This window comes from Muntiacus reevesi, chromosome 4 (genome assembly GCF_963930625.1).
Source record: "Muntiacus reevesi chromosome 4, mMunRee1.1, whole genome shotgun sequence".
Taxonomy (NCBI): domain Eukaryota; kingdom Metazoa; phylum Chordata; class Mammalia; order Artiodactyla; family Cervidae; genus Muntiacus; species Muntiacus reevesi.
The window spans coordinates 87,970,912-88,115,090 of NC_089252.1; the positions used below are offsets into that span (position 1 = coordinate 87,970,912).

Here is a 144,179-nt window from a genome sequence, read left to right on the forward strand (position 1 = left end):
AATCCACATTTTCTGAAGATCTCCAAGTGATTTGTATGTACATGTACATCTGAGAAGCACTGTTTTACTATTATTTATTTCCCAGTAAAAAACTTAAATCTCTCATCTCCTAGGTCAGTTTATGTCTCCCTTCCCTCCATTTAGTAGAGTACTTTTGCCTTCTAACCCTCTTATATATTTCCATATGCACAGCCTCTTGTCACACTTGGATCCTTAAAGACAGACTCCAATATCTGATGGACAATGTCCTCTTGTTAAAAAAGGGGATAATGTTATTCACTGCCTAGGGATTTCATGAGGACTGAGTAGAAGGAATGAAACACATGGGTGTACATCATAGTTATATTGTAAATATTATTATGAGAGTCTAGCTGAACAAGAATGAGAGCTGGTACTTTTCCCCCAAATGGTCATTTAGAGAGAGAAGTCGCTCAGTCATGTCTGACTCTTTGCGACCCCATGGACTGTAGCCTACCAGGCTCCTCTGTCCATGGGATTTTTCAGGCAAGAGTACTGGAGTGGGTTGCCAGTTCCTTCTCCAGGGGATGTTCCTGACCCAGGGATCAAACCCAGGTATCCCACATTGCAGACAGACGCTTTACCATCTGAGCTAGGTCCTTTATTATGTTTTCTCATTGAACTTTACGATAAAACTCACAATTACATTGTAAGAGAAGCAGGTATTATGGCAATTTAAGTATTTAGACAAATTTGTAAATTTCCTCATTTAAAAGTCAGGCAATGGAACAAGGTCACATAACTAGTGGGTGAGACAGAATTTGAATCCAGAACTGTTGACGCCGTAGCTCCTGTCAAGAGCTCTGCTACACCGTGTCACATGATGAAATTCCTCCACCAATATTTGTCAAAGAGTAGAAGCCCTGGGTTGAGTAAAACAAGTATCATAAGATCAAAGTCAGCTCAGGCCAAGCAGATAACAGAACAGAGCAAAGCCCAGCCTGAGGAAACACACTCTTCCTTCTTTACTGTGAGTGGATCAGGCAAGTGTGATGATAAATGGCAAGTAGCGTTCACCTCGTGTCAAGGAGACAAAAGGACAGACAGAGGCCCTGGGAGCTGGGGAGCTCACAGCTCATCTGAGGGACAGATGAGAGACCCCCCTCTCCTACCAGTGTGTGTGGACGTGGCACCTTGCAGGACCTTACAGAGCCACATGCGATATTAAACATTTTGAATCAGACCTCTAAGAAGGTCTTTGATATGAAGACCTTCTGTCATATCAGTGTTGTCAGATCTGATTTTTCAGACAAAGCCAGAGATATGAACTTTTATGTGAAATCTTTGACTTAGAAATATTGGTGAATAACTTTTTGTTAGGTATATGGGCTAGACATAGGGTAGGGGAGACAGCAGGTGGTGGTCACCAGATTACAAACCCTGTCCTAAACTGAAGGGGGAAACCCGTACTGTTTCTTGGCTTCCGTTTGCTTTAACTGGTGCAACAAAAAATAAGAGAAAAGGGAAGGAGGAAAGGAAGTAAGAAAGAATGGAGGGAAGAAGGAAACAGAGGAAGGAAAGGAGGGAGGAGAAAATTGGTTCCTCGACAACTTGAGTCTCAAATAGTAAGTAAGGTGGAAGACAGCTTTCAACAGGGGAGGGCTGGAAGGGGTGGGAGAGGAGGCCCTCTCGGTGGCTGATTGTCCCAAGGGCCGGGGCCTCCAATGGGAAGTCCCTTCCACCTCCCAGTGCTGCCAAGGGCCATCCCAGCTAATCAACTTCTTTTTTCCTATCACCTTGGAGGCCAGCTCTGGCTTTGTTCAGCTGTAATCTTTCTTAATTAGATAATTGAAATAATCATCCAATTAAGTTGGTTCACACGGCCCCCCTTACTTGAAGACTTGCTGAATCCAGCTGGCTTCTCATTTCCGCTGACTCTGTTCCTTGCCTCATGCAGGGCCTGAAACAGGTTTCAAGCTGTTTTCTTCTCTCTTTTTTAGTTTGCCGTTTTAAGTTCAGAGGAGCTACCAGTAAATTCTTGCTAATGTCAAAACAGACTCCATAGGAACTAAAAGCCAAAAGTTAAGACTGGTGCTGGCACAGTGGAGGCTGAGAGGGTCAGATTCACAAGGATTTGAGTCCCTGTTCAGCCACTGACTAGTTGGATGACCCTGAACATGTGTCCTTGCCTCTCAGAGCTACAGTTTTCTCACTAGTGAAATGAGGATAAAAAGAGGATATATCTCACAGGTAAGGCTGCTGTGTGATTTAGTTGAGATTAATATAAGTGAGGGCATAAAGCTTGTGCCTGACACATAGAGCTTACTACCTACAGGGGCTTTTTTTTTAACTTGAAAAGTGATAATTTTTTTATTTTTGGTAAATTGAACTGTAGTTGGTTTACAATGTTGTATTAGTTTCTGGTGTAGAGCAAAGTGTATATATATTCTTTTTTAGATTCTTTTCCATGATAGGTCTTTGCCAGCTCTTGTAGAGTACCCTCTGTGTGTGTGTGTGTTAGTCACTCAGCTGTGTCTTACTCTTTGAGACCCTGTGGACTAGAGACCGCCAGGCTCCTCTGTCCATGGGATTCTCCAGGCAATAATACTTGAGTGGGTTGCCATTCCCTTCTCCAGGGGATCTTCCTGACCCAGGGATCCAACCCAGGTCTCCTGCATTACAGACAGATTCTTTACTGTCTGAACTATCTATACAGCAAACCCTTGTTGATTATCTATTTTATATGTAGTAGTTTGTATCTGCTAATCTCAAACTCCTAATTTGTCTTTCTTGGCTCCTTTCCCCTTTGGTAACCACCAACTTGTGTTCTGTGTCTGTGAGTCTGTTTCTGTTTTGTAAATAAGTTCATTTGTATCATTTTTTAGATATCACATATAAGGGATACCATATGGTGTTTGTCTTTCTCTCACTTACTTCATTCACTTAGTATGATCGTCTCTAGGTCCATCTGTATTGCTGCAATTGATGTTATTTCATTATTTTTTATGACCAAGTTATATTCCATTGATACATGATATGTCACAGAAAGTTATGTATTCCTAATAGATGAAATAGTTGGCATCATATATTTGTTATAGAAATGGAAAAAAGAAAAAGATAGGGCAATCACAGAGAGATATAAGACATAAATGATTCTGAGGATTCATTGGCTACTTGGTACATTTACATGGTATTTATACGTTGATATAATATCTCCATCCAGTCTTCTTTCAAGTTAACCCTAAAGTCATCTAAGAGACAAAGAGAATACTAGGTTTTCCCTTGAGGTGGATCCTCTGTAAATGAAATTTAAAGTAGCATTCCCTTCCCTTGCCCATCAGAATGGAAGGTCCACATGGGCAATGCTGTGTCTGTTGTGTACATCATGATGTCCCTAGGGACCGAAAAATAATCGTTAAATAAATAGATGCAGAGTGAGGGAGCACTGCTCTCTAAAGGACACTCAGATCAGTTTCAAGCAGTAACACTTTAAAACAAGAGTATAAAAGTATAACATAAGAGTATAAGGCGCATAACATATTAGCTAAGGATAGAGAAAAATCTAGAAATGGGCCAGTATTATAGGACCACAGAGTAAAATAAAGATCAGTTGTGACTCCACAACTCAAATGCTCAAACTTTACTCTATCCTTCTTAAAATGCTGACCTAGTTAGAAGCCAGGCATCTGGTAACCACAGTGATCCCCTCCTTGGCCTGACCTTAGCTATGTTTCATTCTTTAGCACAGACTCCTGAAACTCGTTCTCTTTTGCCCCACAGGACTCTGCTATTGGAAAAGCATGATAGCTCTGTGCAGAGTATATTTTGTAATGCTTTCTAATCTTTTAAAAATTACACAAGCAGTATATCATTTTTAAATGAGAAAAATGCTCATAAATAAAAAGAAAAGTAAATTTTCAAAGATTGTTTTTTAATGTATTTTTTTTCCTAGAGTGTACTTTTAAAATGGAGTAATCTTCAACTCCTATAAGGCAGCAGTGTGCTTTCTGTATAGTGCATTTCTCAGGCTAGCAAAAGTAAAATGTTTCTTAGCACTTTGCTCTAGAGCTCAGCAATGCTTAAGGGCTTGTAGTTCCTCGTGTCTTCAAACATGCTCAGGCAATCAATATTCTCCAATATTGGATGGCTGGACTTTGGCTGGAGAGGACTGTTCAGTGCTGAACATTGTGGGAAGTCAGTAAATGTTCCAGACAACTGCCCAGTCACCAGTTTTCCAAGCACGCACTTATTTCTACCTCTGCCTCAGTGCACACTCAGGGTAGCAGCCAGCCTCCAAGATGACCCCCGCTAAACCCCACCTCTTTGTATTCACATATATGTATAGGACTGATTGATGTAGGCATTAGGATATTGTAGAAATGATGGAGCCTGGCTTCCAAAGCTAAGTCATGAAAGCCCTGGCAGTTTCTCCTCTGCTCCCTCTTCGGCTTCCCTCGTGGCTCAGCTGGTAAAGAATCCACCTGCATATGCGGGAGACCTGGATTCAATCCCTGAGTTGGGAAGATCCCCTGGAGAAGGGAACGACTTACCCACTCCAGGATTCTGGCCTTAAGAAGGGAGCGACTTAACCACTCCAGTATTCTGGCCTGGAGAATTCCATAGACTGGATAGTCCGTGAGGTCACAAAGAGTCAGACATGACTGAGTGACTTTCACTTTCACTTTTTCCTCTCTTGGATCACTTGCTCTGAGGGAGAATAGCTGCCACTCTGGGAGGATACTCAAGCAGCCTTGTGAAGAGGTCCACACGGTGAGGAACTCCTGTTAATGGGCCTGTGAGTGAGCCATTGTGGAAACGTCTTCTAGCCCCAGTCAAGTCTTCAGGTGACAACATCCACCGCAGATATCTTGATTATACCCACCCTGAGCCAGGGCCACCAGCTAAGCCACTCTCAAATTCCTAACCCACAGAAACTGTGTGAGATAATATTTATTTCTGTTTTAAGCTGCTAGTAATGTGTTCTGCTATGAAAGTAATTAATACATTCACTCCTCTCTAGAAGGCTTACTCCTTTCCTTTCCTAATTCTCTCTCCCTCAAGGCTCGCATCAAATTCCTCTTCCTGCCTGTATTCTCCAGCCCAGAGGGATCTCTCCTTCCTCTCCCCTTCCTCTCTCCTTCTTCTCGCCTTCCTCCCTCCTCTGATCACCATGCCTGTCATTCTTATTTGACACTAACCAAAGCTAGAAGGAAAGACGGCGAGAGCCAAGCCTGATATCTGTTGTGGCTTTGTTAATAGATGACCACATAATTTATCATCTATTCTGACATACTTCTGGGAGTGAAAAGGGTAGCCAACAATAATGATCTTGGGGATCAGGAAAATCTAGGACAGTTCTAGGGCAAACAGCAACCTTTGTATACCTCATTTGTAAGAGGTGCCAGCACCTCCCCAGTAGACTTGTGGTTTTACTTACTCAACACTTGAATGTACCAAAAAAAAAAAAAAAAAAAAAAAGAGTAGCTTCTTTATTTTTCCACAGTACATCTTCTTCCCTGCATGTAGTGAAGGGGGGGATATATGATTTTATGCCAGCCTAGTGTTTTGAATAATCTCTGGGACCTTAAGTCTTGACACGGCTGAGCAAAGAGAGAAATACAGCCAGAATTTCCAGCCCCATCTCCCTCCCCCCACCCCCCTCACGGCAAACACCTCAACTCCCTCACCACATGGGAGACAAGTAGAAAGTGAAAGAGGATCAGGGTCTCCTTTAAGGAATGCTCGGTCTTAGCTGCAACCTGTACCAGGGACCACAGAGGGGCAATACGTCTGCCTAACTTTCTCTGGTGGAGCAATGCTCTGGAACTGGAGCCATCTCTCGCAGGAGTGGGGGGTATGCCTTGCTCAAGGGTGCCCGCAGAGGGGCTGAAATCTAGCCAGAACTTAACTAGGTGAGCTGTGAGCCCGGCGGCTGTGTATGTCAGAAGGAGGCTTTTTCTAGTTTGCACAAAGGCATTCCATAGGCCAGGACAGACCCTGGCCAGCACCCAGAGTCCAGGTTATTTGCCGTTGGCTTTACACTCTTTGCTTGTGGCAGCTTGTTGCTCCTAATCACAGGTTAGAGCTGGTTCCAAGCTCTTTTGGCACCTCCCTGGCACTTCATCAGGCCCATGGGAGATTCTGAGTCCCCTTCCATGCCCCATATAGGCCACAGAGTCAGGGCATCTTCTTTAGACTGCTCTACACACTCCTTCACATCCCACCTGCACACCATTGCTGCTGGCCTGAGGGACACAGGGCTTTAAGCCAAAGGCAGGGCCCCACCTCCAGGGCCCGGCAGAGTTCCTTGCACTGTGCCCTGGATATGATCCATTTACCCCGATGTTCTCATACTTACCCCATCATTTTCTTGATGTTTCTGAATCTCGTCTCCCCAGAGTCATCCGATTTTATCAATGGTTAGCAGGTTCTTCCTCCTCACCACCCTCCCAGGGTAGCACGAACAGGTTACTGGGAATGACAAAATGCACTGATTAAGAGCCATACCTCTCCAGTTTCTTCATGTGGTAGCAAACATCACATAGGAAATAATGACTGTGGCCCACTGGGTCCTGGAGAGGATCTGAACCCCAGAGGGCTGCTCTGGAGGACTAATAGGGTCCCAGCCACGCAGATCCTGCCAGGTTCTTCTGAGAGCAGAGGGGACCAAGTCTCCTGGGGAGTTCAGAGGCACTCTGGTTAGAGCCCTCTGCCTGAGTTGGTCAGAAAGGAACTGAGTTATTGGGAAATAACTCCCCCCCCACCACGTCCCCTTAAAAGCCTGCCTTTCAAGGCCATTGTCCCCCTGCAGAGGTCAAGAACCTCAGCTTAGATGTTAATGCTGATCAATGGCCTCTTTATTCAGAAAGATCTTTCTCCTTCCCTGAGGCAGTAAGGGTTCTGGCTCAGCCCTAGAGCAGAGCAGCACCAAGAAAACAGTTTCCAGGATAAATGGCAAGCTCTTATGGTACAGCACAGAGAACTATATTCAACATCCTATAAGTGTTAGTCGCTCAGCCGTGCCCGACTCTTTGCGACTCCATGGCCTGCAGCCTATCAGACTCCTCTATCCACGAGATTTTCCAGGCAAGGATACTGGAGTGGGTTGCCATTTCCTCCTGCAGAGGATCTTCCCGACCCAGGGATCAAACTGGGGTCTCCTGCACTGCAGGCCGTTCTTTACTGACTGAGCTACAAGGGAAACAACTCAATATCCTATGATAGACCATAATAGAAAAGAATATGAAAAAAAGAATGTGTATATATATTTATAACTGAATCACTTTGCTGCACAGCAGAAATTGACACATTGTAAATCAACAAGACTTCAATTAAAATTTTAAATTTAAAAAAAAAATAGTTTTCAGTGGGAAACTAAAATACACAGGCATAATGTTGGTGAAATAGGATCCCTGATATAATGATAATGATGGGACCTCCTCTACCGGTGGATGGGGGAGCAAGGGGAACAAGGGTTTGGGGCTGGCGGGTAGCAGCACCCTAACAGTCCTATTACCTTGTGGCTAGTTCAGTTCAGTCACTCAGTCATGTCTGACTCTTTTCGACCCCACGGACTGCAGCATGCCAGGCTTCCCTGTCCATCACCAACTCCTGGAGCTTGCTCAAACTCATATCCATCGAGTCGGGGATACCATCCAGCCATCTCATCCTCTGTTGTCCCCCTTCTCCTCTGCCTTCAATCTTTCCCAGCATCAGGGTCTTTTCCAACAAGACCTGGAAAAGACCTTGCGGCTAGGCTGCCTTCAAGGAGCAGATTTCTATTACCTCCAGGGCTTTTGCTTTTGCTGAGTGGTTTATGCAAATGAGGGGCCAGTCGGTGACTCTGGAAGAGGCAGGAGAGGGAGCCACCCCACCCAGCACCTCTCCCAGGCTCTCTGCCCCTTTTCCAGTCAATACTCAGGCTTGAGCTTCATCTAAATACAATACCTAAATAAAATGGGTGTGTTTCTGTGTTGTGTCCAGCTTCCTTAACATTACGCCTCTGACACTCATCTGTGTGGCCGTGGGAGGTAGTAATCTGCTCTTTTACCCTTGCTGTGTAGTATTCTGTTGCAGCAAAATACCCTCAATTTATTTAGCCTTTCCCCACTTCATTTGTTTGGCTTTAGTTCTCACACACAAAAAGCCTGCTCTGAGCGTTTTTTCATTCCCCTTTATGGACCTCACTCATTTCACTCCTTACGTGGGATTTTTTTAAAAAAACATTCTTATTAAAATAATTAACTTGTTTCTGATAAAAGTCATACATATTCATTTAGAAAATGGAATATGCAAAAGTGCAAAGTTTTTAAAAAGTCTTCATTGATGTACATTCAATTTTGTACTTGGCTGTTTCATTCCAAGTACCCTGAGCATTTTTTAAAAATGACAGTCCACGTAAATCTTAGCCTCTTTTTGATTCCTTCTGCCCTCATTCCTTGTATAGCCATCAGCTGACATTCCCAATGATTCTGAGAAGGTTTTGCCCAGGAGAGAAAGGAGAGACTACAGACAGCTGGCCACCTACCCTGTCCACCCCAGGCAGAGGCGGGCTCTCAGTCTAAAGTGAGATAGTGCTGTTATTTGCAGGGCAGGTGCCTCCCTTCATCACCACTGCTCTGAGCTCTCACAAACAGATCTAATAAGGTAGAAGCACCGGCTACAAGTTGAGAAGAGAATGAGAAGTGTGGCGGTGAGATTGGAAAACAGAGTGTTCGCAAATAGGGATAGCGAGTGATGAGTTTGGAAAGAAGTGTCACTGCCCTCAATCCTGCACATGAACCTTCCAGTTCAATAGGAGCCACGGATTCACGTTATCCTAACTTAGAAAATCACAGGGCAGACACAAAGCTAACGGTTTCCAAGTTCCTGTTTCTCTTAGCTCATGTCAAAATATTGGCAAACTTTTCTCCATCTCTTGTTTTGCTCATTTTTGCTAATTATGTTCGATTATAAACCTAAGATTCTTGAAGCACGTCTCTGAACTTCTGTTTCCTCATCTGTAAAAGAAGATTAATGCTCATTTTTGTCTCTTAGATCAGGGTTTTTCTTTCTCCCTTTTAAACATTTATTTGGTTGCCCTGGGTCCTAATCGCAGTACACGCAATCTTTAGTTGCAGCATGCAAACTCTTTAATTGCGCCATGTGGAATCTGCACTAGTTCCCTGACCAGGGATCAAACCCAGAACCCTGCAGTGTGAGCATGGAGTCTTGGCCATTGAACCACCAGGAAGTCCCAGACCAGCACTATGATTGACATTTTGGGCCAGAAAGTCTTTGCTGTAAGGGCTGTCTTGGGCATCATAGGAGGTTTAAGCCACATCCCTGGCCTCTACGTACCAGATAACAGTTGCCATCCTCCCTTCCCCACAGTCGTGACAAGCAAAAATGTCTCCAGATATTGCCAAATATCCCCTGGGGAGGGGAGGGAAAAATAATCCCTGTTTGAAAAGCACTTGTTTAGAGCTGCTGTAAACTACTTGGAAGTAAGTGCTGCCAGGTAAGTGCTGGGTGAACCTTCGCCATCAGTGTTGATGAGAAGGTCCTGGCAAGGGGTGGACTCGCAGCAGGGGCTGTTTCGCAAACCGATCTGCTTGTTTATTTATTTCATCATTATTTCTTTTTGCATCTTCCATTCTCCTGTCTTGAAGAGTATGGTTTAAAAGTCTTTTTAAATTTTTTATGAAAGGTGCCTTACTTTGTAGGTACAAGTATCAGAAGTAAAACTCAGAAGTACTGGCATTGGTAAGTGGCTTTTGAAACTGGAGAATGTCAAAGAAATGTAAATCACACTCCTTCAGGAGTGTCTATCTTTTTCTAAGAGCTTTCACAACCATTAACTCGTTGGACCCCAGCACAGTGTGTTCTAGTTGAGCTCTAACTGAAATTCAATCGTTTCTGTTTGTGGAAAGACTGAGTTGGTGGGAAGCCATAGCTTGGTATGAGGGATGGGGGTTGGTGTGGGGGTGTGTCTTTACTTATTTCTGCTGATGGAAGAGAGGATGTTATTTGGCAGACTGTGAGGCCTTGGGAACAAGAGATGAGGCAGAGGTGGGATGCCACTGATGCTTTCCTGTGGCCTTGAGGGATCTGAATGATGAGAGCAGGGTGAGGTGAGCTGAATCCTGCAGGAGAATCCTGCTGCATCCCCAGGGAAGCTGGGGAGGGGTGTCCTCACTGTGCACACCTCTGCCTCAGACACTGCCAGCTGGGGCTCCTGGGGCTCCCTGAACCCAGGTGCCGTCCAGACACCTTGAAGGCGGCAGGGGCGGTGGGGGGTGAGGTGGGGGTCAAGGCATTTCAGGTCACCCTCATGCCGGACTCCCAGCAGCGACAGAAAAAACCAAGGTGTGTGACTGGGACCTCTTCTCTGATATTTCAGACCCTCCTAGGGCCTGTTCTCACCTTTGGCTGTAGTTCTACCTGTTTGGGGCCCAAGAGCCCCATCAGGAATCCTGCCACGGGGTTACTAAGCTGAGGCTAGTCAGTCCGTCAGTAACTGGGGGCTGCTGAGGCTGACAGCCACGCCCACAGCCCCGCCTCCTCTGCTACAGCCACGCCCCCGACTATGACCGTAGCCATTCTCTGTCCTGCTCCAGTCACACCCACCGCCGCGCCCGTGGCTGAAACCACATGCCTGGACATTCCTCCTCACCGCTGCTTTCAGCCAAGTGGCTGCCACACCAAGTTCCAGAGAAATGAGTCACGGGAGACTAATTCTGGGGGAAATCTTGTGCCAGCTTTATTTGGATGTTGCAAAGACCAATATGTTGAGAGGCCAACAGCAGTGTACCTGAACACTAAAGCTTTCAAAATTGCATTCGCAACTTTGCACTTTATTCTAGGCTCTGCACTCCCCTCTGCGCCCTCCTCTGGGACCAGCTCCCTGTTTGTTCTCTTTGAGTGGAAGACAGATCAGCCATGAGTACCTGGCACTGTTTTATAGCTCAGTGTGGCATTTGGTAAGGCACCTAAAGGACCTCTGGCCTTCCAGATGCATCTGAGCAGCCCAATAAAACTTAATTGCCCATTTTGTCCCTTTGTACCTTGGATCCTCACCAGACCCAGCATACCAGAGCCAGCTCAGCCCTGAGAACCGTGCCATGCCCCTTGGAAGCCCTCAATAGGATTTGAACTGGCTGGCCAGCTCCTCCCTCTAGAACATGAGCTCTTCAAGGTCACAGACTGTGTCAGCTTAAGTCCTTGTTTACAAGACAGAAATTGTTAGCATGCGAATGTTCTTATGTCTTCTACCTTAGCCCACCGGAACAACCTTGTAGTTGACAACACATCTCCTCCCTCTCGCTGAAGAGGAGGGATCCTTTCAGGTTGGTGAGAGACTAGGTTATCTGTATAATAAAGAAACTGAGAAAGGAGTGGAAAGGAAAGTCTATAATTGAGTGATTCTCCAACCATCTTCACTGGAACTACCTGGGGATCTTGTGAAAATGCAGATCGTGATTCAGTGGGTCTGAGCCAGAACCTGAGACTCTGCATTTCTTACGAGTTCCCAGGTGATGCAGGTTCATTCACAACAAGGGTGTAAAGGATTGGATAGCAAGGAGGTTTGCACAGAACTGGAGACAGAAATTCTGTGGAGCAGCGTCAGCATGTGAGAGAAATGGATAGAAGAGAAAGGGTTTTTGTTTTTTCTAAACACTGTCACAGCCTCTGTACTGGGCTCTCATCATTCTCAAGAAATGTAAGTCCATTCCTGGTTTGTCAGCTGCCCATATTCCTCAGCTAGTAGCTCTCCCATGTCCTCTGATGGAATAATGAGCCAGGCACTGCCCATCCCCAGCACATGACTGCCAGAGAGGCCAATGGGAGCGCCTGCTCTGAAATCTGAATCATGGATTCAGGCCCAAAACACACACAGTTGGAGTGTTCTCATTCCAGCTGAGGCAGCTGAGGGAGATTTTTGAGCATTTTCTGCTGCCAAGAGCCTTCTGGAGATGCCGGGTGCCTGATAGCTGCACGCCTGAGTCTTTATCCCTCCGTTGTTCTAGCGTACTTTCTAGTGTCCTTCCAAGAAATTCTTTTTTTGTCTAGATCCGCCAGAGTCCATTTCTGTTGCTTGCAATCAAAGCACCCTAAGAGATATGCTATTTAATCAGTAGATCGTTTTGAGCTATTGTTTTGAAATTAGATTTCATTTCCTAATTCTGTGTGTGTTTTAATTAGAAGACCACTTCACCACTTAGGCTGAACCCATGGGTGCTGCCCTTGTACTGCTTACATTTGGAGACCATGCTTAGCACTGTGCCTGAGAGAAATGAGTAGATGCTCAATGAATGCCCGTGGAAAGAATGAGCCGTCACTTTACAGCATCTGCACTGAACCCTGGCATCTGTCAGCTGCTCCTCTGCCAGGGGACTGTTAGATGGCCATCAGGCAATAAAATAGCAACAGCTTATAGGAAAGTGTGTTCAATCTTGCACCAGCACCAGCTATTAAACTTCTGACCTTTCACTTAAATTTTCTTTCTCCCTGTATTTTTTTTTTTGCTCCCTGTATTTTTTACAAGCAAAGAGCTACAGGAGGTCCAAATGGAGTGAGGTCTTTGTTCCATGAATATATTATGGTTCGATTAAGATATTCCCATTTAAATGAGAAGCATACCTGTATTTCCACTGTGGTGTTTCCAGTTGTGACAATTATTGCTAAAAAGAGGTAAACTGTATATGTACCATAAAGACCATTCTAGCCTGTGGAGGCATAAAGATTTTCCCTCAAGTTCATCCCAACTGTGCTATGAACTAGTTGTCCTTGGGCAAATTATGGTCTCAGAGCCTCAGTTTCCTCATCTGTAAAATGGGCACAGGGGGATATTAGCATCTTCAATGGGTTGTTATAAGCACTGAACAGGGCAATGCATCTAAAGGATTTATGTTCATTAAGGCAATGCATATAAAGCACTTGGAACAGTGTCAGTACTCAGTAAGTGTAACTATTATTAAAATTTCTTTTTCACTAAAGCTAGAATGTATAATCCTTCCCTCCCACTCTTAAATAGAAATCTTTTTTTAAAAAAGGCTTTTTATCCAGTTATGGTAAAAAAAAAAAAAGTATCATATACATGGAGAAAAGACAGAAAGAAAACATACTACCATTTTAATGTTTGTCTATGGGTGTGACATTATATATAACTTTTCTTTTCTTCCTTCAGTTTTCTATGCTTTCCAGATTCTTTGGAAATGTGCATGTACATTACTTTTATGACCAGAGGAGAAGCCCTGACAAATGCTATCTTTAAAAGAGAAGAAAAAATATTGAGACAAAGTGCAAGATGATTTTGTAGGAACTGGATTAAAAAAAATCCCAAGTTAGATGGAGAAACAGATGTTTTCTGGTCAACAGCTTATTAGGAGGGAAGTGACATCAATTTGGGTTCACATCAGCTCAAGTGGCAAATCATAATGCAAAATGAAAGTACATTCAGAGGGGTTGAACCCACGCTGGGATTTTGTCGCGTGAATCATCAAGCTAGAAATGACCTCAGGACGTATGACCCCGCCCCCTCCCCTCACCTCGGGAAAGCTGGCTCTGTAACTTTTCAGGACAGATGAGCAGTGGTCCTATTTATAAGCCCTCTAGGAACTATACGTATATTTCCTTCCTCCTAAGCTTCAGGCAGGCTCAGTTTAGCCCTTGCGGCTGCCCCCAACCAGCGATCTCCAACCCAGTTCTCCTCCTGTCTGGGAGAGCCTTGGAGTTGGCCCAGAGCCTGCTCACCCTGGGTGAGCACAAACCTTGTCCCCCTAGAAGTCAGTGATATCAGCTGTATAACAGGGATGGGAAGGATTCAAGGAGGTAAGGCAGAGCTGGGAGTTCAAGGTGGGGGGTGGAGGGAGGGGGTTGGGGAGGTGGACAGTTCTCTTCTGGCCTCAGAGCCCATGTTTTATTATGTCTATGCTACCCTGGTGGGGAAAGTGACTCACAGTAAAGGTAGCCTGTCTGCAAAAACAGGTGATGGAAATTTGGAGTTGGGGACAGCGAGCCAATGAAAAGGCAGTTGGGGGCGGGTACTAGGGATGGACGGAAGGGAGAGATTGAAAGGAGAGGGTTGAAGGAAAAATAAAAGCAGCTCAGGGGAGCAGTGATCAGCAAGGGCATCTACAGAGCAAGAGAAACCCTGAGAGCTGAAGAACTCAAGGACCAGGATGGTGGAGATTCCCTTTAACCCGTCAGCTGCACAGGACTGTTACTCCCCTCCCACTACCCGCAAGCTTTTGGGAACTAGCCATGTGTTCGTGGTGCTTTGGAACGTGGAGAAGGTGAGGTGGTCCAGGAGTAACAGAGAGGGGGACACAGGATGGCAGCCTCAAGGGCAATGAATGCTGGTGAAGGAGTAGGAAACAGCAGTGACCAAGGCTACAGCCCTCATGACCAGAGAAGGTAGATCTTTCAGGAAGTCTGTGGAGGTTTTGCAGGAGGCTTGTCAAAGCACTACCATGGAGGTTGAAACCGTTTCCCTAGTTTATTAAAGGAAAGCGTGATTACTGAATTCCAGAGAACTTGGGGCTCTCCAAAGGGGAGGTGTCCATGTGATGAGTGTTAGCAGAGATAATATGAGTAGTAATGAAGAGTATTACTCTTAGTATTGGTACTGGCATCAGTATCATTATTCCTTTGGTTCCCTCAAATCCTCACTTAGCTCCTGCATCCATTCTCTTGGGGCCAAATCAATGAACCATGCTAAGATCCTGCCTCCAGGCATGTTGATGAGCATGGCATGTGGTATCAAATTAAAAGCCCTCCTGAGGTCTGAAAGATACACTTAATGCTCTCCCCCATCCCTTCCCTATTCATATACCAAGTGACCTTATCACAAAAGGAAAAGAAATTCGCTTGGAATGAATTTCCCTTCCCAAAGCCACGTGGGTCCCTAACCTTCCTCGATGGTTGCCAGCTTAAGGGTCATCTCTTGCTGCATAACTGATCACCCCACAACTGAGTAGCTTAGAGTAACGATACACCCTTTTTCTCTCGCAGTTTCTGTGGGTCAGGAAATAGGGAGTGGCTGAGCTGGGTGGTTGTGGCTTGGGGTTGCTCAAGAGTTTGCAGTTGAGATGTTACCCTGAGCTGGAGTCATCTGAAGGTTTGAGACAGGTGGTTCTGCCTCCAAGGTGGCTCTTTCATGGGTGTCGAGTTGGTGCTGCCAGTTGACCTCAGCTCCTCACTCCAAGGACCTCTGCATAAGGACACTTGAGTGTCCTCATGACATAGCAGCTGGCTTCCCCCAGAGTGAGAGATGCAAAAGAGGAAGGCAGAGTAACAATGTTTTATGACCTAGCTTCAGAAGTCACACACTGTCATTTCTGCAATATCCTATTGGGGACACAGGTCAGCACAACTCAATGGAGGAATATCGAAGGGCATAAATGCCAGTAAGTGAGAATCACTGGAGGCCATCTAGGGCTGGCTACCACTTCCAGATACCAGTTGAAACTGACTAAGCCACTATTCACAGAACCACTGTTTGTTTCTTCTTTCTACACAAACATGAAATAGGCAATTTTCAGTTGTGTAAATAGATATAATGATAATCCCACTTGACCTTTATGCATCAATTTCATCTTTTGAGAGCTATTACTGCTCCATGCTACAGGTGAGAAAATGAAGGCTCACAGCAGTTAAGGGACTTGTCAGTATCCCAAAGTTAGAGAGTTCTGGAAGCCTGGGAACTGAACTTGTATGTTGTAGTTCCTAATCCAGTGATCTTGTCATCATACCACGGCCCCCACAGGCCTCCAGGACACCACCTGTGTCCTTGTCTTCCAGGGCAAATGTGAACCGGAGAGCAGTTGTTGTGGAGCAAAGGAAATCTCATTTTTATTTTTAATTTTTTTTATTACACAAGTGATCCATGCTCATTTGGAAAAGCTACAAAATAAAAATGATATTTAAAAAAAAGGAAGAAAAAATTCTCCCATAATTATGCCACCCAGGTCTAGCACTGTTAATGTCTTAGTGTATTCCCCGAAGAACAAAGGAAATGATTTTGAAGTACATTAACAGCATCTCCAGGGCAGACTGTGAAGGAAACCCCATCCACTTGACTTCGCCTGAGGGGAGAAAGGATGTGAAGTATGACCTTGTGAGTGCAGCGGGCTGTGTGTGTGCACACATGTGCACACGCCTGGTACTTCACTGCCCAGACCGTTTGGCATATCAGCACTTGGCCAGGTTGATGGAGGATTTATTACAACCTCAGCAAAGAGTGTTTCTGCAAGTGAGAGGCAGGACGGCCATGGCTCCAGGAGGCCAAGTGGCTCAGCCTCTAGTTCGGCTCAAGTTCCTTCGGGTAGGGGAAGGCTGTTTCAGTTTAACTTCGTCCTTCTGGCTTTCTACACTGCCCACTGCGAGGCTGAGGCCCTGTGTGCTCCTAGAGCACCGCAGGGCCCCCTTTCATCATCTTCCTTACGCATAAAACGTCTTACTTGTGACCAGCTCCCTTGCCTGTCCCCCAGCCGGGAGGTTAGCCCTGGGGAGGGGCGCTTCATCTGCCTTGTTCACCTGCATCTCCCTTGTGGCACCCGCCACTCTGTTTGGCAGGTTGTCACCTTTCAAAACATGTCTGAATTGACTGCAGGGTCTGGGGGTATACATATGAAAGTTGCTAAGAGCATCCACAGTTTGTATCTAGAAGGAGCTGGACCCCACTTAAGCAGGCAGTCAGCATCCTAGCACCTTCTTGGGGTCATCTATTTGTAACCCCCCAAAATCCTGTGGTCACCACCTGGAGACAGAGGAGCCAGGCCTACTTTTTTTTTTTGAGGAATTGTAAGAAGTATTCTATCGAATTAGGTACCTGTTCTATCCTCAGCTACTACTACTACTGCTAAGTCACTTCAATCGTGTCTGACTCTGTGCGACCCCATCCCTGGGAGAGGTGGATTAAAACTGACTCCATTTCATCAATCTCGCTTAGTTTTAGCTTATGGAGACTCCTCCCTCCAAGTACAGCACCTCGGAGGCAATGAGATGCAGCATCAAGAGCAGCAGACTTGGAGTCAAATGCCATGTCATGTACATTTCAGCCGTGCAAGTTGCAGGAGTTTGGTGACCTCTCTGAGCCTTGCTTTCTTCATCTGTAAAATGGGAACAATAACACAAAAGTTGTAGCGTTGCATTGCTTCAATGAGATAAAAGTGAGAGTTGCTAGCACAGTGCCTTGGCACACTGTCTATATCTGAGTATACATACTTTTCCCTCTGGGAGTATCTCTTTTAACCTTGAAAATCTGAGAACAGTGCCAGTCACATGACCCCTGAAGATTTTGCCTGAGGAGTGCATTGATCAGTTTTATCCTTGGACAGCTTCCACTGTACTGCATTTCTATTCATGGACATAGAATCATCTCCTTGTGAAATTAAGAGATGTTGGAGCACAACTCCAGAAAATGAGGTTGAGTGCCACCCCCACCCCAACCTCGGAAGTCCTGGAAACTCACTTTCAGCACCAGTCAGGACCAGCCAGAGCTGGAAAGGATACCTGAATACTGAGGGAGAAGGTGAGCAGGCTCTGCCTCTAGGGATCTCTTATCTTCTGCTTCGGATGGATTGGAGAAGTCCCTTCTGTAGTAGAAGTCCAGGTTTGAGGGCTGAAGCTGAAGCCCAAGGTTTGAGACGGTAATGCCCGGGACCAGGATGTTAGGAAGTGAGTTAAGTCTGTGCCCTGTGGCTCCCCCGCCTCTGGACTCCTGCCCTCTCTTTGAGCATCTTTCCTGTTGAAGGGCCTATGGGAGCTTCAGGCTCCTATCTGTGGCTTCTCTTCCCATTACAACTTATCCATACTGAGTCTGACTCACTACACCTAATTGCTTTGATAATCGAATCCATGTTAAAGAGTTAATGGGTCACAGTTTGCAACATGTGACAGCTTAACTAAGGTCTTCCTGAAGATCCCACCTACATTCTTTGGATGGGAGGACTGGAAATCATGTCCATCCTGTCTCCAGCATCTAACTGATCCAGCATCTTTCCACAGCATCTGACAGAGCAGCCACAAAGTTTAAGTATTTGTCATCTTTGATCAAGACCAGTATCCCAACCCCAATTTGTGGATGAGAAATCTAAGAATTTGTGGGGTGAATTGACTTCTTTCTCCAAAGCCTCTTGGTACCAGAACCTGGGGGTAGAGATAGGGGCACAGATCTTCTGATCCCTTTCCAACTGCCTGTCCCTAATTCTAAAATCATCCCACTCATACTGTGATCAGTAGACCAGCAGCACTGGTGTCACCTGGGAGCCTTTTAAAAATTCAGAATCTCAAAGCCAACCTGAGACCTACCGAAACAGAATCTGCATTTAAACAAGATCCCCAGTTGATTCATATGCGTTTTGACTTTGAAAACCCCTGGTCCAGAACTCACTTTTCCCCCCTGGTTCCTTTCTCATCATTACTTCAACTCCAACAGTCTGTGAACCTCCGAGGGTGAATTTAGCTCAGTCTCAACACACAATATGCAAGGTGTTCCAGTGTCATTACTTACAGCACAGTTTTCCAGTGGAAAAGAGTTCTGCCCTGTTTTCTGACATTTTTTTTCCTTTGACTTATTTAAAATTCTAAAAAGAAAAGCCTCATTAATGGAGTCCTTTTTAGAATGGACAGGAGATTCTACCACCTTAAACTTCTAGCAGAAAAAGGTATGATAGACACTTCATAAATAATCATAACTGGGTGGTGACATGTATGTGAAAGCACTTAGTAAATTACAAAGAAGGGCACAAATGTTACTGATTATAATTCCTAGGCTGTAGGAGCACAGAATGAGATCCTTCATGAGCCCATTCAGGGTGAAAATGTTTTTCAGGAATATGATGTGAAATTTTAAACTTTTCTAATTATTTTTTACTTTATTAGACATCCAAAGAGCTACACTAGTGGTTATCAACCCTGGCCATGCATTGGAATATTTTGGGGAGTTTCATTTAAAAACACATGAGCCTCGGCTCTGGACCTAGATTCTCTTGTCTTGAGGATGGGACTGGGCAAGGGTCTATTTTTAAATTCTCCCAGGTGATTCCAATACACAGTGAAATTGGAGAACCGTTGAGCCGGAAAGTTGTTATTTCCAGGTTTACGGTAAATAAGTGTGAGTGAACATTTTATCCATATTTATGATATGGCTGAAGTCCAAGTTTTCTAATTTCTACATCTTAATGATAATCAAACCACCAAGAGATATCGCTAGAATTGAAATACTAATGGCTGCTGATTCCAAAGGGTATTAACTTGATAATAACAATGTCATTCATCGTTCATTCTTTCACAATTTCATGTCATTGGCCAGCTAACAAAACATCGAGGACTGAGTTAAATCCTGATTGTTTGTGTGTAGACTTGTACTCCAGTGTCAGCAACCAAATTCTCAAATTCGATGTAGTTTTTACTCTAATGATTAGACATTTTGACAACACAGGTTTGCAAGACTATCAGTGAGAATTTAGGGACCTAAATTCTAAGGAATGTTCTTTCCTGCAGTTTTCTGTTGAGTCAATTTCCTACTCTGAAAAATGAGGGTGTTGGACCAGTGGTTATAGATATCTGGCTGACACTCAGATTCACCTGAGTAGGTAAAACCATAGATTTCAAGATCCCAGAGCTATCAAATCTAGATAACTGGAGTGGGGGAGAGGAGTGTTGTAAAGAAAGGTTTTTAAAAGAATCCTGAAAACTCACTGGATGATCATACATGTTTGGAGCCTCTGAACAAGATAAGCTCCTAAGTTCTCAGCTCTCAGAATCTATGACATTACACCTATTTCGTTAAATTCTTATGTCAGAAGAAACTGATCTGGGGTTGAGGCCTGACCAGAGGGTAGGGTCTACAAAGAAATAAAACAGAAAATAAGAAAAATAGTAAGAGGCATCATCTTTGACTGCCTCCTCCATGTGTCTCAAGATTTGTGTTCGTGAAGCTTCTGTTCAAGTCTTCTCATCATAGTCATATTTTCAATGATGAGGTTTCATCTCTTCACATTGTCTTTAAAAACCTTCTAAAAAGGTGCCACTTGGGGACAATGATTTTACAAGGAATAATCGCTTTCCCTGCTATCCTAATCTCACTTGCACTCTAAGCCTGAGTTTCGTTGTGCAAAAGAATCTCCTTGAAGTTTTTTTAAAATATAGATTTCTGGGCCGTCCTCTGACTCTAACTCAGGAGGTTTGGGTTGGGTCTCAAAATCTGCATTTTTATGAGCATCTGAGACATCCAAACAGTTTTTGATCTCCCTGTAAAACTTAGTTTGCAGCCTTCTCAAACTACCCTTCTGGTAAGCATCTCTTAGGTCCTTCAGCTAATGAATGGATAAATAAAATGTGGTAAATCCATACAATAGAATATTATTCACCCATAAAAAGGAATGATGTATGGTTACCTGCTACAACATGGATAAACCTTAAAAACATTATGCAAAATGAAAGTCAAACATAAAAGGCAACATACTGTGTAATTCATTTATGTGAAATATCCTGAATAGGCAAACCCATAGAGACAGGGGTTTGGAGGGAGAGAGGAATGCAGAGGCAATGCTAATGAGTATGGGGTTCTTTATGGGGTAATGGAAATATTCTCAGTGATGGCTGCACAAATTTGTGAATATATTAAAAATTGCTAATTGTATACTTTTAAAGGGTGAATTTTATGGCATGAGAATTGTATCTTAAAAAAAAAAAATCCCTAGGAGGTTGTTTAAAAAAGCAGATTCCTGGGTCCTACACAAGATCCACTGATTTAGCACCTCCGAGGCAGGAACCTAGGAATCTGCTTTTTAAATCAGCTCCTCAAATGATTCTTACCAAATCCAAAGTTTAGGAAGAGATTCTTGGTGCCCAGCAGGCCTGAACTGACCTTCTCTATGAACTGGATGCTCCATCTGTGGAAAGCAGCCTCTAACATGACCCCTGTGGTCCCCTGAAGCACCCCTGTGCTTCTGGCATTCTGCTCCCCTGGAGTGTACACTGGGTTTATTGACTCCTTTCTAATAAACAGAATACAACAGAATTGATGAGATATTATTTATGATTTTAGGTTTCTACAAAAATGTATCTTCCATTCAAAGAAGATGTACAAATAACCAATAAGCATATAAAAAGATACTCAACACCACTAATTATTAGAGAAATGTAAATCAAAACCACAATGAGCTATCACCTCATATGATGGGTCACTGTAAACACACACCCACCCACCCACACTCACACACACACACACACACACACACAGAAAACAACATGTGATGGTGAGGATGTGGAGAAATTGGGACCTATATGTACATTTGGTGGGAATATTCAATGGTGTATCTGTTGTGAAAAACTGGATGGAGGGTCTTCAAAAATGACAAATAGAAATACTCTGATCCAGCAATCCCACATTGGGGTATATCACCAAAAGAACTGGAAGCAGGATCTTAAAGAGATATTTGCACACTCATGTTCACAGTTATGCTATTCAGAATAGCCAAGAGGTGGGAGGAACCCAAATGCCTACTGATGGATGAATGGATAAAGAAAATGTGATATACACATAAAAAGGAATATTATTCAGCCTTAAGAAGGAACTCCTACCACATACTATAACATGGATGAACTTGAAGACCTTGTCCTAAGTGCAATCTAATTACCAAACCCCAATACTTGTGATTCCACTTATATGAGGTACCTAGAGTAGTTAAATTCTAAGGGACTGAAAGTAGAATAGTGGTTTCCAGGAGCTGAGAGTAGTGGGAAATGGGGAGTTGTTCAACGAAGACAGAATGTTGGTTTTGCAAGATGAAAAAGTTTTGGAGATACGATATACAACAATGTGAGTATACTTGATACTACTGAACTACACCCTTCAAAACGGTTAAGATGGCTTAAAAGAAAAGGATTGTGGCTTCCATCTCAGCCTCTCTCACTCCCTCTTGGTATGCTCACTCTCTGGCTCGGGTCCTCATTCAGGTCATCACCTGCCATGCTGGGAAGACCCTCAGACATCCTATGGAGAGATCCACATGGTGGGGAGGAGAGGCCTGCCAACAACCATCTGTGTGAACTTGGAGGTGAATCTTCTGAGGACTGCCAACATGTGAATAAATCTGAAAGTGGATCTTTGACACCTAAGTGGAGTCTTCCTGTTAAACTGCAGCCGTGGAAAACAGCTTGACTGCAACCTCCTTAGACATTGAAGGGCAGTCAGGTAAGCTGCATGTGTTTTCTGACACATGAAAGTCATGGGATAATGAAGACTTGTTTTAAGCTGGTAAATTTGGGGCAATTTGTTATGCAGCAGTAGGTGACTAACACACCATCCAATGCATTTTGCTCAGATTGCAGGGCAGATCCCACCATGTTGGTCCACCTGTAACTCGGCTCTTCAGGATAGAAAAGTGTATGTATATCACAGTAGGTCAAATAGTAGAAACCCCAAAATGTCCACATCCTAATCCATGGAACCTATGAATATGTTAGGTCACATGGTAAAAGGGAAATTACAGAAGTAATTGAGGTTACAAACTTTAAAATACAGAGATTATTCTGGATGATCCAGTGGGCCCAGTCGAATCACATGAAGCCTTAAAATCAGAGAACTTTCTCTGGGTGGAGGTAAGAGAGATTTGGCAGAAGTCAAAGTTGGAGAGATTTGAAGTGTGAGAGGAACTCCGCCACTGCTGTGCTGGGGAAAATGTGTCCAGAATAAGATTGAATATGGGCAGCCTCTAGGGGCAAACACCAGCTCCCAGCAGACAGCCCGCAAGGACCTGGGAGGTTGGCCCTACATCTGTCAGGAACTGAATTCAGCCAAAAACCTGAACGAGCTTGGAAGCAATTCATCCAAAATGTCTCCAGGAGGAATGAAGTCCTGCTGATACCTTGATTTTGGCCTTGTGAGACCCAGAGCAGAGGAATCAGTCCAGCCAACTGGGACTTTGGATCTACAAAGGTATGAAAAAATACATTTGTGTTATTTTCAGTTACTAAGTTTGGGGTAATTTGAGTAGCAGTGGGAAATTAATGTATTTACTTTATGATATTACATTATGGAAATTGTATTTATTGGTTTTGAGTACTTTCCTTCAGGTATCATAGCTAAGCAGATGTTTCATAGTGTTATTTATCATTTTCCACTTAAGCCGCTGAAGCACTCATTCACCTTCTCAGTGCCTCTCTGTGTGGCAGGCTTGAGCGTTCCATGCATTGTTTTTCAAGGCTCGCTGGGAAAGACACTCCTTCTTTGGGAGCCTGGCGTCTGGCTGGAGAAAGACTGAGTGCCTACTGGTTGTTTCTGAGGCTACTAATCAATACTTACCATTAGGACGACAACTCCATGCATCACTAAGCTTTGACCTCTGTGCCCCAGAGTAGTCCCAAGATGCCAATTGATGTACAGGCAATATACATATTCCTCAAATGCCATACCCGTTTCATAGACTTCCCTGAATTAAATTTTAGAGGCTTTAGTGATGGCAAAATAATGTTGCTAATGTACCAGCACGCCCAGAATATTTAGAAAGGGTGATTGGATGAAAGTAATTATGTTTGTGCCTTTTAAAAAGATGTTTTGGATGGATGCTGCATTTGGATTGATGGCCGGCTGTTCCTGTCTGCTACACAGCTGGGCGGTGCTGCCATAGAGTCTCTTAAGTCAGCCTTGAAAATAAGTACATACGTACAAGCCCAAGACCTGAAAGCAAACAACTGGCCCCCTCTACAAATCACAAGGCAGGCCTGAAAATGGCTAAAGGAGCTTTAACTGGATTTTCCTTTTATCTATAACTTTTGGCAGTTTATTTCCCCAGAAGTATGTGTTTTTCAGGGAACTCTTCCTAATGGTCTACTATCATATAACAGTGAGGTCCTCTGAGTTAGAGGGGAGGATACTCCAGTTTTCCTGGATCTGTTCAAATGGGATCAATTGCCAAACAGTTGTTTGGATTAAAACCAAATGGTTAATCTAATCAGGCTTTTAAAAGGCAGTTATTTTGATTAAAGGAATCATATCTGAATAGCCTTTGGCAGCTTTTTATATCTAATCAGTGGGTCCCACACATTTAGCCCTTCTGTAGAACAAGGGGGTGTTGATTGCTCAGGTGAAAAGTGGTTTATCAGAAGAGAAGACTCATGAAACCCCATTGAAGGAAGGATAGCTGAGCCTCATAGGAACTGAAAAGCGTTTAAGAATCCAAAAGGGCAATTCTGTAAAGCAATTATACTTCAATAAAAAATAAATAAATTTTTAAAAATGCAAATAAAATAAAAGAAAATAAAGAATCTAAAAGGGCTACTGCCTCCATCTCTTTCTGGAGCTGCCTGGTCTCCCATCATTGCTTTACTCTGGAATTCTCTGCTTAATGGTTGATGTGCCCAAGACTAAAAGTTCTGTCAGCCTTGAGTTTACATCATTGTGAGTTCTGTACCCATCACCATCATGACAGACTTAATCCCAAATCTGAATTCAGATGTGCTCAATTTTAAAGTCCCAGGGAAGAATCTTACTGGCTTGGTGTGGTCAGGTGTTTAGTTCTGGTCTAATCAACTGTACCCAGGATGAGTCAGGTCATTAGACATGAAAGGCTGTTTCTACCAGGTGGTGGATGGAGCAATGAGAAAATGATAGATGCTTCCAGAATTTTTTCTAAACTGGTAATAACAGATGCCTGTTTTCTGCTTCTCTTCTTGGGTGTGTGTGCTCAGTCATGTCTAACTCTTTGCAACCCTGGAGATTGTAGCCTGCCAGGCTCCTCTGTCCATGGAATTTTCCAGGCAAGAATACTGGAGTGCATTGCCATTTCCTGCTCCAGAGGATCTTTGTGACCCAGGGATCAAACCTGTGTCTCTTGTGTCTCCTACATTGGCAGGCAGATTCTTTACTACTGCGCCATCTGAGAAGCCTACTTCTTTTCTTACCAGCCTGCAGACTCTTCAAAGGTAGAGGAGTTTTTTTCATCTTTGTCTTCACCACCACTTCAGCACTACTTAACTCAGTGCCTTATATATAGATGTTCTATATGTAAAGAAAGGTTAAGTAGCTCATGCCAACTTCTAATCATATGTAATTCTCAAAGTTCTTACCATATTGGTCATAACCTATCTGAGTGTTTAGGCAAAAATGTAGGATCAGGTAGGCTGACCACTCTTGCTTTCTTTTTTCTAGCACTGCTTTGGTTAACAATGACTGTTATGTACTGTCCATTTTCCAAAGAGCTAACATAATGTAAAGTGTTTTATAAATCATTATCCCATTTATTTGCTGTGATAATCCCATGAAGAAACTGAAATTCAGAGAAGTTAAGTAACTTGTCCAAGGTCACACAACTCCAAAGAACTATGACCAATTCTAAACCTAAGTCTATAGCCCTGTTGTCTTAAGCACTGTCTATGCCTTCCTCCTGGGCCAGGAGGAGCTGTGAATGAGGCTGAGAGATGATGCTAAGAGGAAAGATATTGGCTGAGTCAATGCCAATTTTGTGAACTAAACAAAATTGTTCCATGCTAACAGGTTTTGAAAGATTTTTGAACATGGCCTTGGGCCTTTCATGGTTCTGAGGTTTTCCTACAACTCCTCTTGATTGAGTCTTTCTAGGTTGAGCTGCAGGATTTAAGTAATTCAACAACAAGAAATGAGTCCTCAGAATTCCCTTCCTTCCCTTTTAAGCTGGGTGAGAAGGTGTCCTTCATCTTTGTGCTTTTAACCACTGGAAAACGTTCCAAGGAATCCAAGACAAGACCTGGGTCAGGGCTGTCATTTTTTTATTGTACTTTGCACAGTGAGAGCTAAAATCCAAGCTGCCCTCCACGCATCAAGTCATGAACCCTGATACCAGGCTGGCTGTATTGCTTAGAGGGAGAGGTGCCCTATTCTAATTCCAAGCTAGGGCACCAACCACATGGGTGCACTGTGGTTCAGAAGCAGCCTTGGATGGATTTAACATTGTTTCACATCCTCCTGCTTTACATTTGGATTATGATCTGTGATGATGTCATTTCTGGATAATACCTCTAATCTCTGTATTGGTAAGAGGAATTCAAATTCTGTTAAGTTCTTCTCAAGCAAAAGAGGTGTTGACATTGGTACCTAGAACTTAGTTTCCACATGTTGGTGAGAAGGCAGGGTCATCTCCTTGCCACTTCCCAGCTGGTCTGTCCACCCACGGCTCTAATCCAAGCCACAGGGCAATCTTAGCAGTCTTGGCAACAGTAGGGAAAGAAATTGAAAACTCGGTTAGCAAAACGACTCTCCCCAGTCTTAGAGCAGGCCAGTGTTAACCCAGTGAAAGGCTGGCTTGCCTTAGAGCTCTTTCTTTCTGCGGACACTGAAAGTACTTCCGCCCAACCCCCAGGATGCTATGGGCACAACTAAAGGGTTACATACTATTTATGGCCTCTTTACTTTTGTTTCTAGATACTGTTAAGATGCCTTTCAAACAGGAGGCCATGATTTAAATTAGGCATGTGTGCTTATCCTGAAATACACACACTGGAGTATATTTGGAACAGAGATAAGATTTTAAAGAAAGAGAGTTTTGAGTTTCAAGATCCCCTCCTACCTGCCCCCTCACCCCAGTCTCATTCAATACCTGGAGATATTTATAACACAGCATTACCTTGGTAGTTACTGATTATAAAACAATCAGTCTGCAGGGACAGAGCTGGGTGGGTTCAGATCTCATCCCTGTCTCTCACCAGCTCTATAACCTTAAGCAACATGCTTAAACACTCCAAGACTCATTTTCCTCATCTGAAAAACAGAGATAACAAGTTTCTTCTCCATAACCTCTTTGGGAGGTTCAGTGAGAAAACACGTGTAAAATAGTGAGGACAGAGCCAAGAACATTTGCATGCATAAATGACAGTTCTTCTCACATCTCAAGATGGGAAACTAAAGTCTGGTTGAGAACTTGTTGAACACCTGAGACAGTTTTTGTCGCCATTTGTTGGAGGTCCCCTGTACTCCATGTGAATGCTTTCAGAATTCAGTCCTAGTCCCCCAAACCTTGTCTGCATTGCTTCTCATACCAGGAAGAAGTTCTGGCTACCGTGGTGTGCACTTAGCCATGAGCATGCCTCTCCCTCTTGGTCTCCAGGCCCCAGAAGTGCAGTGTTAGGCCAGTGAGCTTGCAAACAAGGGTGCAAAGCTGGAAGGAATGGGCTGTCCATTGGATGCACTTGGGATGCAAAGTCATGTGGAAAAATGAAATACTGAAAACTCAAAGCACTGGTGGAGACAGAAAGCTCGTGACAGCAGATTTTCCATTCTTAGATATGATCGCTTCTACCTCTGGGATATAGTAAAACTTCCCAGTGGCTTCTTTTTAACCTAAGGAGGCAGTCAGTGAATGCACTGACTTTGGGAAGAGGCAGCCCTGAGTTGGCTGTTACTAGGGATCTCGGGCAAGTTATTGAACTGCTCTACACCCCAATTTTCTCTTTGATAACATGGGAATATTAATAACATCTATCTATCTCACTTATGTTTTGAGGATTAACTGAGATAATCAATGTAAAGTGTGAGGCATATAGTAAGCACTCAGTAAGAGTACTTTATGGCCAGCATCATCATAATTATTGCCTACATCTTGGTGATGCCCTGTGTATGATCTCCAGAGCAATCAGCCTTCTGTCAAAAGTTGGCAAATAAATGGTGGATGTCATATCTCTGTTGTGAATATCAAATGTAAAATTTAATTGTTCTTTTTAAACTGGGGCTTGTCCCATTCTGTAAAGTCTCTGGTTTGCTCCCCCATCATCCATCCTCTCCCTGTGAAAGGATGTTTACTTACAGCGAACACTGCTGGTTGCCAACCCAGCTGTCAATTGCCCTTCTTTCTTGTAAACAGAACACCAATTCTACTCAGGCAGCAACCCACTCCAGTGTTCTTGCCTGGAGAATCCCAGGGACAGGGGAGCCTGGTGGGCTGCCGTCTATGGGGTCGCACAGAGTTGGACACGACTGAAGCGACTTAGCAGCAGCAGCAGCAGCCATATTTCATGTGCCTAACCCTGAGGGAGGAATCATGATTTGGGTAAGCCATTTATGGCTGTCCCATTTACCTTTTTCTTAACTGGTCTAGAAGAAGGCATGTCATTGAGTTTCCAATGAAATATAAGGGAAAGTCTCCCAAGAAAAGGAGAGAGTAGTGTGGGGTGAGCCTCATTTTGGCCACTGCTGTCTTCCTTTCTGCTTTAGGTACTCTCAGATGAAAATGTGATGCTTGGAGCTGCAGTTGCCATTTTGTGACCATGTGGTTATAAGCATGAGGGTGACAGAGCAGGAAAAAAAAAAGGCCAGCTTCCTGATGACATTGCTAAACTGCTAGACTGACTCTGGGGATGCTTGTTTTCAAATTTCTATTTTAGTACACAATAACTGTTCTTATGATTTGGCCTATTGTGAATCTGATTTTCTGCTACTTAATTGATATCCTCCTTTTCTGTTTGCCAAGTCTGGAAAATGACTGCTATACAAATTTTGCCTACATATAAAGACATTCAGTTTCCATTTTCTTTTCTACATTTGGATAATCAAGTGTCTTTAAATAACTTCCACACTCACCATTATAGTGAAACTGTTCTTGAAAAGGTCACCAATGACCTCTTGATTGACATGTCCAACAGCTTCATCTAATTTTACATCCTGCTGAACCCCTGATCCATTGGACAGCTTGACCACTTTCTTATTCTTAAAGTGAGTCTCTCCCTTGGCAGATGTCACTGCTCTACTTCTCTGGTCCCTTCTCTGTTTTCCCTTCTCTTCCTGTCCTTCAACTATGATGAACCCTGACATCCTGCCCTTTGCCTTTTCCTTCTCATCTTTCTCTAGGCATTTTCCCTGAATGCTTTCTCCAGTTCTAGGCCTCCACAGACCCAAGCCACCACCATAAACGTTCTTCCAGGTGCAGGTCTTTCCTCAGCATCTAATCCACCTTTCTCTCTGTGCATAAAATGTGCTCAGTTAGATGTCTCCCAGAACTATAAACACCATATTGCTAAAGTGAACTACGTCCCCTGCAAATTACTTCTCCTGTATGACACACCTCACTACTCACACCAGCCCTCAGCTGGAAATCTCAAAGTCATCCTCAGCACTCCTTCCCTCTCAACATTCAGTTAATCACGGAGTATAAGAATGCCTCCACTCTCAAGATTCTGCGGCAGCTTCTTTATGTTCATGGCCTCCATCTCCATTTGTCTTCTCTGTATCATGAAAGCTGCTCATGTGCCTCCAAGCTCTCCCCTCTCCAATCATCTGCATCACTGTTAGAGTGGATTTTCTCAAAGCAAATGGAATCATATCACTGGATTTGAAATTTTCAAAGTGGATAGAGGTGTGTGTAAGGGGGTGTGGGTGGGAGATTGTATCAGTCCATCATGCCTTCCAAATAAAGTCCACACTGTACAGTATGTAGCATAGAAGACCCTCTAGTCTCTCTGGGAACAGCCTGAGATTTGTGTTTCATCTCCTACCATCTCCCCTCTACCTTCCCTGCATCCTCAGCTCGACTCCTCTTTCCCTTTACCATGTCCTCTGATTTCATGCCAGACCCCCATTTCCCAGGGTTCTGAACTATCCTCTAGTTCTTAAATCCAACTGCATTTCTTCCCCAAAACACTCCCTGAGCCTGGGACTAAACCAGAGTTTCTCATCTTCAGCACTGTTAACATTTAGGGTTGGATAGCTCTTGTTGTAGGGGCTGCCCTGGGCATTATAGGATGTTTAGTAGCTTCCCTGGCCTCTACCCACTAGATGCCTACATCTCCCTTCTCCCCACAGTTGAGACAAGAAAAACGTGTCTAGAGACTGTAAAATATTCTTTGGAGGATGAAATGCAACCCTCTGTACCACTGAGAGCCATTGAACTAGATCAGGTTTCCTTCTTATCACCCCATAGCTCCCTGTTCTTTCCCCATTGTAACACCTATGGCACATTTTTAGAATGACCTCTCTGACTGTCTCATTTGCTTCAACAGACTTTTATCTCCAAGAGGGTATCTCACAGGGCCTGTCCCCAAATAGGCATGCCATGCAGCTTCATGAAGGAGGCAGCTTCACGATGGGAGCCACCTTTCCTGTCCTCACCCTAGGGCCCCGTGTGGTGCTAACACACAGTAAGGCTCACAGATACCTGCTGAGTGAAGGAATGACTGGAGGATTCCATTCAAACACTCTTTCCCTGGTGAAACTTTTGTCAAATATTTGAGTGAATGTTAGAATTTTTTTTTTCTTTACCCCATAATATTGTGTATGTGCCCCAGCACTTATTCTATTGGATAATAATTACAGCCAACTTGTTAATAAATGTAAGTAGAAAGTAAACCATGCCCTCTCTCTTTAGGCCTCTTTTCAGAAACAGGAAAAGTAGGTCCATTCTTATGCCCAAGAAATGCATGATCTCCCTTTTCCTTAAACTGCTACACCTGTTCTGCCCCCGGCTGCTCTCAGCCACACCCTCCACACACGCTTATCCATCTTCCTTAGCTGACTTCAAAGAGGACGGTCTCAGAGTTGCTGAGAATTAAGAACCGACTTCTGCTTCAAGGCCCCATCTTGCCCTGCTCTTCTCTGATTGTGCTCCCAGCTCTGGCAATGAATTCTGAGAGGTCTTAATAACATATGGCGCTCGCTCGTAGCCTCTCCTGGGGATGGGAAACACCACCCCGGCAACAGGCCCACCACCTGATGACTTGAAATACAAGAGGCTACAGTGGGCTCCTCTGGAAAGGAGTTGTGATATTATTCAAGTAAACAGACATTCAGACTGGTTCGCAGTGCTTTTCAGGTCTTTTACGTCCTTCTACTTCTCTGTATTCTATTAATTTTTGAGAGCTTGATATTGGAACTCCAACTAAAAATCTTAATTTATTGACTTAAAAAAGTAATTGTAAAAAAATAAGTAATTGTAATACATACTGGAACTATATGTAACCTTGTTCTGTATTTTACAAATCTCCTGCAAATGTGTCATCCTACTTCAAAAATTTTTTTAAATTAAAATAAAACAAAAACCAAACATTCAAAACAGAGATCAAAAGGGAGAGCAGCCTGCTTGGGCAAAGAGAGTAGGACTCAGAGAAGAGTTGGGTGGTTTTTCCTGCACAATAGATGGTTAATATGCAATTTTTAAATTCACAAAGGCCTATAGGGAGAAGATGCCGAAGTTAATATTTATATTTGGCATCCAGCCCTCCACATAGATAACAGCGCGGGGCCCGGTGTTTGGTTTGAGGTCAGCCCCGTTTAAACAGCCAGGCTGGGCGCAGACCCACATGCTGGACCTCCGATCTCAGTGTGTTGCAATCCAGATGTTCGGCAGAGGTGATGGACTCGGGTCATGGACAGTGAGAGGGTGTGCGGTGTTCTTCTAGCATCTTCCACAGGGAGCCCTGGACAGTAGACTTGGCCCTGAGCCCACTTTCCTTGCCAGAGTCAAGAAACAGTAGCAGCTGCAGTTGTTGCTAGGGATGAGGGATCATCCACTGGGGAGTTGAGATAGCCAGGAGGGGGAGGTGGGTAGCAGGAAGGAGGTCATGAAATTGACCGTGCTCAGCCACGGCCCACGTTTGGATTACTTGGAGACATTTTGCAACAGGAAAAATGTTAGGCTTTTAATGACAGCCCTGACAAACATGATCCGTATGACCAAATCAGTCTCAAAAGCAACTGCTATCATTTATTAAAGGAGGATTTGCCAAATTGCATGGTTCTTCTAGGGTTTTCCAAATCCCACACTTTGCCTGGAAAATGTGCACAGAGTGAGAGGGGTTTGAACTTTTTGAATTTAATGCAAAGCACATATGTTGTTTGGGTTTTGTTTGTTTGTTTGTTTTTGCAGTTGCAAAATATGTTATATAAAAAAGAACCGTATAGCAATAAAATGGTAATGTAAACACAAACCCTCCAAAAGGATGCAACATATTTCTAATGAAAGGAAACCACCTTCGCTTGATTCACACAAAAATAAAAAAATGATGAAGAGGGGCTGTTTCATTCACAGATTGTGGAGTCCTACTGTTTACTGCACTCTGAATGAGTATTTTTAAGGCAAGACTTAAAAAAACAGGAATTTTCAGAATGAAGGAGCTCCTGGCATAGCAGAAAGGACACTGATGTTGGCAGCCAAGCAACTCGAATTCCAGTTTTGACTGCTGACCCCTTGTTTCCTGGCTTCCAACCCCAGCACTCCATTCAAAGTGCTCTTGTCAAGGGTACCAGTGACCTTCTAATTGCTAAATCCAAAGGGCATTTTTCAGTCCACTTCTGACCTGACCTCTCTTCAGCAGATGACATAATTGCCCACTCTTTCCTCCTTGAAATCCTCTCGCCCTGTGCCTTCAACAGCACCACCCCATCCTAGGCCCTTCTCATTTTCATCAGTGGCTACCAGCAGCTGCTGTGTGCTGAAGTCACACAGGGCTCTCTGAGTCTTTTCTTATGAATGTTTCATAGCAATTCTGGGAGCTAGGACTTAATGGTTCCACTTTACAGACAAGGAAAGTAAGGCTCTGAGCAATGAAGTAATCCTCACCCCAGGTTACATAGCTGATAAGTAACAGGACTGGAATTGCCATCTGGGGTTCTTTGAATCCAGACTCAGATTCTAAACTACCACAGTCATTTCTCTTCCCCAGGCAGCCCCCTAAATACTGTTGTTCCCAGACCTCTGTTGGGCCCCTGTTTCGTCTCTCTGCCCCATCCCTGCAGAGGTTCATCTACAGCCTTCCTCTCACAGCCCCTCTGTGGTATCTTCAGCCAAAATCTGTCCTCTGATTCACCCTTCCAAGATTTCTCTGTTTGTGTGTGCCCCAGTCACCTTGTAGAGGTGGTGATGGTAAACTCACTAAAGGCCACTTCATTCCAGATATTTAGTCAAAGTCTATGGATTATTTAAGGAGTGGGTGCATGACCTGATTCTGCCAGGAGAGAGTTCTGAGAATGTCTAGGAAATGTTTTTCTCCCTTTTAAAGAGGTAGATTAAAAATGTCTCCTTTTCTTCTTCTAGATGTTGTATTGCCTTGTAATACTGGAGTAGTGACAACCATCAGCAACCATAAGGGAAAGATGGAACCTGGGTTTTTAAGGACCAGTTGATGGCATCTTAACTGGGACAGGGACTTCCAACTATGTTAAACAATACATTTTCTCATTGTTTATATGAGCTTTTCTTTTGTTGTTTTTGTTGTTGCTACTTGCAGCCAAAAGCATCCTAAGTGAAACATCAAACTCATCATATCCACAACTCAACTCATTATCTCCTCCTCCAAACAGCCTCCTCTCATAACACTCTATCACTGTTAATATCACTATAATTGACTCATTCACCCAAGTCAGAAAACTGGACATCATCTTTGACTCCTCCCTCTGCTTCACCCACAAAGTGCAATCATGAATTAAGTCCAAGAGATTCTACTGTTGAAAATCTCTCGTTTTTTCCTTTCCATTAACCCTCTCCTTTTCTTTTCTTTGTCATTTTACTGGTTAACTGCCTCCCTTTCTCAGTCTGACTCAAGTCACCACCATCTATACTACTCTCAAAGAGATTTTAAAAACTCAGTACTGATTCTGCAACTTCCTTGATTAAAATGTGTCAACAGTCTACCCTTGTCTTCAAGATGAAATCCTTCCAATCCACATGGTTTCTTAGATGCTTCAAGATGGGACTTACTTCTCTGGACTCTCACTTCTACCACTCCACACATGCTCTGAGTTCTGGCGCACCTGTATCTGTGGTCCACGAGCCAAGTATCGCTGCATGTTTGGTTCCCTCAACGTCAGATGTCCTCCCTGACTTGTTTCCCTAGACAATCCTGGCTGGCTGTTCTCAAGCACCTTACTTTACCACTAATATAACTTAGCAGATGTGCATTTCAGTCATGTGAGAACAGTATCTTTCCTTATTTTTATCTCTCTCTTCTTGATTTTAACTTGAACCCCCATCCCAACTCAACCTCGGTCCATTTGGTGCTTCCCCTTTCTCCAGCATTGTATTCAAGTTCTAGACTGTCTGGTGTCAGGGTGCTGAGGAGCGTGACTCCCTGGTCTCAGGGCATCTGTTCATCACAGGTCTCCACAGAGACATCCCTGGTTTTCTCTTCATGGCCGCTTCCAGTCTAGTGTTATCTTAGCAATGCCCATTCCATGCTGGGTCCCTGGAATCTCTACAAGGTGGCTTTTGCTATATCTGCATAGATAGCCCCATACCTGCTTTGAGATCTTGCCACCTTTGTGGGAGTCTGCAGACAGACACCCCTGCTGTTCAACCCTTGCCCTCTCCATCTCATTACCTCTTTGCCTTTTGTCTTTCCTGCGGCACCTGGGAAGTTTTGTTGTCTCATAAAAACACTTCCAAGGAGTTCCCTGGCAGTCCAGTGGTTAAGACTCTGTGCTTTGTCTGCAGAGGACACAGGTCAGGGCACTAAAATTCCACGTGCTGCATGGTGTGGCCACCCAAAAATAAAATAAAATAACACTTCTGTCTGCTTTCTTCTTCTGAAGATTTGCTTATTCCATACTTCCCCTAAGCTTCCCTGGGAACATGGAGAGTTTATAATTAGGGGACACAAGAGACAGAGACTGACAGACCTTTTTTGCTTCTCCTGTGTTACATCGCTTCCTTTCAGACAGGGAATTAGCTGCTTGGGAAAGGGGGAAATGCCAGGAGACAAGAGAACACAGGGCAGTTACAATCACCTGGCCACCGCCTCCTTCCCCCACCCCTGTCATTTTCTGCTCAAGCCTCATTTCTCTCAGCCCATGAGTTCCGGGAGATGAGGCCTGCCATGGCCTCTCTCCCAGGGCTGTCAGCAACTGAGAACTGGCACGTGGTGGGTGCCTTGTAAGTAGGCTAAAATCTAAAGCTAAAAGTAAGAGAGGACTTTGGAGTCAGGGAGAGCCGAATGAGTCCTGCCAGCTGCCTTCCTTTTTGAGGGACCTGGAGCCAGTTACTGCATCTCTGCCCATGGGCAGTAGCCACGGGGAGGCAAGGGTGTGAAGAGGAGGCGAGAAACAGTGCTCCTCAAAGACAATGTCCCTCCTCCTAGCCTGCCCGGATTCTGGTTAAACGTTATCACCACCCCTCAACCTTCATGTGGCCCATACTTCTACATCAGATGCCTCTCCTCTGCAGGTGCATTTAGTGAGACCATAGCTTTTTGTTCTGACCCACCAGGTGGGTCCCTCCACCCCTTCCAATGAGTGACTTCCAGGATTCTTGAGTTCCAGGCATTTAGTTAATGATGAAGTATAAGAATTTGGAATTTGGTTCTGCCACGCCCTGGCTGTGGGAAATTGGACAAGTTTCTGAGTCTCAGTTTCCTCATCTGGAAAATGGGAATGATGATAAGTAACTTAACCCAGGCCTCCTGGGTTCACATCCCTGCATGTGTGTGCATGTTCAGTCACTCAGTTGTGTCCGATTCTTTGTGGCCCCATGGACTGTAGCCCGCTAGGCTCTGCTGTCCATGGAATTTTTCAGGCAAGAAGACTGAAGCAAGTTGCCATTGCCTACTCCAGGGAATCTTCCCCAATAAGGATTGAACCCGCGTTTCCTGCATTGGCAGTTGGATTCTTTACCACTAGCACCAACTGGGAAGCCCCCGCCACTTTCCAAATGTGCAGCTCAGGACAACTGATTTTTGTCTTAGTTTCCTTCTGTATAAAAGAGGCTCCATCACAGAACCTACCTCACGGGGTTTTTGTTAACATTCACCGAGTTAAAAAACCTAAATTGGGAATTCCCTGGTGGTCTAGTGGGTCAGACTCCACCACCCCCTACCCCAAAAAGAAAAACCCAGAAAACGAAAGCAAAACAAAAAATCTTAAATTGTTTACCATCTCAACTGTAAGTACTCTGTGTATGTTGGTTATTATGATCCTGCTGTGGCCTCTCTTTACTGCCCACAAACTCATGACACTATATTAGTCTGCTTGGGCTTCTGTAACAAAATACCACAGATGTGGGTCAGGGCGTGGCTTAGACAACAGAAATGTATTGTCTCACAGTGCTGGAGGCTGGAAGTCCAAGATCAAGATGTTGGCAGGTTTGGTTTCTCCTGAGGCCTCTTTCCTTGGTGTGCAGACAGCTACCTCCTAGCTGTGTCCTCACTTGACCTTTCGTTTGTGCATATACATCTCTAGGGTCTCTTCCTCTTCTTACAAGGACACTGGTCAGATTGGATTAGGGCCCACACTAATGGGCTCATTTTAGCTTTAACGCTGCTTTAAAGGCCTCTCTCCAGATACAGTCACATTCTGGGGTGACGGGGGTTGGGGTTTAACATATGAATTTATGTGGGGGACACAATTCAGTCCATGACAATGTGTAAATAAATCCCACCATTACATACATGTTCTGCAGGGGAAACCTCTTAATCTAATTCTCGAAAATGAAGTCCAGGGTGTTTGGCTTTAGCGGATTTCTTTTGTGGTTTAGTAGTGAGGACCTGCTCTCAGAGCAGCAGGTTTTGAAGCTCCTTGTTTAAAACCTGCTCAGGGGTCTGTGACTTGCCTGATCTTCATGGAGCATCTTCATTCTGAGGAAGAGGATGATAACTCACATGAGGATAGCTGTGAGGACCAAGGGCATAATGTGGGTAAAACCCTCCATAACCTCCGCACCCACAGGTTTTTGCTTCTGCCCTAAAAAGACAAAACTAGATGGATTGTCTTGACTCTCCTTTCCATCCTCAAAATTCTATGACTGTGATTCTAAGGGTGGAAATGCAAGCATCAAAAACAAGCTGCTGGGGAATCAGTTTCTGGGCCCAAGGTATCAGTAGGTATACTCGAATCAATGCAGGAAATCACACCCATCACAGAGACTCCTTGCTCAGCATATTCCGAAGCCCCAACTGCACCAGTGCCGATGTATATCATTCAGTTCCATGGTCCTGGCACATGTGGCTTGTCTGCTTTGGCAAGAACTCACAGTAACATGGGACCATAAACTAGATATGTTGGTGCAGAGAACCTCCTTGTCTTTAAGAGGACCCCGTGATGCTGTCAAAAAAGACCACCTGAAGTTCCATCTCTGCCACCTTCCTCAGGCTCCCTCCAAAACCAATGGTTATTTTTCAGTGAAGCTTGTGCTCTAGCAGCAGAGATGAAGGGATGGAGCTGGGGAATCAATGTTGAGTTTGAATTCAAACCCTGTCCCCGACTCTGGGCACTTCACTGACTTGGTTTCTTCACCTGTCCAACAGCCATAATAGTTCTTGGCTCACTGGGGTGTTTGGGGTTTCCATGGGGTAACAGATGTAAAAGTGCTTCATTCATTCCACCAGTAATTTCTGAGTAGTCACGCATGACTTAGCAACTAAACAGCAACAACTGTGTGTAGGAACATTTCCTACACTCTTTTAGGCACTAGGGATACAGAATGAAAGCAAAGCCATCATCCTAGAGAAATTAAATTCTAGTGGATGCATCAGGCAAAAACAAATAATACATCATGTTATGCCAGGAGGTGTAAAACATAATCAGGAGACAGCACTGATGTGGGTGGTGGGGGAGGGTGGTGATACCAGGTAAAATGGCTTAGTCAGAGAAGTTCTCTTTGAAGAGGGGGTGTTTAGACCCAAGTTTGGACCATGAGAGAGACAAAGCCATTGGAATATCTTGGGGAAGAACAGGCAGAAAACACCCTAAGGGATGGCTGCACTTGGCAAGAAACTGCAAGAGGCACTGAGTTGGGAGTGGATGAAGTCAGCAGGCCTGAAGACCAGGGTCAAAATTTTGGGTTTCATACCGTTTTAAAGCACTATATGTAATTTTTAGTTATTAATTCCATTTAGCTCATGAATCACTCAAAAAATGTATGATTTATTAATTTTTTATGTACTATGAGGTTGGAATAAAAACAGAATGTTTACTTTGTCATCTCAAAATTGATTAATAAGAAAAGATCAACATCTTTGATACATTTTATATTGATAAAATGAAGACTATTAAATGTAAAGACAGAAAGAAAATGTTAGGGGGAAAGAAAAAGGTTCTGAATTTTAACCAAAGTGTCATGAGAAGTCATTAGAGGATTCTGAGCAAGCAGAGTGACTCTGTCATCTACATCTTAGAAGGATCCTCCGACTACTGTTTGGAGAAGAGACTTTAAAGAATCATGGTAATCACTAAGCTGATTGCCAAGTATTTCTTGCACCTCCCGGGTACACGGTGGGTTGCATTCCCTATTGCCAAGTGGGGCTATAAGACTCTGACCAATGAGTTGGGGGGACAGATGTCACAAGTGTCACTTCCAGGAAAAGCAGTCAATTGCCAGTATGAGACCCTCCAGGGCTCGTTTTCCTTCTGTGTCAGCAGTCAGCAGTGTTGGAGGTGAAGCCTGGGTCTGCAGGTGGACAGAGCTGCAGCTGGCCTGCATGGGCACATTGCTTAAGTGAGAAATCAACCTTCATCAGGATGAATCATGAAGATTTAGGAACTGTAACCATAACCTAACTGAATCTACCCTAACAGCTTCCAGGAGCAAGAGGGAAGTAGGGAGCCATTTAGAAGGCTGGAAGGTGATCCCAGCTTAACCTGGAGTGATAGCAATGGGGATGAAGAGGAGTGGTCAGATTCAGGATATGGATTTGCTGATGAACGGGAGATAGGGTATAAGGCAAAGAGATGAGTCATGGATGCCTCCAAGGATTACGGCCTGAGTAACTGGGTGAATTACCGGAAAGAACACCTAGGAAAGCACAGGGCTTACCCACAGTGCTAGGTATGCAGCAAAACTACAAAAGTGTAGCTTTGCGGTTATTACCATAAAGAGGACAGGCAATGTGGAATGTGGAGGCTTGGGGACCTTTTCAATTCCAAATGATCAAAAGTCAGATTTATTGAGGCATAATTTATATGGGCTTCCCAGGTGGTGCTGGTGGTAAAGAACCCACCTGCCAACGCAGGAGATGTAAGAGACGTGGGTTTGATCCCTGGGTCGGGAAGATCCCCTTGAGGAAGGCATGGAAACCCACTCCACTATTCTTGCCTAGGCAATTTCATGGACAGAGGAGCCTGGTGGGCCACCATCCATAAGGTCACAAAGAGTCGGACACAACTTGAGTGACTTAATACAATTTATATACAGTGATAGATACTTTTTTGGTTGACTAGGTCTGAGTTTTGTAGACATATATTTTGTCTTAGCCACCTCCACAGTCAAGATGTAAGTTACTTCCATTGCATCCCCAGTTCCCTTTTGCTGTTCTTCCTTGTATAGTCAAATCCTCCCTCCACCCCTGGCAACCACTGATCTGTCCTCCATCCCTGTAATTTTGGTTTTTCCACAGTGTCACCTGAATAGAATCACATCCTATGAAACCTCTGGAGACTGACTTCTTTCACTCAGGATAATGCATTTGAGATTCACCTGTGCTGCACAGATATGTCCAGAGTTTATTCCTTTGCCCTACTGTATAGTATTCTGTGGTGTGGAGGTACCTACGGCTCATTGTTTCTGATTCACCAGCTGAAGGGCATTTGGGTTGTTTCCAAATTTTGGTGATGAGGCATCAATATCTGAGTACAGGTTTTTATGTGAACATATGTCTTTACTTCTCTTTGTAAATTTCTAGAAGTGGGATTGCTGGCTCATATAGTAAGTGTATGTCTAACTTTGTAAGAAACTGTCAAACTGTTGTTTCAGAGGAATCATTCCATATTGCACTCCCACTGGTGTTATTTGAGGGTGGCTCCATGTCTTCCCCAGCCCTTGGGAATGTCAGGATTTTTTATTTAAGCCTTTCTAAGGTACAGTGAGTGGTATCTCACTGTGGCTTAATTTGCATTTCTCTAATGAATATGATGTAGAGTGTCTCTTCACATGCTTATTAACCATTCATACTTTTTTTGGACAAAATGTCCATTCAAATCTTTTCCTCATGTTTCATCAGATTACTTGTTTTTCAATTGTATCATAAAAAATCTTCATATATCCTGGATGTAATTCCTTTATCAACTGTGTGTTTTGCAGATATTTTCTCCCAGTCTTTGACTTTTCATTTTCTAAATAGTGTCTCTCAAAGAGCAGAAGTTTTTAATTTTGATGAAGTCCAAGCTACCAACTTTTTCTCTTAAAGATCATGTGGTTTTGTTTGCTTGTTTTTTGTATCTAAGAAATCTAGGTCTATCCAAGGTCATAAAGGTTTTCTTCTTTATTTTCTTTTGGAAGTTTTATAGTTTTAGGTTTTGCACTAAGGTCTCACCTATTTTGAATTAATTTTTGTAAATGTGACATGATATTGCCTACTGTGCAAGAAGCAGATCAATAAAACTTGCTATCTCTGATGAGCATGTGCACAGGTGACAGTGTAGCTCATGGAAAAACCTGGTTAAGTTTCAAACACAGATGTTCTGGGAAGCTCCACCTCTTTCTGACTCCAAGGTTGCTTCTTTAGAAGTTAATCCTATCTTCAGTAACTCTCTACAGATGTCTTCAGTGGTACCAGCACAGGCCTGAGTTTTTCACTGAAATGAGCCAGATTTTCTCCAGTTCCTAAGATACTGTAGGTAGTTAGATGCTTCAAGAAACAATGTTTTCTCTTAAACCACTGAAGGAATATTCAGTGCAAAGTAGGGCATTAAATCTTAGCAATTACGATCTAAATCTTAATCTTCCTAGCTTCTGTCCTTCTTGGGTGACTTTTTCATTCACTAAGTGATACTGGTTTTTTCTTCCTGTTTCACTCAATAACACTATCTTGGAACGTTTCTTTAAAGTTATTCAGATCTTGGTACACTTTAAATATCAAAGATAAAATTAGTGAGGAGAGAGCGTTAGGAAGCCAACAGGGAATTGTCCACTTGTGATTTGGTCAACTGAGGACATTTTAAGCAGGCAAATACCATCTACTATTGCCAACACTCATTAAAAAAAAGGAGCATTTAAATTACCCAAACCTCCAAGAAATGAAAAAAATTGGAAGGACATAGTATCAGAATAAAAAATAGTGTTTGCCAAGAACCAACTAATTGGTAATTTATTTGGATCTAGTATAGTATTCATACATTTACCCCTTTAGCTTTCTCATTTCACTGCAGATTGGGGATAATCTCACCCCACACTATAGTTTGCACTCAGACTAAAGGAAGGTATATCATGGAGAGAGCAAGCCCTAAGGTATTGGAGAAAGGCTTTTCTCTCTCACTTAAAGTTCCAGTCTTAGTATTTAGGTTTTCTGTCTGGGAGTAAAGACAGAAGAAAGCTGAGCTGATATTTCAGACCTTTCCTATGACAGGCACCAGTAGTTTTGCATCTTTCTTGGGCATAAGAAAGGAGGAAAGTTCTTTATGAACTGCCTTCCTGTTCAACTCCCAAGGAGATCTAATCCTCCCACTGTGTCCCCACTTCAAGGGGATCAGCCTGTCCCAGGCCCTCATTCATGAAAGTAGACCACAGACAGTCCCCAGCAGAGAGTCTTGTTAAACTCATCTGTGGTTTCAACAGCACTTAGGATAAAGACTGTACTTTCACCTTAGCCCACCCCACCAAACAGGACATAGCCAAGGGCTACATCTTCAGTCTCAGGTCTCCTCTGTTGCAGGCCTCCTGGTACAGCTGCTTGCCTCGGACTTCTTCAAAGCTCCACATCCCTGAATGTTCTTTCTTTCTCTTCTTTTAGGCAATCTCGCCTTGCATCCTGTACTTTGCAGTAGTTGTCACAATCATAATTAATTACTCAGATAAAGTCGGCCTTCTCAAGTAGAATGCAAACTCCACAAGAACAGGAATCAAGTCTATCTTGTTTATCTGATCTTTTTGTCCCTGGCATGGGGCAAGGCACCAAGTTGCTGTGCAATAAATTACTGTTAAGTGAAGGAAATCCTCTTCAATGAATGATTACCAGGCACTGTTCTAGGCATTTATATATAACAGTGTGTGTGTGTTGGAGTGAGGATGGTGGTATGGGAGAGAAAAAGAAAAAAAAAAAATCCTTGCTGCTATAGAGCTTCTATCCTAGTGGGCAAAGATCTGCTAAACAAGATAAGTAAACGGCATGGTATGTTTAGCAGTGATAAGTGCAAAGGACAAAAAAAGTAAGGCAGTTAAAGAACACATAGAGGGCTGGTGGACGATATTTTTAGATTAGATGACTTGAGAAAACCTCACTGAGAACGTGGCTTTTGAGCAAAGACATGAAGGAGGTAAGGCATCTGTAAATGTTGTTATCAGGATGGGGTGTGGAGGAAGAGTATTCCAAGCATAGGGAATGGCAAGTGCAAAGGCCCTGTGGTGGGAACATGACATTCCTGGAACAGTCAGCATAATGGAAGTGGTGAATAAGGAGGAAGGAAGCAAAGTGTCCAAATGTAGTCTTTTTATCTGCCCTGTGTATTCATGGAATCATTTACACCAGACATTTCTTGGAGAGTGCTTCTGACCAGTGTGTATTCTAAAATCATGGGTTTCTAATAGTTTTAAAGCAGTAGAACCTCTCCTTCCAGTGAAATATGAAATGGAAGTTCAAGATAGGAAACCTTGATAGGAAGTTAAAGATAGCCACCAGCAAGAGGGTGGCTCTCTGCCAACTCTCATCCATCCCTTCACCTCACACTAGTTCCAAGTAACATGGTGGAAGAAGATTTGTTCCCCACCCAGCTCAGGTTGAATGCACTGCTCTAGAAACATCGTCTGATGCTCTGTCTAGAGCCATGCTGTTCTCCAGCATGAAGTAGACTTGTCTGGCTCCTGTAACCGCAAGGAGACTCTCAGTAGATATTTACCTCCAACATGTGAATGAGCTTAAAAACTTCTACAGTTACAACCACATGGTGTGATGTGTGGGTCTGATATGTTCCCAGAAACGAGTTCTCTATTCTGGAACTTCTTTTTTCTTCAAATTGGGTTTGAATCTTTTTCTTTTTTTAAAAAAAGGTAAAACAGGTCAAATACACAGAAATACAGGTTGGTCTCCTGTGGATAGCTAAATGACCGTGTATTTGCAGTGGTATTCTACACACTTAAGCAAGTGAAAATGAACTACTAGGACAGGCAACAGTATGGATTAATACCACACATATTTTGTTGAGCAAAAGCTGCCAGCCAAACACTTCAGTACATACCGTATGATCTTCAGGCAAAGCTAGTCTGCAGGGAGAAAAGACGGGAAGATTCTATATCTTGATCTGGATGTTGCATGCAAAGGTGTAGTGGATACATGTAAAAATTCATGGAGCTATCAAAACAATTCCTGTTTTGTTTTACTCTAGATAAACAATAATAAAGTCAGTGTCCTTCCCACTACCTGTGACTCCCAGCTACCCAGTTTCCCTCCGCAGAGGCTACTCCTCCAGCTGGGATTTCTTAATTCCCTTTTTCTCGCTGTACCTTCACGCTAGGGGCAGAGTCCTGGGAGCATGCCAGGCAGACACCAGAGGCCAAGGCTGTGGGCACTGGGCCACGGCTTGTGTACATGCCCCTTGTCTTTCTCTGGCCTCTTCGGCCCTCAGCCCCATGCCTCCCTCCTCCTCTCCTCCTTTTCTCCCTGAAGGCTGGCCTGGGAGGTTGCTGACCCTGGCTGAACAGTGTTGTCCCTCCTGGCCCTCCAGGGTGTGCCTCCCTAGAAAGGACAACTTGTGCTGATCAAGGTTATCATTGACACATTCCCTCCATCTTTTATTCTCTCTCTTCTAATCCCTGGACTGATCCTAGGACTTCTTGCTCCGTGGGTACTGTGTCTCAGGGAAGTGAGCTTCCCTGGTCTCCTGCCCTGGAACGCTTCCTTTTTATAGGGCAGCCTTGATAGCAGCCCACTCTGTGTTTGCATACAAACTGGGGGGAGAGGAGCTATCCCAGTGGAAGCCGAGGGCCCCTCTTATTTTCCCTCCACGCCCCTATCCCCACCCCTCAATTTCTAGCATCATCCTCTGACCCTGTCCCTACCCCCACCCAGGGCTTCAGCCCAGTCAAGCCTTTTATCTTATCATCCGGGTCCTCCCTCTACCATGATTCCCCACTGCGTGAGGGCAGAGGGGCCTGAGTCACGTTCAAGTCAATTTGGCAAGCGTTCTTGGAGCAGGCTAAAAAGTAAAGGGTACTACTTGTTCCTGGCCTCCAAGAAGCTTCTAAAGCAGGGGAAATGGTGCACAACTCAGGCCCAGTTATAATAGTTCTCAAACCACCACTTTCTATTGGTCCTTTCTAAGTGCCAGGTACTGACCTGCTTGCTTTTCGTGCATTACGTCCCTGAATTTGCCAAACAACCAAAGGAGGAGAATGGCACCGAGGCACAAGGTTTAAACTGCTGACATGTAGCTGCTGGCATTTGAACAGTAACTTCCCTAGGGAAACGCCCCATTTAGACTCGGGGGGTTCAAGCAGAAGCTGAGTGTCTGGCCTTGGGGGACATTTAGTTGTGCCACACCTCTTCTGCACAGTTCCCTCCTGCGTCAAGGGCTTGGGAAGGGGCTTCGGGGCGGTGTATCGACTGGAGGCAGGGAATTTATGAGAGGCAGGTACAAAGCTCCGCGTGGCAGAGGAGCATAAGGGCGCGGGGGAACCCGGGCCAAAAGAGGCCCTGCCAGCTCCGGGGGCACTGCAAGCCTCGAGGCATTGCGAGCGTCGCGGCGGTTGAAAGCCCCACCGGCTCGCGCAAACTGCGCCCAACTACTTCCCCGGGGCGGCTTCAGGGCCCGGGGCCCGGCGACAGCCCTACTGGGCGGCCGCGCGGGGGCCAGAGCCCAGCGAGGGTACCCGGGCGCGGCCACGTGCGCCCTGGCGGGCTCGCACGTTCCGCCACGCCGGGCCACGGGGCCACCAGCAGGCACGCGCGCCCCCAGCGCGCACACACTCCGGGGCACGCACACCGACGGCCCGGCCCACGTCCACCACGCCCCGCCCTCCCCCGCGCCCCGCCCCCGCCCTCGCGGCGCCGGCCGCCGCCTTCCCATTGGCCGCCCGGCGAGTGACGCGCGGCGCCCGGCCCCGCCCCTCGTCAGTCACTCGGCGGAGGCGGCGCTGGCGGGGACTAGTCTCGTCCGGAGACTGGCAGCGGCGGCGTCGGCGGCGGCCGGAGCTCGAGCCCCAGCGGCTGAGGGCGGGCGGGCGCGGGGGAGGGAGGGGGGCCGGTCCGCGACGACTCCCCGGACGGCGTTTCTCCTCCGAGCAGCGCCGGTGTCGGATTTGGGGGGGGCGGGGGTACAGCCCATCCATGACCATGGGCGACAAGAAGAGCCCGACCAGGTACCTGCTCCGAGCCGAGGGGGCGGAAGGGGAGGGAGGGCTGGGGGCGGGCGGGGGCCGGCGACGACTAGGCCCCGGAGCCACCCGGGGCGGGGGGAGGCGCTGCTAAGATGGAGATCCGGGGGCGGGGGGAGGCGGCGGCGGCGGGCGGTGGCGGCGGCGGCGGGAGGCGGTGTCGCTCCCGCTCGGGGCCGGCGGCCGTGCGCGCCGCAGCCATGGCGGCTCCTCCTCAGCCGCCCTCCGCCGCCGCCGCCGCCGCCGCCGCCACTCCTCCCAGACAAAGGGAGATTTAACCAGGTGGGGAGGGAGGGAGGGCGCGAGCATGGGAGGGGAGAGGGAAGGAGCCAGCCCACTCCCCGCCGCCGGCCTCGGGCTGCCCCTGCGCGCCCCCTCCAGATCCGGCCCGCGGTTCCCCTCCCGGCCCCCCCAGCCCCACGCTCAAGTCCACAAGTCCGCCCGCTTCCTGCGCCCGCCGCGGCCCTTCCCGGGGCGCCGCCGCCGCCTACTGTGCGAGGCAGCACAGCCCGGGCCCGGAGGCTGCAGGGTGCCGGTGGGGGCGCCCCGTTCCCTCCTCTCGGGCCCGAAAAGGGTGGGTGGGTGGTCGTCTTAGCGAAGTTTCCAGCGCCGGATTCCTGGGAAATTACGACGGCTCACCAGCGCCTGTGTTTTTGCTGTCGCTCCCTCTTTTTCCTGCTCCCTGACTCTTCCCTCCCCTTTCCCCCACTCCTCACTCCTCTGAAGGCCAAAAAGACAAGCAAAACCTGCCGCAGACGAAGGCTTTTGGGATTGTAGCGTCTGCACCTTCAGAAACAGCGCCGAAGCCTTTAAATGCAGTATCTGCGATGTGAGGAAAGGCACCTCCACCAGGTACTTGAAGATCTCTGTTACCTTTTGTTAAAGGACTTTTTTTTTTAAATCAAGATTGGGGAGAGGGTTGTGTGCTCTACTTCCTACCCTCTTTCCAACTTGTTGATTACAGCTTTTTCTGCATTTGCGGGTTGGGGGGATTGATGTGTGGTTTTGATTGTGTGTAATTTCATGTTGGGTGCAAAGCCTCATGTTCACTGAATGATTTATGGGAGAGAATTTTTCCAGGTTTCGTCTTATTTCAAACAGACGCTGGATTTATTTGACACTTGTATCCATTGGCTTATTGGTATTGGCTCCAAAAGACAGGAAGCAGTACTTTTGCTATGGATTGTAGTACATTGGACCTTTTATTTTTGCCATGTGCAGAATGTTTTTAATTTGCCTATCCTGATTTGTTTTTCTCTTCCCTGAGAAATTTGGTGGTGGTTGTACAGTAACGGGGTGGTTGTGTTTTTTCTGTCTTGAACTGCAGCTGTCTTTTTTTTTAACCCCCTTGCACTTGACAATAAATGGTGGGGTTTGATAACGTGCATTTTTTGAAAGAGCGAACTGCCAGTTTGTGTGTGTCTGTTTTTTCTGATTAGCTCATGAGGGATGTTGATGGAGGACGGATTTTTGGAAAATGTGTAATGAACAGTGTTATTATATTGAAGTTTGTGTTTAGAGCTTTATTGTAATGAAAGAATGTTGAAGGAATTCTTTTTCATTCTAGTGAAGGTAGTAAAGTGTATGGTATCAAAAGGAGTTGAACTACTTCAGATTTAACATTTAAATATACTTGAATGAAATGTCAGAGCTGATTTTTTAAGTCTTTCGGTCATCTTTTAACTTTATCTTGTATTTGTTTCGGTGATTTTAGCTTGAAGTTAAACTATTCTTTATATCATTTAATGGGCAGACATTGGGGGAATGTGTGTGTGTCTGTGTGAAAGTAAGATGGAATGAGTGATTTTCCTGTGCATCTTTAAAGTTGATTGCTGAAAGTTTCATTTCATCAGGCACTTGTTTTTGAATTGGTAATGTTCCAGCGTGACCGTGTAGTAGTACTGCACAGTTCTGTCTGGATGTTGTTCCTTGACTAAATGAATGTGTCCTGTTAGGGTTTGGTTGCTTTGTTTATACCTGGGACTAAATAGGATATTGAACAACCTAAAGAATGTAACTGGGATGAATTGGTCCAATTACTGGTGGAACACTTCTGTGAATTTCACTGACTGTAGGTAATGAGACCTTTAAGTAAAAATACTCCAGGGCTAAAAGTATTTCCCCATAGGTATTTTTTAAAGTAAATTCATATCAATATTTGGTGCTATTATAGAGCAGATTTAGTTAGAAACACCCATTGGGAGCTCAGTAGATCTTGTTTTGCTACTTAAAACAGGGAATTCCATCAAATGACATGAAAGTTTAGAAATGTATTTGTTATTTAAAGCAATAGTGATTGTATTTTATTTGAGTAATGTTTTTTTACGTGTAGAATCCCTCAGAGGCCAAACCTCTTTATTGTGGTTTTGCTTTGAGTGTTACCGTAGATGATGTTGAAGTAATGACTAGGAAACTCCTGAGAACTTGAGAACTTTACTGGTGAAGAGAAACTTAAAGCAAATTCAAAAGTTTACATCCAGTGTATTGCTGGGAATAATTATCTGACAACAAAGTGCATTTCAGTTTCTACATGTATTAAGAAAAACCTGACTCATCAACTTTTGGAAGCACGTGGAAGGTGTTGATTTTAAAAACAACATAGATGTTTAAAATTTTTTCAGACCCATAGATGACAACATTAGAATTAAGTTTTTTTAAACAAATATATTAAATTCTTAATAATGAAAATATTTCAGGAACATGATACTCACCTATTGTCTTTAAGAATATGATTTTTTTGAGGTCTGTGGTTGTATAGGATTTGAACACAGATTTAAGAGATCTGAGGATTTAGATTCTTAACCAACTCATGATACTTTTACATAACTTAATTTCGTGTTGGTTGTTGTCAGTATTTTGGTGTGTTCGATCTAAAAGTCTATAAAAAACTGTTCTAAAAGTCATTAATAAGAAGGCAAATAACATTTTGGCCTTCCTATGCTGTGAATAGGTTTCCTGTAGAAGGGTGAATTTCACGCATTTTCGTCCTGTGCTACCCAGTGTATTAACTGTTGACTAATTTCTCTGTGATACTAGTTACTACTGCTTTGTCCTTTCTCCAGGTCTTTTTTATTTATAATTTAATTGATTCAACAAAGGTTTGACATTTCTGCCTTTTATAGTTTTATTTATTAAAAAAAAATTTTGCCACATGGCATGTGGGATCTTAGTTCCTGACCAGGAGTCGAACCTGCACCCGCCACAGTGGGAATGTTGAGTCTTGGCCACTGGATCACTCAGGAAGCCCCATGCCTTGCGTAGTTTTAATCAGGCGTGGTATAACGGCAGTAGAAAACTTGCTGGGTTTTGGATACTGGATAATAAGCAAAATTTTTTTGAGTTTTAGCATAATTTTTAAGTAATTAAAGGACTTCTAATCTGCTGACTGGTACAGAAATTGGGTTTTATTGCTCTGAGCTGATATTTTATAACAGCCTTGACAGTTGGGTAGCTAATGGTAATTCGGGAGTTTGTTCATCATTCAAGTCATTGTTGTTGCCATCATCTGTCTGTCAATCAAGTAAGGAAGTCAGCTTTGAATTAATGGTAGTCCAGTAGGATCCAGATTTTCTTTGAGAATAGAATTGATATTCTTCAGTTTGATTTGGAAAATACTGTCGCTCATCCAAAGAACATTTATTAAATTACTAGGATGTGAAAGATTACTGCTTAAGACATTGAAGACAGGAAGGGGGATTTTTAGAAGGTTGGTAAGACATCTATGGACTTCCCTTGTGGCTCAGACGGTAAAGCGTCTGTCTTATCAGTGCAGGAGACCTGGGTTCGATCCGTGGGTCGGGAAGATTCCCTGGAGAAGGAAATGGCAACCCACTCCAGTACTCCTGCCTAGAAAATGGAGGAGCCTGGTGCAGGCTACTGTCCATAGGGTCGCAAAGAGTTGGACACGACTGAACGATTTCACTTCACAAGACATGTATAGGAATGACCATAATCCAAGTTATAAAGGCTTTAAGAGAGGTATGTGGAAAATGCTACAGGAGGTCTGAGCAATCTGGCTTGGACATCAATTAGAAGAACTCCCCTCCCTTCAGTTCTTCTGGAGAAGAATTGATTTCTCCAGAATTACCTGCCATCTTGCACTATTATTGCCATGTGTACCAGATAAATTTAATTCTACAGGTAGAGTCATGAAAATGATTCAGAAGGCCTTTTCTTTTTGTAGCAGCATAGAGCAGAATGAAAGGTCAGAAGCTCCAAAGGAATCTGTTAAGGGAAGAAAGAGGCAGTACTTTGTTGAATACTTGGAGGTTCAGAGGGCAGTGGAAATCTTTATTTTGGATTTGTTTTGCATCTCTTTAGTTCTTAAATACACTCCTTTCACCAACTATTTCATTCCACTCTTTATTATTTTTTTTAACAGCTTTATTAAGACATACTAGAAGATTCACCAGTTGTAGAAGTTTTAATTCAGTGATTTCTGGTAATTTTAAAAACTGACTATACAGCCATCACCACAAACCAGTTTTAGAACATTTCTATTGCTGTGAATGGCTTCCTTATGCCTGTTCTGTGATACACTTCTAAAGAATTATTTATTTATTTCTTTATTTAGTGAGTGATTTCTTTTTGGCCGTCCTGGTCTTCTAGTTGTAGCAGTCGGGGGCTCCTCTCTAGCTGGGTGGCTTGGGCTTCTCATTGTGCTGGCTTCCCTTGTTGTGGAGCACGGTCTCTAGGGCTTGTGGGCTTCAGTAGTTGAGGCACCTGCAGCTGAAATGGTCGTTTCCCCACCATGCTGCTGTACCCTGAGCTTTTCAAGGTAGAAGATAAAGGAGTGTGTATGGAAGGTGGTGGTGAGTGGGAAGAAACACTATCCCTTCCCTAGGTGATAGCCTAAGTAGTATTTCCCAGCCCACTTTGCAAATCTCATGAAAGAGGATATCAGCTTTTAAAAGGGGAAAAAAAAACCAACAAAACCACAAACTTACAAATTTACCTAACCGTTGTTCTTCTAAGTTGAAGTTCTTGAGTATTGGACAGGGTAATAACTTCCCAGACATGTTGATAAATGCATTTTACTTTTGGTCTTGTTAATTCTCTGGATGCAATTATCTGTAAATAAATATTGTAAAATAAAAAATTACTAAGATACTGCTGCAGCTCTTCTTGATTAGTGGTGCTTTGATAATAGTGCTACACTGGATATTATCCCCCTGAAAAATGTACTCTATTTAGAGCTTTTACAGACGAGTAAAAGTGAGGTTAGGTGTGTAATAAAATGGTGTGGCCTTAAAGATAAGGAAAAAAAGCCTGGTACTCAGGATATTGAGTGGGGATTGGTAGTACTCAGTTGTCTGTGTGTAAAATAATTCCCTTGTCCGGGAACTCCCTGATTCTTTGCAGTTGTAACTTTGGACGTTTTCTCCCCTTAAATTCAGATACCCTGACAACTCAGAGTCTCCTGACTTGTCATGAAGTTCTTTAGAAGTTTTAGGGGGTAAGTGCACATATTTAGCGAAACATGAAAAGTTTTCGTCTTTGCTGAAAGCTTCAGAAGTGCATCATCCTGTGATACTTTTCAGATAGGAAGACTCCCAGAAAGCTGGGGAGTCTCCACTGTGGCCTCATCGAGAGTGGAGCGGGGTTTCCTTGCCCATAGTTCTGGGTCATCTGCCACCGAGGTTCTGCTTAGGCCACATTGTTGTTTTTTTAAGTTTTACAATTTTTATTAATGTTTGGCTGCCATGGGTCTTTTGTTGCTATGCTTGAACTTTCTCCAGTTGTGGATAGTGGGGGACGACTCTTCATTGTGGTGAACCAGCTTCTGAATGCGGTGGACTCTCTTGTTGTAGAGCACAGGCTGTAGGGTACATTGGCTTCGGTAGTCGCAGGATGGGTTTAGTTGCTCTGTGGCATGTGGGATCTTTCCAGACCAGGGATTGGACCCATGTCCCCTGCATCAGCAGGTGGATGCTCAACCACTGGAGCACCAGGAACTCCCTGCATTGGTTTTATTTTAGTGTTTGCCTTTTCATAAAATTTCTCCATAAAGTACATAGAAATTTATCCATCTTCCAAATCATCAAACTTTGTTAAACATTTCAGCCTCTTCAGTTCAGTCGCTCAATTGTGTCCGATTCTTTGCAACCCCATGAATTGCAGCACGCCAGGCCTCCCTGTCCATCACCAACTCCGGGAGTTTACCCAAACCCATGTCCCATTGAGTCGGTGATGCCATCCAACCATCTCGTTCTCTGTCATCCCCTTCTCCTCCTGCCTCCAATCCTTCCCAGCATCAGGGTCTTTTCCAGTAAGTCAACTCTTCGCATGAGGTGGCCAAAGTATTGGAGTTTCAGCTTCAACATCAGTCCTTCCAATGAACACCCAGGACTGATTTCCTTTAGGATGAACTGGTTGAATCTCCTTGCAGTCCACGGGACTCTCAAGAGTCTTCTCCAACACCACAGTTCAAAAGCATCAATTCTTCGGCGCTTAGCTTTCTTTATAGTCCAACTCTCACATCCATACATGACCACTGGAAAAACCATAGCCTTGACTAGACAGACCTTTGTTGGCAAAGTAATGTCTCTTCTTTTAAATATGCTCTCCAGGTTGGTCATAACTTTTCTTCCAAGGAGTAAGCGTCTTTTAATTTCATGGCTGCAGTTACCATCTGCAGTGATTTTGGAGCCCAAAAAATTAAAGTCTAACACTGTTTTCACTGTTTCCCCATCTATTTCCCATGAAGTGATGGGACCGGATGCCATGATCTTAGTTTTCTGAATGTTGAGCTTTAAGCCAACTTGTTCACTCTCCTCCTTCACTTTCACCAAGAGGTTTTTTAGTTCCTCTTTTTCTTTTTGCCATAAGGGTGGTGTTGTCTGCATATCTGAGGTTATTGATATTTCTCCCCGCAATCTTGCCTCATAGTTGGTGCAAAAGCGGGTGCAGGTTTAGAGATTATTCTTAACCCAGAAACGAAGTGATAATTTATTTTGTGTTTGCTGTTACACTGGACTTAACTGATTTATTGGTACTGATTTGATCTTATGTATACTTGGTGACCTTAAAGTGTCAATAAATTACCTAGGTATTTGTGATTGACAAGCTTTTATTGAGTTCACAGTCATTTGGGCTCCTGTGTACGTGGTGTACAGACAGGTGAGATCTTTGTTTTCATGAAGCTTAAAGTACTATGGAGAGGAAAAGAAAATAAACAAGTGACCAGAAGAAAAATATCGTTTCAGTTGGAAATCAGTGCTCCAAGGAAATTGGAGCAGGATAGGGAACTAGAGTGGTGAGAACTGGGTGGAGCAGCTGCTTTACAGATAGTATTGAGATGCACCCTGGCCGTTTTAGGAAACACTGATGTTGCTTTCTTCTCAAACAAGGGGATACCTTTTTTTTTTGGAGGTTTGCCTGCACCATTTAGCTCATTTGGTTGGGGACAGTTTATAGAGTTCGAGTCTTCATGCCCAGACTGAACTTTTAGTTGCCCTTGTAGACTAAAGTCTGGCCAGCTAGCATGCCAGTATATCCTGTTGCATTTGACCCTTGAACAACTGGGAGATGAGGGGTTCTGATTCCCATGCCTCTGTGTGTAGCTGATAACAGTTGTCCCTCAGTATCCAAAGGGCCTTAGTTCCAGGACCTGCCTTGGTGGTGGTGGTTTAGTTGCTAAGTCGTGTCCGACTCTTATGACCCCGGTGGACTGTATCCCGCCAGGCTCCTCTGTCCATGGGATTTCCCAGGCAAGAGTACTGGAGTAGGTTGCCATTTCCTTCTGCAGGGGATCATCCCGACCCAGGAATCGAACCGAGGTCTCCTGGATTGCAGGCTGTCTTCAGTTTTGCAGCTGTGAATTCAACCAACCATGGAATGTGTAGTACTGTAGTATGTGTTATTGAAAAAAATCCGTGTATAAGTGGACCTGTGTAGTTCAAATCCATGTTGTGTAAGGGTTAACTGTTACTCAAATAGATGTTAAATGGATTCAGTTATGTGTGATTTTTTTCATGCATCATATATTTATTGTGTGCTTTCATAGATGCTGAAGAAATTCCAACTAACTGTATGTAGTTTAGCAAAATAGTTAGCAGCACTAACACTGTTCCTTAGTACTTGAGGAAGTAGTGGATCTCCAGATGGCCTCTTTACAACTTGAACTAAAACATTTTGCAGTCACCGTGGTTCTCATTTGCCCTCTTGCCGCATCGCCAGGGCCTTTTCTCTTTGTGACATCTTTTATACTTCCTATCATTTGCTCTCCTGGGTTTTTTTTTGTTTTTTTTTTTTTGCTTGTTTATTTTTAAGTGAACTGTAGCATACATACAGAGATGCACACAAATCATAATCGTAAAACCTAATGAACTTTCACAAAGTGAGCACACCTGTGTAACTAGCAGCCAGATTAAGAAACAATATTAACAGGACTCCAAAAGCCCCTTGGGCCCCCTTCCAGTCACTTTCCCCATCCCAATCCTGTCCTTACTTCTGACACTGGAGATGAGTTTTGCTTGCTTTTAACTTTGCAGTATGTACACTTCTGAGTCTGGCTTCTTACACTCATTCTTAAGTTTGTGAATATTCATGTTGTGTGTGGTTCTTGCTTATTTTACCAGTGCTGTTTTATCGTAAGAACATCTTAAGTGTTTAACTGCATGCAGACCTCTGACATGTTCTAGAGAGAGAATCTCTCTTCACCTTCTGTTCACTACCTACATACTTGAACTCAGCCATCTCCTTCCAGCAGCAGCATAAATCCACATATCATTAGGTGCAAGGAAGAAAACCTGGTATGTGGAACTTTCTAGAGTATATAAATAGAGTAAACTTTTGCCTGTCATGAGTAATATTGTTCATCAATCATTTATATTTCAAGGCATTGGTTAAATAAACAGAAAATTCCTGCTCTGAAGGAACCTCACAAGCTTGTTCAAAAGATAAGACTATAAAAAGATGACCAGTGATTGTGAATTTCAATGTGATTTTTAGAGGAGGTGGAGACCCTGTTTTGAGGGGTATTTGGGGGAAGACCTCCTCACTGAACCTGAGATTTAAACTATACCTTTTTGGTTCTTGATATGGATTTTGTTGTGCAAGTTGATAGAAGTTAGTTCTGTGCTTTCTCCTTTTTAACTATTCACACTCAGATGTCACCCGTACCTTCCCACTTCTCTCTACAGCCTGATAATTCCCAGATACTGTTTATTAACCACCTGTCACCACCCCCATGCATGAATACACGTGACAAACAGATCCAACTGGTTCTTGGGCCACTTGGACAGCTTAGATTATCTCCTGGTTCTCATTGTGCTTAGGGTAAAGTCCAAATCCTTACCATCACAAAGGGTTTCTGATTTGATCCTTCACTGTTTCTTTAGAATTTCTGGATGCAGCCTGCCCCCACACCATCTGCCCTACACACACAGCACTTGTGTGTTTCATACTAAACTGCTTGGTTTTCCTCGTATGGACCATACTGTCTCATTTCCATACCTCCACACATTCTTTTCCTCTGGATTTCTTCTCAGATGTGCCTCCTTGCGTAGCCTGGCTGGCTCCTGTTTGTCCTTCTAGAGGTCTTGGGAAGTCTTTTTCCAATGCCCTACAGTCATGTATACCTCTTCATGACATTTGAACTGTATTTTTGTTTGATTACCTGTTATGTTTTCCCCTTTTTGAGGGCATGACCTTTCTTTTCACATCGTTCTATGCATGTGTTCCAGTGCCGGATGCTCAGTAGGGGCTCAGTAAATGTGTACACAATAGATGAAGACTGAAAGTTTGAATCGGAGTTGCCTTTAAAGCTGTTCCAGTTAAAGAGTTCTGATACATACTCTTGCACATTAGGGCTTGCGTTTTGTCTGTAAAGTTATTGAATTAGGGGAAATTTGTCTTTATAAAGTATGTCCTTAAGAAGTAGTATTCTCATTTTCTGGTTTTGTTTCCTAAACACGTTCTAGAAATTAAACACAAGACTGCAACCTTGGAGACCCTGGCCTATACCTTTAAAGTACTTCCTGGAGTGGTTTTGGTCTTCAGAGCTGGAGCACACTTACCTAAACAATAGCTGTGACCATTCTTCTCTTTTTGTTGCACATTTGGTGATTTAAGCTGCCAAAAGTCATATGGAGAAGTCTGCTAATAAAGCAGAGGATCAATCATGTTGTGTAAAACCAGTTTTGAGGTGTGATAAGGACCTAGGCAGCAGTCCATGGGATTGCAAGAGTCAGACACGACTTTGCGACTAAACAAGGAACTAGAGTGTGCTTGTGAGCTGGCACCTAAAGGCAGTTTAAAAATGGCTGCAGAGCATCTTAAATGTTGTTGAAAATGTTATGCTATGCTGTCCACCGTGTTAACATACCCATAACTTGATAGTTGCACCTTGTACATGGTATACATTGCTGTTATTTGAATTAATTACTGCTGTTAAGTTGAAGTCTTGACTCATTCATTTATTTATTTAGCTATAATTTCAGTTCTATGCAGTGATTGACACAGATGGATGCCAAAGATGAATTCTCAGTAAAGGCATTGCAGATAAACCCCTGTGTAACTCAGAAATCAGAAGTACAGACCTTTTTCGACTTAAAATGGGATTATGTCCAGAACCATCATAAGTTGAAAATACTGAAAGTTGAAAATTCATTTAAAATGCCTAACTTGCTGAATATCACAGCTTGGCTTAGACTACCTTAAACACCACAGAATGCTTATGATGGCCTATAGTTGGGCAAAATCACCTAACACAAAGCCAATTCTATAGTGAACTGTTGAATGTCTCATGTAATGTTTGAATACTGTACTGAAAGTGAAAAATAGAATGGTTGTCTGGGTACAAAATGGTTGTAAGTCCATCAGTTGTTTGTCCTGCTGATTTTGCGGCTGTTAGGGGGCTGTGGGACCTGCCTTCTGCCCAGCATCACCAGAGAATACTGTACCCCATGCCTCTGGCCCAAGGAAAGATCAAAATTTGAAGTGTGGTTTCTACTGACTGTGTATCGCTTTGCCCCATTTTAAAGTTGAAAAAAACTAAGTTGTGAGCCATCAGTAAGTTGAGGACTGTGTATAGTTAAAATCACAGTGAACAGCTGAAATTTTTATTTTTAAATATAATTAGATCTTTATTGCTCTTCTCCTTTCCTCCCTCAGTCAATTTAGAAGATCTATGTAGATTATCCTTTGATTGGGAAAAGAAACTAGGAGTGGGGGGGGGCGGTGTAAAAGAAGCATCTTTAAAACTTATTCATAACATTTTCTCTGTAATTTGAGATCATTAGCAATACAATTGAAGAGAACAGTTCAAAAGACTTAGGAAGGGACAAGAAATTAAGGGTGCTATAGGATGCCAGTTTCATCAACTTATTGGGTCTTAAAATATCACATGTGTGGTGATTAGTTGGAGAAAACAAACCTGGTGACTGCTTTCTAAGAACAGATCAGATTTCATATGTAGGCTCTCAGTTATTGATTAAGTAGGTCTGCGGTAGCATTGCATTTCTTACAAGTTCCAAGATGATGTTGATGCTACTGGTCTAGGGAGCATACGTTGAAAACTGGTTTAGATGACCTTAAATTCTCCTTTAAAGAGAAAACCAACCAGTCCTCATGAAGATTGCTTTTGATGTTTGTTATGGAAAAATTATGTCTTGGCATTTTAAAGTGAACTTAAGTAAGTGATAACATTCTAAGAAGCATATTTTTAATCCAGAGCTGGCATTGGTATCAAGTCCTCCACATTGTGTGGAATGTAGGAGTATTGATAAGTTGGGGGACCATATCAAGTAAACTAGTTTATTTTTTTGCATCCTAAAATCAGTGATTATCTTGCATTACTAATGCTTGGAAAAAACATTATCTTGAATTTCACATATATTTATTTAAACACCTCTTTCTTTGCACCATAAGGCAGAGAGACAGAACCAGGTCTTAAAATCAATGCACCGACATTCCAGTAAAATGTTGGCAAAGAATATGAACAGATAATTTATGAAAGTACTACAGATTAAGTCAGGAAATGTGGGAAATGTATACAACCTTCCCATTATTCAAATATATACCAAACAAGATAATGTTTTTTGCAAGTAAGAAGTTAAAGACGGAAAAATATATTTTAGTGAGACTAGGAAGTGAATTTTCTCACAGAACATTGGCGGGTGGTGTGTATGTTGATTTAAGTTTTTTGAAGGTCATTACGGCATTTGGTAGCAAATGTCTTTAAAATATTTGTATCTCGTTACCCAATAATTTGTCATATAGGAATTTTTGTGATCTGTATGCAAAAATTTTTGTGTATGTATACTAATGGCATCATTTTAACAAAAAATGAAGTTACCCACATAGGAATTGGCATGGAATTGTTAGAAATTGTCAAATAGCTATAAATATTTTGCACCTTTAAAAAATGTTTTGAGATCTCTCATACAATGGTGGTGGGATAATGGTACAACTAACTCTGAAAAAAAGTTCGGGCAGTTTTTTTTTTTTTTTTTTTTTTTTTTACAAAACTCACCGGATGACCTGGGAATGTGACTCCTGGACATTTATCCCAGGGAAATTAAACCTTGTATTCACACAAAATCTGTTCATAGGTGTCCATGGCAGCTTTACTTGTAATAGACTGAAACTGGAAAGAAAAGTGTCTTTCAGAGTGTGAATGGTGCGTCCGTACCGTGGACGACGACTCAGGTCGTAAAAAGGAGCAAACTGCTGATGCACGCAGCTGGCCCTTGTGCTGAGAGAGAAAAGCCAATCTCCAAAGGTCAGCTATTGCAGGATGCTAGTAACATTCTTGAAATACAGGATTGATGGTTGTCAGACATTAGGGATGATGGGGAAAGGAGGGAGACTGATGTGATCGTAAAGAGATAGCAAGAGGGAGATACTTGCGGTGATGAAATAGATCTGAATCTTGATGGTAGTGATGGCTTCATGAACCCACATGTGTGATGAGATGGCATAGAATTGTTTACATGGATTACAGCAATGCAAATTTCCTGGTTTTGATACTGTACTATGATCAGGAAGATGCAGTTTTTGAGGAAATTAGGTAAGGTTTATATAGGACCTTGTACTATTTTTCCCACTTCCTATGTATATATAATTATTTCCAAATAAAAATTTAACTCAACATTAAAAAAACTAAGATCATGGCATCCAGTCCCATCACTTTATGGCAAATAGAAGGGGAAAAAGTGGAAGCAGTGACAGACTTTGTTTTCTTGGGCTCCAAAATCAACTCAAAGGACATGAATTTGAACAAATTCCAGGAGATAGTGAAGGTCAGAGGAGCCTGGTGTGCTGCAGTCCATGGGATCACATAGAGTTGTAAATGACTTAGTGACTGAACAACAACAAAAAGTTAAGGGAAAAAATTGAGAAATAATGTGTAATAAAGGAAAATGCTCTTAATTTATTAGAGAAAGCAAGTTATAAAATAATAAACGGTGTAATCCCACATTAAATATTATTTCATGTGATTTCATCTGATATACATACCTAGAAGTAATGACTGATCAAAATATTCTGTTTGGTGGGATGATGGGATTTTTTTGTGTACTTTTCTGTAGTTTCTATAGTGTTAATGAGCCAGTATCAGTTTTGTAGTTGGAAAAACCAATGTTCATGATAGAAAATTTTAAAAATAATTCTGATTCTAGAAATTGAAATTTAAATTAGCAAAATCATATTTTAGGTTAAGGAAATTTAAAGTTCTGTTTATACTGATACACTTAGATTTTTTTTTTAATGTTTACTTTTATACATGTACTAATTTCTGTCTGTGCTGGGTCTTCGTTGCTGCGCAGGCGTTCTGTAGCTGTGGCAGTAGCTGTGGCAGCAGGGATCACTCGTTGCGATACACAAGCTTCCCGTTGCAGGTGCTTCCCCCAGCGTGGAGCACAGGCTCTCGGGCGTGCAGGCTTTAGTAGCTGCGGCACACGGGCTGAGTCGTTGCAGTTGCAGGCCTCTAGCGTACAGGGTCAGTAGTTCTGGCACACGGGCTTAACTGCCCTGCAGCATGTGGGGTCTTCCTGGATCAGAGATCAAACCAGCGTCTCCTGCATTGGCCGGTGGATTCTTTACTACTTATGCTCCAGGGAAGCCCTGGTAAAGCTACCTTAGTATTAAAGCAGCTGTTAAGATGGGAAAGTACCTGTATACTCTCAAACATACTGTGTTTATTATAAATTTAATGTTGTCTTGTGCTCTTGTCGTATAACATCGCTTATATGTGGAATCTAGAAAAATAGAACAGATGAACTTGCAACGGAGAAACAGAGACACAGAAATAGAGAACAGATGGGACCAAGGTGGGCAGGAGATACGGGATGAATTGGGAGATTGGGACTGAAGCATATACACTGCTGGGTATAGAATAGATAGCTAATGAGAACCTACTGAATAGCACAGGCAACTCCACTCAGGGCTCTGTGTTGACCTAAATGGCAAGGAAATCCAAAAAGGGGGTGGGGGGGAATACATTGAATTGGCCAAAAAAGTTGTTTAGGTTTTTCCATAGCATGGTACAGAAAAACTTGAATGACCTTTTCTGCGAACCCATTTTGTATATGTTAGCTGATTTTCTTTGCTGAACAGACAAACTAACACAATGTTGTAAAGCAACTGTATTCCAGTAAAAATTAATTTAAAAATTAAAACATTTAACTGTGCTCTTCTGATTCACAAAATTCTGTATAATATTTCTAAATCAGTGTTGTCCGGTATATGCATTATAAGCCACAAGTAATTTTAAACTTTCTAGTAGCAACAATAAATGAAATTAGGTGAAATTAGTTTTAGAATATATTTTATTTAATCCATTATATCGAAGTCATGATTTCAGCTTGTAATCAATATAAAATTGCATTGAGATACTTTATTTTTTCATACTAGGTGTTCAAAATCTGTTGTGAGTTCTCCAGTTACAGCATGAGTCAATTCAGACTAGCCACGTTGAAAGTGCTCAATAGCCACAAGTCCCTCCTGGCTCTCATGTTGGAGAGTGGTAGCAGAGTAGTTGAAAGGCAGGCCTTTGGTGTCAGACCTAAGTTTGAGGAACATCAGGTCTGTCACATGCAATATTGAAGATCTGGAGTGTATTACTTTATCTTGTGCTGTAGTTTTTTAGTTACGGATAGTAGCTTCTCCGTAGGAGTATACTAAGGATTAGATGAGTGAATGTATATGGATCTGGAACAGAACACATACTGGAAGAAGTATATAACTAGTGGTAATGTTGTTATTCCAATAGATTGTGTATTGAATTAAAAAGACTAACCATTCTAAAGGCACAGCTGATTTCTTAGTATTATTACTAGTGAATAAATATGTAGGAAGCATATGAGATAATCTTTGGTTCCAGAATTAAAGTTTGGGGCACTAACTTTTACAACTGAATGAATGGACAAATATTTGAGCATTTTTGTGCAAAATATTGCATGAGGCACTCAAACATTTGGACTGTAAGTTCTAAGATGATATCCTCAAATACAGTGTATTTGCATAGTACTTTACATTTTGCATACCAGTTTTATGTCTGTTTTCCCAGTACAGTACTCAGAGCAATCCTGAGAGGTGGTAGTTATTCCAGCTTTCACTGTTGAAGAAGCTGAGACTCAGAAAACTGAAATAACTTACTTGATTTCATACCCAAGTTAGTAGAATAGAACAGAAAAGTGAGTGTAATTAAACAGGCAAATATGATACCAAAGTGTTCTAACTATATTCTTTTGATTATTCTTTTGATTCTTTCCCTTCCACATTTTCCACCTCAGGGGAGAAACACATCATCCTCATCTAGGGCCATTTAAAATAGGAGAGGGTGGTAATACAGTTGAATAGCTACCTCTCAGAATTATCCTGTCATTATTAGTTGAATCAGTTCACCTGTGTTTTAAAATGTAAATATAAGCCTGTATAGACTAGGTGATACATTTTGCTCTTTGTGATGTTTCTCATAAAGTTGAGGGTTTATCATTCTATCTCTTGGCTAAATACACCCATAAAAATGGACTAAGAGTATGCTATATATGCTGACTGCCTTAAAATCATATTCTTTGAAGTGCTGTTTGTCTGAAGTGCTGTTCATCGCTTGACTTACTCAGAAAATTACACAATTCTTTGAAAGAACATTACATGCCACCATTAAAAGTCAGTGGTGAGAGGCAATGAGTTTGTGAATGATTGACTCTCTTGAGGCAGTGGTGCAGTAGAAGGCAGTCGTCTCCTGGGTGGAGTCAGGTGGAACATGTATCATTAGGTGTTCAGTTTCTGCGTTATAATATGTAGATTCTCTTTTCACTTTGTGCATTGTGGAACTTCTGGATTCTTCTCCAATTAAGAAGTTACAGTCACAGGACCTCCAATTTGTTGCTATCAGGTCATCTTCACACAAGTACTTTGGTGTACATCATTGAAGCATATTTATAAGAATGGGAATTATGTTTTGGTGTTCAGGACAAGCATGATAACTGGGGGAGGTAGGTGAAATGTTCTTTGCCCCTTAGTTTTCTCTTTGCCTTCTCAGATAGTTGTCCTTTGGCTTAGCATGATTTACCTGACAATGCCTCTCTTCCTGTCTATATTATCTTTACTGTAGATTGAGGGCTATAAATCTTCCACAAAGAACCCATCAGAACTCCTACAAAAGAGTCATCATTTCTGATCTTGGTGATACTTAACAACATGAAATTCTGCTTCAGTGTTTGTTTTATTGGAGCGGTGTGAGAATTGTGGGATGTAGCTATTCTGATTGACTTTGGGGATGAAATTTGATATAGTCATGTTTCAAGCATTTCTACTATTTTGTCAGGGGCAGTCTTAATGCCTAGACTTTCTTAAGTTTCACCGTACACAGTGTCTGCTGCTACAGTTATATATTTAAAAATAATATATTGTAATAAAACATACTTGTACAGATTTGTGTACAAAGTTGGAATGTAAAACTGGGTTGCAGTTAACACTTGAAATACCCTGAAATTCACAGAACTGAATGGTGTCTGTGTTTCCTCCAGTTTCGAAATACTGTGATTTATAATAGCTTATAATATAATGACCCTTAAATATCATGGATGCCAAATACTTGTCTTAAAATATATGGAAAATAATGTATTTGTAATGTGTTAACCCTCCACCCACAAGGTATAACACTGGATGCATATTTCACAGTCTCTCAATAGGAGTTCTTTATTTGTGAAAACTTTCTGGCATTGTCGAGTTTATATGTGGCTATGTAGTTTCTCATTTAAGTTATAGTTAATCTTTTTATTTTGAAATTCTTCATTTATGAGTTAACAAATCCTTGTCCCTGATTTTGGCAAATAAATTAAGCTCATTGCAGACTGACCAAAACAGAGATTCAGTGAATCTCCTATTAAGGATCTTTAAGATAAGGGCTTCCTGACAGACACCTAGTGTGGAAGATGATTTTTTTTTTTTGTAAATAAAGACAGGTGTACTGCAGCCCTAGGGGTATTCTTACTTACCTCTTTGTTATAGCATTTAATTAAAAGAACAAGTTTATAAAATGGATAAACAACAAAGTCCTATTGTATAGCTCAGGGAATTATGTTTAATACCCCGTGATAAACTAGTGGAAAAGAACATGAAAAAGAATGTGTACACACACACATATATAGCTGAGTCACTTTGCTGCACGGCAGAAATTAACACAGCATTGAAATCAGCTGTACCTCAATCAGATGTTGCTGATTTTTTTTTAAGTTTGTATTATTACTAAAATAGTTAATGCTTGCATCATACCCCAAGGCAGAGCTAGGTTCTAGTAGAACAGGTGTACTTTGGACTTTCTCATGCTTAGCGTTTATTGGACAACTTCATCGAGTGAGCTCGGAACTGTAAATGTAACATAGATCCAGAAGGAGCTTCATTGGGAGTAACAGGAAGGACAGTGAAGCTCTTCAAAGACTTGATCAGTTCTGTACTCAACCCAGTAATAATGCTGATAAGGGCCTCCATTTAATGAGCATTTAACATATAGCAGGCACAGTGTTCATTTCATTCATTGTCTCATTTAATCCTTACATGGCTATGGTGTGTATATAGTTATATTTCCATTTTACAAATAATGAATCTTAAGAGTTCACATTCCTAATGAAAGTTAAAATAGCAGTTACACTTGACATGGATCTTCCAACTTCACAGGATTTCCTTCTGTTTTCTGTTTAGTCTTGTCTGAAAATGGCATTGCCATCTATTTTGCCGTGCAATCCGAATATATGAATTTAGACACCCACCTGTAGCAGTCAGATACAGAATTCTGTTGATTTATTTCTTCTATCTTTCTGTTGTTACTACCTTAATTTAGTTCCTGATTATCTCATATTTTATTTAATTATGTACTTGCTTAATCACAAGGCTATAGTTGAGACCTGCACCTGGACCATTGCACTAGCCTTGAGACTTGTCTGCCAGTTATGTCACATGTCCAGAAAACATGTGGCTGTTGTAGCTTATCTGCTTAGAATTCTTGGTGGTTGCCTTGTTGTCCAAGGAGGTATTGACTTGTTTCCTTAAACATGACATAGAAGGCCCACCTGGGTTTGGCGCTCTCCCACCCACCCGCTCATCCATGCCACGTCTTATCATGCACCTTCCAGTCAAACTTCGTGTTCCTTCAACATGTTCTTTCATGCTGTTGTGCTGCCTAATGACTCTTAACAGCTGCCTAGATCCAGCTCCTGCAAACCCTTTTGGGAAACCTTCCTTGATCTTTTCTTTTGTGATCATTGAAGCACGTTGTATGCATCTGTAGCACAGCATCATTTTGTACCAGAACTCTTGTTTGTGTTTGTTACCCAAGTTTAGTTTTGAAGCTTTTATGAGCATGCACAGTGTGCTTACAGTTACATTTTCAGAGGCAGGGTCTTCTCTGCTGTTGCTGTTGTATTCTTCATTGAACCCTCTAGGGTGTAATCCATTCTGCTAATCTCTTTTTTTAAAAATCCTGTTTCCTTTTAAAAATAATTATAGAGTATTGGTTTACCCTCTCTGCACATGTCCATTAAAAAAAAACAAACCTTAGTAAGTGACTAGGAAATACTGCCAACTCTAGTTTACTTCCCCCCTCTTTAGTTTCTAATTTTACATTTATTCTTTGCATAGTCTGTTGTTACTGTTCAGTTAGGTCTCTTGATTTTCTCCCTTTCAAGTTGATACGTGCTTTTCTGCTCACAGTTGAGACAATTGATTGCAAAATAGAATTCTTCTCTAGTGGTGTCTGTTTTAAAAAGATGATCCTTCTCAGGAGAACTAAGAATGCCCTCCTCTTAAATTCCATTCTGTTCTGTGCTTGCTGGCTTAAGGTTTTAGAAACAGTTATCTTGTAAGTTTTGTAAAACAGTGACTAGAGGGTCTAGACTCAAGAGTATGGCTGAAGGAGGAAAAGGTGGATTAAAATTGACAAGATCGTGAAGTCTTATTTTTCCTAGAAATTTTGCAGCTGTATATGACTCAGAATGATTGTATTTCTGTTTGCAAAAGGATCTTCAACAGGTGGACTAGCGAATTTTTTGAATTGCTTAATAATTCAGACATGTTTGAATTTTACCTGTTAGTTTTTCAGGAGTGAAGTCCCGGATCTTTCCCTTTTCAGCTGGTAAGCCTCTGAGTTAGTATTTTCAGAACTCTTTGATTTAATAATGAATTTCATGTGATAAGATATATTTCCTGATGCATTATTACATTTTGGTAAAAATGAATTTGTTACATTTTAAATTAACCTGTTCGCTAATAATAAGCAGTTAATAACTGGAGCATGAATTTTGAGACTAAATTCTCAGTGAAAATAGAGACTAAAAGTTTCTAAACAGATGTTAACATGGAAACTTAATGCCTAGTTTTAGAGGATATTTACAAGCAGGAAATGTCCTGTAAAAATTGAATAATTTTAGTATACAGCAACTGGGCTGATCAGTAGATAGGGAAACTTTTGCTGAATTTAGTATTAGAGTACTAATCCTAGTACTTAATCAACTTAAGCTAACTTGACAAGACTTTGCGATCCTCCATGGCTTTGAAGGTGTATTTTCAGAATTAATTTTGTTCATAACCTGCTCACAGAAAATTGGTGTAAGGATATTGCTTTGTTTTTTTCTCAGTGACTAATAGAATCTTAAAATGTCCTTTTTAGTTTTGTTTCCTGTCACCAAAGTTTGTTTTGTTTCCAGTTCAGTGATTTTGTGAGTAAACAGGTCTTGATTATCTTTTCCCATTCCCCTTTATTTTATCTAGGGTCTATATAGTTTTATATGAAATAATACTTCAGAAATTTTTGTTTGTAATTCTTGTTCAAATGTCTATAAAGTAAAATTCAAATTTACATTAGTTTAGCTTCTTAGTTATAGGCAGTATGGTGAAGTGAAAAACCTTTCAAACTCTGACATAATGACAAATATATATAATGACAAATATATCTTGAATACTTTTGTGTCATTTAAACTTTTCAAACCCTGGTGCTAATGGGTGAGATTTTCTATATAGGTCAGAGCTAACTTGGCTTATGGTGGTGGCTGCTGTGAATTTCATTTTACAAGTCTTTTACTTTTATGTAATTGAGTAAACCTACCTGAATTGTAGAATGTAAGATAGAGTATGTAGATTTTTTTGTGTCCTTTGTATTTTTTTTCTTTCCTTTAAAGAATAAACTTTTGAACTTACGAATTCTTTATAGTCAGAATATTTGTAGTGTGCAGATAAATCAGACTTCTTCTCTAAGAAGTTCTGTTCTTGAGTATATAATTTGACCTTCAGGTTAGCAAATATTTGGAATACATTTTATTGCCTGTAAATGAAGACATTTGTAACTCATTCCATTGGCTGTATTTAAAATCAGAGAAAACAGTATTGTTGGCCTCCCCTACTTCTGCTTTGTAAGATGAAGCAAAATAAGAGTGATGAATGTGGAGTGATGAATGCATCAGTTTCGAGTTGTCTTACATGATTTAGAATTTCCTCATCTAACTCCCAAGTTCATTTTAATCATTTTAGTTTCAACCTTTTTATCACTGCTGTCACACACACCCCCGCCCGCCCCAAAAAAACCCCAAATAAAACACTAGACAAACCCAAGCCCTGGAATTGGACCAAAAAAGGCTTATATCTTTTCTTGTGCTGGACATAAAATGGTTTGGACCAGATACTGGTGTAAATATAAAAAGAGTAGGATTTCTGTATGTAGGGAGTATGAGAAATAGCATAGTGACCCCCAAATCACATGAAGTTGTAAACAAACTTGATTTATGGTCTCTTCCCAGTCATCAGGAAAACCACTCTATGCCTTGGTGAAGCTCTGGCAGTGCAGATTGTTTCTGAAGAGATGCATGTTATAATTTATAGGGTGTGTGGTGTGTGTGTGTGAAATGCTAATGATCATATTGATACTAAATTTACAGCTAAAATGTCAGGCTCTATTGCCAGTTAAAATTACTAGGAATGAATATAAAGTATTTTGAAAATACTTAAGTTAGTGAGAAAATAACTGCTCTACAAGAAGATGATCTATTTGTAGCATTTCTAGAATGTATCATCAAATAGTACTAACAGTTAGATTTTTATCTCCTGATTTTAAAAGATGATGAACAGTAAAAGTTGTGTAAATTATGTACACTAACGTATAGTTTCTGTGTAAACCGTGTGTTATACGTAATCCTTTGTATTATTTAAGAGAAACCAAGAGGTATTATACTGCAGTCAGGAAATAAAGCACAACATCTTGTCATTTATGTTTATTTTTTCTCAGTTTTGTTAAGGTATATTTGGCATATAAAAAACTCCACACTTAAAGAGTATAAACTGGGAAACCACCATCAAGAAGATAATGATCATCTGTCACTCCTAAAAATTTCCTCTTGCCCCTTGTAATTGCCTTTGCTCCTTTTTGTCTCCAGGCAACCACTAATCTGCTTTGTGTCCCTGTAGATTAGCTTGCATTTTCTTGAATTTTATCTAAATGTTATTCTACACTATGTACTTCTTTGGGTCTGATTTCTTTGAATTAGCTTGCTTATTTTGAGAATCATCCATGTTTATTACTTTTGACTGCTGAGTAATAGTCCATTGTATGCATATTCTGTGTGTTTATTCCTTCACCTGTTGATGGATATTTTGAGTTTACATTTTCTGACCAAGTCTTGAGTGTAGACGTATGCTTTCACTTCTCTTGAGTACATATCTAGGGGTAAGATCGGTGAGTATGGTTAACTTTTTAATAAGTTGCCAAACTATCTTTTTTCAAAGTGATTATATTATTTTAAATCTCCAAAACAGTGTATGAGAGTTTTAGCTGCTCTACATCTTTCTGACCTTGATGTGGGTGGTCAGTCTTTTTAATTTTAGGCTAATAGAGGACTTCCAATGGTATCTCATTGTGGTTTTGTTTCCCTAATAATGAATGATGTTGAGTGCGTTTTCATGTGTTTAGTTGTCATCTGTGTATTTTTTTTTAAGTTCTTACTTTCTTTTTTGTATCTTTGTTTTAAAATTTGGTTGCTTGATTTACTGAATTGTGAGTTCTTTATTCTCGATCTGGATATATGTTTTGAAAGTGTGTTGAAGAGAAGATTTACTAATTTTGATGAAGTTTTAATTTCTTTTTTCTTTCATAATCTGTGTCATTTAAGAAATCTTTGCCAAACATTAACAGTATAGTTTTCTCAGATCATATTCTAGAAGCTTTATAGTTACAGTGTCTACACTTAAGTGTTGTTATTGTCTTCACCTCTTCCACTATTGATGTTATCTTTGGAAATCTGTGGTTTGGGTTGCTTGACGGGTTGCTGCTTATTTGAGATGAGGGTTTCAAGGTGTAACTTGCTTTCTCTTGACATGTTTCTGTTCTTGAACCCATCTAATTTCCCTCAGTGGGAAGCATGTAAGAGATTGGTGTGCTTTTTTCTTTTTTTAAAGCTACCATCTATATGATAGCCACTTCCTTTCCCTTTGTAAGATGTCCTTTGTTTTTGAATCATTTCATATTGCTTATTCTTCTTGATGACTTTTAAAAAATATTTATTATGTATTTGGCTGTTCTGGTTCTTAGTTGTAGCACACAGGATCTTTGATCTTTATTGCAGCAGTGGGATCTTTAGTTGCAGCATATGGGTTTTAGTTCCCTGACCAGGGATTGAACCCAGGCCCCCTGCATTGGAAGCACAACTGGACCATCAGGGAAGTCCCCTTGATGACTTGATTTATAAGCAGTTGTGCAACAGCTGGACTACTCTTGCAGAGGTAGAATGCTTTACTTCTCTTTTTGAAGCTCATCTGATTGTGCATTTCTTTGCGTTAGAAATACTGTCTAGAAATATGGACCGCTAACCTTGTCTTGTAGAGTTGATGTTTGATGAAGCTGCTTATATGAGACTCCTCATCAGAAGGCCACCTACAAGGACATGATGAAAGGAGTTTCTGAGTGGAGAACTGAAATGATTTAAATGTTTTAGAGAAAATACTTAAGAAAATATCTGAGACTTTTTAAAAAGTTAGGTTTGTTGTGTTATTTGTATATAGTAGTATCAAAACTTTTCATGTATATGTCTGAACTTGGTTTTGTAATTACCATCAAGAGAAAGATTATTTCCATCATCCCCAAAGTACCATTTAGTACTCACATCAGCAGTATAGGAGTTCCATTTCGATGTGTCCTTCTTAGCAGGTATTGCCAGTTGCTGTTTTGAGTGGTAGGTTGTAGTGGTACTGCATCGTAATTTTATTTTCATTTCACTGATGAATAAGGATAAGCCGTTTTCATTTGCTTATGGAACTCATCCATGTATCGTTGATAAAACGAACTCAGTTTTTTGCCCATTTTAAAATGTTTTGTTTCTTTGTTCCTGAGCTTCTAAATTTTTTCATATATCCTGGATAACAGTTCTTTATCAGATAGATATTTTGATAATACACAGAATATTATACATCTATATTACATAGATGTGGATTTTGTAAAAAAAAAAATTTTCCTGGTCTGTAGCTTTATATTTTCCTAATAGTATCTTTCATCGAGGAGGGAGAATTTGAAAGATTTGGTCAGAAGGTACAAACTTCAGTTATAAATAAGCAGTAGGGATGTAATGCACAGCATGACTATAGTTTCCACTGCTTCATGATATGAGGTAGTTCCCCCCTTATCCATGGGTGATACTTTCCAAGACCCCTAAAGGATTCCTGTACCTGTGGGTAGGTAGTACTGAACCCTTATCCTTGTTCAGTCACTCACTCGTGTCTGACTCTGTGACCCCATGGACTGCAGCACTCCAGGCTTCCCTGTCCTTCACCATCTCTCGGAGCTTGCCCGGACTCATGTCCATTGAGTCTGTGATGCCATCCAACCATCGCATCCTCTGTCGTCCCCTTGTCCTGCCTTCAGTCTTTCCCAGCATCAGGATCTTTTCTGATGAGTAATTGCTAGTATGTAGAGATAAAATTGATGATTGTATTCACTTATTTTAGTAATTTTTTTGGTATGTTCTTTGGGATTTTCTGCATATACAGTCATGCAAACTCTGAATAAAGACAGTTTTATTTTGGTCTTTTTAGAATGTCTGCTTACTCCATGGGCAAGAACCTCCAGTACAGTGTTGAATAGAAGCCTTAGTTTCCTAGTTTTTTGAAAATAACTACATTGAATGAATGTTGCTTTCTTAGTGCATTTATTGAGATACCGGGGTTTTTATTTTGGCTGATGGTGGGCGGGGGTTGCTGCACAGCTTGTGGGATCTTAGTTTTCTGGACCAGGGATGGATCTCAACTTCTGTAGTGAAAGAGCAGAGTCCTAACCACTAGACTGCCTGGGAAGTCCCAACATACAGTTTGTTCGTTTAATCTGTGAACATGGTGAATTATTTTGATTTTTCAAATAGTGAAACAACTTTGCATTCACAGTGTAAAATCCACTGAGTCATCATGTTTATTGTTTTTATGCATTTCTGGATTCAGTTTGCTAGAAATTTGTTAACAAGTTTTGGGTCTGTATTTGTGAGAAAGATTGGTCTGTAGTTTTCTTGTGTTAGACCTTTGTCTAGCTTTAATAATGCAGGCCTTTGATATTCTAGACAGTGAAGTGAAAAAAATATTTGTTTTTTTCTGGAGAAGATCTGTAGAATTCTTTTCCAGGAGAGACGCTAATGAAATATCTTGGCCTGGAGGGTTTCTTCTGGATTTGTTAATTGCTGTAGGTTATTTAAGTACAGATCAGTTAATTTAGTAGATACAGTTCTATTTATATTATCTCTTCTTAAGTGAGCTTTGACTGGAAAAGTTCCTTGACACATAGTTCATCTAAGCAGTCAGTCTTAAGCCTAAAGTTGTTTGCAATTTTCCCATAAACTTCTAATGTTTGTAAGCATTAGTAATGATGTCTCTTCTTTCATTCCTGATAGAGATGATTTTTTTATATTCTTTTTTCCTTGACTTAATATGTTAACCCCTTTCAAAAACTAACATACAACATAATCCTCTAAGTTAATAGAAAAGTACAGAAGAGTAGTAATAAGTACCTGTGTACTCTTACCACTCGGTATCAATGAATATTAACATCTCTTTTTCTACATTTGCTTTATGTATGTTAATCGCCCAAGTTGTGTCCGACTCTTTGTGACCCCAGTCGACTGTAGCCTGCCAGTCTCCTCTGGCAGGGGAATTCTCCAGGCAGGAATACTGGAGTGGGTTGCCATTCCCTTCTCCAGAGGGTCTTCCTGACCAGGAATCAAACCTGGGTCTCCCGCATTGCAGCAGGTTCCGTACTGTCTGAGCTACCAGGGAAGCCCCAGTGTTTAAACAGTGAACATGTAGTCGGAGTTTAAATGGTGAGTACTCCACTTACTGAAGCTGGTGTACATCATTCATGTGCGCATTTTCCTGTTCTTAGTACTTGTTTGTAAGAATTCAGTATCAGTGTATTCAGTATCAGTGTATAAACCTTTTTTCTTTGAGAAATCTAAATGGTGTACAGTACCTCTCCTTTTGCATCTTTTTTTTTTTTTTCACTCAGTTTTGTTTGAGAGATATCCATGTTGATACTAGATCTGACTTGCACATTTTAATTGCTGTGTAGTTTTTTTTTTTTTTGCTGTGTAGTATTTTATTGGGTAAAATATAGCTTGTCTATTCTTAGATAAGTTGCTTCTCCTTTTTCTTTATAATAGCACTGTTGGAAGCATCTTAGAAAATTTTTCTTGTGATAAGTATGTGAGTTTCTTTAGAGATCTTTAAGTGGAATTGATGGATCGTAAGATATGAGCTTCTTCAGTATTAAGAATCATAGTCATCCCTGGGTATTACCAGGGGATTGTTTCCAGGAACCCGTGAAGATACTAAACTCTGAGAATACTCAAGTATCTTAAATGAACTGGCATAGTATTTGCATATACCCTACACATATCCTCCTGTGTACTTTAAATCATCTCTAGATTAATTTTACTACCTTATACAAAGTAAACGCTATGTAAATTGCTGCTGTCACACTGCAAGTTGAATTTTTGGGTCTTGGAACTTTTTGGAAATGTTTTCCTTTTTTGCAAGTAGTTTCGGTTAGCAGTTGGTTGACCCGTGAATGTGGGTCCTGCAGATGGAGGGCTGGCTGTGTGTTAAATTGTCCTCCAGACTCTGCCAGCAGCAGAATCCCGGCTTCCTCTGTAAGGCGTACCTTGTTTTGTTGTGCTTCACAGGTAGTGCGTTGTTTTTCTTTTTTGACAAATGGAATGTCGTGACAATCCTGTGTCAAACAAGTCAGTTAACATTTTTCCAAAAGCTTTTGCTCAGTTTGTGTCTCTGTCACTTTTTGGTAATTATTGCAATATTTCAAGCTTTTTCATTGTTACATGATAATGATCTGTGATCTTTGATGTTACTATTGCAAAATCTTACGCACTGAAGACTTAGATGATAGCATTTTTAAGCAATATTTTCTAATTAAGGTGTGTATTTTTTTCTTAAAGCCCATAACATTTAATAAACTACCGTATAGTGTAAACATACCTTTTATATGCACTGGAAAATCAGAAAGTTCATTTGAGTCACTTTATTGCTGTGTTCTGGAACTGAACCCAGGATATCTCCAGGGTATGTCTATAATGCCAGCAGTGAGATTATCAGATTTAAATTTGAGAAGGGAGAATGGAATCTATAGGATGGGGAAGGATTTTTCTTGGTTTTGACTTAAATTTCCTTTGTCTAAAAGGTTAAACATCTTTTCATATGTTTGTTAGCTATTTGAAATCCGTCTATATTTGTTAGCTATTGAAATGTTGAGAGAGCTTAATCTTCTGAACATACTTCCCAGAGTTATAATTTTGAACTTTGGCATTCCTTTTTTTGTTGCTTTATAGAATCTCTTCTCATATTTTCTATCCTTTTGTCTTTAGTTATCTGTTTAGTTCAGGGTGCAAAGGACTACAGTGTGTGCCCATTTGGATTATCTTTCTATTGTTATAACTACCAGGTAATGTTTATAGTTTTAAATGACTACTTTACAGCTTCTCCTTTCTTTGAAACGGACAGGAAATCTTACCCATTTCTACGCAATCCTCCTTTTCCTGGCAGCTGTTCATTCCATTTGAAGACTAAATAGTGCCATCAGTAGGTCACCAGGTTCCAGGGACTGAAACTCTCAGGCTTTTGTTGTTGTTGTTGTTCAGTTGCTAAGTCATCTCCAACTCTTTGCAACCCCATGGACTGTAGCATGCCGGCTTCCCTGTCTTTCACTGCCTCCCAGAATTGATTCAGCTCCACTGAGTTGACTCGGTGATGCCATCCAATTGTCTCATCCTCTGTCACTCCTTCTCTCAGTCTTTCCCAGCATCAGGGTCTTTTCTAGTGAGTTGGCTCTTTGTACCAGCTGGCCAAAGTATTGGAGCTTCAGCATCAGTCCTTCCAGTGAATATTCAGGGTTGATATCCTTTAGGATTGACTGGTTTGCTCTGCTGGCTGTCCAGGGAACTCTCAAGAGTCTTCTCCAGCACCACAATTCAAAAGCGTCAATTCTTCGGTGCTCAGCCTTCTTTATGGTCCAATTCTCACATCTGTACATGACTACTGAAAAAAACCATAGCTTTGACTATACTGACCTTTGTCACAGGCTTTCAGTGGGCATAAAAAGTGAAAGAAGATGAAATCAGATTTGCAAAAGACAGGTGGAAGCAGAATGGCAGTTTATAGTGATACTTCTTTCCACTAACCAGAATGCCCAGATGTCCTTATCCAATGCACTGTTACATGCCAGGATACTAAGAACCCAGGTTAGTGATTTGAGCTTATTTGGTAAACCTGGAATTTGCAACAAAAGGTGTGTCTGTCTGTGTGTCTTACAGTTTTTTAAAGGCATGGCTTAGATACCTTTCTGATTGATAATGAGATTGTTCTTGTTTTCGGTGAAAATTTTAAGTCCCCATGTGACTTGGTGTAGAAGTTTTAAGTGCTGAATTTCTTTCTGCCAAAAGTTAATGATTGATTTTTGATCAAAACTTTTCTTCTGGTGAGGAGGTTTATGCCGCATAAAAAAGAATAATATATAACAAGACTTAAACATGCTTCCTCAGAATATTTGATACATTGGTATTGCACAGAAGTAGTAATATAAATATATAGTGATTTTTTTTTTTAACTTAAAAAACCTTTACCTAGAGATACACGTAGGTTCACGTGCAGTTTTAAGAAATACTACAGAGAACTTCTATATGTCCTTTACCCTGTTTTTCCCAGCGGTAATATTTGCCTGACTAACACCACTTTCAGAAAATTGACACTGATACAATCTGTAAACTTTTTTCAGTTTCCTATATTTTTACTCAGACCCCCTTTGTTGGTGGTGGGTGTGAAAGAATTTTGTGTATTTGCTTTTTTGTAATACAACCACGTAAGTAGTTTGTGTGACCACTATCACATTCAAGGCACAGGATAGCCCCATTACAAGAATTCTTCATGCTGTTCTTCTATAGCCATCATTACCACCCCCAGTCTCTCTCGCAGCCACTGAACTACTCAACTGTTCTCCATCTCTGTAGAATGTTATATAAATGGAGTCATACATATGTAATTTTTTGAAATTGGATTTTTTTTACTCATTGTAATTCCTTTGAAATCCATTCAGGTTGTGTGTATCAATAGTTGATTCCTTTTTATTGCTAAATCATATTCCATGATATGAATGTACCATAATTGTGACATAGACCCATCAAAGAACATTTGGGTTATTTACACTTTGGGGCTATGAACAAATAGTTCGGTTCACTCAGTCGTGTCTGACTCTCTGCGACCCCATGGACTGCAGCACGCCAGGCCTTTTTGTCCATCACCAACTCCTGGAGTTTATCCAAACTCATGTCCACTGAGTCGGTGATGCCATCCAACCATCTCATCCTCTGTCGTCCCCTTCTCCTCCCGCCTTCAGTCTTTCCCAGCATCAGGGTCTCTTCAAATGAGTCAGCTCTTCACATCAGGTGGCCAAAAGTATTGGAGTTTCAGCTTCAGCATCAGTCCTTCCAATGAACATTCAGGACTGAGCTCCTTTGGGATGGACTGGTTGGATCTCCTTGTAGTCCACCGGACTCTCAAGAGTCTTCTCCAACACCGCAGTTCAAAAGCATCCATTCTTTGCCGCTCAGCTTGCTTTATAGTCCAACTCTCACATCCATACACAACTACTGGAAAAACCATACCCTTGACTAGACAAACCTTTGTTGGCAAAGTAATGTCTCAGCTTTTTAACATGCTGTCTAGGTTGATCATAACTTCTCTTCCAAGGAGTAAGCATCTTTTTATTTCATGGCTGCAGTCATCATCTACAGTGATTTTGGAGCCCAAAAAAATAGTCTCTCACTGTTTCCACTGTTTCCCCATCTATTTGCCATGAAGTGATGGGATCGGATGCCATGAACCTAGTTTTCTCAGTGTTGAGCTTTAAGCCAATTTTTTCACTCTCCTCTTTCACTTTCGTCAAGAGTCTCTTTTGTTCTTCTCTTTCTGCCATAGGGGTGGTGTCATCTGCATATCTGAGGTTACTGATATTTTGCCCAGCAATCTTGATTCCAGCTTGTGCTTCATCCAGCCCAGCATTCTGCATGGTGTACTCTGCATATAAGTTAAATAACCACAGTGACAATATATAGCCATGATGTACTCCTTTTCTATTTGGAACCAGTCTGTTGTTCCATGTCCAGTTCTAACTGTTACTTCCTGACCTGCATACAGGTTTCCCAAGAGGCACGTCAGGTGGTCTGTTAGGAGGCTTGCCTGTGGGTGTCCGGGAATATCTGGCAAAGGCGTGGGTCAGTGGTGGCCTGCTGCTGGGTTGGGGGCATGGACTGTAACAGTACATACCTGGGATCTTTTGAGGGAGGTCACCATTATGTTATTACCTCCACCATAGTTTTGGCCCCAGGTAAATAGCAGGGAAGGAACACATCTCCACCCATCAACAGAAGATTGGATTAAAGATTTACTGAACATGGCCCCGCCCATCAGAACAAGACCCAGTGTCCCCCTCAGTCAATCTATCCTCTCAGGAAGCTTTCATAAGCCTCTTATCCTTCTCCATAAGTGGACTGACAGACTGAAAACCATACTCACAGTAAACTAACCAATCTGAATCACATGGACCAAATCTGGATCGAATGGACCACTGTCTTGTCTAACTCAATGAAACTATGAGCCAAGCCGTGTAGGGCCACCCAAGATGGATGGGTCATGGTGAAGAGTTCTGACAAAATGTGGTCCACTAGAGAAGGGAATGGCAAATCTCTTCAGTATTCCTGCCTTGAGAAACCCTGTGAACAGTATGAACAAGTAAAACTGGTATAAATGTTTTTGTGGCTTCCTTGGTGGCTCAGATGGTAAAGAATATGCCTGCAATGCAGGAGACCTGGGTTCAGTCCCTTTCCACTCCAGCATTCTTGGCTGGAGAATTCCATGGCCAGAGAGGAGACTGGCAGGCCACAGTCCATGGGGTCACAGAGTCGAAAGTGACTGAGCGACTGAAACAAGTGTTGTGTACAGGTTTTATGTGAAGCTAAGTTTGCTTCTCTAGGAAAAATGCCCAAGAGTACGATTAGTGGCAGTGCAATTTTTTTTTTAAACACTACAGTTAAGACTGGAATATGTATGCTCTGTAGCATTTTCTAAACAACATGTCTTAAATGATAAATTGCTACTATCTTGAGTTTCTTTTAATTCTAGTAGAATTTATATTTGAAAACAGCCTATTGTTTAATTGGTACATAAAGAATAAGAAGTGAGAAAGTTTTGAAAATTTATAATTTAGAGGATTGGGTTTAAAGTTAACAGCATTACTGCATTGTATACTATACAGTTCACCCGTGAAACGATTCAGTGACTTTTAGTGAACCGATACCATTGTACAGCCACCACTAAAGTCCAGTTTTAGAACACAGCGGCTTAGAAAGTTCCCTTGGACCTGTTTGCAGTGAGTCCTCGCTGTCCAGGCAACCACTCATAGGTTTTAGTCTCTCTCTAAATTTCATGGCGGTGGAATAATTCACTGTATATTCTTTTGTATCTGGCTTCTTTCACTTAGTATATTGTTTTGGAGGCTTGTCCACCTTGTTTCATTATTCTAGTAGTATTTGGTTGCATGGTTAAACCAAGTTTTCTGTATTCTCACCAGTTAATGAGTTAGGCTTTTTTCCAGTTGTGACTGTTAAGAATAATGCAGCTATAAACATTTGTGTGGTTGTTATTATTATTTGTGTGTTGTTTCTCTTGAGTAGATAACCTAGGAGTGGATTCCTGACTTGTATGTTTAACTTCTGCGAGACTGTGTCAGAGCTTTCCAAAGGAGTTGTACTTTTTTTATATTCCCACCAACAACGTATGAGGGTTACATTTTCTCCACATCCTCACCAACACTTGGTTGTACTGTATTTTTTGTTGTAGTCTTTTAGTGAATGTGTTGAAACTTCATTGTGGTTTTAATTTGCAGTTCTGAAATGACTAATGGAAGAGCATCTTTTCTTGTGCTTATTAGCCATTTGTGTATCTTCTTCAGTCAAATGTCTATTTAGATATTTTGCTCATTTAAAAAAATTGAGTTGTCTGTGTTTTTAGAATTGTAAGAGTTTTATGTTCTGAATATATGTCCTTTATCAAATATATGTGCCTTGTCTTTTTCTTATTGATGTGTTTTGAAGGGCAGAAGTTTTAAATTTATCATTTTCATCCTCTTATAGAAACACATTTTTTTTAAGAAGGCAGTCTTACCAGTGAAAAAAGATGTACTTACCTTGTGACCTTTATTCATCTGTTTCTAAAATATACTGAGCTCCAGCCTTGATTGTTTTCTTGGTTTTAGCTTTTTTTACCCAACAATGAAACAACAGCTTATAATACCCAGAGCCTTCTCAAGGTATTATAAATCTTGTGTGAAAAATTAGGTTTTCATCATTTTACTTTATAGTGAAAAAGTAATAAATAATTCTCCCCTAGGTCTGTTTCAGACCACTTCTTGAATATCAGGTAATTAAACTTGATTGAGATACACAATATACATGTTAAAACTAGTGCCAAATGCTATCAGAAATTCAGGATAGTGGGGAACCAGTGTCTCTGAACTCTGGAGCTCAATCACACCAATGTAATTCTCACTTGAGAGGTATCCTTCATATCTCACTTTTGTCTCAGTTTGACATTGGCTCACTAATAGTAAATTATTGAAGTGCAAGGTAGATCTTCACTAAATTCTGTTTGTTTGGTTTCTTAAAATTTGATCAGGAAAGGAATGCAAACTGTACACCTATTTTGGCGTTGGAGTTGAATTTCTTAGCCACTCATCTTCATAAGCAGAAGGCAGCAGATTGATACCACTTAATTGAAAGTGGACTTCTCAGGTGGATCTCAAGATGGGTTCAGGTTAAAGATTATTTGAGTACTTTTTCACTGCTTTGCATCAACCATCTTTTATAAATCTCCCTATTCCAGAACAGTCCTGGCTTTGGGTCAGTATGTATTCATATATGGATAGCAGACCATATAAGAGACTCTGATAATGAAGATCAGAAATTAGAACGGCCTGAGATCGCCTCTCAGGACACTTTTTAGTATGAACTGTGTGTAAACTTCCTATGCATGTTTTTGCCTGTAATAGTTAAAATTTTTTGTGCCAAGAAGTAAAATGTCATATCTAAAGTTAATGACATGGAAAAGTTAACAGGGATTTACTTGTGGCTTCAGTGAAGGCATCTTAACTGAAAGAATTCTATGAGGGAGAATGTGCGTAGCATCCAGGGTGTTGGTGGGAGTAACATGTTAAGGTCTCGTGCAGGATCAATCCCATCAGAAAATTGTTCAGTTGCATCCGACTCTTTGCAACCCCATGGACTGCAGCACGCCAGGCTTCTCTATCCCTTACTATCTCCCTGAGTTTTCTCAAACTTGTATCCATTGAGTTGATGATGCCATCCAGCTATCTCATCCTCTGTTGCCCCATTCTCCTCCTGCCCTTAATCTTTCCCAGCATCGGTCTTTTCCAAATGAGTCAGTTCTTCACATCAGGTGGCCAAAGTATTGAGCTTCAGCATCATTCCTTACATTGAATATTCAGGGCTGATTTTGTTTAGGTTTCGTTGGTTTGATCTCTTTGCTTTCTAAGGGACTCTCAGGAGTCTTTTGGGAAGTTGTCTTTGTTTTACATTGTACACCATGCCATGAAGGTTGATCTTTCAGACATGGAACACCTGCTTGTGCAGATATTTACTTGTTGAAGTTTTCCCCAGCATAGTTGATTACACAAAAGTGAAAATATGGGAAATTGTTTTAATAAGCATGCTATCATCTTTCAGACATCTACTCTCTAGAGGTTTGCTAGAAATGTATTTCAAGTAAGTATAGTCTTCAAGCCTTCTATGGTGATAGGTCCTGCTGAGTTAACCACAAACTTTTTTGGTTAGGTTGCAGTTAGCCAAGCGGCACTTAGTTGTATAGGCAATCTTATCCTATCCTGTTACCAACCACATCTAGTAAGCTGAGGACCCTCCAACCTAGTTTGGATGCCTTCTCTCAATTACGAACCAGGGTGAGTGTTTTGCAGACTCTTGAAAAAATGTGGAGAGTTAACAAGCAGGTGAGTGGACTTCCTGTCTTTAATTTTCTTCCTCAAAGTAATGGTGTTACTCTCACTGACCATGTTTTAACTATATGATTTAATGAGGTTTTCTTCACAGCATTTACAGCTGGTGATTTTTATCTTTCTGTTTTTGAAGACTATTCTCTGATACACTTGTTTGTCACTGTCAGTGCCAGAGTATGCAGGGAGGGTGTAAGGTGAATCTGCTAATAAATAATGGAACCCCATTTGTTGCAATATAGAAAAAATGTTAGATAATCTATTGTCCTTTATTTGTACCATTAGTGTAGCTGCATAAGGGTTGATTGGGACCTTTCTGAGTCTCTTAGGTGATAAAAGTGACCCATCTTCCCTTTGCATCCCTAGAGATCTGGTCCTTTAAAGTTGCCAAGGTGCGTATGTCATCTTGCTCACCTTATGAAATGGTTTTATGGGCTGTGGGTCATTCTCTGTTTACACATTTGGTTCTGGAGATAAATGTTGAGGTGACTTCTCATCACAGATTCACAAATTGGCTGAATCATCCTTATTTTTTGCTATTTGTTGTTCTAAAATTTGTCTCTTGGGCTGAAGTTGATTGGTTGCTTATTTCTCATATATAAGTTGTATTTCAGTTTGTGTTCTAAAGTGTCTGTATATTAATAGCTTAAAATATGTACTTTAAAGTTTCTAAATCTTGGCAAAAGTTTGAGTAATAACCACTATTAAAACATGTGACACTGAAAATAAATGACTTTGTCTTGAGCCAAGTAAGTTCAAACTTAGCTTGTTCTAAAAGTATAAGTGAGACATGAGATGTTAATAAGTTGAATTTTTAAAATATTTTCTTATAGAAGCATTAAAGATGAAATTCACATTTTCTAACTTTTTCAAAAATTACTACAAATGAGATACCTATAGGTTCGATGGTCTTAGCATATTTCTCCTGATAGTAATCAGTTTCTCACTGACTTGAACAAGTGTCATTAATAAGTAAACAAATCTAAAAGTATTTTCAGACTTTAAAAAAGTTGAGATTGAAATGTAAACAGATAAGCTTAGTTTTCACAGTGTGTGTTCAAGTGGATATAAACGTTGAATTTGGGAAGCGTTACAAAGCAATGCTTCTTTCCTGTCGCTGGTATTGCTAATTATCACTGCATTATAGTGTCCTTTTTTCCTTTGAAGTGGTGTCTCACCTGTGAAGAGGACTAGTGAAGGGGAAGGGAAGGTGCCTGCAAAGGCTTGAGCATGGGATGTGACTCAACTCTCCCTGCCTTTTGTTTCTAAGCGATAAAATAAAAGGCTTACCTTTAACAGATCTCGGTAGTGCTTTGCAGCTCCACATCCTTAAATTCCTGGGTTCTAAATGTGTTTTACCTAGTTTTGTTCTAAATAAATAGCATCACCTGAGATGCTCAGCAATTAAATTATTTGCAAATATTGTACAGTTGCGGACTAGCATATCTTACTGCTTCCCCCCCCCTCACCTCTAAGAAAAAACTGTTTAACACCAATGGAAATTTCTTACCATCTATTAGCTTTCAGATAAGAGCAGAAGCCTCAGGTTGAGTTTTTATACACATACTGTGTATAGAACACATACATTCTGTATGTGTTCTGAAGAGATACACATTCTGTGGACAGTCCTAGGATAACTAACTGCACAGAGTTCTTAAACCCAACTGACTTTCTTAATGGTTCTGAAGAGAGTTGAACTCTGCTGCTCTAAGGCTTCCATTGGAGGTAGTGAATTACCTTCTCCCACATGCAGTCACAGTCATATTAGTTTATGTGTGTATGTATGTATACACACACATATGTTCCTGTCTGCATCTTTGGGAGACCTGAGAAAATAATTAGACCATTTTTGTGTGCTCTGTGGTGCAGGTTGAGAAAGGCTGTGGACACTGATGTGGTATAATCAGCTCTCACGTGAGTTTACAAATGCACCGCAGGAACCTGCAGCAGAGACGCTCTGCGTAGCTGAGAAATCAGCACCTGCTTTTAGTTCCCAAGAGCTCAGACCTCAGTGAGCGCCTGCAGTCCCTTCTGTCTTTGCTGATCGTGTGCTGTGGCTGCCCAGATTCCTTGGAGCTCCCCACACGTAAAAACTTGTTTGTCTCTCCCCTTGCATGCTTCCCCTCCTCAGGATGTTCCCTTTGCTCACTGGTTCATTGATTGAAAACTCCCTAGTCAGCTTCTGTTACCCATCTCCTGGTATAGAGCTGGCTTTCCCTCTTTTGTGCCCCAGTAGCTGGCCTAGTAACCATCTTTCACATTTGAAAAATAGTATTTTACAGCCACATCTCACAACCCCATCCTTATCCATCCCCAGAGGGACTGTTAGACTTGTCAACACCTGGTGTGTGTTGGTTGAATATGGAATAATCCATTTACACTGTCTTATTCAGTGTAGATATGATAGGCGTTTATAGTATGGTTTTCCTCAGCAGTGTATCTGGGTAACAAACAGTAGAACGTTTTGGTCCATGTGCATATTTAAAAAAAAAAAAAAGCCACACTCAAATCATCTGAGCCCATAACTGCTATTACCAGCTGACAAAAGCATAAAGACATTAAAAAACAGCTTAAGTGATGTAAAGGCTGTGTATGTCAAATACAGGTATGTTATTAGTGGCATAGAACAAGGCAGAAAGATCTTTAAATAAATAGAGCTTCAAAGGAGGTACGTACCCAGAAAACCTAAAATGAAATGATCTATACTGTCACTTTGAGGCCTTCCCAGGTGGCTGAGTGGTAAAGAATCTGCCTGCCAGTGCAGGAGATGCAAGTTCAATCCCTGGGTTGGGTAGATCCCTGAAGGAGAATATGGCAACCCACTCCAGTATTCTTGCCTCGAGAATCCCATGGACAGAGGAGCCTGGTGGGCTACAGTCCACAGGGTCGCAAAGAGTCGAACCGTACTTAGCAATTGAGCACCAGCACATATTCCCATTATATAGAACGCTTTAAAAAGTGAGTACCATTCTTGGGCCTCTCATACTTTTCTTATTTGTGAAACTATTGTTTTGAGAGAATTGTTTGAGGATGTATGAGCAAGTGTGTTGAAAGTGAGAAAGCAACAAAATAGAAGTGTGAAATGTTAGTGAAACTGGAACAGATTCTGAAGTTTGAATTGTTGAGAAGTTTCTAGAATTGTCATCTCTTTTCTCAAAGAGGTTAATACATAAGGCTTTGCATATAGTGAATGTTCAATAAATATTTCTTGAGTCAGGGAAACAAGTGAGGCTTGGGGATATATAATGAACAAAAATGACACTGTGGCTTGGATTGGAGTGCAAAAAGAGTGGTCCAGGCCAAAGAATCTTCTGGAGAATGTCCAGAAATGCCAGTGCTACCTGTCAATGAATTGTGATGGTAAGAACTTAGATCTGACTTCTAGTGCTTGAGGGAACTCATGCTGAAACTTTTGAGGGAGCTGCTGCTGCTGCTGCTAAGTCACTTCAGTCGTGTCCGACTCTGCGACCCCATAGACAGCAGCCTACCAGGCTCCTCCGTCCCTGGGATTCTCCAGGCAAGAACACTGGAGTGGGCTGCCATTTCCTTCTCCAATGCATGAAAGTGAAAAGTGAAAGTGAAGTCGCTCAGTTGTATCCGACTCTTCGTGACCCCGTGGACTGCAGCCTACCAGGCTCCTCCATCAGTGGGATTTTCCAGGCAAGAGTACTGGAGTGGGGTGCTGTTGCCTTCTACTTTGAGGGGAGGGAGTGGTGTAATCAGTGACAGTGAATGAACTTTGACACTCCTTGTGATAAACTGAAGACAGGACAATACTAGAGGCCTGAAGGTGTGTAGGAAAAATAGCTCAGGTGAGCTGTACATTGATCCACAGTGGGAGGTGGAATAATAACCATTTATTGAGGGACCTTCATATGCTAGGCCTGGTACCAGGCGTATTCTTTTTTATCTTCACAGCAGCCGTGGAGACACCTAGTATTTCTGCCATTTTAAAGATGAAGGTAGACATAACCCATCCGGAACATACGGAGTCAGTATGATGTATTAACTCCCGTTGCAGAGGAAGGTGTTACATGACACCTTCCCACTTCGGGAAAAGTGGGAGTGGGTGGAAATTCCTCTGTTGTTATACTGAACATTGTCTTACTGGGAGGAAGGATCTTTAACCACTTTGGAAATTCATACTACCGGTTCATTTGATAATGAATGGTGGGGTAGCATATTGTAAAGATCCTGAATTGGGGGAGAAGAAATAACAAATACATACATTGGAAAGTAAAACTAAGAGCTCTGTCCAGTAACTAACTTGTCACTTGAGTAACCTAAGTGTATTAACCACCCAAAGAAGAAATAAAAGTAAAATTTTAATCATTCAAGTATTTGATGGTGTCCACTGTGTTTTATTCTGCAGAGCCCCTACCTAGAACAGATGATGTTCTCCTCTCTGATGTCTTCACACTTCTTTACTTTATATAGCTCTTACAGGTTTATACGCAGCAGTCCACTTCATTTAAGCTTTCTATTCCTTCATACAGACCGCCTTTCTAATTGCATTTCTTTCTGAAATGCTTGTATCAGCTTGTCTCCTTCCCTCAGTCACCCAGAGATCTGGACCAGGTAGATTGCTGCAGTATTGAGGTGCAGCTCTTCTACAGGGAGTCATGATTTACTGCTGCGTACTGCTAGCGCTCTTTTGCCTGTTTATTCACCATCTCCTGAATGAGAAGCCGCCTGCCTGTGCAGGAGATGTGGTGGGTTTGCGGGTTAAGAGTCAAATATGACTTAGCAACTAAACAGCAAAATGCAGTGTTTAGCTTGCTTAAGATATTTTATCTTGTTTTTTTACTTTGTATGTCCTGAATATTTTTATTTATATGTCTAGACCATAATCTCCAAAAGGGAACTGTAGTACTTCCACTTGTTTGGCATTGAATCCAGTGTGAGCAGGCTCATTTCTTTAAAAAAAAAAAAATTATAATAAGGAACAAACTTAGTCATTCTAGTTTTGTGTGTGTTTTAAACTACACCAATTGGATGAAATAATAAAGGCAAAGGAAATGGTTTTAGGACTATTAAATTACTGAGTTTATAGAAACAACTTTTAAGTACCACATGAAAAGCACTGTATTTGTAAAAGATGCCTGATGTGTTATAAAATAATTCTGACTTTTTTCTGCCAGTTCTAAGATTTATATTAAGTTAATATTTTAAACACAAAGACATACTCTTGCCTTAATGGTGGTGATGATGGAATAGAACACATTTCCACGAATGCAGCTCTTGTTAAAAGAAGGACTTCTGGATGGCATTTTCAAGTCATCTCATTTTTTCAAAGTGTAATTCTGGGAAGAAAATAAGAATTTGCATGAAAAGTGTTGTTTATTATATCATCAAAATGTGGAATGGGATATTCTTGTTAATAGATTTAAAGAAAAAAAACATATATGTTTGAAACTTAGAAGTTTGGAGGTGAGAGGCATTTGGTGAGCAGACATTGTTTTTTATTTCATTAATTCCTTCAAGACTCCTCAAGACACTTGATGTTAGGCTGACAGTTCCATGTGCTCCATCTTTTAGGCACACTGTCCAGGGTCCAGCCTGTCGCTAACAGAAGTAAAGACATTAAGGATCCCAGTAATCCACTGTCACATCGATCTGTGTATTCTGATCAGTGGAACTGGGAGAAATTGTGGGCATTAAGGGCCACAGACAGTGAAAGGTACTTCTGCCGTTGAGGTGAGACTCTAAATGGAAAATGACTTCAAATAATGGTGCCAAGATGGTGTCGTTTACAATTGGCCCAGGTTCATCTTAGAATGGAAAGTTCTTGGAGAGAGCTAATTTTTCTCATTGTGTCACCTGTAATTGTTCTTAGAATGGCTTCACTTTTAAAATAGAGAAGGTGAAAATTGCATTGTATCTTTTGAGATAATTGTCACCAAATTCTGATTTTTTTCATATGTAAAACTGCCTACTTGAAATCTTTATGCTTAGTGCATCAAACTCATACCTCTGGAGAGATGCACAGAAAATCCACAGTTGCCAGAGAAATCTAAAATTACTCCGAAGTTGCATTTGATTTTGAGTTATTAAAAACATTACCTTTGTATATAACCAGGATTGGGGAATAGAATCCTATTATTACAGATAATATTGACTAGCAGTTTTCTTATATAACAAACATAAGCTATAGTTAAAGTCTCTCTGCGTAAACTCAGGCAATTTTAATAGCTTAAGAGCTGACCTGCATTATTTTGTATCTGAGTCCCTAAGACTGTTGCCTGCTTGCAGCTTCAGAAGCAGTTTTGAGTGCCCTTCTTTCCCCTCATTCTTGACATCCTGCTGTCTAATATTCTCTGTTGATTTCTTGGAGCTTTTTGCCTTAGATGGCAAGTAGACACAAATCCAATGGTTTCCTTTTTTCCCTGTTTTTTTTTTTTTCTTTTTTCTTTTTTTGCTGATAATGGAGGTTGGGGGGAAGCTTATCTCTTGAACAGAAGTCACCCTTCTTGCTTCGTCTGACATCTTATAGATTTTACTTCTTTCCCAAAATCAAGAGTTTTGACTAGTATTCAAGACTGAACTTACTTTCAGGGTTCTTATTACTCTAGCTCAGCACCTCACTCCATCTCCACCTCATTTTTTATACCAACTTGCTTGTTTGAAAAGGATCTGAAAAGAATTGAGTGTGGTTCCTGGGACTCAGGTACTCAGATCTATGTTTGGGAACCCCAGCAATTGGATTAAATCCAGGAGAAATTAGGGGGCAATGTCTAGCAGTTAAGGAAGGGCTATGAGAAACATGGGGCTATTTCTGAGAAGCTTGTTAGGAGAGTTTATTCCTAAAATGGCTCTCCATGTAGACTTCACACTGGAGTCTCCCGGGGAGCATGGTTCATTTGCCTAGGTGGGCAGTGTCTGTTGGTGGGACCGGAGCCCCATTATGCTTTCCCGGCTGCCTTGTTAATTCTAATGTGCAGTCGGTATTGAGAGTTACTGATCTAAGGGTGAACATAGTAGTTGACAATCAGTGATATGAATCTGGTAGGACTGTCCACCAAAGCTGTTTCTTCTTTAGCAGTTTCTGTGTCTTTTAATCTTTCAGCCTATTCCTGTTGTTGAACTCAACTTTTCATTAAGCTAGTGAATTTTACTTTTCTATAAAATAGTATGTAGTAGACAGTACAGAGGACTTAGAGTACTTGAGTACCTGCTCCCTGAATAATAGTAGAGATCTGGCTCCCTGCCTGGCCTTCAGGTCTCATCTTCTGGTGCCTGCCCAGTCTGCAAATCTGCCACCTTGGTCTTCTCTTAGTATGACCTAACACCATACTGTTTTCACACTTCTGACCATCGGGCCGTTTCCCATGTTTTCCCTACCTGAGACCGCCTCTGTTTGATCCTCCCCCACCACCCATCTCTGGTTAACTCCATCAGCCTACCCCAAAGCCACTTTCTTTGAATATGCTCTCCATGTTCCTGTGCTTTCTCACTTGTAATTTTCTATGCATGTGTGTGGTTATTTGCTACTTTGATTCCCTGTTTAGACCTAGCTTTTTAAGAGCAGGGATGAACCTGTTTTTACCCACCATTGGTTGTGTCTAGCATCTAGCCCAGGGCTTGAGACACAGTGTGTTGTTAAATGAGTGAATTAAAGTGGCAGTGTAACTGGACCAAATTCCATAATCTTGTATGTGTCTATACAACCAAATAAATAGGAAAGCTGTTAAGAACTCAGAGACTTCTGAGGCTGGAGATACTGAGTAGCATATAGGTTTTATCTTAAAGCTTTCAGGAGTGCTGTTTTGAGGATTCTGGAGCCCCATTTGAACTCTGCACATTTGCTCTGGTTTGGAAGGGAGAGAGATTGTGCTAGGTGTTTGTCTTCCATGGGCTTTGCAGGATGGATGATCAGGAGTCAGTGTGGAAAAATAGTGGTTTATAAAGAGTGATTATTTTTAGAGAAATTGTTATTCAGTGGTAGCAAAACTTACAGACACAGATTAGTTAAAACTTTTTTGGGTGCTTTTTTTTTTCTTTTAAGGAAATTGGGATAATTCACACCTTGGGTTTAAAATTGGCAGGCAAAGCAATTGTTTATTAAACCGCCTGTTTATTAATAGCAGAGGAGTCTGAGGACACATGTCTAATATTTAGGAATGTATTTTCACATATCTCTGAATGTTAATTTCAGAATATTTACATGGATTTTATAAGGAAAACACTGTTATGGAATAAAAAGAGCAAGACCACTATACTCAGGAGTTAGAAGACAGTAAATAACAGTTAAAACCTTTGGTAGATCACTGAGTATCAACATTTCATTTTTGTCATCTGTAAAATAGGAGAAATTGAACTAAATGTTTTCTAACTGGGAAGAACCGAGAGATCATTGTTACCTACAGCTCTTTTTTGGTCTGAATTTACCCTACCTCGCAGCTTAAATGAAAACAAAATGAAAGATAATTACAGATGCACCTCCCTTAATTCCTGCTTTTAATTGTCCAGGGAATAAAGTGCATGGTGATTCATCAGTGTTATTTGCTAATGACCAGCCTTGCAGGAAGCCTGATGCTGAAGCTCACTGGCAAGCATTTGGCAAAGCTGCAGTATCCAGGACGGCAGAAGGGAGGCCTTTCTGTGATCTTGGTGGCCAGCTCTTCTGGAAAGTTGCCAGGCAAAAATCACCCTCCGTGGCCGAGGTAGAGCTTTAGGGGGTCAATTTAGAACTTGTTCACATATTAAGGTGTGGGCTTTTCAAGTAACAGAAAATGAGACTACCTATAGATGCCTCTGCTTGCTCACCCCATAAGGGAATGGTTGACCTGGTCTAAGCGCCTGCGTTGTCATGTCTCAGGACTTACCTCTGTACATGGTTGCTAGTATCTGGGCCTTCATCAGAAAATTCCTCCTCCAGCTCGTTTTGTTCAGCGTCCCCCCAAAATCTCCCCTCCCCCAACTTACTGATAATAATATAACAGTCTGTTTGTCCCTAAATTCTCTTCTTAAGGGTCCAGTGGCCCTAAGTGAAGACTGTTGCCCTCTGGTTTTTATAAGTATGAGGGAGCCATGGGAAAAATTTGAATTTCAGGTGACAGTGTCAATGCCATATATTCTTTTTCCTAGTCCTAATTTTCTACTTTGGTCTTTCATTTTATATATATTTATAATCTCTGATTAAGAAAATTTGTAATCCACTTCCTCCTTTCTGGTATTCAGTGGAAGTAGAATAAAGGTTCAACAGTTTTAAGTTTTCTTAAAACATTGAATTTCTCTAAGGTACTTCATATTTTTTAAAGAATTTTATTTCAGTATGGACTCCAGATACATACACAGCTTTATGTTAAGTATATCTAAAATATTAAAAGACTTTAAACAGTATCCATATCATTCTTGTATTGAAACTGGATCCTTACCCCGTCACCAAATGTGAGAGATAGACAATGGGGTCTTTCCTAAAAGCTCTCAGCCACTAAACAGGAAAACCGTGTTAACCAAGGGAATGCAAGACTGTGTATAATTTCACAGTGAGTAGCCAGCTATCTGTTTGTGGCAGATGTAGCTTGATCCTGTTATTTTTCCTGTGAGGGTTTTCAGGGTCATGGCCCACCAAACTGATTTCAAGTGCTGTCAGTGATATTTCCACTTACGGGAGGACATCTACCAAGAAACCTTTATTGGGAGAAAATAGATTTCTAATGAGAAAATTAATGTCTCTAATTTTAGAGACAGAGACAAAATATTGTCTTAAGGCAAATTAAACAATGAGAGTAGCATTCCCATTAGATAACATTTCACTGACTTTTTAGAGACTTTTCCTAATAAAAGAGCATAAGCAAATGGTGTGTTTTTCAAACCTTAATTTCTTTCCATTGTCCTGCACCACTCCCCTTTTAACTATAAGAACACCAGCTTACCACCTAATAACAGTTAGGTAGACACAATGAAATTATTTTAGGCTTCTTCATATTTGTTTTAAATGTAAGAGTTGTGAGTATCTGAAGAGTTGACATGAGGTCAGAGCTGAGTTACTTATGTTAATTATTGAATAAGATCCACTTCTGGCTTCCTTGAATTAACCATTATTCCCTTTAGAGTCGATCTGATGAGACTGTATAATCTTAAAGGTTTTGTAGAAAATAGATATATTTTAATGTGGAACATGCGTTCTCGTTCCTAGTCATTTTTCTTTTAAACTATTGTCTATTTGGGAAATGTAGGGGCATATGTCCATATGTGAACTATTGATATCTATTGCTCTGTAACAAGTTATCCCCCAAATAGCAACTTAAATGTTATCTCACAGCCTTTTCAGTTCTATTGAAATATAATTGAATTATGTATAAACACACATAAATAGCACTGATATAAGTTTAAGGTGTATAGCATGACTTGACTTAAATACATTGTGAAATTATAACCACAGTAATTTTTGTTAGCATTCATCATCTCAGGTACCAGAAAAAGGCAAAAAAATATTTTTTCCTTATGATGAGAATTTAAGATTTACTCTCTTAAGCACTTTTCAAATTAACACACGGGAGGGTTTAATCTTCATGTTGTGTGCTACATCTTCAGTACTTACTTAATTTATAACCAAGTCTCACCCCTTTAAAAAGGCTAAGGAATCTTGAGAGAGGCTTAGCTGGGTGATTCTGGCTCAGGGTCGCTAATGAGATTGTATCAAGATGTTGGATGGGGCTGCAGTCATCTGAAGGCTTGACTGGGGCCAGAGGATTTGCTTTTCTAGATGATTTCCTTTGTGACTGCTGAAAACTTCAGTTCCTTGCTAGCTGTCGGCAGGCAAGGCAGGAAGTCTTAGCTGCTCATCACATAAACCTCTTCTTACGGGCTTGTAAGCATCCTCAGTACATGACTGCTGGCTTCTTTCAGTGGCCCAAGAGAGAGCAGAGAGGATGCTGCAGTCTCCTCTTACTCTCAGCTCAGAGCCCCTGAGTCCCGTTCTGTCCGTTAGATGCCTGCTATAAAGTGAAGGGACAGAAGGAAGGTATGGGAGTAGGTATCTTTTGGGTGGAATTAGGAGCCCTGGTTTATTTGGGTAGTATGTTTGTGTCTGTATTTTGTTGGTTTCATGGTGTGTGTTTGAAGTGCTTGTACTTTTGAGGGGTGTGTGGTTTTCTGTGAAGTGCTTTTGGGAGATTGTTCAAGGGGCGTGAGTGGGCATGTTTATGTGTCTGTCCGAAGGGGTGTGTGCTGGTATATGTGAGATGAGATTGAGGTGAGGTAACAGTGTGATGCAGTTTCTATCAGGAAGGAAGGCTGATTGATTGGTGGAATAAGGTAGACTCTTCACCGTCTCAGGTGGATTGAGATTTCATTTGGAGGCCTCCAAGAGTCATTTCTGCTTTTGGACTCTGCCTTTGCTGTGAAATGGAAGTATTTTGTTACGCGCGCGCGCACACACACACACATGTCGATTGTTCCTTGGACAGCAGGGACCTCAAAGCAGTGAATCCTTAAGGAAATCAACCCTGAACAATCATTGGAAGAACTGATGCCGTAGCTCTAATACTTCAGCTGAAGCTCTAATACTTAAGCCACCTGATGTGAAGAGCCAACTCATTGGAAAAGACCCTAATACTGGGAAAGATTGAGGGCAAGAGGAGAAGGGGGCGACAGAATGAGATGCTTGGATGTCCTCACCGACTCAGGAGTCATACGTTTGAGCGAACTCCGGGAGATGGTGAAGGACAGGGAAGCCTGGCGTGCTGCGGACCTTGGGGTCACAAAGAGTAGGACACAACTGAGCAACTGACCAACAGAAACATGTTTAATGTGAGTGTCCTTTGTGCACGCGCCTGTTGAATTTGTCTCACCCAAGCTACCCATTTTCGCCTGTTTCCATGAACTTAGTCAAGGATCCATTTGAAGCATCACCAAACTCTTATATGAACATTTTCAGATTGGGCCTAGTGGATTCAGTTATGAAAGAGATTAAATAAATCTTTGTATAAGACTTATTCCCTCATGTTGAAACATATTCCAGAGCATTTCTATTTTGAGAGAACTTTAAAATGCAGATTTTGAATTCAGGGCTATTTGCCCATGGTGTCACAGGAGAAAAGAAACAGAACATCCTTTAATAATAGATGATTGGTGATTTTTCTTAGTCTTCAAGCTAACAGTTTATAGAGGCTTGGATTTCAAAAGAGAATAAGTAAAAACTATTCTTACATCACAAAATACTTGCAGTTTATTAGTTAGGGAAATTAATACACAAGCAGAAACTCAATTTAAGAATAGACAAGCAAGTTTGAGCTTAAACTCCTCTGTTAATTCTTCTCTAATAAAAGGTAATGATGGGACCAAAGTGGAAAGGGAAAGATGGGATGATTCTGGGATGTGGGTGTTCTGTCACACTCTAATGGTAATAATGTCTGTGACTATATAGAAAAAAGATAGGATGGCATTTGTGTGTGGCCATGTTCAGTCATTTTAATTTAGCTAAGTTTTTGGATACTGGTCAAGGACTGTGTTAAATTCAGTATTTGCAGTTTTCATAGTTGAGAAAGATTGGACAGCTTCAATGATAACCATCCTGAGATTCTGTAAGTCCCAGATGGACTCTTAGCCTGTCATCCCTGTTGTTCTTGTTTGTTTTTATATAAACTAGTGTTTGTTGTACCTGTCTTAACTGTGGGATCTATAAATCTGTTCAAGTTAAACCCTGACATTTACTTGTGGGCACTTTTTTCTGAGTAGATTAATAGTTACCATATTTGCAAAAGTTTGCAAGAAGGACCCACATACCCACCCAGGTTAAGAACGGCTGAAGAATTTATTTGCAACACACATAGTGTTCTTTATCTCTGTTTCCTCAGCACTTAGCACAGTGACTAAGTATGTCCTAGGGATATGAGTCTGGTATTTTTCTGGGAAAATTTATTGCTGTAGATGTCCCATAATTCCCTCTATTAATGCATGTTTTGCTTCCTTTTTCTTCTTGGGCCCCAGAACCTCAGAATAAAATGCAGAGCATCTTAAGGAGAGCAGTTCTCTTGGATCATTTTGAGAATTTTTATTTTTTTAAAGTCACTAGGTAGATACATTGCACCACACCCTAGAGCTTTAGGGGGTAAGTATTAACCAAAGTTAACAATTTCAGGTCAAGTGGGTATAGAGAGGGGGAAATCCAAACAGACCTCAAAACGCGAATACTAAGTGTATATAGGGCTTCGGTGGTGGCTCAGTGGTGAAGAATCCGCCTGCCAATGCAGGGCATCACTTGGACCCTGACCTGGGAAGGTCCTGCATGCCTCAGGGCAACTACGCCTGTGCTCCACAACCCACGCTCCGCACACAGGAGAAGCCACCGCAGCAAGCCCGCACCCCACAGCCAGAGAAAAGTGTGCGCAACAGCAAAGATCCAGCAGAGCCAGAAATAAACGAGCGTTTTAAAAATGGTATTTAAAAATTAATTCCGTGTTGAAAGTCCAGTTTTGTTTTTAAGCACGATGTGTTTTTATTGCAGTGGTAGCGACTCAAGTGCTGAGTAATCCAAAGGGGTAAATCAAATCATACACTGTTTTGCCTGTTCTGATATGCCAGATACCCATATTTTAACCTTCCCGACGTGGTGACATATACTAAAATTATTGACATTTTAGTTGGTGTTAACAAGTAGAGGTGTAAAAATTTCCCTTTGACGTCTGGTAAGAAAACAAGACATGAGTTGGGGCTTGGAGTAGATGAATAATTTTAGTTATGCACTGACCCTTCTCTTAAAACCTCTGAAAATTTTTTTAAGAGTCTTGGTTAGGCACTTACCTGGTAGTTTACTGTGTGGAGAGGCAAATTAAAGCCAGATTCTTGTGACAATGACTGGTTTTCTCTAAGCATACTGCTCATCTGTAAAATAAAGGAAATTTTTCATTATTATTAAAAAGCAATTGCTTTGAAGCTAAGCAGAGTAGCAGCCAGTGTACATCAGCTGCCTCTGCAGGTGTTCCCCTGTCTGTCTGCATTCCTGGATAATCATGCAACCACAGTGAGATTACCCTGCGAATTGTGAACTGTAAAGTGTATGAACTCATTCCCATACTAGTTACTAACTTGGACTTTTATCACAGACACAGCATTTTGAAGAGTTAATTTTTATTACTAGAAAAAAGGACAACAGTGAAACACAACTTCTTTCAGAATAACAGAATACCACCGCTACTCCGTTCTAAAGAAAAAAAAGCACCAGTCCTCATACTTTAATTTACTTCAGTGGTGAGATGGATGGAACACAAGAAGAACACCGTATGAAAGTTACAAGCTCTGAATATAGTAAACAAACTCAATGAATATAGTAAGGAAAACCAAAGAAGGTTCTATAATCAAATGTGGAATCATTGGGTAAAAACAGTGCTATGCAGATTCAGTATAGACGTTTTCTTTAATGCTTACCGTCTGTTGCGAACATGTTGTGGCATGTATTTCTCTGGATAACTTAGCTTCTCACAGCTGAAAAACTGAGGGGGAGCCATTGCTATGTGCTGTGCCTCCCACCACCATTGAACCTCTTGCTCTCCTTATTATTTCTTCTATTTTAAGCGTGTTCATATTTTTCTTAACTCTATGGGAGAATTTTAGTTTTGCCAAAACATAATCAACAAACAGTTAATCGTATTCTTCAGTAGTGGGAAAGGTTAAATGAAGCTGATTCTGTTAAAAGTACACCAAAGAAGACAACAAATTGGGAGTTAATGAATATTACTTAAGAGTTTCATGCAGTTCTAAAACTTCTGAATTGAATTTGCTCATTCTTCAGAAGTCATTTGTTGTGTAGGAAACACCTCTTCTCTGTTGAAGATATCAATGGCTAGTCCCCATGTCCTTACAGATATCCCTGCCACTCAATAGATTTCCTAGCTTCTGTTTGAAGGGAAAGGTTTTGGTCTTGATTGATTGTGTTCGTTGTTCTCAGGAGATGTTTCCTACTTATAGAGTGAATATGACTGTTGATGAGTTTGTGTCTCCCTGAAGTTTTCCTTTCCGGGCCTCCTGAATTGTAGGCAGATTCTTTACTGATTGAGCCACTTGGGAATTGCTGAAGTTTTCCTTGCTAGATTTTAAGTTTGGTGAGATTATGTGGCTGTGGCTTATTTGTTAAGAACAAACAGTTAGGTATAGGAGGAAGTTTTAAATGAATTTTTTGTGATTGATGAATTTGATGCAGTAATAACTCATGTAAAAAAACAAATTCCTTTTAAAGACATTTGGACAAGACCCTGAATTAGTGGTTAAAAATTGAATGCATTGTAATCTGCTTCTAAAAGAATTGTGTTCTCAAGTCTGGGCATGTTATTTTAAGAGCATTCCAGTTTCTCAGAATGAGGCCTGGGTGTGGGTGTGGGTGCGCTTATTTTAACGGGAAGAGTGGACAGCTGTTAGGGCAACAGAGATGGCAGAAGTATAGGATATGATCATCGATTTATATACTGTGAAAACGCTGTACGGGGACTGTATGGGACCAGAGCAGCTCTGTGCACTTTTCCAAAGGATTCAGTGTAATAGCGACCTAAAGTAACCAGAAGGTAAATTGTTTTCCATGTAATGTTTAACAATACTGGGAATTCAAAATATAATTTTTAAAAACCTTAAAAAAGAGAAAACTGTTTGGCAAGTTCACTCAGCTCACCAGTGGTGCTCAGTAAATGTAGTGTGGCAGTTAAGACTTGTCTTTTTTTCCATATTGAATGATTATTTATGTAGTATCAACCCTCTGAGGCATTTATTGGTATGAAACTTAGGAAAGCATTTTTCTGTTTTTACTAAACCAGTTTTAAAAACTTGGATTTGCTTAACACTGTGCATACAAAAGCGTGTGTGTGAAGGTGAAAACCAAAATAGTTCTGCTCTTCTACACCCAAGTGTACGTTTTGCTGGTTCTAACATTTTATCTCATCTGTATTGAGACGAATGTAGGACATTTATTTTTCTCTCTTAAGCGGTTGGGAAAACTGAGGCTGAAGGCTGTGGTTCTTAAAAATCATTCTTCAAATTGGTAAGAGAACTGGGGGTAAAACGCCATTTTCTTACTATCTTCACTAGACCAGTTGTATTCAGATTAAGAAATACAGCAAGCAGATTACCTGTATAAATATTGTTATCCTGTGAAATTTTGCTGTCTGACCCCACATCCATTATTCCCTTCACTGAACCCCTTAGATTTCTATCATCCAAAGTGGTAGATCTCCCCCAGCTATCCTTTCTAGGCCTGCCACCTGTCTGGTGTGTCCCCATCTCATCAGTTGATCTTTACAGACCTTTATGTAATGCACACACTCTTACTCGTCTGGGTCAGCTGGGTAACTTTTAAGAGCTAGTTGATAGTAGTTTCTTGAAAAGCTGCTTAGCTCAGAGTCAAAATGCTTTTTATTCCGTTACTCTACACCTAAATTAGACAAGTCATTGTCTGTTATTTTCTTCTTTCGGAGTCCGGTACCTCAGTTAAGGTAGGCAACCCACCAGCCTTCTGGTTTGTTTATAACTTTCTTCAGTGGACACAGCTTAACCACAGAATTATGTAGAGACATCAGCCTCCCTGCCCATCACTCAGTTTCTGCACTTACCGTATTGACAAGCTTCTTGATCTTCACAAGCACTGCGAAAGTTATTGTTTCTGATAAGCCATCACCTGCATTTGTGTAAATGTACATCCTGGACAAAAAGCTGGCTCAACATCATTAATCATGGGGAGTTGCAAGTTAAAGCCACATTGCAGCGCTAGTATACATGCACTAGAGTGACTCGGACTGGCGGTAGCAAGTGCTCTTGAGGATGGGGAGCAGTTGGAAAACCCTGCAGTCACTTTGGAGAGTTTGGCGGTTTCTTATAAAGTTAAATATATATTGTACTTGCCATGGATTTTTTTAGCCAAGAGAAATGAAAACATGTCCACACAAAGACTTGTACATGAATGTTCATAGCAGCTTGATTCATGAGAGCTGAAAGCTGCAGATAGCCCCACTGTCCATCCGCAGGAGCCTCGGTGAACAGAACACACAGCAATAGGGATGACTCTCAGAAAAAGCTGTGCTCTCTGAAAGTAGCCGTGTAAAACAGCGGAGATATGCCATCTAATTCCATTTTATGTGAAACTCCAGGAAAGACTCATTTAATCCACAGTGAGGGAGAACATAGGGCTTCCCTAGTAGCTCAGCCTGTGAAGAAGGCACTTGTAACACAGGAACCCCGGTTTCCTGGGTAAGGAAACAGCTTGGGTGGTCTCCTGGAGCTGGGAGTGGAGATTGTCTGGGAAATGACACTGGAGAACCTTGATGAGAAGTGGTGATTTCACTGCTGTATGTATTTGTTGAAACAAACTGTACTCTTAAAACAATGTGTGTTTTCTTGTGTGTAAATTGTACGTCCTTCTTAAGATTTGTTCTAGGCAGAGATTGTCCAAGTCAGCAGACCTCAGCACTGGTTCCTCTTTCTAGCTCCCCTGACCCTGCCCTTTTTTGGATGTTTGGATGGCAGGTGAATAGGCACCTATAAGCAAACAGGAAGGAGTTTGGGAAGCCCCACTTTTCTTTAGTGCTTTTAGAGCCGTGGAGAGGGCAGGATAATGTCTGAAGGAACAGTGTCTTTGTTGCCTTCTTCCACCACAGGCTGTTTATTCTTTGGAACATCCACTCAGCTTTGGGTCTTGTACCTTTATTCCTGTGCAGAATACCTCCAGTTTCTTCCAGAGTCTGAAATCTTTTCCCTTTCCCTCTGCAGAATGCCAGAAAAATATATTGTGTTTTTAGAGGATATTTTATCTGACTAACTGGAATTGTATCATTATTCCACCTGGAATTTTTACCACTGGCTACAAAATGTTTGATGATTAAGTATGTCAACCCACTCCAGTATTCTTGCCTGGAAAATCCCATGGATGGAGGAGCCTGGTAGGCTACAGTCCATAGGGTCGCAAAGAGTTGGACACGACTGAGCGACTCCACTTTCACTCACTTTAGAACACAAAAGTTTTCTGTTGATAGAAGCATTAGATTAATGATGACATTCTGAGAAAATGTACTCCTTATGATACCCACAACTCTAATTTGCTTAGATATTACCCAATTTCTGTTAGTGGTTATGCTGTGTAGAATATATCCCTGATTAGGATAAGATGTGATGATATATCACTTTGAATGACAAGTGTTTTATTCCTTCTCTAACTGGACTATAAGGATTTTCTTTGAGTATAGCACTTCGGAATAGAAAATAGTCCAAGGAACATTTGGTCCTAAAAACTTCTATACTTTTGGGCTTGAAAAAGGGCTGGAACCTATCAAAAGAACTCATTCTGAAAAAAGAGCTCCTGATGACCAAAGCTGGGACAATTTGCACGACAAAAAAAAAGTAATGATAGAATTGGGTTTTAACCTATAGGATATAAGAAATAGCCATGAATTCATACTGATAAATTAAAATAAATGAATTCAAAGATAGAGCTCTTAACTTACAGAAAAATTCTAGTTAATAAATGCAGAAGATCAAATCACCCTGGGGCCAAAACAATAGCAATATTTGCAGAATCCATGTTGGAATGCTAAAGTTAGTGGGTGAAAGTTTGTGGAGAAATGGCATATTGTTACATATATAGTTTCAAGATAACTCTTTTAAAGTCTTTTATTTAATCAATAATAACTTTTAAAGTGAAGAAATCTGACAGACATCACCTTGTCCACCTCATCATGGTTAACATCAGTGGGGATAAGACATGGAAACATCTGGAACTGCTTGCTGTGATGCAGTCTGTAGAATGCATGTCTTTGCTCTGGTATTGTCAGAACATAGAGTCTCATCGTGATCATGAGATAAGCCCAAATTGAGGGACATTTCTCCACAATAAGTGACTAATACTCACAGAAGTGTCCAGGCCATCAAAGAGACTGAGGAACTATCAGAGATAGGAGGAGGCTAAACATAAGGAAAAACAAACACTGACGTGGATGCGTAGACGGGAATTTGATGGAGATAAGAATGTTTGTGGGGAAACTGGTGAGACTTTTCAGTAAAGAGTGTCCTGTTCAGTTAACAGAATTGTACCAGTGGACTAGTTTTCTTGTTTTAATAATTATACTGTGTTTATATAAGATGTTAACGTTAGGCGAAGCTGAATGAGGGGTATGTGGGAACTCTGTACCATTTTTGAAACTCTAAAAATTAAAGTGAAACATTGAAAATTTCATTTCAGACTTACAAAAAAGACCTTGCAAATCTTTTATTGTACCTCTGCAAAGGAGTTAATCAAAACTTCAGCAAATCTTTGTTTGATGAAAGTGCACTTGCAGCAATTTAGTTTAAGAAGAAAAAAGTCCCTTTCAAATGAAGGCATTTCAAAGTTATTTTTGGCACACGCAGAATCCTTACCTTGTTGGAAACTTATTACAGGCATGCAAATTGGCTTACTTTGATGCCAAAGGCAGATACTTTGGAGTGGAATATCAACTTGAAAAGTGCCTGTACCAGAATGATGCAGATACATGCATGTATGTGGTATATCATCATCCCAGTTTAAGTATCCCTTTTGCTAAGGATTTAGATAAATCTGTGTAATTGAAGAGCTTGCTGGTACTGTGAGAATCCCACTTGGTTCTACATTACTTACTCTGGTGATAATGTGGTTTCTCTTAAGGTTAAGTAAGCAGACTTACTAAATGTGCTATGCTTTGAGAAGTCAGTTGTTACTACTTACAGGTCTTTTTTACTTTGATAGAGAAACAGGAAACCAAGGGCATTCCTGAAGGACTTAGACTTGACTTCCTAGGAATTTTGTCCTAATTCCCTAGTCCTCGATATTTAAAAATACAGGCAATGTAAGACAGAATGTCAGAGTGTGCTTTTTTTGTACCTAGTATGGTTGTGATTCTAGGGTGGGATATGTTGAAGTAGTTGGGATATTTGAGGTTAAGAGGAAAGGTGAAGGGTTAGGGGGCTCATGTGATCTAGTGAAGGGTTAGAAGAGAATCAGATCACTTCGTATGGAAGGGCACATCCCTGAAGTGCCCTTCTGGCCGAATCACAGACCTGTTTTCAGTCTTCTTTTGTAGCAGTTTTCAGTACTACTGACCACTTCATGAAATCTTTCCTGCTCTTTTTGGTATACCAGTCTCCTTTGTTTTCCTCAGTTTTACTGGCTCCAGTTGAATTCCCTTTCTTAAGGTTATTTGGGTGGGCCATGTAGGTTAGTGGAAAGAACAAAAATAAACTTGGAGTAAACTGCTCTAGCTTATTTGCTGTTGGACCTTTGGGCTTTGATTCCACCAAAAACATCAAAAAGTTACGAGAATTGTGAGTTATGTATGTAAAAACTCAACACAGTGCCTTGTCATGGGGGGCATTTCATCGTCTGTTTTCTCCCTTCACCTCTGACGGACTGAGAGCTGTTCTCTCCGGGATAGATCTCTTCATTGAGGATGTGTCATGTCCTGGGCTTTTTGCTGAGTCTTGGCAGTATGAAGGATGAGTTATATGAAGTTCCTCAGTTCAGAAACCCAGAGACACAGTTCAGTATTAGAATACACTGTTATGTTACATGCTGGCGGAGCATCTGCTCTCTACACAAAGTTGTGCAGAGAATGCTGTCAGGAACAAATGATTACTTTGAAGCAAGTTTGGAACGTATAGCATAAAATGTAAATGGTGGAGACTGCTGCAGAGATGTACATAATCTCGTGCAAAGCAACAAATAATATTGTACAGATATACAGATATTATAGAACATTAAGTGGTAGAGGTATGTTGTGTTTTGGGAACCCTGAAAATGTGATCACAAACTGTTGTTTGCCAGGAGAAATTGGGAACGCGGTGGCATATGAGTTGGATCTTAAAATAGGTATGACTTTTGCAGATGAAATGTGAGGTTCATTCAGCAGATAAGCAAATACAGCCATTGGTTTTAGTGTCCTCGGAGGTCCTGGAACCTGTCCCCCTCAGATACTAAGGGATGACTGTACTGACATATTTAAGTTTCTGTTCTTACCCTCCAAATTCTAATTGTTTCCTTGAATTCTGAGAGATGTTTCATCCATGAGTAGCAAATATGACCAGCATTTAATTCACAGATTATATGTGAAATCCCATTGTTAACCTGTTCACGGTCCTAGCACAACAGAATCCTGTATATTGAGCTGAAGGACTTCTCCAGCCCAGTGCATGTGTCTCTGACCAATAACTGCAGTTAGTGTCAGAGTCTTCACCTTCATTCACGTCTAATTTTTCAACCATTTGAAATGGTTGAAACCTAAAATTTTTTCCTTCTCTCCCTGGAAATAAAAGACCATGATTAACCTCAAGTGCCCGAAGTATAAGATGTTGTTAGTTGTCAGAGTTGTAATTGTGTAGAAACCGTCTGATGGTCTTCCCTCAAGCATCTGTTTGGTGATTAAACAGACTGGTCTTGTGGTGTATTATACTCAGAAGTTGCTTTACATTTACTTCGTGTTTTTCCCCTAGAAAAGCCTCTGCATATTAAAATAACGTTACTTAAGATCTTGAGCAACTGATATGTTCCTGAACAAATGTGTGGTAGCTGTTTAAAATTACCAAAGACATCATGTTTAATCATTGTAACTGATCTATCTTATGATGGGTATGTTTGTAAATTTCCCTGCTGCTATGCAGTATAGAAGTTTATCTAATAAAACTTCTGTAAATTATTTGAGAAGAGTGGTAGTTACAACTTAATTTTTAAAAAGCCCCACAGTATCAATATGTGAAAAGCTCTTAGAACCCTTCTTTCTCTGAATCCTACCCTCTTATAATCCCAAGCAATTAGAATGATGAATTATATTGTATGTGTTTTTGACAGATATCTTGTGATAAAATTTTGATGGGCCAAGGGCTGTTTTTCTGCTGGGCTGCCTCCCTTTGTTTGTAAATATTTATATTCCTTTTTATTATATTCTTGTATAAACCAGTGATTCTAACCTGGGACTGATTTTGCCACTCAGGAAGTATTTAGCAATGTCTGTCAGAACTTGGGGGTGGAAGTGCTACTGGTATGTGGTGGGTAGTGGCCAGGGATGCTGCTAAACATCTACAATGCATCAGAACATCTCCCACAGCAGAGAGTCAGGAACTGTCTAGCGTATCACCAGTGCTGTGGCTGGGAAACCCTGCAGTAGACCCCTTACAAAGTGATGATAGACTTTAAGAAAGTTTTGACTACCAGTGATTTAGGAAGTCCATTATAATTTGACCATGAACTAGCCTGTTTGTTAGAACTGTTATTTTCTAGTACATATATTTTTGTTTTAAGATTAGATTTGAGGAAGTTCCTAAGATTACATTAATTTAGCCAACCCTCTTACCTCAGGTGAAGAAACCAAGACCTGAAGAGGGCAAGTTTGTTAGACCTTGATTTCTTAAATTATCCAAGTAGCCTTCCCATCCCCCCCCCCCCGAAGAATTACTAATTTTTCTGTGTGCCCTATAAATGCCCAGTTTTGTGACATGAACTGTAATTTCAAAATGGTTAAACACATTAAAATGCAATCTCTGACAGCTGTAAAGTAATTTGCAGAGCAAATTGATTGCTTTAGTATAGAATTTCTTGGAGAAAGACTTGATTCGTCATCAGGTTTACTTGCATCTGAAGATACAGTTTGCTAAGAGATTTGTAGTGTCTGTGAGCCCTCTGAAAATCATTGACATGATTTACAAGGTAATTTAGGGTATCTTTGGGGGGTGGTGGGGAGAGGTCATATCAGAGTCACTAAACCAGCAGTATAGTTTGTACAGTGTACTTCATGCAAACTTGCCTGTACCGTAAGAACAACTACTCTGTTCACTTTTTATTAAATCCTGAATACAAGTATCTGAGCCATAGAGATTGTTTACTCTGTTCTAATCTCTCTTATCAGTGAGGAAACTGAAGTTTGGAGAGAGAGTGTAATTCATCCAAAGTCGTGGAGTTAGATTCCAAAATAAATGCAGAAAGCAGGGGAGAGAACCGAGCATCTCACCTGCTAAGTGCTGGGATGCAACTTGTGTGACAGGGACCAGCTCAGAAAACACACTGGACCCTCAGCAGAGATCTGGGCAAGTGAAATCTAATGCATCAGTTCAGTTCAGTTCAGTCGCTCAGTCGTGTCTGACTGTTTGCAAACCCATGAACCGCAGCACATCAGGCCTCCCACGTCCATTGCTTTTAGCTCTTTGCATCAGGTGGCCAAAGTATTGGGGTCTCAACTTCAACATCAGTCCTTCCGATGAACACACAGGACTGATCTCCTTTAGGATGGACTGGTTGGATCTCCATGCAGTCCAGGGGACTCTCAAGAGTTTTGTCCAACACCACAGTTGAAAAGCATCAGTTCTTCAGCTCTCAGCTTTCTTTATAGTCCAGCTCTCAACATCCATACACGACTACTGGAAAAACCATAGCCTTGACTAGACAAACCTTGTTGGCAAAGGAATGTCTCTTTTTAATATGCTGTCTAGGTTGGTCATAAGTTTCCTTCCAAAGAGTAAGCGTCTTTTAATTTCATGGCTGCAGTCAGCATCTGCAGTGATTTTGGATCCCCCCAAAATACAGTCTGACACTGTTTCCACTGTTTCCTCATTTATTTGCCATGAAGTGAGGGGGTCGGATGCCTTTAACTTAGTTTTCTGAATGTTGAGCTTTAAGCCAACTTTTTCAGTCTCCTCTCTCACTTTCATCAACAGGCTCTTTAGTTCTTTGCTTTCTGCCGTAAGGGTGGTGTCATCTGCATATCTGAGGTTAGTGATATTTCTCCTGGCAATCTTGATTCCAGCTTGTGCTTTTTCCACCCCAGCATTTCTCATGATGTACTCTGAATATAGGTTAAGTAAGCAGGGTGACAATATACAGCCTTGACGTATTCCTTTTCCTAGTTGGAACCAGTCTAATGCATCATATTTTATCAACTCTTTGGAAAACAAGCATTTCTGTACCTAGAGTGTGGAGTACCCTGCGTCTGCATATAGCTGACGTTAGTTTAATGAGTTTGGAAACATAAGCCAGAATGCCGAAGATGAAACCAGGATGAGAGACATCACAGGCACTGTTAAGTCTCCCGGTGCCCCTTTGCCCAGGTGGGCTTTAGGAAGCAGAGAGGCTTGCCCAGAGGGCCGGGTTTTGGTACCTGCACGGACGTCCCTCCTTAACGAGGCAGGCGCGGGGAGGTGTGTGTCCACCACTCCTGTACTCACAGTACCAGCAGCTACTGTGATTCTTACACTGCCTCAGGTGTTGTGGCCACCTTTAAACACTGCTCAGGCCAGATGCTCAGCCATCAAACGACCCTTTTCAGTCTTCACACTGAAGTCTTTTACGGTAGAATAAGATTTGTGTTGAAATATGGAATGGCAAGTGTCAAAGAGAAATGTGGTTAGCCATCTTCAGAAAAGGTCCATTTTGAAAACAGTTTAGGAAACATTTCTCCATACATGTCAACTATTGCATTCTTTGTCAGTGGACTGACTTTTTGTGAGAGAGATAAAGGACATATTTATGGGACATTTACTTTAGATATTTGAAGGACCATGATGAAATTCTGTTGTTTTAGGCACCACCTGGGTGAGGAAATGGAAGTAAGCCAGATTTACAGTCTGTAGTTAAAGTACTTTTAAGCCTCCTCCTTGGAAGTTTTCCTTGTGCTTGATAAGTTTAAAGTTTGCAATTCTTAGCGTTTTTTGGTCAGAGGATCTCTTGCACTGTTTAACATTATTATGGACCCAAGTAACTTTTGCTCCTGTTGGCAATACCTATAGATACTTTCTGTATCAGATAAAACTGAGCAACGTTTAGAACACAAGAATTTGCCACATTCGCTCTCAGAGTAGTGATGTCACTTTCCATTTAAGCTGAAAAACGAAAAGGCAAGTAGTATTATGGAGATGATTGTTATAGAAAATAGTTTGGGTGTTGTACACCCTCCCCAAAGGGTCTTGAATACCCCCAGGAGTCTCTGGACCACAGCCTGAGAAGAGTTGGACCAGAATCTCTCTCCTTGCTGCCAGGTTGGTTTATAAAATAGGGATTTTGTTCTCAAGAATTGTAACCCCTTGTAGCTTCTCCTGCTTTCTGAATGTATGTTCCTGAGTTACAGAAAAGTTATGGTGCTCAGTACTTTGTAAGTAAGTGTGTTTTCAGAGCATAAGAGACTTTTGAACACTCAAAATGACCATTTTGAATATGTAGTAGAACAATTTAGATTCTGCTGTAAAGGATGCTTGTGTTAGTTCTTTTGGAGCCAGTTTCCAGCCGAGTCGTATCTGGTGAATTTGTGCAGTACCATGTATATTGGGGGGCTTCCCTCATGGCTCAGTCGGTAAAGAGTCTGCCTACAGTACACAGCACCTGGATTTGATCCCTGGGTGGGGAAGATCCCCTGGAGAAGGAGATGGCAACCCACTCCAGTATTCTTGCCTGGAGAGTCCCATGGACAGGGGAGCCTGGCGGGCTGTATCTGTGGGGTTGGAGATGTCGGACACGACTGAGTGATTTGCACATGCACACACATCTGCGAAACCCAACTTTTGTTTGAGATAACACAGAAAAACTGACAGCGAAGTCAGTGAGGGTCCTTAGTTCCGCTGTTGGTGTCAGACAGTGAGTAACTTAGAGACAGCCACATGAAGGGCTTCTGTTGCTAGAACCATTTCCTTGAAGCAACGTTTACCAGCCTCTCTGACTTGTATATCTTTCCCTTGGCCTCACAGCTGAGCAAGGGTGGAAGATGCAACTCCAGCTTGGGAGATAGTGCTTTGAAATGTATCTATTACTTTTAAGATGGTTTATCAGTATTTTGGATACTAGAGAATTTCAGAAAAACACCTTCTGCTTCACTGACTATGCTAAAGCCTTTGACTGTGTAAATCACAACAAACTTTGGGAAATTCTTAAAAAGATGGGAATACCAGACCACCTTATCTGCCTCCTGCAAAACCTGTATGCAAGTGAAGAAGCAACAGTGAGAACCAGTCATAGAATAATGGACTGGTTCCAAATTAGGAAAAGAGTACATCAAGGTTGTATATTATTTAACTTGTATGCAGAGAACATCTTGCAAAATGCCAGGCTAGATGAAGCACAAGCTGGAATCAAGATTGCCAGGAGAAATATCAATAACCTTAGATATGCAGATGACATCACCCTTATGGCAGAAAGCATAGAGGAATTAAGGAGCCTCTTGTTGAAGGTGAAAGAGGAGAGTGAAAAAGCTGGCTTAAATCTCAACATTCAAAAAACAAAGATCATGGTATCTGGTCGCATCACTTCCCGGCAAATAGATGGGGAAAAAGTGAAAACAATGACAGACTGTTTTCTTGGGCTCCAAAATCACTGCAGATGGTGACTGCAGCCATGAATTTAAAAGACACTTGTTCTTTGGAAGAAAAGCTGTTACCAACCTAGACAGCATATTAAAAAGCAGAGACATCACTTTGCCGGCAAAGGTCGCTATAGTCAAAGCTATGGTTTTTCTCCAGTAATCATGCACAGATGTGTGAGAACTGGACAATAAAAAAGGCTGAGTGCCGAAGAATTGATGCCTTCGAACCGTGCTGCTGGAGAAGACTTGAGAGTTTCTTGGACAGCAAGGAGATGAAGCCAGTCAATCCTGAAGAAAATCAACCCTGAATATTTATTGGGAGGACAGATGCTGAAGCCCCAGTACTTTGGCCACTGATGCAAAGAGCTGGCTCATTGGGAAATACCCAGATGATGGGAAGGATTGAAGGCGGGAAGAGAAGGGAACAACCGAGGATGAGATGGTTGGATGGCATCACCAACTCAATGGACATGAGTTTGAGCAAACTCCAGGAGATGAGGAGATGATGAAGGACAGGGAAGCCTGGCATGCTTCAGTCCATGGGGTCACAGAGTCGGACACAACTGAGCAACTGAACAACAATCAGTATTTTGTGGAATGTCTGCGTGTTCTGTGTACGTGTACTATGACAAGAGCTAAGTGAACTTGACCGCCTTTAATCTTGACTTAAGCCCTCTTAAGTTAGGTGTGGCTCCATTCCCACTTAGAGAATTACCCAGGCTCAGTAGCAGAGTCTGGATAAGGTCCAGAGCCTGTCCTAACTCAAAAGTCTGTACTCTGCCTATCATCTGTGAAAGCGAGGATGGAGAAGTTGATGAGATAAAGGGAATGGCTTCCCTTTTTTTTTTTTTAATCTGATAGTTGGAGTCCAGTTGGAGGGGGAAATTTTTGTTTCCTGATGCAGAGCAGAGTGGTTCTCCTGAGTCAAGGAGAAGAACTCAGACCCCTTAAGGCCCTCCCAAGGGCTCATTCTAGAAGATAAGCCAGAGGATTTGAGAAACTTCATCAAGACGAGTATACTTGAGAGGGGAAAAACTCTTTAGAAGAGAAAAGATACTATTTGGGGAGCAGAGAGAATTTAATAGTGGCATGCAGTGTAGGATCCTAGCGGTGAAGGTCCCAAGGTCACAGAAGTTCCACACTACTTTGTGGTGTAGCCTGCCTCTGTGCCGAGAGCAACTCTGTGGAAGGCCATGAATATTCCTCTTTCCAAAACAAAGCCAGTTAGGTCTGGGTAATAATGACCTGGGCCTAAACCAGCAAGCTGAAATGGCACCCTAGTCACTGGGACTAACGACTTGTAACAAGGTCTGATGCTGCTTTTTCCATCAGGGAAGAATTTGGTTGGAGTGCTGTGTGGTTTCATCTTTCCATAACTGAACAGATGTGTATTCATTTGTCTATTGGTCTATCAGGATAATCAGTCCTTTAAAATAGTGGCAAAGAAGGTGCTTAGATAGAAACTCCCTTGGAATTTACTAAACTAGATCATCTGCCATATTTTCTCATCTATTATTCTTCATTGGGCTGGATTGACTCACATGGGTGATTCTTAGTAATAAGCGCATAAATACAAAAATGTACAGAAATTTTTATGAGATTAAAGCCCTTAATTTAAAAACTCTCAGCCTAGTTTGGCATAGCTGAAAGACTACCAGACTAATAGTTCTTGGTCTGGTTGTAAATCCTCTTTCTCTTTTTTTAGGAATAATAGTGATTGTGTAACATACCTGTTAGTGTTGTTGTAGATAACCAGTAGTAGTTGTTGGATTTTGGTGTTTGTTTTTTCTTTTTAAAGAAGGATAGGTGAAGGGGAAACACACCTAAAGTAGTCTGATTATTCAAATCTGTTTTAACTGTGCCTGTTATATATTAAAAGAAATCTTGAATCTCCTTTTAAGATTTTGTGGTCATTGATGTTGGAGCCAGAATCCTGACTTCTGTGTTCTGCTCACAGCATTTCTCCTCTGCTGTCTTTGGGCTTTAAAATATGATGGGTCAGGAGTGGGCGGGTAAGATGGGCAGAAAACAAGCTCTTCTTGCAGGACCGCTTTTCTGTTTTGCTTCGAAAGCCAGGAGCCATTAGTGTGTGGTTGACAACGTTGGGACAGACAAACTGTGACCTTAAACCACCTTAAAAGGTAAATACAGGCATTAGCCCAGGTGAAAACGGATTGTATCCCACAAATAAATTTGCTGTTTGATTGCTTTAACTTGGAATACATATTGTATGCAGACAAGTCCAGACAAAGATCAGATTTACTTAACCTCATTATGGCTTTATCAGGGTACTTCTGCAAAGGAAAAAAGTTTATAAAGCATTTTTACACATTTGGCCCACCCAGTTCCTTGAGGTTACATTTACTATTCCCATTTCGTTTTCACAATGTTGGAGTCTGAAATGGCTTTGCAGAGTACTTTTCTTTGTTCCCAGCTAGTGTGTGTGTTTGTGTGTGTTCATGTATGTATTGTGGGGCATCAGTAATAGAAAAATTCAGTCATTGTTGAGCGGGAGGAATGCATCCTAGTTAGTCCAGTGCACATGTGTAGACTTTTTTGAGTGTAGGGACTGGAAAATGGGTCGTGTGGAGAAGTCTCCTTTATACAGAGTCATGATGTGATCGGCTCTCCTAATAGTGTGAGCTAAATGGACAGGCATTTTCAGAGTAGTTAGATCTTGAAATTGCTAATTCTTTAACTAACCGATTGCCAAGGCAAGGAAGGGGTTGGCGGGGTCAGTGAAAAGGCAATGTTCAGAGCACTTAAGGGCAATGTAGGTTAACTTGGAGAAGACGTTTTGTAAGTTGCAGAGTACTTTTTTTTTTTAATGAATAAATTGATTGTCTGATTCCAGAGCCTTTGAGGTATTTTTGTTGAAAATAGAGTTCCGTAAGTGAGCCAGACATAAGTTATAGTTTAGGAAGAGCTGGACATTATGAAACAAAAGAACCCATGTGTTATTGCTCTTTGTTGCCTGAACTAAAGAAGTAGTTTCTCTTTTCTCTAGTTGTGGGAGCGGAGATACAGAAAAGCACAGAAGTGATCTCAGATTCCCCAAGCACACAGTGGACAAGGAAAGGGCTGTGTGTGGGGGGGAGGGAATGTAAGGTTTGCCCTTGTTCCCCAGAAGTGCCGTGAGTACACACCTCTGAGCGATCCAGGAAGATAGCTTGGTTTTGTTTGCTTTTTGCTCTCATTTGTGTTCATGTGGGCTCAGATAGACAAGATTTCTTGTTGGTGTCTGTTTGAAATTTCACAGCAGATTTTCTTTTGTAAACTATTGTAAAAACAACAATAAACACAAAATTTTTGAGGAAACTAAAAATTTTGTTATTGACAGAATATAGTTTTGAAGAAGAAGATAAGAAAAACTTTCATTGCTAAATGTACTTACAGAGGAAACCAGACTGACCCCCTGTTACATTTTAGCATTTCTGGTCAGGCTGTGTAGCATTTTTGTTGATTGTTTTATTATTTTTAGTTGATGGACTTTCAGACTTAGACAATAAAAGCAGTAAACCATGTTCATTGATCTGAGGTTTCCCCTATATTGTGAAGGCTGTTCATTGCTTATTTAAGATTTGTTTCTTGGGAGACTTCGGTAATTTTGGAGAATCCAGGCTCTCAGCTCCACATTGAAGAACGGACTTCCCTACAACATGCTGGAAGTTCTGCCCATTAAACAAGCTGTTTACAGTGTATTGTGTAACATTTAAAAGATTGCATTGGGGAATGTAAATCTGTGAGAAATAACTGTTTCTCACTGATCAGCAGTATTAAATATCATGATAAGGGTTAATTCCTTACGGGAAATGTTCCATAGACATTGGAAAACATTCTCACCAGCATCTCTTCCCCCTACCCTTTCCCTTTAAGGATAACCAAGTAGTCCTGTCCTTGCTCCAGTGAGGACAGTGGGGTTACCAAGTGTGCTAGAATTCTTGCGCAGGTGTCCCTCAAAAATTGTAGCCTGGACTGACCTGGGTCTTTAATTCCTAGCACCCTGAGCCCCCTCCCCACCCCACCCACCCCGTACACGGGCATGTGCACACAACACATGGGTGGCGGGAGGCAGGGACGTTTTCAGGTTACTTTCATCAGAGGAGTTTTTGAATGATAGTTCAGTTGGGTGTGTGTTGAAAATCCCAGTGTAGCCATTTACTGTAAGCCTTAGCAGGGGTCTTGCTCTTTCTGATCTGGAGGACATTGTGCTGACTCTTTCACAGTGTGCCTGTCCTTTGATGGCTGTGAGGTGACTCTGCTCCTCCTGCTTCACAGGCAGTTTGTAACGTTGAGCTGGGAGAATCCATCAGGGTGGGAGTGGGGTTCATTCATGTGGCTCTTAGTGGAGCAGGCACATGCCCAACCCTCGTGCTGTTGGAGCATGCTGGCCTAGAAATGAGGGGACGGATGGCAGGAGCTGCCAGGGCAGATCTGGCAGGGTGGTACTTTTGGAGGGCCTCCCACTGATGACCCCTTCCTGTTTTTTCATCTTCTCCTCCAGAAGTTATGCATTTAGTTCAGTAACACTGCACCATTTCAAAATGAATTAGATGCATTTTCCTACCTCACCACGTTCCCTGATCTGAGAAAAACTGTGAAATTTGTTGGGGGAACTAGTTCGAAAAATCTGCTCTAATTAAAATGATTGTCAACTTGTTGATGAGGGTTTTTTTGTGGGCAAGGGGCAAGTGGTGATGGAAGAGTTACTAGGTTGTTACTTGAGGACATTGAGAATGTACTTCTGAAACAACACAGGTGCCTTTAGCAGACATGCCATATTTCTTGGTAATCTGATCTCAGCCTTACTACTTCAGTTGTGTCCGACTCTGTGCCACCCCATAGACGGCAGCCCACCAGGCTCCTCCGTCCCTGGGATTCTCCAGGCAGGAACACTGGAGTGGATTGCCATTCCCTTATCCAATGCATGAAAGTGAAAGTGAAAGTCGCTCAGTCATGTCCGATTCTCAGCGACCCCATGGACTGCAGCCCACCAGGCCCCTCCGTCCATGGGATTTTCCAGGCAAGGGGACTGGAGTGGGGTGCCATTGCCTTCTCCTAGTTAGCCTTGGGTCCTTCTCATTTGTGAAGTTTCAGTTTGGTTGCACATTAGAGGGGAGGAACACTTGTTTCACTGTTCAGGTCAGGCATTCATTTCCTTAGGGGCATGTGAGGACCCTTAGGGTTTTGTGTGAGTGCGCGCGTGTAGATCGTGTCCTTTGGGTACCGGATTGTGGCACATGCGCTGAAGCATTCTGAGGGGTTGCCTGCTGAGGTGTTGGGGTGGTCGTCCGAGGGAGGCGCGCGAGCCAGGCGCCGGGCCTGTCGCCTGTGTCCGCGTGCCTTTGGCCTGGGCGCGCCGCCGGGGAGCGGGGTCCGGGTGCTGAGGAGCTGCTCTCAGGCGCCTGGTGTAAAGGGCTGTTTGTGAGACAAGGGTGACTTCCTTTCATCTCTGCCGATTCCTAGCTCTCTGCTCTGGCAGTTCCAGCTGCCGACCAACCTAGGCACCACTTCGGATGTCCATGGTTTCAGGCTCTCTGCTCTGATTTCTCATTTCCATGTTCGGTCCATAACCCCCAGGACCTGGCATCCCTCCCCGGTCTGAGAAGACCGTGCCTCCGCCAGTGCTGTTGCTGCCTGTCGGCGGTCTCCCCTCTGCCCCGTGGCTGGCACTGCGGTCTGGCCTGCCTTCCGTCCTCCTCGCTCCACAGCACACGCGGCTTCAGCCTCCCTTTCCTGTGGCAGTCTCCTCCAGCCGTGCTGACCCCTCTGTAGTGGCAGGACCATCCTTTATCTCACCGCAACATTTCTCCAAAAAAGCTCTTATTGACCACCCCTAGGTTATTCCTCTGACATCCTGTCGTCCCTTCATTTTGGCAGTCCCAATCTCATTGGGACTGCTCTCCTAAAAATCAGCAGTGACCTCCTGATCACCAGAACTGGGCTCTTTTCTCAGCCCTTATCTTACTTTGTTTTTCTCTGCAGTGTTTGTTTATTCTTCATTCAACCAGGAGGTAATTTTATTGGGTACCTGGTACTGTGCTGAATGCCATAGTGGCAAAGATGATTAAGATGCAGTCGTGCCATTCAGGAGTGTGCATTTGATTGCTAGTTACATAGTGGTGTGGTGAGTAGCATTGTAGAACTTCACAGGATGTGCCTGGAGTGAAACAGGCCCCCCGTAACTCAAATTGGGCAGGCCTGGTGGGCGAGGCTCGGGTTCCTCGGGGCGAGGGCTTGCTGCGCCATGGAGTGTCTGTTGAAGGTGGCCTTGGGCTGCTGTCCCATTGTCCTCTCGTCATTCTGTGTCATGAAGCATACATACTAGCTTAATTGAAATTCTCCACCACGGTAGCTTTTTGTATGTATTTAGTTTAACTCTGATTAAGTTATTTCATCTTGAGTATTGGTTAGTGTAAGACTGTTTTGTTTTCCTACTCTGATTTAAGCTGTCTGGTAATCCCTGTAGACAACTGATCTGATCTGTTTGTGTCCCTGGTGAGTACTTGTGAAATGGCTTGTAGTGGTGATTATCTTCTCTCTTAAGTATTAACAGATTCGCTTCCTATTTAAAGGAGTAGAATAGACTGCTGCTGCCTTAAGTTAAGTAAGCGTCTGACTCTTTGTGACCCTGTGAATTGTAGTAGCCTGCCAGGCTCCTCTGTCCATGGAATTTCCCAGGCAAGAGTAGTGAAGTGGATGCCATCCCCTTCTCCAGAGGATCTTTCTAACCCAGGACTCGAACCTGGGTCTCCTGCATTGCAGACAGATTCTTCACTGTCTGAGCCACCAAGGAAGCAAACCTATGAAGAAGGAAAGTTGCCTTCCACATGAAAGGATAGGGCCTTAGCTCAAGTGCCTCCCCACTTTGTCTCCTAGGCACTGCACATCTGTGTTTGAATCCCTTGCTCGGTGGCAGGTGAGGCTGTGTGTGCTTGTGGTCCAGCCTGCGGTGACTGTGCCATCCACTACCAAGGCCTGTGTTTGCGGGAGAGCATAGGAGACGTGCCCTGGGGTTGGTCCTTTGTTCCTCAGTTTCCTGCAAAGCCACACAGCTATGGGGCCAGCACCGAGACACTCAGACAAAAGCCAGGGGCTTCCCCAAGCAGGCCGGCCTGATGAAGTTGTGCAGTAGGCGGCTGTCCCCCCTTCATCCCGTATTTCTTCTCAGCCACATCACACCCTCTCCCAAGAGGTAGTTCAGGCAGTGTGTCCTCTTCTAGCAGCAGCTTCTTCTTTTTTTTTTTCAATAAAATGGCATGATTATTTTTTGTTTTTCCCAGGTTTGTTTTTGATTTTTTCCTTCCGTTTCCGTTCCTCTACCACTGGTTCTTTCATGGATGAACCATACCTCATCTGTCCAGTTACTTTTCTCTGGCCAGTGCCTCCATCGTGGCGAGCAGAGTGGGATGTAGGGTCTGAGGGGGTTTGTCAGATGGTGGCCGGCAGTTGCTTCACCTCATTAGTGACCCTAATTTAGATACATGCGTCCTACCTTGGGCTTCCCTTGTGGCTCAGCTGGTATAAAGAATCCGCCTGCAAAGTGGGAGACCTGGGTTCTATCCTGGGTTGAGAAGATCCCATGGAGAAGTGAAAGGCTACCCCCTCCGGTATTCTGGCCTGGAGAATTCCATGGACTGTATAGTCCTTGGGGTCACAAAGAGTTGGACATGAGTGAGTGACTTTCACCTTCACACCTTATACTTGGAGAGTTTATTATATTGTGAATGTCGATCTAGAAGCTGATGGCTTTGAAAATTAATACTGTGTGCTAAGCTTTCCCTTCTCCCTTTGCCATTTGGGTGTGAATGGTCATGCATTGTGAGAAACATTTGGCATCATTTAGAGTTGGTAAACAAAAGTGCTAAAAGCCAGTGTCAGTTGGAGACTGGCACACACATAATGGTTGATGGCACAATGAATATATCCCTTTTCTAAGATTTTTTTTAATAGTGATTTTCAGTGTTCACTCCCTTGGGAGCTCGTATGAACCACAGTTAGCTTCTATTGCTCTGTGTTGTTGGGGGTGCCAGTCACAGAACTGCAGGGGAGCAGACCAAGTCAGAATGATTAGATTGAGGAGTAAATGTCACACTTCTAATTTCATTCTCTTTTCAAGAGATTACCAGTGTCCATTTAATAAAATGAGATTAACCCTCTGCAGCAGCAGTATTTGAAAGCTGTCCATCAGTATAATCTTGACAACTCAAAAGAAGTGTTCTCAGAAGCAGTCATGTTTTATTGGCTAAAAGTCTTGACTGCACAGGGATGTGTGTATTTGTTTGAGCACATGTGTCTGTGTCATTAAAGGTGTACAGAGAGTGGATTTGAAAGAGGAAAAGTTTTATGGACTTAACCATACTACCAAGAAATAATAATGTAGAATAACATCATATAATTTAGTTTTGAGTTGCCAGATACTAATAATAAAATATCTAAACATTATGAGACCAAAATTTAAAAATCAAAGAAATATTTATAAAGCAAATAATGAGGCATCTTTTCTTGAATGTTGTAGAAAACCTCGGATCAATTCTCAACTGGTGGCGCAGCAGGTGGCCCAACAGTACGCCACTCCACCACCCCCGAAGAAGGAGAAGAAGGAGAAAGTTGAAAAGCAAGACAAAGAGAAACCTGAGAAAGATAAAGACATTAGTCCTAGTGTTACCAAGAAAAACACCAACAAGAAAACAAAGTAAGGTCTTGAGTAACTCAGTACAGTGCTGTGTTATTTTGCAGGCAAATCAAAGATATCTTTTAAACGCCTCTTTTTCTGTCTCCCCATTTAGACCAAAGTCTGATATTCTGAAAGATCCTCCTAGCGAAGTGAACAGTATACAGTCTGCAAATGCTACAACAAAGACCAGTGAAACGAATCACACCTCAAGGTATCTGAAACTAGACTGAAATCCATCACTGCCTGGATTTGGCTGCTCATAGTCAAGAGTGGGGGATGGTTTGTGCCTGTGGGTTTGTAGGCTAAGGGTTGGGATGAAGAGCTGAGGTGGGACTGTTAACTTTCAAAATACATGCACATATATATGAGCTATTTTAACACTGAGACCAAAACAGGAGAAAGATAAATTGATTTTAATTTCGCAGTGGTCCAAAGCTTTGCTAACTGATCATGGTTTCCATTCTTGCTAAGCTTTTCAGCAGATTTGGTAGTAAGCATTGGTATCCGTGCTGGTGGTTTAGACTCATTGCCACAGTCTCATGAAGAGTGTGTGTGTGACGTTGGAACTGAAGCCCTTTGCACCCGACCTGATTTAACAGGCTCTTCCCCGGTTGCTTTCAGGCCCCGGCTGAAGAACGTGGACAGGAGCACCGCACAGCAGTTGGCAGTGACTGTGGGCAACGTCACCGTCATTATCACAGACTTTAAGGAAAAGACTCGCTCCTCCTCGACGTCCTCATCCACAGTGACCTCCAGTGCGGGGTCAGAACAGCAGAACCAGAGCAGCTCGGGGTCGGAGAGCACAGACAAGGGCTCCTCCCGCTCCTCCACGCCGAAGGGCGACATGTCAGCAGTGAATGATGAATCTTTCTGAAGTTGCACATGGAATTGTGAAAACTATGAATCAGGGTATGAAATTCACATCTTCCACCTGCCCATGCTGCTTGCACCCCCTGGAAAATCTTCTGTGGACATCGACCTCTTAGTGATGCTGCCAGGATAATTTCTGCTTGCCATGGGCATCTGGCCACCAAGGAATTTCGCACCCTGACGATTACTCTTGACACTTTTATGTATTCCATTGTTTTATATGATTTTCCTAACAATCATTTATAATTGGATGTGCTCCTGAATCTACTTTTTATAAAAAAAAAAAAATCTGCTGTGCACAATTTTCCATGTACATTACAACTGGTTTTTTGTTTTTGTTTTGTTGGGGGAGGGCAGGGGGGGAGGGGGAGGGAACTTTTATTTATTGTGTTCACAGACTCCATCCTTTCAGCATATCCTTTTAAGTTTAGTTCTTTCTTCCAGTTATACTATGTACTATCAGTTTTGATATAACTATATATATATAAATATAAAATTATATATAAAAGGTTATTTGAAACCAATCCATGGCAACGCTGGTGCTTGATACACTGTGAAGTGAATACAACTTTGAACAGTTACAGATCTGGGACAGTCCCTTCTATGAAAGTGCTGAAATTAAACTAAAATCAGGCTTACATGAAGTATGTTCCAACCCACGTGGGAACTTGACTCTCATCTGTCTAAAAAGTACTGGATGATACGAAAATATATATTTTTTAAACAATGTGATCTCAAATTTAAAGACTGCTCCAGATAGCCTGCATTTGTGGTGGAATGACTGACAAATCACAAGTGATTTAGTTGGGAGGGCTTTGATCATTCGAAAGTAACTAAACTAGCTCCAGAATGCCAAGTATTCGTGTAAATTACGGTTACATGTTCACTTTGCTCTTCTTACATAAGCACTCATGAAAATATGGTATTCTGTAACTCGAATTCCATCCATTTTCCAGACCTCTACTCATGTCTGAGGTAAATTGATAAATTGTCTCTTAGTTTTAGCATTCAAACTGTCTAACCTGTACTTTTTGGTCCATACAAGAAGCAAATCCCTGTTTCCACTTTGCACACGGTGTTTTGTTTAATCGAACTTTGTTTGCTTTACAGCCCCTTGTTTCCCTTACCATTCAGTGAGAATTCTTTTCCTTTCTTAAAGTCTAGTCTTGTTGTTTGACTGAACAGAGGTTATCAACCAGCACATCCAGTCCCAACATGGAGCTTTTCAGTTCCATGATGTGTCTCAGCTCCCTGCTGTGGGAAGGAATGCTAGTGGTGAAGAAATGGTTGAAGGGCGGGCAGCTAGAGTTGCAGGGAAAGCTCCTACTTCCTGTGAGCCTATGAGCTTTTACTTCCTCAACACAAAGACAGCTTGAGTAAACTCTTTTTAAAAATGATTCTTCTCACTTTTTTTTTAATGCCTTGCAAAAATAAAAAATGTGTAAAAGACCACTAATATGAATCCATCCCTCCTCATTTTATAAAAATGTTCTGTTTTGCTTTGTTTGGATTTAGAATCTCTCTTCTGTCTGACTCTTACATTCATATTCACAGAGTTCGTAGACTTGAGAGTCATTTCAAGCATGGGAACTTGATGTCACCTTCCTTTATTCGACCTGGGAGGGCAGCAGATTAGTGATGAAACGCAGCATTTTGGTGTGAAAAACCTGGTTTTGCATAAGAATAGAAGTAACTTCTGTGTATGGAGGCAACGAATAAAGAGAAAAATTAACAGCTTGATTTGAGTAGCCAACAGGAAAGGCTCCTTTCACATTTACATTAAAACTATTCTGTAGTCACTGATGTACCATCATTTAAATTCTGTTCTCAAAGGTATAGATGATAAAGCAGTGCCATTTGTTGCTATGGTCCTCTTCTCAAATGCATGGACAATGTTTCCCCTCTTTTTAAAAAATACTGCTTGTATCTGGGATGCAAGCTATACTTAACTTTTTAAATACATTTTTAAAGTATTTATTAATGAACCAAAGGAAATCAGATGCTTTCTATAAGCATCAGAATATATAATACATAGTGATTTGACTATGAATTTTAAATCCACATTTTAATATTAGTGGGGTATTGCAAAGACATTCCTTCTAAAGTTTTAATATTCCTTTTATTAAGGGTCTCAGGGAGGGTAAATTAGTCAGCCATATTTATTTTCCAGAGATGTAAGGAATTGCTAAGTTTTTTAATTAACTTTTTAAAAAAATTTAAATGCCACCAAACTCATGTGGGTTGCACTGCTTTTGGAACCAGTAAGTGTTGGTATGCACTTTGTTCAGAAACACTGTGTACTTTTGCAAAATTAGTTTCATGTAAAGTGATTGGACCCCTAGACTAGTGGAAAAAGCTGATTAACCAGCTACTCAGAGGCTGCTAATTCATTGCCAATGTCTTGGTTTTTCAGTTCTGCCTCCGTGATAAATTTAAAAATAAAAAATAGGGGTGAAGGAAGGGAGGATCGCTTTAGAACAGGTGAGATGTTGACATTGCCAGTTTGGTAGAAACTGCAGCTCACGGTGGGAGTGCTCTCAGCAATCAGATATTTTTGGGCCCGGCCTTTGGCTGCTGTTGTGTATTGTGTTATGATAGTGAAGCAATAGGTACTTTAGACTTTAATTTCCGAAATGGATGACATCCCTCAGGCATGTATTCTGGAAATGGAATTCCTGTAACTTCCTGCTTTTGCAGTTTACCCTACAATTAGTAGGCAGCGTGTAAAAACACTAGTGTAGATGATAAAAGATATTGAAAGAGGACCAGAAATACTTGGTATTCAGTGGCACAGTAAGCAGGTTATAAAAACAAAACAAAAGCACAGTGTTAATGCTTGCAAGTTTCCATTTGTTTTAATACCACACAATCTTTCACACGTGCGTGCACACGCACACACAGAGCTTACCCAACCTGCTCTGCTTGAGTCATGCAGTTCAAAAAAAGGGGGGAAAAAAAAGAAAAAAGGTAAAGACATCCTGATACCCTCAAAATATTTTCAATCAAAATCTTTCAGTTTTAATCTGGACATTTAACACATTGGCAGAAGCTTCTGTGAGTTTAGTTCCACTAAGATGTTTCACCTGCCTTATCAAGATCATTCTCAGTCTACTTTTTTAAGCTACCATATCTTAAATTATTGAAAATTTATTAATTGCTGATATATAATAACCTTTGCTTGTATGTAACCGAAAATGGTTTAAGAGCCGACATTTAGAGTAAGACAATGGAGCTGAACAGTTTTTAATGCGCAAGCAGTTCTGTTCTTGTGTATGACTTGTAACCTTAATTTACTGTGTAAAGATGGTTACATTATTTCCTTAGCTTTGTTTGTTGGAGACAAATAGAGAATGCTTGTTAAGTATGTCAAAACATAATCTTATCTTGTGAATTTTTGTTAATGTATTATACGAGCTATATTTTTCATTTGCTCAGAAAGACAGCTTGTATAACGCTTTTGGAAGTTCTGCTCTGTAATGTCTTTAGAGCTGACAGTCTGTTAGATTTGTTTTTTTCTTCATGCTAAAGTGTCGGTGGTTTTGTGAACTGGTCAGAAATTCACAGGTCTTAAATGTTTGGGGGAAATTTATATTGGACACTTCTCTTTGTCTAGCAAATAAAAGATGTTAATATATTCCTGTTACTGGCATGTGCACGACTATGTTATTAGAAGCCACTTTATCGTTTTCCTGCTTTAAATAGAAATGTCTATTTATGAATTCTGCTTGTAGTTTTTTCACAAATAAAATAGTAAAATTTACACTGAAATCTTTATTTTTGTCTGTGTAGACATTTAGCAAGTAGAAGATTACTTTTTGTACTCAGATTTTTCACTTAGGTAGTACTTCAGGAGAACTGGAGTTTATCAGATGCTGAAGTTGATTTGGGTATCTCAGTACATGGCTCAGAGCTGCAGCAGAAAACAGTGGAACCAAAGAATGCCCGAATTTTGGAAGAAAGCAAACGAGTGTCTCTAAAGGAGTCCTTTGATGTAGGCAGTGATGATTTAATGAAAGAAGTGAAGATGATGGGTAACTGGTTAATTCAGTGCCTGAAGAACTGAAGAACCCTGGGAAGAACCCATTTCTGGCCAACTGCAGCTAGCTGCAGGTTAACTGTGACCCTCGTAAAGGAAATAGTGTCAAACCTAAAAGCTGCATAAAGCCAACATCTTGCCCAGTGCTAAGGAGGTCGTCACTTCCAAAGATGTGGAAACCACTTAGAACACTTTTAAGATTCACCCGATTACGCTTCCTAGTCTAGCAAATGGGAAGAGTGTAAATGGTGCAGGATCGTAGTAGGAAAATTGGTTAGTCCTGGTAAAAGAAAACTTAGCAAACATTCTCTTTTGCCTTCCAGTACTGGGTTATAGTTGGAGTCTGGCTCTTCAAGAATCTTGGAAAGAATCTGGATGGATTGAAGAACAGGGAACAGATAGTGACTGATGTTTCCCAGGGCCCTCAGGCGATGGGCTGGCTGTACCCTGACTCTCAGCTTTCCTTGGTACCTGAGGAATCTTTATTGGGTCCCCACACTGGCACTACCCTTTGGGGAAGCTAGAGGCTGCTTCCCATAATAGATAAAGGCATAACAGCTGAAGGCTGGTCCCTACCATGGAAGTGCAGGCATGTCTTTTAGTGAATGACTTCAAGTTGTGAAGATGAGAAGGAAGGTGAAGTCTTCTTTCCTGTATCTTTAGCTAAACACCAGCCTTGATAATGCATGTCTAGACACCCCTTCTGAGGAATACCATGGCCAATGTATTAACACCACCATGGTAGGAAGCTCTTGCTGAGTTAATCTTGGTCAAGGTTAGGATGATGTCTTCAGCTGAAAAGTTCTGCATTCATTGTCCAGTAACATGGAAATCGGCCAGCCCTTTCCCCAGAGCAGTGAGGAGAAGAAAGAGCTGTCAGTGAGGCCCTGCATCTTTTTCATCCCTGACCTCCCAGCAATTTAGAGCTCCTCTGAAACTTTAACATCATAGCAAGGAAAGCTTCAGAGCCACTGGTATGTTAGGCGTAAAAATTCTTGATCAGTCTTGCTTGCTAATCATCAAGAGAAGCCGGGTTCTAATCTGGCCACCCTTACTGGTGCTTGTCAGGAAAGGTGAGTCCATCTGGCAGCCTGAGCTGTTACACACAGTAGATATGAACCACTGAATGCTGCAAGGAAAGGCTCTGATTTTTCTAGAAAAGATCATTGGCCTTTTCTGGAGAGAAAGGGACTGAAATCTGGAGTGAAAGCTGTTGTGTTCTGCTTGGTCACCCTGCCTTCTCTCCGGGCGTTAACTGCAAGGCTAGGGTGGCAGTCTGCTGTGGGGCATCCAGTGCCTAGTTATGCACCTGGTGCGGTCCTGAAAGGTTGCGAGGAGGACTGATTATGTGGAGAAAGGGCATAGACTGAGAGTGGCCCATTCCTGCAGCTGTTTTTAATCTAGACGGAGCACACCTGGTTTCCCTGCCTCGCTCGTGCCAGGCATCACAAATCGATCACAGTACTCTTCAGCTGAATTCAGACTCAGAAATCTCAACACGGCTCTCCAGGCATCCCACGTCCGTGGGAGGTAAATGCCTTTGCCCTTCCTGCCCTGGATCAGACCTACCCGAGGCAATTGGGGAACCCTACAAGGCCATTTTTAATCAACTCTTCCGCTGTGGAGCACTTCCTGGAGCCATAGGAATCCCAAGCAGAAGGCAGCTGAGAGGCTTGAAGGAGTCAGGGAGGAAGAGAATGAAATATCCAACACACCAACTCTTCAATAGCTCAGCGCTGGACAAGAGGAGGAGGCCCATAGTGGACACTGTCCCTTTAAATGCCAGACGCCACGGTGCTGCCTTGTAGGCTGGACCAGAACTTGCCCAGGCTGCTGCACCGGTTCTGCTGACCTCCCGGGCTCATTTTCCTCACCTCTGAAGCAAACCGCTCCTGCCCTGTTCTCTGCTCCCAAGTGTCATGGGCCAGTGGCCCATTCCTTGCTAATTTGCTATGTTTCTAGTAACGGCAACATTTTCCTGCATGTTCATTCTACTGCTTCACTGGTGTTAATACTGGGAATGAATGAGAAGGGTTTTGTTTTGTTTTGTGATTGTCTTATCTTGTTTTTAAATATTTCCTTATCTATCTAATCTGTCTGCCACTTCCCACCGTGGAGGCCACATTTGAAACCACAGTAGCTTTGCAAGGGCATTGCTTCTTTCACTTTCAGGTTCCAATTAGTCACAGAGATAGGGCCATTCAGAGCTGTAAGGCAGCTCCACCGCAGAAGAGGGAAAGTCTTGGCGCTCCTAACTGTAACCGGAAAATCCTCCCGGAGAGTCTGCGTGCCAGCAGTGTGGTCATGGCAGGGGGCCGGCTCCACACCCTGCGGGCTTGTCCTCTCACTTTCCGGGAGGATTTAACAGCGTGCTCTGCTGTCAGCTGCGCTCTTGAATCCCCTCTCATCTTAGTGACACTCCTGCTTGAATGAGTCATTCTTGACTCCCTGGACACCAGAAGCCTTTCTTCCTGACAGCAGGTGAGATGCTGGCAGCCTCTCAACGTGACCATCCACTTCAGTGCCTGTGAAAATCCCCACCGCCCTGCGACCCGGACATCTGAAGATTTTGCTTAATAGAGTCGGCTGCCGCTTGAGGGAGGTGTGCCCGGCTGGCTGGGGAGCCCAGCATGAGACCCGCTCTTGCCTGCGCCGGGGACCCTCCGTGGCTGCTGCCTGGGAAAGGCTGGTGTGGCTGGAGGGGACGAGGGGAGGAGGCGGGCCACCTGGCATGCCTGAAGAGCGAAATACACAAGACAAAATTCTGGAATCGTGGAGAGGGGGCATGAAATGCTACTTCAACGTGAATTTCAACAATAGAATACAGGATCTCAAAGAAATTTCAGCTCTCTGTGTACTCCGCTGCCTTGATGAGTGCTTCTGTTGAAAAGTTCCAGGAAGCCTGCTCTTTTCCTGCCCTTCAACCGCATTAAGCCTAGCTGGAAGAGAGATGGTAAATAGGTATTTGACGCGGTGTGGGCTCCAAGGCCCTACTACATGCATTTTCTCGTCTCTAGCAGTCAGCAGATAGAGCCAGGGGCCTTCTCTCACAGACGCTCCTGAGCACCTCTAAGAAGCCTACCACTCAACCCCGTAATGGCCTGCCCATAATCCACTTCTGTTCTTCGCCCGTGTCTCCCCCCATGAAGCCGTGCCCCTCACAAAGCCCAGCACTGACTGCTGCTGTTTGATAGTAAAGGCCATAGTTCCAGGACAGAGGCTAGCTCTATCCTCACCCCTCTTAACCCGCTCCTCCCCACGTGCAGGTTCTGGCTTCAACTTACAATTCTCTTGGAGAACAGGCTCTCCCAGTCCAGGGCCACTAGCTCTGCTTCTTGTGTCCCAAGAAGCATCAGGCCCTGTGGGATGAGCCGAGAGGGTGGCCAGCCTCTGCCCATGTTGAAAGACTTAACGTTTTTTCCTGACTATGTTTGGATGGCTGGCTACAGCATGTGGACCCTCACTTCTGTCCACTCTGAACGCTTTGCCCGAAAGGAGTCTACCCAGGAAATGACAGTCTGATGTGGTCTCCACTAAACCATTGCTGTGGGCCACACAGAGGCAGAACTGTCTTTACATCTTGACAGCCTTCGCCCAGTGTCACAAAGGGCACAGCCAGCCTCAGCCCAGGTCTGTCTGATCAGAAGGACCGTATGTGAATTTAAGAACAATGACATCTCCCAGTCACCCAGTAGAGACTTCACATCCTTGAATGATGGAAGGGAGGCAAACATCCTTTAGCTTTGCCTGATTCCTCAAGCTTCCAGCTTGGGACTTGAATGTGGTAGCTGCAAGGCAGTCATCTCAGCCTATCAGATCACCCTAAGGATGGAAGCTACACAGTAAGGATAATAAGAGTTGAAAGATAGCAGTCTGGATGCCCTGTGCAGCTCCTGACCTCACAGGTGAGACAGAAACTTCTCTTTTATTTAAGCCATTGTGTGTTAGTTAGGATTCTCCAGAGGGAAAGAACCAATAGGAGATAAACAGTTGACCCTTGACAACATAAGAGGGTTAGTTGTTCAGTCACTCAGTTGTGTCCGACTCTGCAACCCCATGGACTGTAGCATGCCAGACTCCTCTGTCCTCTACTATCTTCCAGAGCTTGCTCAAATTTGTGTCCATTCAGTCGGTGACACTATCTAATCATCTCATCCTCTGCTGCCCCCTTCTCCAAAAATCCAAGTGTAACTCATAGTCATCCCTTTGTATTAATATCTGTGGTTCTGCATCTGTGGATTCAACCAATCGAAGATTCAACCAGCTACAAATCGTGTAGTGTTGTATGGATAGTATTTATTGAAAAAAATCTGAGTGTAAGTGAACTACCTGAGTAGTTCAAGCTGTGTTGTTCAAGAGTCAGCTACGGATAGAGAGAGATATACAAGGTTTCCAAGCATGGCTATAAAGAACTGAATTCTGGGAAGCCTACAGTGGAGTTTTGGCTAGCAGGGACGCCCACTGGTACAGGTGATGGTGGGGAAGGGGCCAAGCCTTGGTGCCGGGGGCCTGCGCTGTACGGCTCAGTTCCAGTGCTTGCTAGGAAAATGAGTCCTCTCCGGCTTCCTCGAGGCTGAGGAATGCCATGTGGTATGCATTACCTACCAAGTAATAAGCCATTTACCTTCCCCAAGGCTGGGGGCAAATGGACCTAATTGGTGCAGCCACTGGAATATTGTATGTCTCTCGTTGTGGTCCCAGAACTTGAGACCCTCTTACTTTTGCAACCAGGACAACATGTGGAAAACATGGTGGTCTTCGGTCTCAACGGAAAAAGCAACAAAACCACATTTTAGATGGTGTGTGTGGGGGGGGGTTTGAAGTGGTTTCTGGTTAATCCTAGCTGCATCAGGCCATCTGAGAGGTTGGCTAGAGCTGGGGGCTGCTAGAATGAGGAAACGATTTTGCTAAGCCAGCCTGTGTCTGCATTCCCAAATATGGAGTTCAAGGATTCATCTTGGAGAAAATGAAACAGAAGCTTCTAACAAAGGGTTCTTGGAAGTCGGTTTGTAATTAACCTTTCTGTGTAACATGAGATTTCTCAACTAGATGGAGGGGGGGAAATAGATTCCATTTTAATAATTAACAGATACTTGTAAACAGCAGTTCCAACATGCTTTATAGAGTATTGATAACTGTAGGCTGGGGTGTTAGTCGAGAAGCATGTCTCAACTGATCCAATCCATCTCTTGCCTTGAATTTGGGTTTTCTCCTGTACTTGATAAAGAGGCTGGGCCTGGTCTGGCTCTGTGTGGGGGCTGCCGCACAGCTCCTGGAGCCTGGGGCCTTGGTTACAGGCTCTGCCCTTGATTAATTAAGCGACCTCGCAGACTCGTCTCCAAACCATAATTGAATTCCCACTTGATCCGTTTGACCCCAGCTTCCCCCGGAGCCAACTCCCCTATGGATGGTGTGCTCCAGGAACCCGTGAGGGTGCAGGGTGGCCAGCTGTGTCCTGGGCAGAATGCAGCCCCTGGACAAGTCTGATGTGACCCAGAGGAGTTGAAAAACGCTGTGGTGTGTGAGGCCGTCCGTGTATTAGTTAGCTAGAGCTGCCATAATAAAGTGCCCCAGGCTGGGTGGCTTAACAACAGATACCTCACAATTCCTGGGGCTGGAAGTCCGAGGTCAGGGTGTTGACAGGGTTTCTTCTAGAGCTGTGAGGGAGGGCCTGTTCCAGGCCTGTCTGCTTGCTCTGTTGGTGGCTGTCTTGCTGTGTCTGTCTGTATCGTCTTCCCTCAATGTGTGTCAGCCTCTGTCCCAGTGTCCCCTATTTATGATGAAACCAGTCACAGTGGATTAGGGCCCCCCTAACAACTTCACTTTAACTACATCTGCAAAGACTCTGTTTGCTAATAAGGTCACATTCTGAGGTCCTGGGGGTTAGGGTTTCAACTTGTGGATTTTGAGGGGACACAGTTCAACCCCTAACAGATGCCACGGCACTTCATTTGCCTTGGTGCTGTCCATCCACTGGTTCCTTTTACTGGGTGCCTATCATTAAGTACGGGCTTCACAGGTACTTATAGTGATAAAGAACCTGCCTACCCATGCAGGAGATACAAGCAAATGACTTGGGTTTGATCCCTGGGTTGGGAAGAGGGCACAGCAACCCACTCCACTATTCTTGCCTGGAGAATCTCATGGACGGAGGAGCCTGGCAGGCTACAGTCCATAGTGTAGCAGAGTCAGACACGACTGAAGCGACTTAGCACACATCATTAAGTACATTCCCTCCTGGTTTCTGTACACTTTTGGATTGTGGCCCTGCCCTCGTTTAAACGTTTTTTCATTCATTCATTCGTTTGTTCATGCATTCATGTGTCAATCAAACCTAGTATTGCTTACTTTGAAAGACTGTTAGAAAATAAAATATTTATATTTCTAACTTCATGTCTGACAGATACTAGGTACTCTACTGCATTGATTCATCCATACATTTACTGATGTTTATTAAGCAGCACTAAATGCCAGGAGCGAGGCTGGGCTGAGCCTGCAGAGCCGGCTGAGATATCTGCCCTGACGAACACGCAGGAGGCAGAAGTGTGTGAACAACACCGCTGAGTGCTCTGTGAAGACAGGGGTCCTGGGAACCTGGGGCTGCAGCAGAAAGCTAGGGGCAAGAGGGCAAGGATGAGCTCCTAGAGGCGGTTTCTGCAGAGCCCATGGTCCACGGGAAGGCAGCTGAGCTTCCTTTTAGTGTCCTGGATGACGCTATTGGTAGTTTTTCAGCAGAGGGTGACAGAATCAAAGTTGTGCTGAGGGCCTCGGGCTGGACTGGGCAAGATGGGATTCTGGGAGAGACCATGGCAAAGCTGCCGCTGGTGTCCCAAGGAGAGAGATGGGACCTGGGCCTGGAGGACGGCGGTAGAGACAGGGAGAGGCGGTTGACTTTGAGAGATGAGGGTTAGAAGTGGCAGGAAGTGGCGATGGGCGAGTGGGTGTGTGGGGGAAGGGGGCAAGGATGGACTGGCCTGTGGAGCTTGCTGGGGGGTGTGGCTTCCCTCTGAGAGGAGCAGGAGGGTCTGGTTGGTGGTGAGATGTTGAATTTGAGGCAAAGGAGTCTGGACTTGATAAAGCGTGAAGAGGTGCTGTCTATCATGTGTTTGTGCATTCCACCGCTATTTATGGAGTGCTTGTCCACGGCATGCACGGTGCCGGAGGTCAGGGGTACTGCCGTGAACAATGCAGAGCCCTTTGCAGTGGACTTTCTAATGGGGAGGTAGACAGCAGGCATGGGAGCACATAGATAAGAAGGTCGTTCCGAATTATGATAGGGAAATGAGACCAGGCCAGCTGATGGGGAGAGGTTAGGGGCTACCTAAGTGGAGTGGACAGGAAAGGCCTCTCTGAAGAGGTGATACTCGAGCTAAAGAGTGAATGGTGAGAATAAGTCGCTTAAGGAAGAACGTGGGAAAGTTCTTGGTGGACACGGAATATGCAAAGGCCCGGAGGAAGGAGAGAAAGGCTCCAAATGAGGTGGGAGTGAGAACCAGGGACCAGGCCCCTTGGGGAAAGACAGGCTAAAGGAAGGCATTCATAATTTCCCTAGGACTGTGGAAAGTCAAGAAACCTTTAAAGCCAGAGAGGGCCAAATTTGAGAAAAGCTGAAAAAGAATTCTGGGGACCCTATACCTATGGTTCTGTTTTGGCCTAACTTAGCTTGAGTTGAGTTTTCATCACTTGTATCCCAAGGGTCTTGATGAACCCATCTGGGAAGAAAACTCTTTCTCTATAAGGGGGCGGGGGTGCAGGGCGGGGCGTGTGTCAGGATCTGAGAAGCGCAGAGCAGTAGAGCTCTGAGGGGCCACAGGGCTGAGCTGGTAGAGTGAAGTGCCCACAGCTTCCCCTGAAGACTTACGAGAGCCAGGACCCAGGTCTCAGTTTTCTGGAAGAGCCACTCTTTCAACAGTTTTTCATGTAGGGGGTCTGCATGCTCGTTTATTGATGCTGTCCTTGCCTGAAACTGTTTGGAAACCACTGAGCCAAGTGTGGGATGGGGAAACTTTTACAGATGGGGAAACTGAGGCTTCGGGAGATTAGTGAGTGCCTGAGCAGCACAGCTGTGAAGAGGTCACTCCGAGTGGGAGGCAGGCCTGCAGCCTCTTATTTCAGGGCCCTTTGTGGTGGAGAAGGCAGCCTGCCTGGGACGGGAATTTTGCTCTGGCTCGGAGAATGTCCTGCCTGGATGTGGCCACGCAGGGGCTTGGAGGAGCTAAGCCTTGGATCCATCTCTCCTTGAAGTGGACCCAGGACCACGAAATGCAGCCTAAAGTAGGGACCCGGGGCACAAGCTTTGGAATCAGGGCTGAGTTCCAACACTGGAGCTGCGCCCGACTGACTGTGGGATGTAGGCACGTCAGTTGAAGTCCCGAGCCTCAGTCTCCTTACCTGCGATAAAAAGTGCAGCAGCCCCGGCAGGATGCAGTGAGATCACAGTGAGACCCCGCACGGAGTCTGTAACTCTGCACCTGTTGCCCGGCAAGCCCTGAATTAGCTACTGCTCAGCTATTAATGCCATTGCTTCACAAGAAACGTTATTTCATTCTAAGGCTCACACTGCAGGGCTGGAGACAGGAGGCCCCCAAAGGGAGAGCCTAAAGAAGGCCCGATCAAGCCTGGTTTGTCCATTGGCCTGGAAATCCCACCTCACAGTACATTTCTGATGGAGAGGAAGTGTGAGAGTTCAGTGTGTTCACACTTAATGGAATTGTGAATTTTTCTTCCTGCCATGGCTCTTTCTCATGGACCAAAGTTGCAGGAAGTGCTGCAACTGCTGTTCTCTCCTCTTTGTTTTATTTTTATCTGATGAATGATTAAAATAAGTATGTTGACTTGTGATTTCAAGGAACTCAAGGAAAAAACAAAACAAAAAGAGAAAACCTGTATAAGGCCTGAGTAGGCCCAGCTTGGGTCACATCACCAAATCGGAACCAGTCGTCTGGCTAAGGGGATACAGTATTCCCGTAGGCCAAAAATGGATTTCTCCTTCTTGTGCTAGAACTATTAGAGCGTCACATATCCAGAAATTTTGTGAAGCAGAGTAGAAGCCTGAAGGCTTTGTACCTCTGGGACCGTAAGGTGAAGCTAATACTGAGGAATACAAGGCCAAAGGATGACAAAGAATTGTGAGAACATTGAACATCTGAATCCAGCTGTACCTGAAAGCCCTAAAACTCTACAGTAAAGTCTTTGGAGGAATGGCAGTGGGCTTAAGCCAGTTTGAACTGGATCTTGCCACTGAAAACTCCTTAACAATAGTTCAGAAGTAGAGCTGAAGGTGGTAGAAAGAGATGACTAAGACCAGCCTTGGGTTCAGATCCTTGCCTGGCGCCTGAGAGCTGTATGCCCTGGTTGAACCTCAGCCTCCTCGTCTGTAAAATGGGCATATTAGTACTCTCTTTGATGACTGTTGTGCTGCTAAACTAAAACAGGTTTTCTGGGTTTGGCAAGTTGTAGGTACTCAGTGAATGGTCGATGTTTATTATAACCAGAGGATTCAGAAGCGGACTTCCTGTCCTCCCTGGGCCAGAATCCAGATTCACAGTTTGTCCGCAGATCCCACAAGTCACACGACAGCCCTTCCTGTCACCCACAGGAGGATGGGGTTGGCACGGGCTCTGAGCTCTGGCAGGCCTGCACCTTCTCTTCCAGAACCTCCCCCTCGCCCGTCCTCCCGCCCGTCCTCCCAACCCAGAGGGCTCAGCACCTTGGAAATACTGCTGTCCCAGTCCCACAGACCAGCCAGGCTCTGCGCCCGGGGGGAGCCTCCTCCCTTTCCAGAATCACAGGCTCTTGGAGATGGGAACCAGGGACCCTGGGAGCTCCTCCTGCTTTGGTGGAAGGAAGATGGAGGCTCTCCAGGGGGCTCTGCTAGAGCCAGGAGGTGGCACGCCCAGAATCCAAACCCTGCTCCCCACCCTCAGCTCCTTCCCTGGGAGGGGAGGTGTGGGACTTTCTCAGCACATGCCCACGTGGCGGTCACTCGATTTTAGGGCACATGCCAGGGAATGTTTTTAATTTCAGCAGCTTTGCATTCATTTGGACAGTGATCCCCCTGCCCCTTCCACAGGACAAAGCCGGGTCCACAGGAGAGGAATCCCTGTCTGCTTCGTCCCAACTGCGTTTCCAGAGCCTTAAATACTGCCTGGCACATAGTCAGCGCTTCATAAATGTTTGGTTGACTGAACCAGGAAATAAAATTTTGGAGTGAATATATAGCCAGCAGTGCACTTTCTCCCCACTCAGAGATCACGTTCTCTTTGGAAATCCACTGAAGTAGGACAACAGTAGCTCGGTTTGAAGATAAATACTAAGGGATGAGGGGCGGCGTGTGTGTGGAGGTGGAGGCAGCGGTCACGTGGAGCCTGGGTGCCTGGATTCAAACAGCGCCGGGTGACTCAGACCCTGCACCCCTGCCAGCAAAGTCGCCTGTGATTCTTTGTGGGCTGAAGCAAGAAATGAGCACACCCTTCCCAGGTATATTAGTTTCCGTGGGTGTCATAACAGATTAACCACAACTTGGCTGACTTACAGTGACCGAGCTGTCTTCTCTTACAGTTCTGGGGGCTAATACCTGACATCATGGTGTGGGCAAGGGCACACTCCCTTGAAAGGCTCCATGGGAGGGTCCTTCCTCATCTCTCTCAGCTCTCGGGGGCTCCAGGCGTGCAGGGGCATGTGGCCACATCATTCCAGTCTCTGCCTCTCTCTTCATGTGGCCTTCTCTGTATCTATGTCTTGTCTGCTGTCTCTTAGAAGGGTTATTGGTCACAGGATTGAGCACCTAGCCTGGAAATCTAGGGTGGGCCCATCTTGAGTGCCTTGGTTATATCTGCAAAGACCCTCTCCCCCAAGGTTCCAGGGGTTAGGACTCTCTTTGGTGGTCCCAGATCAACCTATGATACCTGGGGGTCTGGAACCCGTGGAGCATCAACCCCAGTCCTGCATGTCACCTTCTCCAGGGAAGCCCAGCTGTGTCCCAGCGCCTCTCAGGGGTGACATCCTTGGGGACACTTGATGGAGTCTGAGAGAGGAACGGCAGACTCCTGGGGAGGGCTACTGGCAGGCAGCCACCGTGGGACCCCCTTCTCTGGCCAGCAGTTCCGTACAAGGAGAAGGGTGTTTGACTGGGAGGATTTGGCCCCTGGGGACTTCACTGAGGGAACGAATCTGTCTACTTCTCTGGAGTGGCCTAGTCCCTCTGCAGACTTCTATGAGTATCACTTTCTTTTCTTTAAAAAAAAAAAAAAATTATCTTTTTGGCTTAGGTCTTAGTTGCAGCATGCGGGATCTTTATTTGTGGGATCTAGTGGGATCTTAGTTGCAGCACGTGGGATCTAGTTCCCCGATCAGGGATCAGACTCGGGCCCCTTGCGTTGGGAGCGTAGAGTCTTAGCCACTGGACCACCAGGGAGGTTCCGAATATCACTTTCTGAATGTTTGTGGGAAGGAAGAAAAGAGCACCTGCGTGAGGAATGTGGCTCGGGGGTCCCGCAAGCCTGGATGCCCACATGTCTGTGTTGCTGTCTCAAACATTCATACATCACCTGTTGGCAGTGGAGAGAACAGTGAACCACCCAGATACAGTCCAGCCCTCATAGGGCTGGCAGCCTAGGGCAAAAGAGAGGGTAAAAGTGAACCTGTAGATAAAATGATGACAAGCTATTATTGCTGCGAGAAAGGAAACAGACTGTGTGTGGAGATGGAGCTTAACCACGGGGGGGCCTTGCAGAGGAAATGGAATTTGAGCTGAGACTTAAAACTGGGGAAAAGCATTCCAGACAAAGGAATAGCATGTGCAAAGGTCCTGAGGTTAGAAAGAGCCCAGCCATCAGATAAATGGAAAAATGTCCAGTGGGTTGGAATGTGATCTATAGGGGTGAAAGGGAAGGAGGTTAGCAGGTGCCAAGTCCTTCTGGCCCTGTCAGCTGTAGGGGGAAATTTGGATTTTATTCCAAAGATTTCAAATAGGTTGTGCCATGCCTTGAATTAGATTTTTGAAGGTTCCCTTTGGAGAATGGGCAGAAAACATGACAGGGCAGGGGTTGGCAACCTTTTCCTATAAATGTTCAGATAGTAAATATTTTGGGCTTTGGTGGCCAGCAAATCTCTGTCTTGACTAATCAGCTCTGCTATTGTGTAGCCCAAAAGTACCCAGAAGTAACTCGTAAGCAACCTGGTGTGGCCGTTTTCCAATAATACTTTATAAAATTGGGCAGCACTTGGACTGGACTTCTGTCAGTGGTTTGCTGATTCCTGTCGCTGGGGGACCAAGTCTGAAATGAGAAGAGCACTGTGGCCCTGAGTGAGTGACTTAACCTTTGGCGTTCTCAGCGTTCTTATCTGTAGAGTAGGCACACCTTACCTCACAGAGACATTTGTGATATTTCTGAGTATTAATGGACAGAAAGCACTGAGCGTAGAACCCAGGCTTGCGGTCAGAGGTGGACGCATGGTGGCCACACACCAGTGGCTGCTCTCTTATCTCATTGAACCAGGGTAGTTGGATGTGTAAAGAAAAGCCCTGAAAGCATGGGGTCAGTAGTGTTATACACATGCTGGTCCTCACATTGCTTTGGCGGCTGATTGAAATGCTTGCATATGGAATTGCATGAATCCAGCAGTGCCATGGATTAGAGCCTCCTTTTTAGTCGGGCTGACATTCTGCACATTTTCCTCCCTGCTCGTCACTATGGCCTCACCTCCCCACCTCCTCACCTCCTGCCTTGGCCGGCCCAGCTGCTGCTCCTGTCACTCTCTTTCCCCTTTGGGGAGATATCTTTGCAGCCACAGCTGCCACTGTGCTGCCCCTCTGGGCCGCAGATGGGGTTTAATGACACAATCCTTGTTTACACCTTCCCGTGGCTTTTCTTCCCTCTCCCACCATGGGTGATTTTGAGACTTCTTTTTCTGGCTTGGTAGGAAGGAAACTATGCAGAAAGGTAAGTTTTCTGTTTTTCTTGAGCATTCCGGCTGGAGAAGAGGGAGGTGAGACAGAAAAGTTTTGGGGAGAGTCTGAACTCATTCAGCTTCTGCCTGATCCTGGGGGAACAGCTTGGGAGGAGAGGTAAGGAGGCTCAGGCGGGACCTTTCCTGCCACGCTTCCTCCTGTTGTTGGGGTCATTACCATGGACGCCGAGCTCGGAGAACAGGTACTTCAGGGGAGGGCGGAGCTCCTCTTGAGGTACTGCATGGGGGGGACCCTGTTGTGAAACTCAAGGAAGCAGAGGCAAGAGGGATGCGCAGAGAGGCAGAGTATGTGGCCAAGACCTCAGGGCAGAGAAATGGATGATCCCCAAACCCAGAGAGAGAAAGAGAAGACAGATGGATGGATAGATTGATACAGATACACACACACACACACACACACACACACACATTGCACATAGATACTTAAGATACAGAGCATGTCTTCTCTATGCAGTTAAGTGAGAGCCATTCCTTCATCAGCAAAGATTTCTTGAGCACCAACAATGGGCTGGGCATTGGCTGGCACAGATTGCACAATGCCAAGTGAAAGAGGCATGCTCCCTGCTCTCACGGCACATTCAGTCTGTTGTGAAATCTAATGCCCTGGGCCAACAGAAACTATTTTTATTCCTCTCGCTATTTCCTAGGGTGACTCACCCAGCAGCACCGCCATTACCCCATCATCAGCCAGGAGAGGGCAGAGGGCAGGACCCGATTGCCTGGTACCCACATAAGTGCATTTTCAGAGGCTGACCGGCGTCCTTGAGCGAAGCTGTGAGCATACGGGAGTCAGACGCACCTAGGTTCAGATCGCTAGCTTTGCCGCTCAGTGGCTGGGTGATCTTCGGCAAGTGACTTTACGTCTCTGTACTTCAGTTGCCCCATTCGGCGTCACTGTTGATGCTGAGAACACAGCAGTGAACAAGGCAGACAAAAGACCCAGTCTTTGTGTAGTTTACATTCTAGTTGGAGGAAACAAGAAAGAAATACATGAATTTCTAATACACCCGTTGGTGATGAGTGGAATGGAGAAAAGTGAAGCAGGGTAGAAGAATGAGGAGTACCAGGATGTGGGTTTGAGCACTTGAAGAGGTTGAAGGAATAAACCCCATGGATTTCTGGGGGAAAGGCATTCCAAGCAATGAAAAAAGCAAGTGCAAAGGCTCTGAGGCTAGAGGGACTTTCAGATGTGATTAATGTAAGGAATTTGAGATGGGAGATGACCCAGGTGGTAATCCAGTGTAATCACAGAGGCCTTTATTAAGAGGAAGGCAGGGGACTGGAGGGCTAGAAGACCACATGAAAAGGGAAGCAAGAGGTCCCGTGATCAAAGGTAGGGCCACAAACCAGGGGAGGTAGTGGCCTCTAGAAATTAGGAAAAACAAGTTTCTTGGCTAAAGACATCGGAAGGAGCTCAGTTCTCCTGATACCTCAATTTTCTTTGAAACTCAGCGCTCCAGAAATGTTAAGAGAATATGTTTGTGGCCATTTCTAACAACAGTCAAAGGAAACAAATCTAGGAAGTGGCTCGTTTCTTCTTTTGTAAAAGGAACAGGGATAACCCCTGCCTGAGGGGCTGTAGAACTGGGAGAGCTGCTCAGAGACTGCCTGCTGCCCTGGACATGGTGAAGGGGTCCCTCCCTCCCCTAAGTGTTGCTGGGAGCCCGGAGTGGGAGGTCTTCACTTTGCCTCGATCGTCCCCAGCCCCAGACCTAGGGCTGCTTCCCCTGCCCCATCACCCTGGTACTGCAGTCTGGCTCCGCTAGCCCGGTCGGGTGCCCCCAGGCGCTCCCCTCTCTCCCACCTCCGGATCTTTCACAGACCTTCGCTTCTGCCTGGAGTGCCCCCAGCCGGCGCCGTCTGTGCCTTGGGCTAGCCCTAGATGTCTGTGACTCCTCTAGTCCTTTCTCATTCCCTCCTGTCCTTAACTTAGCCCTTAGCACGCCCTTGGTATTTAAGGCTTATTTTCTTCTTTGTTTTTCTCTCTCAGGGAAAGACAAATGGCTCCTATTTATGAGTCCTTATTGCGAGCAGTCAGGGTCACTGTGAAGAGCTGCAGAGGCTGTGGCTGATCATGTAGAATGTGAATAGCACCTCGTAGAATTGTGTAAGGTGGCAGCCACTAGGCTAAGTGCTCGTTTCCTCATTGCAATGAGCCCCAGGGTAAGGTTAAGACCATTTTGCAAATGAGGAAGCAGGTTTGGGACAGAAGGGACAGACTCTCAGCTCCCAGCACCTTTTATTTCTTCAGCTTCGATTGAGCACTTTGTCCAGCCCTCTCCATGACTCTGAGACTGATGCTGTAGTCACCTCCACTGTGTAGACGGGACAATTAAGACTCAGGGGAGGAGTCACAGGCCCAGGGTCACAGGTCTAGGAACCGACTGAGCTGGGATTCCAATGCTGGTCTGCCTGAGGTCTTAAGCCTCAGGAATGAGGAAGGAATGAATCAGAAGATGGCCTTCAGTTCCTTGGCTGTGACCTTGGGGATGCTTCGTTACCTGGTTTGCGATAATTTGCTGCTACGGGTGGCTCCGAGAGTCTAATGAGACCATGTCCTCAGCAGCCCTTTGAGAAGAGGGCAGCGGCATTGCTGTGGGGTGGGGGTGGGGAGCGAGGGATTTTTCTGGGTTCCACACCCAGGTTCTCAGCCCTCTGGGGAAATTCCATCCCTTGGCCCGCCCTGGCGCAGACAGGAGCCTGGCCTTTTCTCCTGGCCCTGGAGAGACTTGAGAACACTGGGTGTTCCTGGAAGAGGCCCCTGCCCCACCATGGCTGCTCAAGAACCCTGGGTCCTTGGCTCTTCCCAGGGGAACCCCTGAGACTTTCCTTCTGATTTTGCCTCCCTGCCCTCTGGGGGCCAGGCCAGGCCAGTGGCTGTGGTGTCTGCAGAGGCTGTTGGATCCTTTGGGGGCCCGGGGGCACCTCAGGGTGGCTGGGAGAGCCTGGCGGGGCTCAGTCAAGGGGCTGTTTCCCGGCTGAGCGGCTGCTCCCAGCACTCTGAGGCTGAGTGAACTTCCTGGCTTTCTGTCAAAGATCTTCATTAATCTCAACATCTTTGATATGATTGTGAATATCATGAGAGCTCACGCTGCTTGGTCCTTCACCAGGTGCCAAGTACTGAGCTGCAGTCTTTATCTGGATTATATACTTTTCTCACAAGCTTAGAGAGGAAGAGCCATTACTGACACCGTTCCCTTGGTGGATGAGGAAACCACACATTGAATAAGTGGCACAGATATCTGTGAACCCAACTGGAGTTCTGCTAAACGGCCTGTGGTTAGAAATACCAGCTGAACAGATTGAGGAAACTGAGGCCCAGAGAGGTGCAGAGCCTTGCCCAAGGTCATTAACTTTGCTCCTGACAACCAGTGCCCTCTGGGAGAGTGGGAGCAGGTTGGAGTTCACTGCTTTCCTGCACTCCGGTGGGGAGGCCCCAGGAGGGCTGTGTTTTGGGAAATGCCTCGGGGCCCTGAGGGTGGTGGGCCTCTGTTTCCTCAGCTATAAAATGGCAGCGGTAACAGAAGTGTGCCTGACAGACACAGGCTCCTTCGTTAAGGCTTCCTCAGCCCTGAGTTACAAGGCCTGAATTTTCTAGAGCTGCGTTTGGCCCGCAGCCAAGCCCCACCGTAACTGGCAGCCCTGGGCCCTGCCCCCCGCCCGCCGGGCTGGCCTCCTTCCCCTCCCCCACACCGGGCTCCTATAATTGGAGTCCTGTCTGTGAGTTATTGGCTCAATATTTTTACAGGTTTTCCCCCAACCCCCTTCTCCTCACTGCCCCCGAATAAAGGAGCCGCACGACTCAAGCCAAAAACACAGCTCCGAGCATGTGTGCCAGTGACCCAGCCCCTGTGAGGGTGAGGTGGAGAACTTTCCATGTGGGCCCAGCCCTGGGCAGGGCCTGTTCCCGTTCTCCCTCTGGCAGCTCCTGCCTGCCGCCTCCTGCCGCTCCACAGAAGCCGCTCACAGGAGCCGCTCTGTCCCCTCAGGCTGGGCCGGCTCCCTGCAGGGCCTCTAATGGTTCTTCTGGGACAAGTAGCCACTCTGTTTGCAGGCTGCCCAGGAGGCAGTCAGCCAGGAAAAGTCAGTCAGTCTGTCACTGTCTCACAGTCGGACTCCGACACACAACCTGGGCCACACAGTGAGGCAGGGCCCCTCACAAGTCCAGTCACAGCTGTGGTCAGCCAGTCGCTTGGCCAGCCTCAACGGGTCAGGCAGCCGGGCAGTTAGCCACTGACTCACAGATGGACTTGGTCACACCTAGTCACGGCTGTTCACGCCAGGGCTCACAGGCACCGGGTCATCCAGCCAGTCTCAGTCAGTCACACCCAGCGCTCCATTCAGAGCTACACTGCCAGCCCCGGCCACTCACCGTGCGGGCCACAGCCATGGTCAGCATGCCTCCTGCCAACTGGTGAGTCACAACCTGTCAGTCAGCCAGTCAAGGCCGGGTCAGTCAGCCCACCTCCAGCAGCCGCCCAGCCTCTAAACCACCTTGTCCTGTCACCTAGCAGCCCATCGAAGTCAGTCAGCCGGCCCGCATGTTGCACAGTCAGCTGGGAGAATATTGCCTCACAGTCAGACTCAGGTACACAGGCCCAGTCAGGCAGGCGATCACCCGTCAGTCCGGTCTGTCTCAGGCAGCCCATGGCAGTCAAGGCCGCTGGACAGTCAGTTTTCAGTGATTGAGGCAGATAGTCGGTCCACTCAGCCAGATCAACCTGTTTCTACTGAGCTGTTGGTCACAGTGAGACACAGGTAGCCAATGACCTGTGTCAGGTCAGTCCCACCCACAAGGTAACACCAGCCAGCCAGTCAGTCATTCTCAGAGAGTCACAGGTGCGGGCACCAGAGGCAGCTGAGGCCCTGGGGTTGCAGTCAGACATCTGGTCATCCAGTCAATCTCAAAGAGGCAACCCTTCCTCCAGCTTTAGTCCTTCAGGCAATAACACCACTCAAGGCTGTTGAACCAGGAGTCATAGTTACCCAGTTACCTAGTTAGTCTGAATCGGCCACTGGCCCCACTGAATTAGTCACAGGAGTCAGGCAGTCAAAAAAGTAAGTCACAATAAGTTCCTAGGTATCCATTCAGTTTTAATTAGGCAAACAACCAGTCAACTACCCACCACCAAACCCATTATCATGAACCAGTCAGCCAGTTGGTCATGCAATCCGTGAGCTAGTGTGCTGATCAACCAGTCCCTTGGCCAGTCAGGCTCCATCCATCAGCCTAGTTTCAGGCAGTCCAGTCAGCTGTGGTCAGTTGCAGGCTTCCACAATCTGAGGCCAGGTCCAACCCAGTCACAGCCAACCAGCCACCAACAGTCATTCACTCATCTAACCTCGTGTGCACCAAGGTTCAGGCTGGCTTCTTACAGAACCAGATGAATCGTTAGCAAATCTCTGACAGAAATCTTAAATCAAACCCCAAACATGCCTTAACCCCCTTCAGCAGTATCCAGAAACATCAAATCAGGCCTTGCTCCTGATTTGTTAGGAAGAGTGGGGGTGAGGGGCAAGTAAGCCGATTTACGACTCCAGTGAAACTCACGTCAGCCAGCAAGGCTGAAGACCATCGGAACAAGGCAGGAGACCCCAAGACAGCTTTCTGCCCACACCACCTATATGCTCTTGGGGGTGTTCTCAGAGCAGGGACCACCCAGTGCTCTTCGCAGAGGAAGCAGGTGGGGGACAGTGAGAGCACCGGATGCCCCATAAACCCCTGGCATCCTCCTATTCCTCATGCCGCCTCTCCCCTCTTGTTCTCCACTCCCTCTTCCATCCTCACCTCCCACCTGCTCTGCCCAGATCCGCACCCAACCCTCCCCCATCTATTCAGATCCTGTCCTTGGCATCCCATAGTGCTAGTCACCTCCTCCACACATACGCATGTACGCGTCTCTCCTTCACTTACCTCCTCGTTTCAGAGCATCCTGATCCAAGCAGCCTGGGGAGGGGGACACTCAAGCCCCCTCTGTGCCCTGTCCCCCCTTTCTGCTTTCATGAATTGCGATGCCCTTAGGGGACCCTCTCCTGGCTTGCAAAGGGGCCTGAGAAGGAGATGCAGCTTTCCCTGCTGCAACGCCCCCTCCTCCCCGCTCTCTGGAGGAGAGGGATGACAGGGAAAAGCCTGGAAGGGTGGTGTCCATCTCCCTGACTTCCTGTGGTGGCCCCAGGATTTCCCTGGGGAGTTCTCATCATGGGGCAAACAGGCTCCAGTCCAGTGGGAGAGTCAGCGAGGATTTCTCAGCCTGAGGGAAGGACGGTTCAGAGGCACTGAAGCTGCCTATGGCTGGACTGGATCTGCTCCTTGCAGAGGGGCTATGGGCCCCTTCTTTCACCGGAACTTGCCCACTTGTGACAACAGTGGACACGGGTTAGTTTTCAGAGCCTCAGATCCTACCTCCTAGGGTCAAGGTGTGGAAGAAGGTAAGAAAACATTGAAAGGGATTAGGTCCCTGTTGACTTGGGGCTATTTTTTTCCAAGCAGGCAAACTGATGGTCCAGGCTATAGGGGCTCATGGAAGCTTCTTCCCATGACTCTTCTCAACCTGATTCCACACACACCCAGCCCTGCCAGCAACTCCAGTCACTAAGGGCTTCCTGTGCATCAGCGATGCTAGATGGGCTGTCAACACTTTACTCCTCCAGTTATCACGTGAAGTCTGTGCTTTTGCTGTGCCCATTTTACAGAGGAAGAAATTGAGGTTCCAGAAGTTGGAGTAATTTGCCCAAAGTCATGGTGCTAAGCAGCAGAGCCAGAACTGTCTGACTCCTAAGGCCCAGGGGACGCCTCCGCTTGTACTGAGAGCCACATGCGCACCCCCTGCCCTGTCCTGCAACCTTCCATTCTTTCTTCCCCAGTGTTACACTTCCCTTTCTTCCTGCCTCCCCTTCCTGCCTCCCCTTCTGGTTCCCACTGTCTGGGACTCCACTCTCTGCTTGATGTCCTTCAATGTTCTTCCTTCTTCAGAAACTGAACCTCCATTTAGGTTAGGTGGATGTTAGGTGGATGCATGATCCCCTGGGATAAAGAGGACATGCCTGCAGCTGACCTTGCTGTCCTATCTTTCGGGCTGACAGGATGCAAAATCAGGCTACTCTTTGCCTTCGGGATGGCTTTTCTATGAATTGAAGAAAGCTGCCGGTGGTCTCCTAGTAGATGAGGCTCCGTGGCCTAGGGCGGGGAGGGTGGCTGGCTGTGTGTCCGGGAGGATGCAGACCCGTGTCGGGGCACAGAGTGTGGACTGGGGTCTCAGTCACCCTGTAAACCAGTCCTGGCATGGGGGGTGATGAGTGGGCTCAGCCCTCTGGCCCAGCCCTTGGTTCTGCCCCAGGCAGAGGGGGAGGGAAGGGTCAGCGATGAACAGTCTGTGGAGTGTTTGGCAGGAGCTCTGGGGTCTGGGACCCCAGGACCGGCTGTCTTGGGGCCTGTGACCGCCCTTACTCAGCTTCCCCAACCCACCTCCCCTACCGGCCTCTCTCCCAGCTCCCTTCCCCACCTCTCAGCTGTCCCCACTTTCTTTCCTCCTCCTCTGCCGCTCCCCAGTCTCCCAGCTCCTTCCTCCTCTCCCCCTTCCCTTGTCCCTCCTCCACACTCAGCCCTCCTCCCTTCTCCCCACCCCCATCTCTTCCTCTCCTTTTGGGTGTCTTTCACTTGGTAGATCCTCCATCTCATTCCCAGGGGTCTGTCAGTTTAAAGATCCCTCTCGCCCCCTCCCTCAGTGTGTAGGTCTCTTTTTGTTTGTCTGTTTGTCTGTCGGCTTCTCCTCCCCGCCTTCCTCCCTGCCCCCACCTCCCCTTATTTCCTTCCTTCGTCCTCTGGTGAATCTCCAGCCATGAACTCGGGTTTGCAGGAGTCTGCAGTGTTCTGTGATCCTGACTCCAAGCCCGTTTATCCTGCTTAGTCCCCTGGAGCCTCCCCAGCGTCTTTCCTGCAGGGTTTGCCTGCAGGATAGGGCCTCTTCAGCCTTTCCCCACCCTCATCGCTGCCTCATTGCCAAGTCCAGTGCATCCTTTGAAGTCTCCCAGGGCTGCTCCTTCTAAGCCACACTGGGGCCTGGCATTCTTCAGTATCAGATATGGGGGATCAGCCTTCTTGGGATCCCACAGGGGAGCCATCAGCTACTCTCCCCAGCCCCACCCACTGCCCTGAGGGTGCCCTGAGCACTTTAAAGTTCTATCCCTTTCCTGGGCAATGTTCCCCTCTCTTCCCTCTGGGAGCCCGGACTAAATCTAGATTTCACAACAGCCAGAGGCTATCTCCAAGCCCTGCAATAACCCCGAAGGGCCTGGCTCCCTGCTGGAGCCACTGTGAGCCAGCATGAACAGTTCTCCTCCTTTCTGCTTCTTCCCCAGCAGCAAAGGCAAAGCAAACAGACATCCACAGAAGGCTCAGTTAAACATCGCCCATCACCACCACCTGCCGCGGCCCCCTCCCCCCAATTCTCTGTATTTACTGCTTTGCACACGCTTGATCTCTCTTAAGCCTTGCCCCGCGTCCAGCTGGGGAGCTGCACACCTGTGTCCTGGGGGTGGATGTGCAGCAGGGAGTGCCTGTCCAACCAGATTCCCAGCAGGATCACCGCTCTAGCCTCTACTTGGACAGTCTTCTGGTTTAAAGACAACTCAAGCATCTTGGGAAAGAGTGCTGAGGCCTTTAAAGAGGGGTTGGGTATCATGTTTTTCTTATCCCAGGTACAACCCCCGCCCCCCGGCCCCCACCACCCACTCCAGCTTCTCCTCCATCTCCTAGTTACCTGATAGGCTGTTTGCTGCTAACACGTGCTGACCCGAGGTTGGTGATCAGTTGGGTGAATATCGGTGGAGGCAGAGGCCCTCAGGGGGACTCGGGAGGGGTGCATGGCAGCCCCAGGGACACTTCAGAAACTCTGGCTGAGGAATTGAGCTATGAAAGGAATGTAGGCATAGACTAGGAGGCACTCAGACCCTATCTTTTGGGGATGGGGGAGGTGGTAGGAGAAAGGCCTCTGGTGTATGTATCTCCACATCTTTTGAGTCTTGGTCCAGATAACAGGAATCTTAAAAGCAACCCTTTACAGGCCCCGGCTTTGCAGGAAGTGAGGGTTGTGTCTTAAACTATAAACCTTCCCGTTAGCAGTAAGAGCCCCAGGACCCCACCCAGCACCTCCTGAGATGCGGCTGCCTTGCAGGAGAGATTTCTGTAAGGGACCATCTGGTTGCCTCCCAGCGGCAGTTCTCCCCCTCTGCATCCCCAGCGGCTCTGTGGAGGACTTTATTTGGATTCATGCTTGGCAGTGATGATATTCTTTTGAGGGGCCTGCAGGGTGAAAGGCAGTGTCAGAAGCCCTTAATTCTGAGACTCGAGGGGGCTTTGCAAAGACAGTTCCTCCCTACAATGACAGTTCCTTCCCTGCTGAGCACAAACCTAGCATTTTCCTCCCTTTCAGGTTCCAAGTAGGAGGGCCAGGCCACAGTGTGAAATGCTCTTAGAGGAGTCCTGCTGGGGTGACAAGGCGGAAGAAAAAGGCAGATGGCTCCCCACTGCCCTTGGGATGACATCCAAATGGCCTGCCTGCTGGATTCACAAAGGCCATCCCCACCCTACCCCTGGGCACTGCTCCAGCCTGTGGCCTTGTTATTTGTAGCCCATTCCAGCCATTAGAACGTCTTCAGTCTTTGGAACAGGTCTCCTGGCACCCCAATCTACCCCCTCCCTCTTTAGAGAACACTCTTCCCTCCCTTTACCTCTTGGCCAACTCCTATGCATCCCTCAGGACTTGGACATCACTTCCTCCAGGAAGTCTTTCCTTAATGCTGAGAGGAGAGTCAGTAGAGCGTAACTGTTAGGAGTTCAGGCGCAGTTGGGTTAGACTCTCACTTCGCTAGCTGTATTAGTTGCCTAGGGCTGCTGTAACGAAGCATCCTAAGCTGAGTGATTCAAACAACTGAAATTTATTGTCACAGAATTCTGCTTGAAGTCCAACATCAGGGCGTCAGCAGAGTGAATCTGTTGCCTGCCTCTCCCCTAGCTCGCGGGAGCCTCAGGCATTCCTTTCCTTGTAGATGCCCTTCTCCTTTGCCTCTGCATTGTCTTCCCTCTGTGTGATGTCTCTGTGTCCAAACGTCCTGTCTTTATAAGGACAACGGTCAGTCATGTTGATTAGAGCTCACCCTCATGACCTCATCTTAGCTTTACCTTTGTAGAAAGCATTTCTCCAATTCAGGTTGTATTTTGAAGTACTAGGATTTAGGATTTCAAGGTATCTTTTGGGGGGAGATATGGTTCAACCTGTAACCCTACTCTGTGACCTTGCATGAGTCACTTAATGTCTCTGAGCCCTGTTTTTCTCATCTGTTAAAGGAGGGTTGTGAGAGGGAAAAGCATTGCTCCGGGATGCTGGGGACGTTGGCTCAAGGCTTAGTTCCACTGCCCAGCTGTGTGACCTTAGGGAAGCCCCTTTTCCTCTCTGAAGCGGTTATCTACTGCAGCAGACAAAGCGCTCCCAAGCTTAGGGGCTTAAAACAGCAACTGTCATGTATTTTGCTCATAAATCTGCAATTTGGGCAGGGCTCGGTGGAGAGAGCTCTTTTGGAGTTCTCTGTGACAAAAGCTGAAGCAGCTCAGACTGAGGCTGCAGGATGAGTTAAGGTGACTCATTCACGTGCCCAGCAAGTAGAGGCTGCCTGTGGGCTGGGCGCTCAGCCAGGGCTGTGAGCCAGGGACCTTGGTTTTTCTTGTGAGCCTCTCACTGGAGCTTCTTGGTCTTCACAGCATGGTGACTGGCTTCCAAGAGTGTAGTGTGGTGGTCAGGTCAAGCTTCCAGAGACCTCAATATCCCCCGACACCTCGAAGGTGCCACTTACTTGTGTCCCCTTGGGAAAGCACTTCACCTCCCCAGGGGTTCACTTCCCTGTCTGAAAAAGGAGGCTGAGAACGGATGCCTCATTGTGGGCAGCAAAGGAGAGGATGCGCCTGCAGGTCTTTGCTCAGAACAAAGCACAGATGACATTCTCCGTAAACGTCTTCTTTTTCCGTAAACATCACTTCCCAGGCTCCTAAAATGGAGCTAGTGTCAGAGGTGGGACCCACAGAGGTATTCCATGAAGTCACTGTGGCCATAGGATGGCAGAAATGTAAGGAACCTGTAACCTACATGACTGAATGAATGAATGCTTTCTGTCTTGGGCTCTGTCCCTTCAGAAGCAGACTCTGAGGCAAAGATTGGAGAGGACTCCAGGAAACACAGGCAGGTGTGGAGAGAAGTGACACAGGACAGGGACGCCGCCAAGATGGTGCGTATTAATGGGCAGGTCACTGCTGTCGGCAGCTGGGACTTGGTGCCATTGGGCCCCCTGGGAGAACTGTCCTGCTTGAGATCCGAGGAAGCTGGGTGATTGATCCCCACCTCCTGACTGTTTCGCTTGAAGCTGCTCCTGGGGTGTTTACTGCACAAACTCTGCACAGTCAGGCTCACCCCTGAGGCCAGGGGTTCCCGAAGATGAGGGCTGTCCAGGTGCTTGCCTGAGAAGCCTTTGGGTGTCAAAGAACAAGGATGCAGGTGAAGCACCTAGAAACTCGGTTGGGGGTCTCAGGGCTCCCTGATTCTGGATGTCTTTCAAAGGCAACACATGATTCTGTACATGGTCTCCCCTTGGTCCTCCGCCCTCCCCACACTCTGAATGTTCCCATAGAACAATGGGTGTCTGTCTGCATGAACCTTCCTCCCACTGGCATCTTCTCAGGCTTTTTCTCCCCATTGCCTCTAAAGCAGGTCATCTGACCTGCGACTGAAGAGTTGGGGCTGGCTGGGAAATTGGTGGATAGGTCTGGGAGGAGCTGGTTTGCATGAGAACTTTTAAAACATGTTTGGCTAAAGAAGCAGGGAAGTTTCCTGCATGCGTGTCTGGAGGTTGGGCGTGAACCGCTGGCCTGTTGCTGGTGCTCCCCGCCCCCTCCCTGCAGCCCCACAGCTGGCTCTGAGTCCTCTGCAGGAAGGGGCTGCAGCAGAAACTGAGGTCCCCTTCTCTGTGGGCTGAGGGGACAAGCTGGGCCTGGTCATTGACACTGCTCTCGATGTTGGGGTTGGGGTCTATGTCCGGCTAGGCCACTGTCTGGTGGTGACCTTGGACATGTCACTTTGTTCTCCAAGCTTATTCTTCTGCATCTGTAAAATGGGGCCAGTTCTTCAGC

General features: G+C 43.4%; 1 protein-coding gene across 1 annotated transcript; it reads left to right on the top strand.

Annotated features, from left to right (window-relative positions):
* The first annotated feature begins 45,003 nt into the window (after positions 1 to 45,003).
* RYBP (RING1 and YY1 binding protein) lies at positions 45,004 to 118,764 on the top strand. Its single transcript, XM_065933282.1, has 5 exons — positions 45,004 to 45,119; positions 45,861 to 45,986; positions 113,968 to 114,144; positions 114,239 to 114,337; positions 114,748 to 118,764. Exons 1-5 carry the CDS (start codon positions 45,088 to 45,090, stop codon positions 114,998 to 115,000), a joined length of 687 nt encoding a protein of 228 aa, XP_065789354.1. The 5' UTR covers positions 45,004 to 45,087; the 3' UTR covers positions 115,001 to 118,764.
* The last annotated feature ends 25,415 nt before the right edge of the window (positions 118,765 to 144,179 follow it).

What these genes read in the sequence shown, in the direction of transcription:
- RYBP (XM_065933282.1), top strand. Translation starts at nt 45,088, where the DNA reads ATGACCATGGGCGACAAGAAGAGCCCGACCAG. An exon ending in AGGAAAGGCACCTCCACCAG is followed by an intron (nt 45,987 to 113,967) that starts GTACTTGAAGAT and finishes TGAATGTTGTAG; the next exon opens with AAAACCTCGGATCAATTCTC. An exon ending in AACACCAACAAGAAAACAAA is followed by an intron (nt 114,145 to 114,238) that starts GTAAGGTCTTGA and finishes CTCCCCATTTAG; the next exon opens with ACCAAAGTCTGATATTCTGA.